Below are 144,179 nucleotides of genomic sequence, written 5' to 3'. Positions count from 1 at the left end.
AGGCCCTCTGTTAGATCAGACTTCCAACTTCTTGCTGTGTCCTCACAAGGTGGAAAAGCAAGGGGTCTTTCTGGGGCCTCTTTTATAAGGGCACTAACCCATTCATGAGGCTCTACCCCCATGACTTAATCACCTCCCAAGACCCCACCTCCTAATAGTATCTCCTTGGGGATTAGGTTTCAACATATGAAATCTGGGGAACGGGAGAGGGGCACAAACCTTCAGACCATAGCATCTTGTTTCTAAGTCAGAACGGAGGCTGTATCATTGGACAGAACGTACATTAAACTTGACTTGAGGTACCAGAGACTCACTGATCAAGAGGAAGATGGAGACAATCTCTGAGATATTGAAAATGGAATTTAGTTGGAAGAGACGCTGAAAAGAACAAGGGGTCCTCAGAACTGGCTTGGGAACTAGAAGGGCCATAAGTTCATGTTACTAAAAAATTAAGTAATCATAGCTATCTCAAAGGCTCCTTTGTGGGAAAGGAGATAGTTTCTCTAGTTGATTGGCTCTCCTCTCTCCATGGCCCCCCAACACCCGAAGAAAAATGGGTGTAAATTAACACTTTATTGGGAAATATCTCTGAATTGAGTTGTACATCACAGCAGCATTCCTTTAGGTTTGCTGATAGCCTGGAAAAAGAGAAGCCATGAATTCTTTCCCTCTTCTTCTCTCCATTTTCTGTCTACTTCTTCCTCAGAGAACCTCCAAGTACCAATTACAATCCATAACTGGTTCTAGACATGTGTGGTCTCGATCCCCACTTGTGTGTGGGGGTATCCAGCCAAATAGGGGAAAGTTGCCTGCCTTGGAAGCTGCTGCAAGGAGTCACATTTGATTCTGAAATTGCTTCTGTTTTCCAAATTCCAAGACTGGAAGGAAATATAGAACCTAGAAAAAGTGTGACTCATGGGCGGCTAGGGTTGATCTTTTCTGCTTCTGAAGGCACTGAGGGGCATGACAGACTAGCTCTGCCTGCTGAGAAGCAGACTCAAGATGCAGGCACCTGATGACACCCTCTGTTGGGCAGAGCAGCAGAAGATGGTTTTGGGGGCTGTTCTGACTAATGTTTCATAACTTAGGGGCATATGAGATTCTTTTTGAAGGGAGATGATTTCTCTATGAGAGTAAGGCATTTAACTGAGAGAATAGTAAGTTCAAAATATAAAACTTTTATATGGCAATGATATATTTTAAATATCTGGAACACTTCGAATTAACTTACCTATTGAGTTTGGGTGGATGAGACAACTGAGTATACTTGGAAATGGAAACTAAATGAATTTTTTGTGACACCAGGATAAATCAAATTCAGCAGTTTCTGAGCATAAAAGAAAAGACACATCTATCAGAGTTCTGAGAGACTGAGTGCCCACCTCCTTTTTCTCATGTAGATTTAGGGAAATAGCAATAAGCACTGAAAGTCAGTTACTGGAATTTATTGGAATAATTATGTAACTGTTCACAAAAAAGTAATGTAGAACTTGACCTTACATCATAAATCAAAATAAATTCCAAGTTGAGGACAAGAGTTAAATATAACTCATAAATACTTAAAAGAATGAAAAGAAAATGCAGTTGTGGCAAAGGCTTTTCTAAACATAACCAAAACTGAGAATCATTGAAAAATATTAACAAGTTTGACTGTGAAAAGCTTTAAAAAGTGAAGCAAAATAAAAGTACATTACATAAAAATATAAACAGAATTTTAAGATAAACAAAATACTTAGAAAATATTTGTAGCATATATAATAAAGAATTTATTAATATGTAAAGAGTTCTTATAATTTAATAAAAGAGGTACACATTGAAGTGGAAAAAGAGACAAAGGATGTAAGAAGAAATGAAAATATACAGATTATTGACATATTTATGAAGTAATGCTTTGCTTCCCAGGAATCAAATACACTTACATAGCAAGATGCCATTTTGGTCTACCAGACTGAAAAAGAGCAAAATAGAGTGATAGTACTAGAATGAGAGGTGTGAGAACATGGGTGCATCTGTGTTTTTGAACACTGTTAGCAGAAAGGTAAATTGACACTTTTCTGCAGAGCAACTTGGTCAGTTGTATCAAAGACTTAAAAATATGCATATGTTTTCAACCAATAATTTCACTTCCATTTATTATCTCAAGGAAGCAATAGTGGAAATGTGCAAAGATTCAGCCATAACATTGTTTTTGCAAGTGTTTTACAATAGGTAAAACTGGAAATAACTTAGATAATCCAACAACGGGCATTAAGGAATTCATGTTATGAATTTATAACAAAAAACTCTGTAGCTATTAAGAATTGGTTCTTTGTCCTTCTTACTGACTTCATAATATATGAGTCTGGTTAGGAGAACAAACTGTGGATTACAGATTCACTGCAATCCCTCTCAAAATTCCAATGGCATTTTTCACAGAAAGAGAAAAACAACCTTAAAGTTTGTATGGAATCTCAGAGGACCACAAATAGTCAAAGCAATCTTGAGAAAGAACAGCAAAGCTGGAGGCATCACACTTTCTGATATCAAGCTATATTATAAAGCTATAGTGCAAATCAAAACAGTATGGTATTGGCAAAAAAATAAAAGGATACATAGACCAATGGAAGAGAACTGAGAGTCCAGGAATAAGCCCTTACATGTACAGTCAAGTAACATTTCCCAGTGGACCCCAGAATAGCAAAGGGGAAAGGAAAGTCTTTTCAGTAAGTGGTGATGGGAAAACTGGATATTCACATGTGAAAGAATGAAACTGGACCCCTATTTTACTAATTAATTATGAATGGATTGAAGGCTTAAAATGTAAGAACTAAAGCCATAAAACTGCTAGAAGAAAACATAGAGAAAAAGCCCTTTGACATAGATCTTGGCAATGATTTTTTGTGGATATGACATCAAAAGCACAAACAATAAAAGCAAAAATAAACAGGACTGCATCAAGTTAAAAAGCTTTGGCACAGCAAAAGAATCAATCACAAGATTAAAAGGAAACCTGTGGAATGGGGAAAAAATATTTGTAGAACATCTATCCAGTAACAGGTTAATATACAAAATATGTAAGAAAACCCTACAACTCAATAGCAAAAAAACACCAAATAATGTAATAAAAATTGGGTGAAGTATCTGAATAGATATTTTTCCAAAGAAGATATACAAATGGCCAACAGGTACATGAAAAGGTGCTCAATATCACTAATCATCAGGGACATGAAAATCAAAACCACAATGAGATATCACCTCACACCTGTCAAAATGGCTATCATCAAAAGGACAAGAAATAACACGTGTTGGTGAGGATGTAGGGAAAAGGGGACCCTTGTGCCCTGTCAGTGGGAATGTAAATTGGTGCAGCCACCATGGAAAATGGTTTGAAGGTCCCTCAAAAAATTAAAAACAGAGCTATTATTTGATCTAGCAATCTCACTTCTAGGTATACATCCAAGAGAAATGAAATCAGGATCTCACGAAAGAGATTATCTGCATCACCCTCTTTATTGCAACATTATTCACAATAGCCAAGATATGAAACAACCTAAGTTTCTGCTGATGCATGAATGGATAAAGAAACTGTGAGATATATGTATATAAAATATACGTAATATGTATCCTAGTAATTTTATCTTGGAACATGGCAAACTAATTCTATGTTACTAAGATTTGTCTGGTAGGTTAAATGGTTAAGTCTAGTCAAAGGTTTTTGAAAAAGAAAAAAAAATAATGTGGGGAATTTGTACTAGCAAGTCATAAAACATACCATGGATTTCCTGCAACTTCCTTGCTTGTAAAACAGGGAACAGAGATGCTTCCCAGCAGGGTTTATGTAAAGGTAATAAAGCAATTGATAAGTGGTGGTTGATTAATTTTATTCCTGGTGTAACTTAGATAAATGTGCAGGGATGGGGGTATGTAGAAGCAGTGACTGCCTTCTAATCTCTGCTGTTGAAATAGGAAGTGAGGACTTCTGTGCAGGAAGAGGAGAAGAGGTTGGTTTGGGGCCCAAGGCATATCAAAGGTTTGGAACAGTGGCTGCGGAGAGAGATGTTGATCGAAGGCAAGTATGGTTGGCGGCCTAAATAAAATTGGAATTCATCAAGCAATATGTCTTGCTTTACAGTGCCGATTCTCTGGCTGCTTGACCCTGGGCAAGTTACTTACCCTCTTTAAACCTTGTTCCCTAATGCCTAAAATGTGGATTAATAATTACCATCTATGACATCGCTGTGAGCAATAAATGGTAGTGCATGTAGAGCACTTAGTGTACTGGCTCTGCAGGGGACAGAGGACTGAGGCAGGGGACTGGGTGCTTCTGTGGTCCAGGGTCCAGGAATGGCGAGAAAAAGAGCAGGACAAAGTGGGGACTAGGAGCATGGAGCCATCAAGGAAGATGGGGATGTTTCTCTTGATATTTTCAAGCACATGAGTAGTCATTCACATGGACTTGGATTTTCCCCAAGTCAAGATCAAGTTTGTCCATGTAGCTGATCACTGGCCAGGAGCTCTGCCCTGGCCCCAGCTGCCCACTCTGCCCTTTCCCTGATGAAAGGCCTGAAGAGCCAACCGTCCATTACGTTGTTCTTTGGAGACACACCATTTTAAAGTTTCTCGAGTGAATTGGTTTCCCTTTGGCCAGGCGTTAGTTGGAATCTACTTCTTATTTACAGGCCCACCTACCCCTAGCATTTCTGGACCAAGGCGAGAGCGTCATGGAGGCCTAAATGCCATCCTTTTAAATCAAATACAATCATCCTTCCTATTTCCAGATTCTGTATTTGCCAATTTGTCTACTTGACAACCTTTATTTATAACTTCCAAATCAGTACCCATGTCCTTGGCATGATGTGCAAATATTCCTCAGTTGAACAAAGTGACCTTCTGCCTTCTTGTTTCACTTCTCATACTGTAAATATCTGTTCTTTCTGTGGTTTGTGTAGTGTTGCATTTTTTGCGTCTTTGTGCTTTTTTGACCCCGAGTGTAGCATTGTGGTGCTGTGCTGTCTGGGGCTCCCCAGTGCAGGAAGGCTGTGATAATCCTTAAGGAGAAAATATGTGGGTTGGATAAGCTTCGTTCAGGCATGAGATACAGTACTGTTGCCCATGAGTTTGATGCTAATGAATCAACAGTGTATCTTAAGTAATATACAATTTATCATTATTTCAAACAGAAACACACATAAAACAAGGCTTGGTGAACAAAACATGTCCAGGGGCGTGCAGAATATAGCCCTGTGTTTCCCCTGGGAGCGATGGCTCAGAGTCTCTTAATTCAGTGTCTGACTTTATAGAACAGAACTACTGTGAATGATGAGAGTCAACTGTATGTTCTTCCTACCACTATGACAAGTATACATCCAGAATGATCTGGAAGGCAGGTTCGACGTACTGAGCGTGTGCTGGAGAGCCGCCCTGGCCTGCCATTCTCTTCTCCCTTTCCACCTCCAGCTCTTTTGTGAGTCTGTGTCTGGACCCTGGGCACAGCGGGTCTGGGCTCTGCCCGTAACCGTGTAATCAGCACCCCTTGGCCGCAGCCTGTAGGTGAGTGGGGAGGAGGCCAGGGTGGGCTTTGGAGGCACTCTCAGGGCCACCTAGGCAGGACATTTTGGGGTTCAGGTACCTGGAATATGGTCTACAAGGTTGGCAGGGGACCACCCTGACCTTGTAGATTTCTTGCCATACCCAAAGCAAGGCCTCTGAAGGCCAAGGTGGAGGGCTATCCTGCCTCCTAGACAGCTTTTAACCCTGAGCAAGTGGGAAAATGATGCTGTCAGAATGATTCTTATTCATTTTTCTTGATTATTTCTCAGGTGACCGCATAGCAGTGCCCGAGGACCTGTGCCTGAAATGCAAGCATCTTGTCCCTTTTTCCCCTTTCTTAAGTATTTATCACAATGTGGCAGGACCCCCTCTTGTCCTTCCTGTGAGGGGCGAGCTGTGATTAAATCAGCAGCTCACCAATTACCAGCTAACTGGGGTCAAGAGTAACTCTGGTGCTGTTTTTGCAAGGAATTCAAAAGAGGGTCATGGAGATGAATTCTAGGGGGAAATTTTTCTAGAAGCAATATTTGCCATCTGGAGAATTTCAAGATCTGAGTCCTGAAGGAGGCTTCTGGCTGCAAGGCCAGAAGAGGCTGCAAAATAAATAATCGTTTTCAGTGCCTCTGTGCTGGTGCCCCATTCTCTTGGTGCTGGGTCTCTGGTTGGCAGGAAATCAGATTGTATCAACTCATACCTGAGATCATGAAACTAGTTTAGGGGCTACTTAACGGAGCTGAGCATAGGAGGGTGTAAAACTGACGATGTTTGGGAGCCGGGGACTAACGCTAAGCCGCTGTGTGTCCAGGGATGCCTGTGTTCTAAACACCCTGTCATGTTTTGAAAGCCGCATGTCCTAGTTTTGGGATGAGAGAATGTTGTCAACTGTGGATACTGAATGTGCTTTTTTTTTTTTAAATTTTGTTATCATTAATCTACAATTACATGAAGAACATTATGTTTACTAGGCTCTCCCCTTCACCAAGTCCCCCCCACAAACCCCATTACAGTCACTGTCCATCAGCGTAGTAAGATGTTGTAGACTCACTACTTGTCTTCTCTGTGTTGTACAGCCCTCCCCTTTCCCCCACCCCCACAGTATACATGCTAATCATAATCCCCCCTTTCTTCTTCCCCGCCCTTATCCCTCCCTACCCTCCCATTCTCCCCAGTCCCTTTCTGAATGTGCTTTTGCAGAGAAGCCACAGTAAACATTCTATTAAAAGCTTTATTTTATGCAGTGGAGCATTTTCAAAGCAATGTTCTAATTGAGGGCAGCATCTGAATATTTTGCATTGCAGCGAGTTTCTTTTCCTTCTTTGCCAAAAAGTGAGGTTTACTGGCAGCGGAGAGCAGCCAGGACTCTGGCCTTCCACAGCTGGGAGACTGAACCTGGTGCCCCAGTGTCCTTATCTGTGGGAAGAGCGTGCTGTGTGCTTTACGGCTGGCTGTGAAGGGCAGGTTGGGCCGTGTGTGTAAAGTGCCTGTCACCTAAAGTGAAGCCACATGATGAATGTCAGAGTGGCTGACCCTGCCTGGGTCCTGACTCCACCTTCTGCAGTTTCTTTAATCCTGGGCTAGCTCCTGCCTTTAGACCACCTGCACGGAGTCAGCCCCTCCACTATGCTTGATCTGGGGGCCTTCATACTGCTCTAATTTTTGTTTACTAGACCTCGGGGCCCATTACTTCCCTGTCCTTTCTGAGCACCCTGTGTGCTCCATGCTGTTACAGGTTGTGGCTCTTGCCCACACCTACCCTTTCCTTCCATGCATTCCATTTATTAGCAATAAAACTGACAGTTCACTTTCCAGAGGCATCATGGCATTTTGATTCAGAGACTGTTCTCTGGAGAAGAGTAACTGGGTTCAAATTCAAGCAATGCTGCTTACTGTTGTGCAAATCTCACAACCCCCTAAGTCCTGCTAGGGCTCAGATTCTCCTTATAAAAGGGGGAAAATAACAGAACCTACATCATAGGTTTGTTGGGAGCATTGAAGGAGTTAGTATAGGTGAGCCACTCAGAACAACACCTGCCTCCCCTTTGCCCGCCGACCCTCAGAGGTAGTCAACAGATGCTAACTGATTGCCATTCCCTGTTTAGTTATCAATTTATCCAGAACTTGCTCAGGGGAGGCGGATGGTGGATACTGTGCCCCAAAGAGCCCCAGTCCTAGATCCCCCTCTTCCATGGACCCCTTCCTCCATCGCCACTGCCCACAAGCCAGGGCCTCTCCTGACCAGCCCACCTATTTTGGCTATCAGTCCCACGGATTTCTGCTTAAGTACATGTGCATTACTTTCCTCAGTTTTAAATAGATTATTCTCTCTGCTGGAGAAGAAGGGAACACAACAGAAATGGATTATTTGTCTTCTCTGCCGTGTATTAGCATTACACCATTTTCATCCAGGCTGGGGGCCTATCCTCCACTCGTTCACATTGTAGATTCAGAGAGAGTGCATCACTTCTGGTTTTTTGTCTTCAGGAACGTCTGCTTGCCGGGGATTTCAACCTTTAGGAAACTATTCTTGTAGGTATCGAGCCCCTGTTTGGTAATTACATTTGGTGATCTGTCCTCCAATGATCTTTAACAAGCTTCTTGAAAAACTGAGCTCTTCAGGGACACCGCTCGCCCCCAACAGCCTTTTACCTCCTGATCCCTTCCCTCTCTTGGGAAACCTTTATTGGCTGACTGTGTGCCAGGTCTGTGGGAGGTGAGATGGCCACTGTCCCAGAAGCATGTGTAGTTCAGTATTGCTCAAATCCTGTTCCAGAGGGTCCTAAAAGCCCCATAGAGACCCCTTAGGGAGACGGTGTGGGTGTGTCAGGGGTGTCTGAGTGGCCGGGGTTTTACCCTACTCCTCACATTGTTCTAGAACATTTTGCTTTTCTTAGTTCTGCCTGTTGGGCTTCTGAGACTCCATCCAAAGAAAGGATTGCACTATTTAAAAAAAATAATAATTTGAAAACCATTGACTTAATTTTTTCCACTGAATTTATTCAGAATGGCTTTTTATAGTGGTGCAAGCCTCCCAACTTGTGTTTGGCCAATAGAATGACAGGGCAATCGGCCACAGTACTGGTACCAGACACCTGCGGAGTCAAACAGAGGGGACCTCAGAAGTTGTCCTCTCAGCTGAAAGGCTCACCTGCCACGTTCGAGAAGGACCTTTCGTGGTCTAGGCTAATGCTATTTGTGATAATCAGTAAATAACAGGAATTTTTAGGGCAGTACCTAGCACACATCAATGACTCCAAAAGTGTTCTAAAAATATTTTAAGTAGCAATACCACCATTGAAATTAATTTTTGGCCACTAAATATGCTCGAAGGTCTAAAATAAGCTCTTGACATCTTTTTATAAGACTTGTAATATTAAACTGTAACTTTCCAAAGGGCAGGAGACTGAACTTTGGTTTATTAACTTTGTGGGATGTTTGTTAAGGTAAAACCTTGGAGATCTAAGATCAAGGATTGACCAGTTGCTCAATTACTGACCTATAAAAATGCATGTAATGTCATCAGTCAGATGATCTGATCCATTCCGCTTTTATACAGATATTTAAGAGATCCATGTGTTTGCATGTGAGCAGAGGGTTTCTGGAAGGTTCTCTGGAATGGAAGCTTCGTGGAGCAATCCCTTCCCTCCCTGCTTCATTCATTACTCTATCTTGAGATGATGCTGAGCGTATAATACATGTTTAGTATATATGTGTTGAATGAATGAATTCACAAGAAAATGGTAATGGTGGTTTCCTCGGGGGAGTAGAGATGGAGGTTGGCGGCACTATTACTTTTCAACTTATACCCACATATGGTATTGATGTGGGCAGGGTGGGCAGAATGTCTGTTTCTCTCCTTGTATGTGTACCTTTGCCCACAGGGAGGAAGAAATTTCCACCCTTGCTTTCGCTGTTGTCCTGTGCTCTCAGGAGCTCCCATCCCCCTGGCCAAATTGAGGAGGAATGTGTATTCTGGCTGCTGGTTCTTGGTGGGCAGGATTCGGTTCTTCCTGTCCATCCCCCATCCCTGTTGCATGTGACTGGGGCCTTACTTCCAGAAGGAAGCATTGCTGTAATTACACTTTCTGGTTCAGCTTTCCTGGCTGTGCCTTGCTCATCAGTCTGCATGGAAGGTGATACTGGAGTTTGTCCCTCAAACGTGGTCATTTAGATTCAAGTGAGTTAGTGTAAGAAGCCTTGAGTGGGAACAGAGCTTGCCTGAGGGTTAACAACAGGTGTCCTGTGTTCCTCATTTGCTTTTGTCTTTCTGTGTGTAGTTACTGCAGAAGAGAATGGCAGGGTGGTATATGCAGTAGTGTTCAGGAACCAAAAAGCTCATCCCTACCCTGTGATGCTTTTATTTGATCTATCTATCTATCTATCTATCTATCTATCTATCTATCTATCTATCTATCTATCATCTATCTATCTATCTATCTATCTATCTATCTATCTATCTATCTATCTATCTATCTATCCATCTATCCATCCATCCATCCATCCATCCATCCATCCATCCATCCATCCATCCATCCATCCATCTATCTATCTCTATCTATCTATCTATCTATCTATCTATCTATCTATCTATCTATCATCTATCTATCTATCTATCTATCTATCTATCTATCTATCTATCATCTATCTATCTATCTATCTATCTATCTATCTATCTATCTATCTATCTATCTATCCATCCATCCATCCATCCATCCATCCATCCATCCATCCATCCATCTATCTATCTCTATCTCTATCTATCTATCTATCTATCTATCTATCTATCTATCTATCTATCTATCTATCTATCTATCTATCTATCTCTATCTAGATATAGGTAGATATCTATCATCTATTTATATTTATTTATTTTATTTATTTCATTTGCCATGTGCATATATTATTATTGAAAGCAGTGTATGGATGAGAACATAATACAAAGTGGGGAAGGGTGGTTCTTCTGTCCACCTACACAACAGAGTAACTATTTTTCATAAATTCTGTTGGAGGCAATTTGTGTTTACAAACAGGAGAGACAATAATAATTGGCTGGCAGAATGATTTGGCATGAAGAGGCTCTTTGTTTGGGAAAACTGGTTCATAGACCGATTAAATAATTTGGTTAAAATAAATATGCAAAGGAGCAGAATTATTGCTGAAAACCTTTGGAGCCTGAAACAGAGACTAACCAATTCTGTGCAAATGGGGGTGAGGAGTCAGAGCTCTGGGATAACTGAAAAAGGATGGTCATACTGCCACACGTATTTCAGAAGAGAGCTCCGCAAGGGACTGAGCAAGGGCGAACGCTTCTGATGTTCTGAGAAGGCTTCTGCTCCGTGTCTGTGTGAAGCAGGATTGTATTTACAATAGCTAACATCCATTGAGTGCCTACTGTGAACTAAGCACAAAAGTCCTTTACATGTGTCCATCCAGTGAAGAAGGGACTATTAGTAACTCATTTTACAGATGAGAAAAATGAATGGATTGGCTCAGGCCACATACTACTTAGGGACACGGTGGGGCCTGTGATGGGCCAGAGTGGGCTTGTACGTGCTCCAGAGAGACGACTGTGTCCCCAACACCAGGCTCAGTGATGTCATGTTTGCAGCTTGATATTGGTCACTGTGGGAGAATTTATACCCCAGGAATTGGCAAATGCTTTGGACTGTATTTTTCTGTTAATTTCTTTCCCTGAGATGTGGTTGCTAAACATATACTGACACATCACTGGATAGGATCCAAATGGGCAGTTTGATTCCAGAGCATTGTGGCAAAGATGAAGGTTTTCATGCCAAATTATTGATAATAGTATTATAAATGTCCTGATTGGGTGAGCCCTTGTCTTTGGGCATTTTTCTACCTGCAGCCAATATACATATATATATAAAATAAGGGAGTTAAAAAGCAGAGCCAACAGGATAATCCAGTGGTGTTACTCTACAAATGAGCTATGCTGCTTCCAAGCTCCATGACAGCAACTCCTGAACAATTGCAGACTTCCGTGTACCTCAGGATGACGTCCCACCCCACATCTGCTCTCCACTCCCCATCTTCTGTGGGGGGGGGTCCTGGGAGTGAAGCCACAGTCATACCAACTGAGACTTGATTGTGACCCGCAGAGCATCTGTAGGGCATAATACCATTTGGCAAAACCCAGTCAGTATAGGGGATGTAGCACATTCACTTGACTCAGATGCTAAGGGCTTTGGGTGAAACATAACAAGCTTCCCCTCTAGGAAGGTGATGCTGGTCATTGTGGGTGGCCAGCATGACAGCCACAAGACCAGCAAGATCTACGGGAAAAAGAACAACCTACAGTTGCTGATTGCTAACTAGATGTCAGGAATTTTCTAAACATTTTATAGGCATCGTCTTATTTTATTACCCCAGCAATGCTTTGAGTAATGTACAGTAATTGTCCCCATTTCTGAGAAGAGGAAACTAAGATTTAGAGATGTTAAATAACTGGCTTGAGATCATGTAGGAGGCAAGTGGTTGTGGGAATTTGAGGCCTGTGATGATCTGATTCTAGAGTTCTTGTCCCAGTGATGACATAATGCTCCCGAGGAGTCCCATAAGGTAATGGGTAATGGGCAGACCTGGGGCTTCCAGGTTCCGGCGGCACAGTCCCCCAAGAATCTCCACCGAAGGACTCTCCTTGCACTGTGTTGCTCATAAACCTTCTCTGACCACTGACCCTCCTAACCTATTGTCTAGGTTTCAGGGCACTAACACACCCAGCCTTGAAGCATTCAATGTTTCCGGTGTCTGACTTCACTACACCTTCCCCTGCCTCTGAACGTAATGATGCTATTGTATTTTGGCTCTTACATGTGTCTTGAATGCCGCCAACCAACATGTCTTATGGACAATCTACCCTATCTGGCAACAAAGTAGCCGACTAAATACCTGATTTAGCCAAAGACACCAACTATACTTTTCTGAGCCACCCACTCCATTTCTCAATGGACATATTAAAAATACATCATGATTAAAGAACTAGGGACTTATGTGTCAAAAAAAAGGCTTAAAACATTTTATTTGAGAACATCCATCAATACTGAACAATAGTTAAATATTATGGCATCCATAGTTAGAAGGACAATATAAATGCTTATAATTTGAACAGTTACTTTATTAACTGAATAAAATAAATTCCTCTTTAACAGGCCGTGTGACTCACAAAGTATATTTTCAATAATTTATTCACCTGCTTGGTAATATATACATTTCTTTTCTTAAAAAACAACATGATTGTTCATCACTTTCACATCATAAACAAATGGCCCTGTAAAAATGGCACGTGGAAAATTCAGAAACACAGCACATTCCAAAGGTAGTGAATCCATTTAAAGGGAATTAAAAGCTTTAGAAGCCATTGTAATCAGCCTGAGGGTCATATATATGCATCAAATCAAAATGCCGCAGGAAATTCAAGCATGACAATTCAAACACAGACACACGCTTAACTGACTTAGGAGAGACTTCTCCCTCTTACAGCGTAAAGCACATACCAAACTCTCAGCGCGATTCAGATGAAATTTTGTTTGTTACGAGGTGGGAAAGGGCAGTAACAGCAACTCCCTGAATCGAATATCAAAACCTGAAGGGGCAGGTGGGGGGTGCATGGCTCACAAACACTGCAGAGTTGGAAATCGTACTTTATAGGGATTTCATTGGCCACAACCATTGTAAAGGTTATAGGAAAATCGTAGCAACTCAAATCAGCTAGTCAGCCCACATTTTCTTCTCTGGCAATGTGGAAATGCCGTGTTTGTGTCTGGCACAGATTTAACGAGGAGACAAGCAGAAGAGCTTCAATAAGCCAGGAAATGTCACGGGGGTCATGTTTAATGGCGTCAGCTTTATTTACTAAAATACAATTTTAATTTTACAGACAAAATGAACCTCCAAATGTGTTTTCCTTAGCTCCAGCAGGTCAAGTCCTTCCTAATTGCTAGTTGATTGTAGAAGTACAGCTCCAAGGCCTCCCCTTTTGTTTGTTTCCCCCACCCTCTGCTGTATGTTGTTTGAATAAACGGCCAGGCCCCCTGTGTGACTAGAACAGGACCCTGATATAGCGCAAGATACCAACCCAATGACAGAGGATGGGAGAGCTGGCCCCCGGGGGGACTGCAGCGATCCACTTATTTTCTGCATTTTTCTTTTGGTTGGAAACACTCTTTCTTTTAAAACTCACTGCACAAGATTTTCGTGCTAAAAACAATTCCTCAGTTTTTAGAAAATACTGATTTAAACCATGTAAGATTGGTTTGTTAAGCCTTCCAAAGCACTTGATTATTCTTATGGATCAACAGCCACTTGTTCAACAAATGTTCATTTGCTCAATGAGAAAATACAGGTTTTTTTTTCCTGTTTGGCCATCCCACTATAATGCGGTGCTAAGTCTCACAAAGAGAGAGGATTCATCACTTACTGGCTCTTCCTTGGTTCCCGCTGGCTTCAAAAAGAGTGAAAAGAAAGGCGTGGTTTTCTTGCAGGGGACGTGAAAGATGAGGTTTGCAGAGCCGTGTGGCCACCATGGGAAGCAAGGCTGATTTCCATGAGCCTTGATAGCTGGGAGGCGGCACCGACCCCAGCACATGCCGGAGGTTCACCAGCCCCTGGGCCTTTGCAATGGTTCATTCTTTTTGCTTGGAACAATTCCTTCTGTTCCCCACCCCGTTTTGTCCTCCAGAGTCCAATTTAAAGACCACTGCATTTGGGAAGCCTAACTCTGAGGGCTGGGTTGGGTGCCCTTCACCAAGCTGCGATGGTACCGCATGAATACACACGGCACAGCTTTGCACACGCTACGGCGACTGTCCCTTTTCTTGTGCTCTCCATGAACCGTAGGGGCTGTGAGGACGGGGACCATGTGTCCACTGTCTTCTCCAACCTCTGGACCTGTGCATGGAGCCCTCACTGAATTTTACTGATCGGATAAACGAATGAAAGGGCTGCTGTGGGCAACCTTCTTCCTTGGGAGAAAGTGACTTTGTTTCACATTATGGCTTCTTCTACTTCTGTGGTTGTGATGATACCTGAGGGACTTGAAGGGAGCAGGGAACTGTAGGGTTTAATTTTTAAGAATTGTACTAAATTGACTCTCAAAATATTGAGCTATTTGCTCCCCAAACCTGTTTTCCTCTTTCTCTTTATACTCACAATCTCTCCTTAAATCACTGTTGCCCCAGCATCAATAATAGGTTAGATTTGTGTCTTAAGTCGGATGAGTGCTTGATACAGAGGCAAATCCCTGTGGCAGGAAAGACGTACAAGCTCCTGAGGTGGATTCAAAAGGCAGTGGGTAGCAGGAAAGGGGGCTGGGCTGATGTCCCCTGTGTTGGGTGATGGGGACAGCACTGGTGGACATGAAGCCGGCTTCATACAACGGGTGTCTGTCCCCTCAGAAGACAAGGCAACTGGCTTTTAATGAATTATGATACTACTTTTACTGTACTAGGCATGTGCATTCATGTGACCAAAATTATATCCTTCTGTATTAGGAATTCTTACTCTAAACCCAATGTAACCATTTTAACAAGTTGAGACTTTGGTAGAACTGGTTCTTTGTACACTGAGGCCCACTCTGATTTCCCTGTTGCCCAGGCCGGTCACATTCTGCTCCCTCTGAGGTGATGCTCTCAGACTTCCTTCTCTCAGCTCGGAAAGAATGGAAAACTCTTCTTCTAAATCTGGGCTAACACCGACCCGTTCACCGCTACCACAGCTCAGCTTCTCAGATCCCAGAAGACGGAAATAGCCGTACACGATGTTTATACAAAGCAGGGTTGGGCCAAGAACCTCATCTACGAAAGTGACTTTCCCCTCTGTCTCGGACAAGTTTGCGATTCTGAGTCACGGAGACCCGTTTGGCAGGGAGACGGCGGTAGGCCCTTGCTAAGCACGGCCTTGGGGTATGGCTGCATCCCGACAGCAGTCACAGTGAGCCAAGCTAGCAGCGTCGGCTTCTCCCGTCAAGCCACCTGCCCAGAAGGGTTCTGGAGATCATTGAAAAGGGTCCCCAGACAAGCTGAAGCTTTCCCTGGCAGAACTTGAAATTCGAGCTGAGTCTATGAACAGGTGCTCTCTTAATGTGGCTTTGAATTCGGCCTAAAATCCAAACTGCCTGTGGGTCGTGGCTGCAAAGCGGGTACTCAGCCCTGTTTCCTCAGATGCTTACAAACCCAAGCTTTGCTTCAAATGTTCTATTGTCCCCCAGGGATCAAAATTACTCCTGTTTCTCCTGACGTATATAAATTATATAAACATACACAACCTCTTTTATATAATGATTGCATTCTGTAGAGTATCTTTCATAGACTATAATAACAAAATGCTTCCTGTTCCCAAGTAAGTAGTTAATTGAAGAAAAATTACCAACACCAGCCCTAGATCTGCCTGTTCCGGGCTTCCCATGATCCGAGAACTTGGTGAAAAGCTTCAAAGTAGTACAAAGTAGTCTGATGTCTAAAAGTTAAAAAATAAAATGTTCTGGTGGGGATATTCCCAACCCCAAGAAAAGAGCATAGGGATGGTGGTGGGGAGAAATAACTGGAACTTGGATTTTGGTGCCTAGCACTCTAAATTTAGGGAATGAGTGCACCTAAGCAGTGGTGCAGCACCTGTTTTGTGACTTCCTGTCTAAGGAAAGAGTGGTTAGTGTCCTGAACTGATGACCAACCTCTGGAAACGGCAACCTGAACTAGGATGAGGAGCAAAGGAAAGGTTTATTCTGTCTTTTCCTGCATGTGGAGTTTTCAGTGCTTTAATATACCTTAAAGGTGATCTACTTTGTAATAATGCTTCTATTTAGATAGCATTTGGGAGGGGCAATGAATACTAGGAAAGATTGCTAGCATTCACTGGGGGCTTGCCAGGATTTTGTGTTTTACCAGCTCATGAGGCATTTTCTTGGACACTATCTCATCTGCTTGCCCCATTTTGAAGGTGAGGAAAACGAGACCAAGAGAGGTCATGTGACTTGTCCAGGGTCACTTAGGTATAGAGATGGGGCCTGAAATTAAGCCCAGACCTTGTAGCTCCAAGGCCACTCTCTTTCCAAGACCATTTACAAGGTACCCCAGTCCCCTCTGATGATTGGTTCTGGGGTGGAGCTGGTCAAGTCAGACCAAGGGTTCAGCAAGCCAGTGGCCTGCACAGGGGGACTCCAGGAAGAGGTACGCAGAAGGCTCTGCTTTCTCCAGTCTTTCTCCTTTTCCTGAATCTCTACTGACTTCACTACTTTTATTCTCACACCCATAGCTCTGTATTGGTTGTCTGTGAGAATATTTCTTTTGTAAATGTGACTATAAAACATATTTTTCCATATCAAAGTGCGCAAAGGGATTGGCACCTGGGAGATGCCCTAAAATGTGATTTTCACTATTTAAACTACAGCTCTGCCTACTTCCTCACAGTGCATTGCATGGAGCAAACTCATTTCGTTGTCTGGATTTTGGGTTAAGTAGGTGTGGTAAGACTGCAAAGTGGACTGCTTGGGACTTATTATACCCCAGAGATACAGTAGCTATTTTCCTCCCTCCACATCTGATGAAGAAAGCATGTGTTTGGTTCAGAATTTAAAAGCTGAAGCAGAATCTGTTGTAGAATGCCAGCTCTCACGAGTTGAAGTTTAAGTATCAGGGTCACGTGTGACATTTGGAATAGGAAGGCAGAGGGTCAGGTGAGCTGCTTGAAGTGGAGACAAAAGCAAGCACAGGACCCCACTTTTTTTTTCAGGACCCCACTTTTTTATTCCATTACTTCCTAAGACATGTTTAACTCCCTTAATAAAGTATGTAGAAAATCAGCAATAAGTTATTTAAGTATTTGTAGTAGTTGTTGTATCGCTCTTAAAAATACATTGTCTGCTTCCTTTTTAATAGTCTTCCTCCTTGTCAGACTGAGTTCAGGCATCCTTGTTTTTGATTAAACCTGCTCATGTGCCTGCACATTCATTAACCTACCCTCTTTCCCTGCTCTTTATGACTTGTCACCTCTGCTATGACATGGGGCTGGGTGGGGGAGGCGCCGTGGAGAGAAAAGCAATATCTTGCCCCTCGGCTTTTGGTCGATGAGCCAAGGGCCTTCCCACCCTGAGACTTCAAATAACCAGCTGCAGAGCTGAAATCTGTTCATGATGAAGGTAAGGCTGAGTTTAGCCAAAGAAAGGGGGGCCAGAGTGGGAAGGAAGACGAGTTTTCTGTTTTGATTTTTTTAGTGGATAAATGTAATAAGCCATTGCTCTACTCATTCAGACCTGTTTTGGGAAGGTTTTGACTTACATACACTTCATACTTTTGGAGAACCTGCCTTTCCATGTGATTTTTCCTCCTGCAATTTCCAGATTGGCCGAAGCTGGCAAACCACATTAGTCTAGAAACAAGGGTGTTGTGCTGTGATGGCTACTGTGGGACCAGAAACACTTCCAGTATGAGTCCCCAGGGAGGGGCAGGGGGGACGGCATTGTTCCTCGCCCAGAAAGCAGGACAGCAGATGCTATGCAGTTAGAGCAGTTCTGAGTCTTCCAAATGCTCTTTGCTTCTCAGCAGGAACCGGGTAGAAGAGAAGACATCACTGTAACACTGTCGGGGAGGCACCGTGCAGGTAAGAAGTTTGTATACAATAAAAGGCTGGGTGGGTTGAGGACACAGAAATGGGATGAAATTCTAAGAGAAGCAAGGTGACTAGGCTGTGACACCCTAAGGCCACGCAGGACGGGCAGCGGGGCCCAGGAGGCAGCAGTGACACGGGTACCATTACAGCCGCTGGGGGCTCAGGCAAGACTACGGGGGGTGCCTCGGAAGGTCTGAATCAAAATGCCTGCCTCATCTTCATGCCCAACAAGGCAGAGTAGCTTCCTTTCCTCTACTTTTTCACAGGCTCTGGGACTGAGTGGAGGAAAAGCCCCCTGAAGACTTGTTGACACCCATTTTCCGATCTAATCCTGATGTAGGGCAGATGTCACTGAAATAGTGTTAACTCACCCTTCATTGGGATTGGGGCCCTTCAGCACGCACAGCCTCAAGGTGCGCTCCTTGGTGACCCACCTCCCGGGACTGGGTTCTGCCGTCGGCTCCTGATCCCACCTTGCTCCACCTCACCTCACTGTCAGGGTCCAGGGTCCGTCCCAGTCACTGATGGCATTCTGCCTTGTGGGTGCCGAGGGCTCCTGGGGGATCCTGTGCCTGCCTGGCTCCAGATGGTGGCTAACCTGGGAACCCCTGCTCTGAGCCCTGATGAGAATCTCACTGTAACTTTTCAGAAGCCCAGTGCTGCTGACTCACTCCCTCAGCCTTCCTGGCGGGCCCTCTGGTCTTTCCGAGTCCCTGTGCTCCTGGTCCCCCAGCCCCTGCCTGGACTAGTGGAGGGATCTTGCCCCTGGTTCCTCCTTGGCCCCCCCTCTGCTGGCCTGCTCAGGGTGTCTCGGCCCTCAGGTACCATCACGCAGGGGCTGAGGACGGCATCTAAGTGGTGTGACAGCTCCTGCCTTCCAGGAGTTCTAATCTAGTTGAGAAGACGGAATGTGTACAGGAACCGTGTAAAGCACAATTTAAAGTGAAAAAAATAGAGATTTTAAAAAGCAACAGAAAATGCACAGGAAAGTGCACAATTAGGTGACAGGTACAGTTTATAGACAATTGCTAGAACTAGACAGCATGATCAGAAAGGGCTGAATTTGAACTTCTGGTTTGGGGAAAGCATTGTGGATAAATTTTTATGGGTAGAAAGGAGAGAGGGGAAGTGAAGAATTATGGGCTGACTTGTGTCCCCAAATTTCCTGTGTTGAAGCCCTAGCTTCTAGGACCTGAGAATGCAACTGTATTTGGAGATAGGACCTTGAAAGAGGTAATTAAGGTGAAATGAGGTCATTAAGATGCGCCGTAATCCAACAGGACTGGTGTTCTTATAAGAAGAAGTGATCAGGACACAGGTACACGCTGAGCGAAGACCGTGTGAGGGCACAGGGAGAAGGCAGCCATCACAAGCCACGGAGAGAGACCCCGGGAGAAGCCAGCCCTGCCGGCATCTTAATCTCAGACCTCCAGCCTCCAGCCTGTAAGTATAAACGTCTGTTGTTGAAGCCACCGGCCAGTGGTTCTTTGTTACGGCAGCCACAGCACACTGATACAGGCGGGCTGCAAATGCCTGGAGCTATGCCAGCAAAGCACACAGGGTGGGAGAGGACTCTCTGCTGGGAGGAGAAAGGGTCCTGGTGCAAGGACATCATGCGGGCAAGGAGCTGTCAGTGAACAAGATCAGGAGCAGAAGGGCTGGTGGGTAGGGGCGGGGAGCGGGAGCACCTGAAAGGCAGGGGCACCCTTCAGCCCAACAGTTTGCTGGGATACACCTTCTGAGGGATTCACCTTCTGAGGGATTCACCACTGTTCACTGCAAACATGAAACCCAGTTTACTTTGGGATTACTCGAGGCCTGGAAGGCTCCAGGGCATAAAAGGGACAGGAAAGGGGACAACAACAGAGGCAAAGACAAAGGATGAAGGAGAGAGGGAGAAGGTGACCTCGCTGGGGTTGGAAAGACTTGAAATGTCACAGAGTGGGCAGCGGCGGCTGGTAAATCTGCAGGTGAGGATAGAAATAACGCAGAAACCACTCCCGATGAACAGCGTTTTTCAAAAATGTGTCTGCCCATGATCGCTGTGCCCTGCGTTCTGAACCAATAGCGTCGGGACAGGAAGGCAGCAGTAGGGGTGGAGGGTAACTGTTCTTGGGGAGGAGCCTGGGGAGTGCCCTGCCCCCGGGGGCCTCCTCCTGCAGGGGTTCCTGCCTGGGTCAGGCCTGATTTGGGGCGGGACCGAGTTGCTGAGGGAAGCCTCACCTTGACACCCAGGGCTATTCACGGAGCACTGCATCCTCACCGGAGCTGCACCCCTGGGGCAAGGGTGCCCACCCCAGGGCCGTTAGTGCTTGTAAATTTGGCAAGATGTAGAGGGTGGAATTATGGAGAGGAAGGCTGGGATAAGGAATGGAGGCTGGAGGGAGAAAGGGAAGGTTCAAGACAGAGGACGGGAGAAGAGAAGGGAAGCACCGCATGGCGGGGTGCAGGTCTTGCCGCCTGGGGCCAGTGCAGGCGGTGGTGGTGTTATTGATCACTCTCCATATTTCCAGGTCTTTCCGTATCAGCTCTGCACCCATGACCATTCCATGCCTGCCTGCCCCCTCCCCTGAGCCCTGCTGTGCAGTCTTATCTCCCAATGCTGGGGACACCCTGTCCTAGGCCACGGGACGTGTACACCTTTCTTCCAACTGTGGTTGCATCCCTCCTTCACCCCCACTGCCCATCAGGCCTGGAGAGAGGGTGAGAAGGAAGCACAGCTCAGAGAGACATGGTTCTTCCTTCCAGGGAGGCCACCTATGCGTCCCCACAGACTGAAACAAAAAGGAAAAATAGGGAAAGAAGGACAAGGATGAGGAGTGAGGGGGGAGAGAAGAAATCCTGCAGGAAGCTTGCATTTGCCTTTTGGAAGATGTCTCCCCCATCCAGCAGCTCTTTCTGTACCCCACACCTTGGTGAGCTCCGGGGCACGCCCTCAAATGCCCTGGCGCAGGGCGTGGTGGTCAGGGGCCCTTCCCGAGGAGCCAGTGTGCCCCGAAAGCCTCGGGGACCTCCACTTCAGCCGGCTCCAGGGGGGCGGGGATGGCAGCCTTGGTCAAATGGCACTTGTTGCTGTGCTCAGAGTCAGCCAGGTTGTGCTGGGGGATTGTGCCAAGGAGGGGAAGGGCTGAGAGAGCCCCCAGACTCCCCTGGGCTGCCGCTGACCTGCCTGCTCTACAGAACGCGACCGAGGGAGGGATGGTCAGCGTTTCTCTGTCCCGAAGCCTGTGCAGAAAATCACAATGATAAATGCAAGGCTGGTTGTATGCGGCAGTGCCCTCCCCTGAGTATGAACTCGTCACCTTGCCTAACGACACACACAGGTTGGGACCATTAATATAGTCACGTGGAGATGTGTCAACAGCATGTTAAAAAAAAAGGTGCTTGTTTGTCAAACACCAAAATTGACTGCTTAGTGTTATTTGCACGACATTGTAAGCTTGTGATGGCACAGGAAAAGGATGGCAAGTATGGCCCATGGCCTGTTTTTTCTCTACAGCCTGTGAACTAAGAATGGTTTCTTTATTTTTAGAGGGCTATCCAAAAAAAAAAAAAAGAAGTTCAGCAAAGAAGAATGTATGACAGAGACCATATGGCCCACAAATAGCCGTTTATAGAAAAATTTTGTCAACCCCAGGTGTACATTAAATAGATTTTTATTTTCTGGTTTGTCTGGGAACATCTTCCCCTCCCCCATTTATAACAATGCCCCTTGGAAACTTGCATCCTTGACCTGGAGTGCACAGATGAGCTTGGAACACACTCAGCCGGCAAGCTGGGGACAGTGTGTGCCCTTCTGTATTTTTCATGCCAAATGCAAGGCCTGGTGCCGGACAGGAAGTGAGCAGCTCGCTGACCATGACGATCAGGACGACAAACACTGCTCAGGCCTGCCGAGAAGGGGCGCTCTGGAACTCCCTATGGGACGTGCGCTTTCCTGGGGTCCTTAAGGTGTCAGACACTGATGGCTTTGCCTTACAAGTCGCCCCTTCGAGACAGCCAAAAGCCCGCTGCTCTGCTTATTTCCTTGGCTCTGCTGCTGCCTATCTAGGGAGAAAGAACAGAATTACATCTGCTTGCCTTTTAGCCAAGGAGCGAAGCATAGACAGATATGCCCTCAGCCTCTGGAACAGACTTGTGCTGCCCAGCCAACGGCAGAGATATGACGGGAAAGGAGGTGCAGACAGAGCTGGGAACGTGGACCAGAGAAGAACGAGTGAAATATGAAAGTCGGGGTCTCAAGCAACACGGCAGACCTTGGGGTTACAGAAGGCGTCACAGAAAAAGGAATCAGAGGCTGGATTTGGGTTATTCAAAGCAATCTTTAAATCTCTCCCTATCCCTTATCATTTCTTGAAATCCTAAGTACAGATTATAATCTGTTCCTCTCTTTCTACCTCACAGCAATGATTTGAATTAGGCAAAATTAGTTTGACAAGTATCAAGTCCTATACATGCGGAAGGAGATACTAACACTGTTGGGATTCGCTGTCCCAGCTTCTCTATTCAAGCCCCTAGGGCACCCAGACTTTTTAATAGGTCAGCACCTTCATTATTTTTTTCTCCAAATACAGTGTAAATTTGCTCTTTGATTGCTTTACCTAATTCCGTCTGTATTTCTCATAGTTCAGAAATAATAACTTCCAGCTATACTGTGGCTATGTCGACTGTGATATGGAGGGAACGTGATATAATAACTCCTGAGACACACAGAAAGGCAAGACAATTATTTTGTCTTCGGAATTGAATAAGCAACCAGCTCTAGAGCAGTTTCTTGCTTATCAGTTGCAGCAAAATATTACCAACCCGTCCATCCTGCTTTGAGCAATGTCCGTGGTGAGTCTTCCCCCTTCTCCTCAGCACTGTTGTCCCCACCGCCTGAACCTTCCTTTCCAGTGGGAGACTCAGTAAACCACATTGCAGTAGCAAAGAAGAAAGTCCATGTTCCTGCGCAGAGCAGATAAGGTCCATCCGCGGCCCCTGGGCATGTGGGTCTGGGGGGCACGGATGAGGTAATGCTGATCAGAGCCCTGGCAAGGGCCCAGGTGTCCTCTGCTGAAATCCTAGCTTGCTTGTGCCATGCTGGCCCCACCGGCATCTCCACTCACTCATCTGGCAGGGACTTGGGATGGCCAGGAGGCCACTGCTGCCATTGCTCCTGGAACGCGGTGGACCTCACAGCTGCCTGAGCTCAGCCCTGCTTCACTGCACTGTTCAAAGGCAAGGAGCACGTGCCAACAGCATTCCAGCTGGGCTCGACTGGAGCTGTGTGCAGGTGGTTTCATGGTTAAAAGTCCTAGTGGTGTAAAAAGAAATCAGAGTAACAAGTCAGCGTACCTCTGATGCCTCTGCCTTCGTGTTAGTCACCCTGGTTTTGCTTGCAGTGCTGACCTTCCGTGCGCTCGGGCTCCCTCTTCCCTTTGCGGATGAGCAGAGCTCTTCCCTTAATTAAGCCAACAGATCATCAGACAACAGAGGCAGCAGCTTTTTAGGCAGGAGGACCTGAGCGGAACCAGCCCCAGAAGCAAGTGGGAATGTTTGTCAAGCTGTGATTAAGCAGCTGTGATGACAGAGTGAGTAATCACCTGCCCCCGCAAATAGTTCTGGAAATGTTCTTGCTCCCAGGCCATACCATGAAGCCTCCTGGCCGGAAGGTCTGCGTGCTGGTTTGCTTTTAGGGGTGCAGGCAGTCAAGATGCTTGGCACATAAGGCTTCCACTGCAAAAGGAAATCCAGGAACACGTGCACGCCCTCTAATAAGAAGCCACAGCTGCCAACCGATTCTTCATTTTCAGATGGTCTAGGTCTCTGGCTACCTGGAGCTCAGCATTCCAAACTGTTTCTCCATGCTGAGACATGAAATTCACATTTCACACATCTCTGGGCTCTGTGTAACTCCCCGTGAAATACCTATCATTCCTTCTGTTTCTACAACTAAAAAAAAACCATGTTGGAATACAAGGTGAGAGTGATGTGGTATCTGTTTTTATTTATTTTGAAAAGGGATATACTTCCTGGAAGTGTGATGATTAACTGTGGGTGGTGATCAATAACTTGAACATACTACACAATGTGTTTCATGTCCACAACTGTGTCTTGCTTGCTGTTCTAGGTCAAAGCAGCCTCTTTCTTCTATATTCTCTTTTTATGTCCATTTTCTCCCAATCTGATAAAATTGATCCTTCTGGCAAGCCCTGAGTGGCACTCTAGGCCATTATCCCCTGAAACCGTGGTGTGGTCTGATAGAATCGGAGGCCTGCTCTTGGGCTTGGCTTAGGAGGGAGATTTGGCGGGCTGTCTGCGGAGGCTAGTTGGAAGGCAAACTCCATAGAAACTAAACATGACAAAGGCTGGTATGGCTTAGTGTCTTCAGCCAGTCTTAACTGGGTGACTCTCCCGTTTATGATGTAGGGGTGCTGCAGACTTCAGCATCAGGGACACCCACGTCTGGATCATCGCTCCTCCTTGGCCTTGAGTGAGTCTTCAATCCTGTCAGATTTTTACCTTAAAATGTATAATTGCTATGAGGTTTAGAGACAATGGGTGTAAAATGCCCTGCTGATGCCTGGTACACAGTAGAACCCAACAAAAAAAGCCTTAAGAATATATTTAGGTACTCAAATATTATTGCCTACCATGGATGGGTCAACCCAAGCTGACGGTGAGAGAGTGAGAAGCCCTAATATTTTGGAGAGTGTCAGCACACACTGATTACAGGCAGGGTGGTCTTGGATAAGACACGACAGAGGCAAAGGAAAGAAAGGTGATAAGTAAAATTCTCTTCTGGAATCCTTGTAATAGTTTGGGGGTAGTTTTGAATAAACAGATTCGAGATCTCTGTTAATGCATGCAATCTGGCTCGCAGAAGAAACTCAGATTTCACCTATCCCATGTCAAGTTGATTTTTCGTGATGTTTAGACAGTCCCAAAGCAGCTGCTTTTCATAACACATTAGAGAAAACATTTTGACCACTGTTACTCTGGGTAAATTCTTCAAACTCCAAATAGAAGCAGTAAACATGTGAGTATAAATATGACAATCATTTGTTTAACTGTGACAATTTTAGATAGTTTTTGGCACGCTCAAAGGTACAGAGATTTTTGTGGATGAGTGAAAAATAACTTGTACATTGTTTATTCCACTTTGCCTAAGTCTTGGGTGACATTATCAATTTCTTGTAAAATTGGCATGTTTATACTTAACAGCATAGCATATTTGGGAAAGGAAGAAAATGTTAAAGTTTGCCTCTCTGGTGGGGGTGGGATTGGAGAAGAGTGTAGCAGAAAATTATCTATGGATAGTTTCACATGAATGCAGTTGTCATGGCTTTTATCTGATGAGCAAAAGATTTTTAGTTGTTTATTTTGATTAGAAGTGGCATTCATGCTAGCTACCTGGTGATCCTAAGCTTTCTAATATCTAAAATTTAAACTTGCCTGTAAAGGTGTTTAGAGGTCATTTCAAACATGGAGCTCGATTTTGCTGAAGGAAAACTACTACCGTTCTTTTCATTGGGATGCTTTTCATGTAAGGGGAGTCTGGTAAATAGGGGTTTTTAAAATTCAGATCTTGAAAAATGCTCTTCTCAACAATGAAATTTATCTTTACTATCTGGACAGAAGAGAAGCGAAGTTTGCATGTTCAAGTCCTTTCCCGATGCCTACATCCATGATAGGATACCCACATCTGGTAGAGCTGTTATGGAACATACAGACAGACCGGTGGAGTGTAAAAATGCAGCCAACATCTCATGCCAGAATCCATATTATGAATGTCAGGCAGAGTGTCTATCTGGCCAACAAGAATACATTCTCCAGAAAGGGCTGAGAAAGCATTAATATTCTATGTCCAGACACAACAAACGAACAAACTCAATTTTACATGCAAACATACCCATCACGGCAGTGTGCAAAGGTATTAGCCTTTTTGAGGGATTTGAGGAAACTTACTTTTCTGCAAGGGAAGAGGGAAGGATAATGGGGCCGCTATCTTTGCTGTGAAGGTTAAATAACAGCTACAATCTGCTTTGAAGTTTTTAAAGGAAACTACCCAAATCATGGGAAGAGATCACAGAAATAGTCAGTAGTTTTAGGCCAGTAATTCTAGACAAGAAATATTCCAGAAACATAGATCTTAATTTAAATTCTTACTGTGCAATGTGAAAAATATTTATATTTTTACATATAGTTACCATCTTCATCTTTAATAATACACTAAAGTTATTACTGAAGATGTTATCAAAGAGTTATTAAGGTTTACCAAAATTTGGTATACATGAAGCAAAAAGCTGCACATTCCCCAAGTTCCTGTGGAAAGTGGGAATAAAGTGAATGGGTTCCTGGATCTTTTACCAGAATAAAAGGGCTTCTGTCTAAAACCGTTTGCAGACGCCTGCTTTAGTGGATACCAGTCAGTATCCTCCCAAGCTAAGCACGTGGATCTTTCAGAGTTCAGGAAGGATGTGTCTGCATCATAAGGTTCATTCCAGCATGCTACACATGCATTTGAGACCTTGAACCTCATTTGTTAGGCAATAGTGAAGCAGCTAAGAAAAAGATGGAATTCAAGATGTCCCTTTCAATATATTACAAGCTCTAGATTTTCATAATGGAAAAAGGTCTGGAAAAGGTAAGTGGATTTGCCAAGAAAGGCCTTTCTAGGCCACGTCAAAAAGGCTGTGGAGTAATTTTGCAGCCTCTGTATTAGCATGAAATTAGCACCCACCCCGCCTCAATCTCTTGATCCTTAAATATGTCACACGAGACGCTGTCCTCCATCTGATCTTGACACCACTAAATGGGATTTTGTCCCTAGTGGCTAAATTGAAGAAATGACAGTACCGTATGCCATTAAGAAAAGCATCCTCTGCCTGACTAGATTTTTTCAAAGTTCCCTAGACACGTGCATAGAGGATGGGCCTCTGAGAGTTCACGATATAACTAACGAATGCCCCTCACCCTCATCCTTAGTGAATCAGGAGCAGTACCTGGTCAAACTGCAGCAAAAGGTAAATCGCCCTGTCAAGTTTCACCCGACTAAGAAACCGGACGCATCAGAAATGGCGGAGTTTAAAACTTGCTCTAAAAATAACGTGCCTGGATATCGGCCACCATCTTAAGGCCCTCCCTGTCCAGGCCCTCTCCTCGTAAATATCCAATGTGGCTGTCAGTGAGCTCAGCCTGCAAATAAAATCCCCTCACTCCATCAAGAAATAGCTCCAAACTTAGAGCATGTGCTCAAAATATTCATGATGAAATCATAATCCTATATTTATAGTCTTCTGGATTGTGTATGAAAATCTGTTTCCCATGGTGGTTTTCGTTGCGAGGGCCAGACGTGGAACGCTCTGAGGGTGACCACGAGAGCGTTAACCTCAAGGACATGCTGTTTATCATCACTGTGAACGGGATGGTTGTGTGACATCTTCCTCCTTCCCCGAGCCTCCCCACCACCAGGGTCGGGTCTCCTCCCCCGCCCCATTCCCAGATGGGCCTCCTTTGGTGGTTCTGTCTTGTCATCCAGGAAAGTGGCCTGGCCTTCCGAGTGGGCAGGGGAGTGGTGCCTAAGGTCATTCCCCCCTCCTTCTGACCTTTCCTGTCCTCTAGACTTCCTCCCCATTCTCACTGAGGGAGATGGTGTGGATCTTAATGGTTGGAACTTGATGATTCTCTCCATGGCTGGGGGTCGAGGGCCCCATGCAGCAGCAGACCTGCAGAAAGCTTTTACTTCTCACCCGGGCTGTGGTGCAGGCTGACTGGTCTTTGGGAACTGTGATTCTGGCAGATTCGCGGGGCATGGAAGAGAAAAATTTCCACTCACAGACCCCCTCCGTCTTGGAGATCTTATAGAAGGTCTCTCCCGATCCCACTGGAATGCGCACCAGGTCCTTGTGCTGCCCCTCCAGGGCCTGGCTGGGCGGGTGCAGGGTATAGCCCAGGGCATGTTTGGAAGACTGCTTTCTGCGCAGACACTGGATTCTCAAGACATTCTGAAAGGCCTTTTTAAACTCTTGACTGGAGCACGGGTATATAATGGGGTTGATGCAGCTGTTCAGGTATCCGAGCCAAAATGCTATTTTAAAAACTGTTTCTGAGGGCTTGAAGTCAGGGAAGAAAGACCCTGGAAGAAAACACACAGATTCAAACATATTATTTGCAGGCCAACAGGCCAATTGGCTAGGAAAGCAATCAAAGCAACAAACGTCCTTGCATATCTTTAAAAAGTTTCCAGTGATCCTCAATGCATTTGCATCTCTCACATTTGACCCACTAACCCTGTGACTGTAACCCCTCTGCAAGGGCCTCACTTGGTCGCCATGTGCAACATCAACTGCGGGAATGAACCCAGTGGGTAAGGTTGTACCGTTCTCAGGGATAAAACATCACCTGATGTCTGCTGTGACGCTGTCAATAATGAAAACATGAAATTGAGGCTGAGTTGACGAATGCAAATTGTCTTGCCTGAATTTAAAAATAAGTCAGAGTCCATTCATATAATCCATATGAAAATGGGGTCACCTGAATGTTCCCTTTGTCTTCTTGTGGCGTTATATAGACACACCTGAATTGATTACGAATCTCTTCTCTCCTGAATATTGGGATTTTATATTTTAATGAGAATCCCAAATTTGCAAAATATTGGCTTTGCCAACCTCTGGCCAGTGGTTTTCGATTATGCTGAAATTATGCCCGTTATTTTTGGTGAGGCCTTTGATGGGACATTACACTCCCCTGCTCAGTGTACTCAAATGGCTGCCACATGCTTGTCAAATACCCGTCAATGGCTTGGTGTTCCGGGCCCTCCACTTTACGCAATCTAGCTTTCTAACATTAATACTTTAACCAGAGTTACTAGAAACTTTTCTCCAAATCATGGCTCTTTTTTTTTTTTTTTTTTTGTCCCTGCAGGTTGGGTCCCGATGTCAAAAATGCTCTTTCCTGTCCTCTACTCAATTCTTATCCATTAATTTATATATCAGGAGTCAAGTCTCAGGCCTCTCCACATTTTATACAGTAACCATCTCATAGCTCTTGGCAGCAACAATCCTGGAGGTTATCTTATTTAATTACTCTGTTTCTAAATTTAAAAAAAAAGGATGACTAAAGAGGTTGTCAAAGATTTGATCGCTATAGTACTAACATAGCAATGGAAAAAGGCAGAGAGAGCTCCCAGTCCAGTTAGTCTTGGCACAATTGTCTTCTTTTCCTTTAGCCTAAGTCTGGATGGCATGTCTTTCTTTTTTCTCTCTGCTCTCCAGACCTGTCAGAATCATGACAAATTGATGAGTGTGCTTAAAATCTACTCTAGCAAACAATGCCCTGGAATTCAGTAGAGGATCTCATAAATATAAACAAAGAATAAACTTTGCTGAACCAAAGAAGACAAAATGGTATGGTGGTTGATGGGATGATTGACTATCTCTAAAGCACTTTCCCTATGAAGTTCAGTGTGTCTCAAAGAAATTGAAGTACACACGCACACATACATGTGATGGTGGTCAAGTGAGAAAGTATTTTCTTTAGCTCCAAATGTTTTAATGTTTTCCTATAATTATAATAGAATTTACTCATATTGGGCTCCTGGTTTGAGCCAGGCTCTGTGCTAAGCCATTTACATACAATCGAATTATCACCGGTAACATTAAGAGTTACACGACTCATTATCAATATCCCCATTTTGCAAAGAAACTGTGGTTTAATGAGGTGGAATAGCTCAGCTGAGGTCACTCAGGCAGATAGTTACTGGCAGAGATGTGAAATTGGGCAGTCTCATTCTCAGGCCTATGTTCCTTAATGGGATCTCAGCATATATTGGAATGATACATCTCTAGGGAAGGAGGATGGTGTGTGGGGAGCGACAAGGTGCATTGCTGGGGGAACCTAAATTGGAAAGATGCTTTTTCAGGCTTTACCTGAGAGGTGGAGAAAGTGGCCAGTGCCAACATGACTGGATGGCTGGTGGTTTTGTATGAATATGGTCGGTTCCAGGAAAAATTCATCTGACATGATGATGACTGTATATTGTCTGATATTTCTTTCTAATAGCAACAGTGCCATGGCTATGGAAACCTGCCTCACACAGGTGCACCTTGGCCTGGTCTTGATGAGGCCATATAAGCAGGGCACAACAAAAACTACCCTTCTGAGGATGTCTTTATTTTATATAATCATTGAGAGAAGGGAGCACATTTCTCTTATTTGAAGAATTTCTATTAAAAAATATATGAGTTAGGAATGTGAGTCTAAGAAAGTGATTTGGGAGCCTTGGAATTTCCTACGATTCCTTCAAGGACACTCAAGCTGCTCACAGAGCCCAGTTAGCCTCTCACAAATCCCAGCCTTTCCTTAGAGCCTTCCCTGCCCTCCCTCCCCAGGCCCCCGGAGTCCAGGCCTGGCCGACCCAGAGCCCGGCTCTTGGGCTCTCTGCACTGGCCTTCCTGCTGTGTCCACAGTTTAAGAGGTTAATACTGGTCTCCCCTCTAGGTGCCCTGCTCACAACACCCACTTTCTTGCTGCAGCTGGGGTAGAGGGTGAGGAAGGGAGACGGCTACAATGAATTTCCACGGAGGTTGGGCTGTCAGATCATCTCAGGCTCAAACCCCTCCAGGACACTGTCTTGCTCAGATGAGCAAATCTCCAGATGCCGGCTTTTCAGACAGAGTGGGGGATCCTTCTGGACCAGAGGCCTTCCCATAAATGACACCGTCTGGTTTATCCCATTAAATGTGTGGCAGCATGGAGCCGTGACTAAGCCTAGCACAGTTCGCTCACTGCCAACCTGACAGTGCCACAGGGCACGCCACAGGCCCCATCCCTCCTGTTTGCAGTGCCCATCCTGCCTTGGCAGTGATTCTCATTCAGCAGCGGCTAGCTAGGGTTAGGAGAGTGACCCCTAACTGTTCCTCCTTCAGGAACTTTCCAAAAGGTGAGGAAAGACAGCATGGGCTGCTTCCCTTCTTATTTGCATCCTTCCCATCCTGAGATCTCTTCCTTCCCTTCATTTTTCCTCTCCTGGGGAGGGAAGGCTGAGCTGGAATCAGGCTTGGAAGAGCTCTTGCTGTCTGGTCCCCATGGGTCCCCTCATCCTGCCACCTCCTCTTCTGTGCAAACCTTCCTGCCCAGGCACCGTCTTCTCTGAGCCCCCCACTTTTTCTATCCCCACCTCAATTTCTTCTCAGATCCCTGCTTTCTTGATGATGATGACGCTTCTTAGAACATGAAAGCGGCTGGGTCATGCTTCTTCCTGCCCTCCGCCCTCCACAGCACAGGACACCAGGGTCCACGCTGCCTGGTTTAGGGACGGACACCGCTGACCATCACTAGGCTGTAGCCTCCAGCTGAGCAGGCACCATGTCAGTTTTGCTCATCCATGGAACTTCAGAACCCCGCGTGATGCTGGCACCTCGAAGGCATCCTCCCAGGTGTCGAGGATGAATGGCGGCCCTCAGATCGCTGGGGGTGCCTCCCAGTCCGCCCCATGGCTGCTCCCCAGGTGGCCTGGCTGTCGTCTCTGCCTGCAGCCCGAGCCTCCTGCTTCCCATCCTGCCGCGGCCCCTTCCCTTGCCCTGCCCAGTGTCTGTGCCATCCTCTCGTTTTCTCTGTGATGGTGTTTCACTATCTTTCTCCCTTGCTGCACCACCTGGCGTCTCACACTCTAGGTTCCCCCTCAGGCTTCAAAGGAAGAGCCTCACAAATTAGCCCCAGGAGCAGCCCGGCTCCTATTTCTCTTGTCTCCGTGGGCAGGCTGTGCTCCCCAGCAACCTCTGCCCAGACTCTGCTTCCAGAGGGGCAAGCAGCTGCTGCCTTAATGCCCGTCGCCCCCCCACCCTGCAGGTCAGGCCATGCCTTGCATGTGAATCTGCCGCTTTAACTCTTGAGTTCTGGGACATTCCCAGGCCCCTAGGGGGTTTCCCTTCTGCTGTTCGGTCTGCTGTAGAATTCCTGAATTCATGGACCCTCCAGACATGCTGGTCAACTAGAACTCGGCCAGGCTGAGGTGTGCAGAGCAGGAGGTCCTCCCTGAACACCAGCACCATCTTCACCCCTAGAGATTCAGGATCCCCACCTCCACTGCCGAGGCCTCCAGATTCCAGGAGACATTGAAGCTGATTTCACACGACACCCTGTGTCTTGTCACTGGAAGCCTTTTCTGTTGGCATCATTTGGCTTCTTGTTTCTGATCATCTGTAGGCCTGTGACGGGGGCCCTGGGAGCTCTCCTACCGAAGGCCCAGCCACCATAGTCCCATTTTGGCTACAAAATTACAGCAAAGTTTGCTCTCAGTGCACCCAATATATAAGATAAACCATTTTTTCCCCAGAGTTGATCTCCTAAGTGACTTTCCTACCGGTGCTCTCATTCACTCTGAAATGCAGAGAGGATGGAAATGGTGTTTTCAGATTCCCTCCCTACACTGGCAATCAGAAGGCTCCTCTTTGGTTAAACTCCTTCAGCAGGTGGGTGACTTGATACGGAGGCAGAGAGTTATGAGGCCGTGTTCTCAGTTCCAGCCTCCAGCTTCCAAGCTTTCACCCACTTGTAAACCTGACGTGTCAGTGACACCTCTGAGAGGCAGTGGGTTACGATAAACCTTGGTGAGCTGGAGTCAAAGCATGCTAGAGCGCGTAGCCTGGCAGAAACGGAGGCTGGCAAGCGCTGTCAGCCCCTCCCTTAGAGGGGAAGACAGCAGGGTTGAGGAGGGGATGGGGTTTCCTCCAAATCACCCGGCTCACTTGTGGCCCAGCCAGGATGCAGCTCCGCTTCACCATTTCTGCCCCTGCTCTTGTGTGATATTTAGCAGCCCCACAATGTCACGGGAAGTGTGACCGGCAATATGTCCACCTGTTGTTACAGGATGATGACAGGTTTCGCAGAGCTAAGGAGAAGGAAGGGGGAGGAGAGTAGCATGACCCATAGCTCATCGTTTAAGAAGTATAATGTACTCTTCAGGCACTGATGCCAAGGGCCGTGGGTGATACCTTGGAGGGGCTCATCTGGAGGGCGCCACATTCTGAAAAATGGAGTTTAAATGACTCCAGTTTAAAAAATGAGGACTCTAAAGTAGAAACTAATGTTATACGGTCAGTTGTTTCCCCTTGTCCATCCAGTGGTCTCTCTGTGCATGTAGTACTGGTCCAGTGTGACTGGGGTGCATCCAGTGAACAGAGAAGAGACACCAGCTGTCGCATAAATAGGCAGCCAGCTCCCCAGGCCTGGAGCTCCGGTGCCGAGCCACATTCAGGCCAGATCACATGTGCCTTTTTGTCTGGAAGAAAACTCTGCCTCATTGAACTAACCCCCGGAAAAAGGCTGCAGGAATCAGAGAGTAAGCACAGACCCAAGTTTCTCATCCTTCTGGAACCTTCCAGAGGCCTCCGTGTGGGACTGCTGGTTTGGCTGGTTCCCAGTGTTGTGTGCGCCCTCCTGGGGTTCATCTGGGGGCCACCCATGGACTGTTCTCAACCGGACAGGAGTCTCTAGGTTGTCTACCTAGAGCGGTGGCCAGGATTCCTCAGAATGCCAGCCCGGGGAACTGTGGACTGGAACCCTGGGCTCTCAGCCCAAGACTCATGGACAGACTTCTGATGCAGTGAAACACATGTACGTTACATCCCCGTGACTTACTTATTTTTTATAACTGGAAGTCAGTCCCTTTTGACCCCTTCCCCCATTTGCCCACCGTCCTCCTCCCTGTAAATTTTCTTTCTTACTTGTTTTCTTCCATTATGTTGTCCTGAAGCATGTGCAGTAAGTTCAACAATGGCAGCAGCCCGGCTGCCTTTCTGTAGTGTGAGCACAGGGCCTAGCGCAGCCCCTGGAAGCAGGACGCATATTTGATTGGCCCTCCTCTTCGGCCCTCACAGTCCAGCCAGGCAGCAAGCCCCCCTGCATTTCTCCTTTGAGACACCCTTCCGACTGACATCCCCCCTTCTGCTGCCAGTCGCAGCACCCTGCCCTGTGGCAGCAGGGCCCGAGGGGTCTCTTCACTTCAGCCTGGCTCGCTGCTAAGCCTGTGGCGCCTAACTCATCACCCTGCCACCTTGGCAGGATGGCGCCACCTTCCTGCTCAGATGCCAAGGGGAAGAGTGTGGGCCAGGAATCAGGGGGGCTCAGATGGGCTGTTTAAAGTTGGGTGAGTCACTTTCCCTTTCCCGAGCCTCCGTTTCCTCATCTGTAAAATGAAAGGTTTGGACCAGATAACCACTACCCGCCTTCGCGCCTGTAAAAGCATCTGCTCTTGGGAAAACGGAAACAGTCAAACGTGAAAAACAGGCCTGTGTCAAGCGGGATGATTACGGAATTGGGTGGGAGATGGCCGTACGGGAGGAGGGCAGGGGAGGGAGGGCACCCAACGCTGTGGGTAGGCTTGGGGGGGACACCATGATGTCCGTCCTGGAGATTGGTGTCGGGGTCCGAGGGAAAGGAGGAGGGCAAGGAGGAGAAATTCAAGAGCGGACGTCGCAAAGCTCATCAGCTCAGGGGTGAGAGCAACACAGGCCCGCTGACAGTGAGACCCACTGAGAAGGAGCGGCGTTTGCTCTTGATCTGCTGGGCACAGCGTGGCCCAGGCTGCGGGCGACTCCAGGGCTCCAGTGTGCCCTGGTAATGGGAGCTGCACACGTGCACACGCAGGGCCATGGTTGCCTGATCGTCTCCAAGAACAGAAATAACTTTTAAAGGGAAGGGAGCATTTTCAAGGGGCTCAGTAATAGAGTTAAGGAAACCTCATAATAATGAGATCTGCAGGGATATATGTTTTGAATTATCTTTTTGTTGCTGATAAGATCAAATTCAAGCTCAGCACCTTATCACTCAAGGCCCTTCATCATTTGGTCTCACAGTCTCATTCAACTTTCCCTCCCATTATTCACTCACTCAACAAATAATTTTGCTTGGCACCTTCTATGAGGTAGGCACTGCTGTAGATACTGGCGATGGAAGGTCAGGACAATGCATCAGGTTCCTGCCCTTGGAGTTCACATTCTTTGAGTATTTCCTGTTCAATTGAATTGTGGATTTCCAAGTCCATGCCTTTCTTCATGCCACGGTAAGCTTTGCCAGTCCACCAGGTGACTGCGGTTCTCTGCTTCATTCTCCTGTTCCCCTCTCGGAGATCTGTCCCCTTGCCCTATATCTAGTCAAACTTGCAAATTCCCTATTATCAAAGCTGTGTTTGAAATCCAGCTCATCCATGAACCCTCCTTCATTAGCATCTAACTTGTTTCCTCAGTTTCCCCTGAGCGTTTAATTACTGAACCTTAATTACTTTTCTCTATAGCCCTTGTATATCTTCTATACTTATTTCTTGTTTTCTTGAATTTAAACTCCTTGAAGGCAGTGGCTTTTTTTCTTTTCATGTTTACTGAATCAATGGATGACATTTGCTGATGGAAGAAAACAACATTTTGAACAAATCTGCTGCAACTACTTAACAGCTGGAAATATGCTTTTTAATGGAAAAAGAGAGCCTGTCTTAATTCACATTCCACCACTTTATCTGCCTGATCTTCAAGGCACTCATACTTACATAAAAAAACAAAACCATCCTATAAATAGTTTTATATAGCTAAGTTGCAGGCACTTCATAAAATTGTTACTTCTAGTACCTATAAAAACATTTTACAGGGTCCCGTAGGGAGGGTCAGAGCCTGTAATGAAGATGCAGTAGTCCTCAAGAGCCTCTCATATTTGTGGGGTGTGAATCCAAGGCTAAACACCACAAATCCGAAGCAGTGACATAAACCACCAAAATCAGTCACTCAGGGAAGAGGTGCAGGAATTTCTCAGGACCATGTCCCTTCACATTCAGCTTAAAAGCGAAGGCAGGTTCCATGCCACAGTCTTGCCAGCAAGGACATGGGTGAGTTGGCTGGCACTTATGTCATAAGAGGTGAATAGGGGAGAAGGCAGATGGACCTTTGATTCTAGACTGCTGGTAAAGAGGCCACATCTGAGTTCTCTGGACAGTTCCCTACTCGGACGTGACATAGCAGGTCCTCTTCCTGGCCAGTGGGTCACCCAGAGACATGTCCCCTGATACCGTAGCCACCCTCCTGGAATATTCTCTAGCTCTGTTTAAGGTAGACTATGAATAACACTTTGCTCTCTACTCCCAGCTCCTGCACATGCCCTGCCTGGGGTAGGCCAGGGGCGGAGGTTGTCTGTGGACCCTACTACTTGTCCCTGCTCAAGCGGGACTAGACCTGCAGAGTGCTGACCTCTACCAAAAGTAGCCGGCATTTAAACTGACATAACTTCTATGCATAGGCATTTTAAAAGCTTATTTTCAAAATGAAAGGTGTCCCTTTGGGAGCTAGACTATAGCTTCTAAATACAGCTGGACAAACCAGCAACTGCAGAAAGGAGTTGGGAAGATGTACTCTTGAATTTTAGAAGGCGATAGAGCATGCCACTATTGCGATTATAGCCATTTTGGATGAAAAGAATGGACCCGACCTCCATCTTTCATAAGAAATGCAATACTGAGAAACCTCAGGTTTGCTGGCAGGGGACGTCTCCTTCTTTCTGAACTGAACCGAGCCTTCTGCAGTCTGAGCTGAGAACTGTCTGATACTATAAGGGAGAAGGGAGAGGTGAGGGAAACTCATCCATTCCCACAGCTTCAATTTCCTCCTTGGTCCTCATGACTCTCAAATCCCTACCCCTAAGCCGTATCTGGCGCTTAAGCTCCAGACTCCTGCCAGAAACCACGCTTAGCAGACATCTCTCCTCATGTCTCCAAACCATCTCGTGCTCAGCATAACCAAGGTGAGCTCCTCATCTCTCACAAAGCCTATTCTTTCTGCTCTGCTTTGTCCTCAGTAGATGGCACCCCTTTCCCTAAGTTGTCCCAGCCTGAACTCACTCTCATGCTCACCCCTGCATTCTCCCCGGCTCCCTACTACATCCCATCACCCGGTCCAGACCACTGACCCTTCTTTCTCCTTGTCACCACCCATCCTAGTTCAGGCCACCATCCTCTCCTGCTAGGACCCCGTGTCAACTAACTAACTGAGCTTCTTGCTTCTAGTCTTGTGTAATGAATTTTCTTGGCCACTCAGATAATTGTTTTTGTTTTGAACTTTGAACACCGGGCACTATTTTCATCATAAAGCCAGCAAAGCAGGGACCAGCTCTTAGGTAGCATATCTGATGGCTAAAATCAGGAGGTTTGGCATCAAACAGGTCTGAGTTTGAACTGAGTTCAGCCATTTTCTTCAGGTACTATGTTTCGGAAAGCAGAGAAATGTATCATTTAAATCATTAAAACAAAAATAAATTCTTAAAAGTTAATAATCTTGTGTGTTCAGGCTAGACATAGCTGGCCACGTGAAAGGCCGTGAATGTCATAGTCTGTCAAAAAACCTTTGATCAAATTCTGTCATATTAATAAAGTACACTTAGAAAATAATCAGGTAAGACAAGGTTGGAAGGTATAATGTTACTTGTAGAAAAAAGTCAAAGTCCAGGCTTAAAAGGAGAACTGGAATCTATAGTTCTTGAACATGGGAAGTAAAGAAAAGGTGTAGAAGAGGGAAATGGAAATAGTTACCATTTCTTGTGCTGCATAAAAATACCAGTTCCCACCCCAGACTTCTTAGAGCTGCTCCTTATTCCTGGGAAGGAAATCCTGACTGTGCACTTACTAACCCACCGGAGAGGGGATGTCCCTCACCTCCTCTGTGACTCAGTTCCTCTTATTTGTGGGCACAGTGCCTGGGTGTGCTCCTCACATCTGAGCTATTTTCTCATCCATATGTATCTGCATCTACTTTCAGGGTATTATGCTGTTCATTAGTGTTCATCTTGCCTATCTTTAACCTTCAGGGTTACTTTCTGAGGTCAGAAACCAGACCTGCTGATTATCCACAAGTATATCTTCCGGTGGACATGCATCTGGGATTCTCATTCCAGCTCTATGGCTCAGCCGTGTGACCCTCCCTGATAACCTGTGCACCCACCTGATTATCGCCTAAACAATGACCAACCAAGCATCCACCTGTCTTTATCCCCAAATGCTTTGAGAGAACTCTGACTCTTACTCAGTGTTATGGGAGAAAGATACATTCACACTGACATGTGTTTCACATTTTAGGAATCGCCTGCTGCCAGATGATACCTCATTTTGGGTGCAAAAAAGAAAGGTATACTTTTGTCCACTTGAGAATTTTCCTGGACTAGATAGAGTCTAATTAGGTAAACACTAGGTGCTTTTCTGAGTTGTGCTATGTCCAGACTAGAGCTAGGGCTCCATCTTATCACATTAACTTTCTTTCCTGAATTCCTTCTTCATGAAGGAACATCTGGCTTTTTAAAAAAACTCACATCTGGCAGTTTGTTTCTTATTTTTGTCCATTTCAGATGACAAGGCTCCTAGGAGTTATATGCAGTTTTTTTTTTTAAGTTTTTAAAGTTTCATGATCCAGTAAAATCTACAAGAGATCTTCAGAGCACGGTGAGGGTGGTAGTGGTGGTTCCATAGCAATAATTACAACAGTAGGTGTAAATTATTGAGCATTTTCAAGTGCCTGGCACTGTGTTAAATGCTTTTCATGCATCACCTCATCACACCCTAGAGTGTGATTTGTCCCCATTTCACAGATGAGGAAAATGGGACTTAGAGGAGTTTAAAAGTTTGTCAAATCACAATCAGTCAGTAAGGGTGAAACTGGGTTCAAACCCGCCTCTGTCTGGCTCCGGATTCTGCACTGCACCCCCCACACTGGACTTGCCCGGAATCCGCACTGACGCTCTGAGGGCTTGCTGCTAAATTTTCCCAGGCAAAATTAGGTCTGGATTCAGACAAGAAAAATGAAGAGCAGTGAATTGATTATATAGAAATTGCTGGAAACTTCCTAATATAAAACTTCATCATGACTTTGTTTTCAGAAGTCGTCTATCGATATTTAGGCACCAAAACAGTTTGAAAAATATCATAGCACATTAGTTAAAAGATATTTTTAAATTATGAAATTAACCAGTATAATATTGTATATCAACTATACTTCAATTTAAAAGTCACCCCAAAATAAAAAAATTAGAAATGTAAAAATTAAAAAAATTATAAACTTAATACAATATGACACCTATTCATACTTTATTCGTCACTTGTATTTATGCTTTTGCAAATTGCCTGTCCAGTTTTCTCATTGAATGGTCATCTTTCCTCATTATGTGTAAAATGTACATAAGGACTATTAAGTATTTCCTTGGAAGGTTAAGGATAATAGATCAAAAAAGAATATATAATTAGCTGGACAGATATAAAAAGGCATTAAGTGGAATTTATCACCAATCCCTGATAAAAACCTCTTGATGCCCACTCCCTGGAAGAACATTCCCTTTGCAGCAAAAAGAACTAGCAAGTTCTATAACAATATTTAACTGAGAAGTACTAAAGCCAGAGCTTTCTCACTCTCTTTGCCTCGGTTTCCTCATAGGTTAAATGATTACTTCATATTGTGAGATTCTAATGAGCTAATTTAGTGGGGCTCTTGGATTACTGTCTGGGGTGTAGAAAGGTCATACACACTGGTGATTATTATTTCTTAATCCTAGGTAACACATAAAATTAAAACAATTAATTTGTAACTATTTATTAACTAATGTATGTTTGTAGTATATCCATGCTCACCCTTTGAGGAATAAAATAAATTACAAAGATGTTCAAATAAAATCAATTGAAACGATAAGTGTAAGTAGGTTAAAATCTTGTATTAAAAGACAAAAGTCTGGTACTCTTTTCAACATATGGTGCCGGAAAAACTGAACATTCATGTGCAAAAAAAAATAAAAAACAAAAAACGAATCAAGACACAGACTTTATACTCTTTACAAAACTTTGTTTAAAATAGATCTTAGGCCTAAATATAAAACACACAACTATAAAACTCCTAGAAGATAATATAGGAGAAACCTTGGATGACCTTGGGTACGGTGATGACTTTTTAGATGCAACACCAAGTCATGATCCATGAAAGAAATAATTGATAAGCTGGGCGTCATTAAAATGAACAGCTTCTGATCTGCAAAAGGCAATGTCTAGAGAATGAGAAGACAAGTCACAGACTGCAGAAAACATTTGCAAAAGACACATCTGATAAAGGACTGTTATCCAAAATATACAAAGAGCTATTAAAAGTCAACAAAAAGGAGACAAATAATCTGGTTAAAAAATGGGGCAAGTGCTTAACAGACAACTTGGCAAATAAGATATGCAAAAGGCCACTAAGCATCAGAAGAGATGCTCTACATCATATGTCATTAGGGAAAGGAAATTCAAATAACAATGAGATACCGTGAAACACCTATTAGAAATGCCAAAATCTAAAACACTGATGACACCAAATGCTGGTGAGGATGTGGAGCCACAGGGACTCTCATTCATTGTTTGTGGAATGCAAAATGGTACAGCCAGTTTGGAAGGACGTTTGGCAGTTTCTTGAAAAACTAAACATACTCATAAAACACAATCCAGTTATTGTGCTTCTTGATATTTACCCAAAGGAGCTGAAAACCTATGTCCACACAAAAACAAGCACATGGATCTTTATAGATTTATTCATAATTGCCAAAACTTGGAAGCAACCAAGATGTCTTTCAGAAGGTGAATGGATAAGTAACCTGTAGTACATTCAGAAAACAGAATACCATTCAGTATTAAAAAGAAATGAGGTATTAAGCCATGAGAAGACATGAAAGAAACTTACATGCATATTACTAAGTGAAAGAAGCTAATCTGAAAAGGCTACATATTGTGTGAGTCCAACTATGTAATTTTCTGGAAAAGGCAGTAAAAAGATCAGTGGTCAGTGGGGCTAGGAGGAAGGGAGGGATGGATAAGTGGAGCACAGAGTATTTTTAGGGCAGTAAAACTATTTGGTATGACACTGTAATGGTAGATACATGTCATTATACATTTGTCCAAAACTATAGAATGTCCAACACTAAGAATGAACCTAATGCAAACTATGGACTCTGGGGGATTATGACGTGGCAGTGTACGCTCATCAGTTATAACAAAGGCACCGCTCCACTGGGGGAAGTTGATAATGAGGAAGGCTATGTGTGTGGGGGGAAAGGGGACATATGGGAAATCTCAGTACTTTTCTCTCAATTTTGCTGTGAATCAAAACTACTTTTAAAAAATTAACACATTTAAAAGAAGAAACAAAGCCTCTCAGAGTTGAAAAAATCAAATATGTCTGTTTATGAAGAAAGCAAAATACAAACAAAATAAAGAACAAAACACCATTGCATAGTGAAAAGAATCATGCGGTTTGGAGCTACATACCAAGCGAAGGGAAAAAACCCTGGGGCAGCAATATTAATATCAAACAAAGCCGGATCCAAGACATAAGGTGTTTCATGGGATAAGGAGGCTTATCTTGAGTGGATAAAAGGCATACTGCCCAATAGAGCTGTATTTGTTACATTTTATGTAAAAATGACATCAAATTCATATGTATATTTGTATATACACGTATATTTAGAAAGCTCTTGGAAAAAACTGATAAAGCTATGCTCAAAGTGGAATGACAAAAATACATATGCAGCAAAAAGTAACTCGATAATTTTTCCATTGAAGAATAATTCAAAACGCAATGTCAATTTAGAAAATGCTGAAATTTGGATTTTGTATAATTTTCATGTCTTGTGAAAAAATATTCTTCTTTTGATTTTCAGTCGTTTAAAAATGTGAAAATCATTCTTAATTCACAGGCCATACAACACAAGGGGACAGGCTGGATTGGGCCCATGGGCCATAGTTTGCTCACAGGTACCTTTGGAATTTGTCTGAGAGCAGAAGTATTTTTTTTGTCCCTTGATTATTAAAAATGTGTAAGATGAACAAGACAAAATTAGAATCAAGTTCTTGAAGACTAAGTCAAAGGAATGACAGAAGAAAAAAACCAAGAGATATAAATAATGGGGAAGATAACTTATTATTATTTGTATACTCTATACTGATGATTTGGTATTTCAAAAATAGATGGTGTATTTTATTTTTCAAAAAGCATATTTCCTAGAATTATATAAATTTAAAATGTTAAATAAGTTAAGACCAAGAAACAATGATCAATGCAATTGTAATAAGCACTCCCCTGGATCACGTGCTCTAAATACTGTTTCCCCCTAAAAAGAACCAAGGATTCTTAGAGAAAAGTCTGGGCAGGAAAACAGACAAAAACAGACACAAGTAGGGTTATCATGACAGATCACAGAATCATGTCAAAAGGACCCAGGAACTAACACCCCAAAGCTGCCACAACTTGAGACTCAATGAGAATTTTTAAAAGTATTAAATCCTCACAATAAGGATTAATAATGTGTTTTAATCTGTAAGTTTTAGTGATGCTGGGGGTGGGGGAATCCTCACTGATTACCTTTGAAGGACACTAAGTAACCACTTTATTGTTTTTAAAATTGGTAAATAAGTAAAGAATCAAGCAATTATCCTGTCTTTAGTGTAAAATCTACTCTTCAGTTAATCAAATAGTTGAAGGGAAGTTTGCTTCTTTGAGATGTTTCCAAGCTAATAATCAATGGAGATAGAATGATAAAGTTAAAATGTTACCATTTTGGAATCCTAATAAAGAAAGCAAATTGATGAACCTAGGCAATGGTCATCTTTACTGATATCTTAAAAAGATTATGTGCCTGCTGATGGACATATACACCACCAAAGCATTGATTTTAAAACAAACATCTGATAAAGCTTTCTGGATCTAGTGACTAACTTCCAGGAAATACAAGGAGAAAAGGAACTTATTAAATGACACCATGGGGACAAAGCAAAATCCAGGCTACAGAAAACTATTTATTTGAATAAGATAAATATTAAAATCCTAAGGAAAAGGAAAAAAAATGAGATGAAGGGGGAACTTGTAGAGTAAAAAAGATTCAAAAGACAGAAAACCAACTGCACTATATGGACCTTATTTGGATCTCAGTTCAAACAAAAAGATGCTAAAGGTATATTGTAAGATAATTGGAGAAATGTGAACACTAACTTCATATTTCATAATAAGAAACTATCGTTGGCCTTTGTCTTAGAGATGATAATGGTTTATGGCTATGCTTTTAAAAAAAGAGTGTTATTCAGAGGTGTACTGTTAAATATTTACAGAGGAAGTGATGTGCTTTCTAGAACTTCAATTTCTTTCATCAATCTTTTATGTTTTTCAGTGTAGAGATTTTTCATCTTAGGTGAAATACTTATTCTTAAGTATTTTGTTGTTATTGATGCTATTGTAAATGGAATTGCTTTCTTAATTTCTTTTTTGGATAATTCATTGGTGTGTATAGAAATGCAACTAATTTTCATGCGTTGATTTTATGTCCTGTGACTCTAGTGAATTAATTTACTAGTTCTAATTTACTAGTTTTTTGGTGAAGTCTTTATGGTTTTCTATATATGAGATAATGCCACTTGCAAACAGAGAAAATTTCACTTCTTCCTTTTCAATTTGGATGGCTTTTATTTCTTTTTCTTGCCTAATTGTTCTGGCTAGGGCTTCTAGTGCTATAGTGAATAAAAGTGGTGAAATTGGGCATTATTTCTTATTTCTGATCTTAGAGGAGAAGCTTTCAGCTTTTTACTTTTGAGTATGATGTTAGTTGTAGGCTTGTCATGTAAACCTTTATTATGCTGAGGTATATTCTTTCCAGACCTAATTTGTTGAGAGATTTTTATCATGAAAGGATGCTAAGTTTTGTCAAATACTCTTGTGCATTTATTGAGGTAACCATATGATTTTTATCCTTTGTTCTATTAATGTGGTGTATCACCTTCATTGATTTGCATATATTGAACCATCCTAGTACCCCAGGAATAATCCACTTGAGCATTGTGTATGATCCCTTTAATGCTTTGTTGAATTCAGTTTTCTAGTATTTTATTGAGGATTTTTGCATCTATGTTCACCAGGAATATTGGCCTGTAATATTATTTTCTTGTAGTCTCCTTATCTGGCTTTGGTATGAGAGTAATGCTGGCCTCTAGAAGAAATGGATAAGTTCCCAGAAACATAAAATCTACTAAGACTGAATCATGAAGAATAGAAAATAAGAACAGACCAATAATAAGTAAGGAGATTGAGTCATGAGTAAGGAGACTGAATCAGTAATAAAATACTCTCAACAATTAAAATGTCAGGACCTAATGGCTTCACTGGTGAATTCTACCAATCACTTAAAGAAGTATTAATTCCAGTCTTTCTCAAAATTTTCTGAAAAACTGAAGAGAAGGAAGCACTTCCAAACTCATTCCAACAGGTCTTTTTTTTTTTGAAATCAACAAGCTGATTCTAAAATTTACATAGAAATAAAAGGCAATTTTTAAAGAACAAAGTTTGAAGACTCATCTTACCTGATTTGAAGACTATAGAAAGCTAGAGACCTAAGGAAGTATGGTATTGGCAAAACAGAAGGTATACATATCAGTAACACATAATAGAAAGTCCAAAAGAGGACCTCTCTATATATTGTCATCTACTTTTTTGATAAGGATGCCAAGGTAATATGTGGTAGGTAGAATAATAGCCCCCTAATGATGCCCAATGTAATCACAGGAGTGCTGTTAAGTGAAAGAGGGAGTTAGAACAGAGGTGTGACAATGGAAGTAGAGGTCAAATCGATACAAGTGCTGACTTTGTGGATGGGAGGGGGCCATGAAGCAAGACATTCAAGTAGTCTCTAGAATTCTCTAAAAGGCAAGGAAAGGTTTCACTTCTAGAACCTTCATAAGAACAAAGCCCTGCTGACGTCTTGATTCTAGCCCTGTGAGGTCCATTTCAAATTCCTGACCTCCAGAAGTGTACAACCATAAATTTTTATTGTTTCAAGGCACTAAGTTTGCAGTAATTTGTTACAGCAGCAATAGGAAACTAATACACATCCAGTGGTAAAGAAAAGTTTTTTTCAACAATGTTTCTGGATTGTCTGGCTATCCATATGGCCACACATATGGATATGTGAACCTTTTATCTTATATAAAGATTAATTCAAAATGGATCAGGCTTAAAATGTAAAACCTAAACCCATGAAATTTCTAGATGTGAACAAGAGAAAATCCTTGTGATGTTGGGGCAAGCCAAAGTTAGTTAGCTAGAACACCAAAAGTATAAAATACAATGAAAAAATCAACAAATTGGGTTTTATCAAAATTAAAAACTTTTGTTTTTGGAAGACACTATTAAAAAAATAAAAGGACAGGCACTGATAGGAAGAAAATGTTTGCAACATATCTGTCAGACAAAGGATATATAGGACATACAAAGAACTCTTACAACTCAAGACAATATATGTCAAAACTAAAAAAAAACGTTCAAAGATTTGAAGATACACTTTACCAAAAAAGAAACACATGGTCAATAAGCACATGAAAAGATAATATACATTGTTAGTCATCAGGAAAATACAAAGGAAAATCACCATGAGATACCACTGTATATCCATTACAATAGGTAAACTTAAAAAAAAAACAACCTAACAATAACAAGCATCAGTGAAGAGCAACAGGAAATCTCATACACTGTTGGTGTGAATGTAAAATGGTCCAATCACTTTGCAAAAGAATATTTTGAAAGTTAAAAAGTTAAAACACACCCCTATCACATGAACCAGTCATTTGTTTCCTAGATATTTACCCAGGAGAAATGAAAACATAAGTCCACATAAAGGCTTATATACAAATGTTCAAAGCAGCTTTATTTGTAATAGTCCTAAACTGAAAATAGTCCAAATGTTCATTAATAGGTAAAAATAATAAACAGATTATAATACACATATTACTTAGCAATCAAAAGGAGCAAACTATTGATATCTATCACATAGATGCAACTAAAATCGTGGTGAATGCAAGAAAAAAGGCAAAAAGAATACATCTGCATGTTGCCATTCATGCAAGATTCTAAAAATTCCAAGCTAATATATAATAACAGAAAACAGGTTAGTGTGTGTCTGGGGACAGAAGTCCGTGACTCCATGGAAGCCAGAGTTGTGCTCTGAATTACTTTAACATATACCACTGTTCAATGAGCAAATGTGCACAAAGTGGGAAAATCTCTAAACTAAAAGTTTGGGATCTAATTCCATAATGACCTCTGACAAGTCAGGTACAGTCATGTGTCCCATCAGAAGAATCTGGTGCCTTAGAGGTTGGTTGTATCAGAGATCAAATGAGACGGAGTAAGAAATAATAGCAATTATAAGATAGGATAGAAATTTAATCTATTCTTATTGTTTGTAATTAATAGCTAGACAGAAGTCATGAAATTGGGATTTCATAGCTCATCAATAAACATCAATCGTGGTGAGCATGAAAATTGGCTTTGGAAACATGCACACACACACACATACCACCTAAGTTCTACAGACATTGATTCTGGGGATCTGGGGTGAAGATCTGACATTTCTTCTAGTGCCACTGATGATTCGGATGATTTTAGGCTAGGAATCAAACCCTAAGAGATCAGTTAGGTGGTACCTCATGGTGACCTCTGAACATGGGGGGAGGGTCAATTATGTTTACCTATCTCTTTACTTACAGTCACCTTCCTAGTATGCCCAGGGAACTTTTGGTTCCTGCTGGTTGTAATTATTCATAGTACTTTATTTCATTCTCTAAAGAGTCTTGGGTTGCATAACAATAACATTGAATTAATATTTACTGTTTAATATCTACAAGGTGGGTGTAATTTTCACTTTAAAGCTGAAGCAATTTGCTTGCTGTAATAAAGGGAGACCAAGACTCTAGGTCAACCAGCACCTAATACTTAATTCTGTGTTCCCTATGTGTCTGGAACTTTCTAAATGCTTCCCACGTATCATCTCATTTAATTTCCCAAAACTTCTCTGGGGTGAAGTATTACTACTGATGAGGAACAAAGTAACTCGCCTGACACTATGCAAGAAGGAAATAGAAGAGGTGGATCTGAATTTCCACAACCCGGCTTTGGAGCACGATCTCTTAGCTTCTCACTCGGTGCCTCACCACAGGCGGCCACACCCGTTTTGTGCAGAGAATGAGCTGGCGTGTCCAGCTAACGGTTTTCCTTCTCTGGGGGAAGAAAGAAGATCTCTACATGCCTCCACTTCTGCCCCATCTCTGCTCCCTGACCCACTGTGGGGAATTATTACTGTCCTATTTTTAACCAGGCCGCAATCCATTCAGCCTCCCAACTGTATTTGTATCAGAACAGTTTCCCCTACAGCCTTCCTTCAGATGCAGTAAAAGTGGCCCCAGAAGCTGAGTGCTTATGCCGAAGAGTTTATTTTTTAAATTGAAAGCAGGCGTCTGTTTTGCTCTTCCTTTGTGGTACAATAGATAAGCGGCTGTAAAAAGCTGTTTGTCAAGTTAGTGTAGTGGCCCTAGGTGGAAAGAAAGGAGCACAATTCAAGTTTTCTGTGACTTTTGACTCAGTTTTAATGGAATGTAAATGCAGAGCCAGAGCCTGGTAAAAATAGCAATGCTCCGGTGTCCAGGCTCCTCTCCAGACGGGGGCATGGGAATGCGGACAGTAACTCATCACTGAGAAGGATCGCTAGTGGTCAGCGGGACGGTGGCCTGCCTCGCACGGGGCGGTAAGGGAACATGGCTGGGCGCTCACAGTGGAGCTGCTGCTATTGCCGGGGAATCCGGGGCAGCTCCCCAAGTCTCTCTGGTCCGACTGAGAGCTCAGTCGTTATATAAAGCTGCCGCATGCCTGCCGGGATGAAACAGGAAGAACAAGTGCGGGTGGTCCTGGTTAGAACTGGTCTGAGGGAAGTCCTGGAATAGGAAAAAGAACGGATCATATATCCACAGAAAGGATAAGAGGAAATATTACATCCACTTAAGAGAAGAAAAGGGAGAAAGAGGTGGGCCGTGGCCAACACGTGTACCAGACTACCTGTTTAATTGTTGAGGGCCTTCACAGAGTGTGGGTAAAATCGCGATATTTCCAGAAGCTCTCTCCTGGTTTTAGTGCATCTCCATATCAATAGGTGTTTCCAAGGGCTGGAGAGAGTTAGTGCATCTCCACATCAATAGATAATTACAAGGGTGAATGAGGGCGTATCTGAACTGGAGAGGTTGGCTGGGGTCCCTTCTTTCGCTGTTGGTCGCAAGAGACCCCGGAGAGCAGAAGTGGACAACTGGTTTCTCCCACTTTATTTCTCCCTTTGACTGATTTTGGTTTCAAAGGTATTTTGCCCCAGGATTTTCCCCCTGGAGTTACACAGAGCTTGACTTTTGCTCTGTTTATAAATGTAAAACTTATGTAGGGGAAAATGCTGCAAAAATGAATGTGTTCAATGAAAGAGCTTAAAATCCCACAAACCCTTGGTTCGTTAAGGTCCTATAACCAGGTGGAGTCAGTAACAAGAGAGACCTTTATAATAATAGTTTTAACAGCAGCAACTATTTTTCTTCACAAAGATCACGACTTAATGTCCTCCCATGAAGCATAGTCCCCTAAAAGGAATTTACTTCTTCTGCCCTTGGGTGAGCCACGTGCCTCTTCAAATCTCTCTTCTTTATCAATATATTGAGGTTAATCATAGCTATTTTCACAAGGCTTCTTTCAGCAATTAATAAGCAGAATCAGGAAGGGTGACTAAGCATGTAGGTGGCTAAAAATACTAATTTAAACAAAGAAAAGACTACAAATGATTGGTAGCATTATGTCAGAGTAGAATCACTCTGATTCTTTCTGATTAGACTACAGGAAATCAGTCCCCTAGTCAATCATTAGTAATTTTTACAACTTAGTGTCAATGTCACCTACCTGAGACACTGTCTGGCATGCTATGCTGTGTTATTGTTCTCTTTTTTAAATCTCAATGTCTGTCTCTTAACAGACAGTGAACCCCTTCAAGAGAGGGACTGTGACTCATTTGAGTCTGGGGTCTGCCACTATGTCTAGTCAATGGAAGTACTTGGATGTTTATTGACTGAAGGAATGAATGAAGATTTGTGTTGGGTGGAAACACTGGGAAAAGTGTTCCCTTTGATGCAACAGTGGCAGGACAGAATTAAGAACATACTTACGAGGAAAAGACAGGGCCGGGCACCCTGGCTAGAGAACAGGGATGGGACTGAGAAAGGTTCTTCAGAGGCCAGGACCCACCTACTCTTTGCACCTCACCTGTCAGTCTTGTCCCTTCCTCCCTCTTCAAGGCCTCCCAAGATGGCTAATTGTCCTGACCATCACCTCCTGCTTCTCTCTGGAAACAGATTCTGTTCCTGAACCCCTTATGCTAGACATAGAGCTATGCACTTCCTTATTTTGTAAGTTCCCACTTTAAATAGCTAATACATTTACTTGATTAAAAGATTAGAATAATGTAACAGGTATGCACTGAGATATTATACCCTGACTTCATCTACTCTGTTCCCTCTCAGTCCTTGCAGGTAACCGTTTCCAATTCGCTTCTCATTTAGTCTTCCACTGCTTTATGCAAACGTAAGGAAGCATGGCCATATAGTGTTTTTTTCTTACATTTCCTACCCAAAAGGTAGCACACTATTTAACACTCCTACACTATGCTTTTTTCACCTGAAACAACCTGAGTCTCACTTTCCTATCAACACGTAAAGATCTTTTCATCCTTTCTTATAGCCAGATAATACTGTGTTGTGTGCATTTAGCAAAGTTTACTAAACCAGTCCCTTATTGGTGAATACTTGGCTCGTCCCTCTTTTTCCTACTCTATCCACTGTGGAAAGGGATCACTCAGTGATTCTGAAAAGCTGTTGAATTTGGTCTTTCACTTGTCATTGCCCTTTGCCTCTGGGTGATCTCGGCCGCTCTCAGGACTCCACAGATGCCTTCCACGCTGAAGACAAAGCCCTTGCGCTGGTGTGTGCCTCCTCCCCAGGTCCAGCTCTCTCACAAACATCTCGACTGCAACTCTGAAACTGACCTCATTCCCTCCTTCCACCCTTCTCCTCCCAGTTAGGTTTTCCTAACAAAAGGTTTACATGGAGACGTTGCGCTTGCTTTCTGACTCGCCAAGATGCTAAGCTCCTGTTGTTTGTGATTTCATCCTTTCCTTGATCTTCCAAGGTGGGAAACAAACTCAGTTTTTTTTTCTTGTGCAACAGTTTGGCATATGTCCTTCCTTTTTACTCTGATTGCTATTATCTAGTTCAGGTCCTTGTTAACTCATCTCTGGACATTTTTAATAAAAATATATAGTTTGTTTTCCCACAATAACCACCTAGAAAGCTTTAGGAGGCAAATCCCCACAATTTTGAGGGGAATTCTTTCCTTTCATCGGGCATATCCCCCTGCCAAGTGAAGAAAGGTTACACCACTGATCATAATCAGAGACTCTGATGTCTCTGTATTGACCTGCAAGCTCTACAAGAGTAGGGCTCTGCCCGCCTCTTCACCATCTGATCCCTAGCATCTGCCCTGGGCGTGGCATATGGTGTGTGCTAGTAAATGACTGTTTTACTTGTCTCTTCAATGTCATTTCAATGGGTGTTTCCGATCTTACCTCCCAATAGTCCCCCACATGAGCTTTACCCCAAAGCTACCTGAACTACTGGGATCCGTGACCTAGTAGCTTTCATGATTTGGATCATGCCATTCTCTGCCTCGGATAGTCTTCCCTCTTTCCTCATATGGCCACAAACTGAAAACCCGTTATTCTCCAAAGCCTAGCATCTCTGAGAAGTGCTGTCTGATCACCACAAAACACTGAGGCCCTGAAAGAAGCAACTTCCTCAGTGAAGGAGATTGAATCAGAATCTGGCGTCTCAGCTTCCATGAGCCGAGAAACAGTAGAGACTCTAAGATCAAGAACTGCTTATTTCTGCTTCCCAGTGAGCCACACCATTCTGCCCCAGAAGGCCGGATTGCTATTTGCTTTGTGATTTACTGAGAATAAGGATGATCCATGGAATAATAGGTAGTAATCATTTGCTAAAAAAAAAAAAATCTTATCTACTTAGTGACATATATAGTACACTTAAGTTAAACAAACACGTATTACGCCTCTACCTGTGCAATACACTGATACACCGGGCCCTGTGCTCCACACGGAGTGCAGGGGAGGTTGCTTCCCTTAAAGGGCTCTGAGAGTCGTGGCCACCAAGGTAGCTCATAAAATGCAAAATTATGTCACCAACTCAACCGAAGACAAAAGATTGAAAATCCTGGGCATGGCTTGCCTTTGTAAACGACATGTTGTATAGTTTTGGCAAAATTTCTGGAGCAACTTGGCCCTCAGATTTCCTAGATAGTTCATGGGATCTCCTTCTTGGTTACACTGTGTTGCAGCTTCTGTCACAGCAGGGGGACTCTGGTTTGAAGAGGGAGATGGCCCCTTGCAAGCTGGCTGCCCTTCCCTTAACTAAGCTCCACTGGTTTGTGCCCATCTTTTTTGTTAACTATTAATGTTTTAAACTCAGAGGTTAAGTCAATAGAACCAAGATCTTGACCAACTTGTGAGCATCTCAAGTACCAAAGCAATTTTGACAAGAAATCGTCATGCACGTTACAGTAATTTCGGAAAGTACCACTTTGGGTAGATTTCATGCTGCATTTCTGAATTCCCACTGCAATTTCTACTGAATGTAGTCATGATTGTGTATGTTTTCCTTGCTCCGTCCTAAGAGTTGGTGACAGGCAACAAGCTTAAAACAGCTGCTCTGTTTCGCTAGGGAGAAAGACTGCATGTGCACTCTCAGTGAAGCCATCTGTTAGAATCTTCCAGCAGTGTGCTAAGGAAGGCCGTGGAGGAGAATGGGATGAGCTGAAGCATCTCAGATAGGAAGGCAAACCCTTTAACATCCTATGCCTGTGTTACATTAGCAAGAGACCTGGTGTGTTCCAGCCTAAAATATGCCCAGTGACTTTCCTTACAGAAAATCAACTAATTTATTAGAGACTTTAGTGGAGACCAGAAGCCATATTTCAGGTCCACCATCCAAGCCAACATTTCCACTCTCATAGAATCATATATGGACAACACATTTTGTTCCTTGGATGGCAGGTTTTTGCAATTATTTTTAACTAGTATGTTCCTATGTGACTGACCCCAAATGGTGTGAAGTATAATAAAGAGTTGCCTTAATGTAAACTATGATTAAATGATAATTTGAAAAAGTATCTGGAAAGAAAAGATTCATCTGGCCTGACATTTTATTCTTTCGCCATTTCCTCCAGTTGTGCTTCTGTGTGCAGTCAGGTTTTGGTTAACTAACGGGAAAACATGAATTCAAAGGACATGATTTGAATCCATGCAGGACACACTATAGCAAATACTAAAACAAGTGCATTTACTTGTTTATCCTCATTTCGGGTGAGGCCCTTGAGGGGGAAACAGAAGGACAGAAGGTTAGATCCTGCCTGTAGGGGGCTCACCATCAAGCTGTCTGAAGACACCTCACACCAATCTCCCCAGTCAGCCTGCAGTCCGGCAGAGCCCATTCACAAAACTCTTCATCAACCCGTGGGAACATGTAAGTGGGGAATGACTCTCAACTTTCATGCATTTAAAAAAAAATGAAGTGTAACTTAAGGTCTGTAAAGTGTCTGAATCTTTTGTATCCAGTTCAATAGTTTTATATATATGCACACACACAGGAAGTTGCTACCCAGACCAGATCTAGAACATCTCCAGCACCTCAGAAGGCTCCGTTATGCCTGTTCCCAGTCAGTACTCCCTACAAAGGAAATGACTATTCCTACCTAAAACTATAGCTTAGTTTTCCCTGCTTTTGACCTTCACAGAAATAGTCATGTCGTATGTACTCTTTTGCATCTGACTTTGCTCATTCAACATACTACCTGTGTGAGTCACTCATATTGTTATATGTATCAGTACTTTGCTTTTTTATTGCTGTATAGTATTCCACCAGAGACCACCAATGTATTTACCTATTTAACAGGTGACGGACATTGGGTTGTTTCTTTTTTGGGGGCTATTATAAATAAAATAGCTATAAACACTCTGATGAAAATATTTTGGCAGACATAAGCCTTTTAAAGAAAATGTCTGATTTGATATATCTTATATATTTTCTTTGTGGAAGAAGAAAATGGGATCTTTTGAAATGGGAAGCTGAGGAAACTGGACTCTGATCAGATGAATCCAGGGGGAACCTCTGCAAGATTGTGTCTTTTCTGTCTGTGATGCTCCCAGTCCTGCTCCTTCCTTCCTTCTGCCTCCACTTGTAACAATGGCAACTCCTATTGTCTGTTTGGTTCTGGGGCTTTCTCCACACTCCAACAAAAGGAAGTGCTTAATGATTTCCGTGGTCTTTATTCTTAACTTTAAAAGAATATCTTTAGTGATTACTATCTGATATGTTGAAGAAACACTTCCCGGAATTAAGTGATTCCTTCTATTTAACTTCAGTGTATTTTTTTCTTCTGCTACATATATATCTTAAAATAAAAAAAGCATATATGATACTATTTTATAATTTTCTTTTTATCCATCCATCCATTCATCTAGAGAGAGATCTAGTCCATGCTGACCAAACAGTAATGGTGGTTATTTCTGGACAGTAGGATTTTGATGGACTTTAACTTTCTTCTTTGCATTTTTCTGAGTTGCTGTCATTTTTAGTATTCAATGTATATCATCTTTACATAAGAGTAGTCCTTGACTTAAAAGTTCCTTTAAAATTCAAATATCTCTTTTCTTTTATTTCTTGATCTGAACGTTTAATGGATGTGATTCAGTGAAATATAAATTAATAATGAATGTCATATTTCAGACTATAAAAAAATTTAAAAACCAGAGTTTCTCAGTTGTGTAGTTCCTCCTTTAATACCAACCCTTATGTAGTTAACTCATTTTAATAATTTAGAAAGGCTTGTGTTTTGTTCCTTTTATTGGTCAATATCATCTAGACATATGGGCCAAAATGTAAAAAATTTTTACTCCCAAATTCTCACCCAGACATATGGGGTCAAGTTCTATGGTTAAGACAGGTTAAGAGTAATAATACTCTTAAATGGCTTAAAGATCACAGGTTGACTTCCATTTCTGGAAATAGGACAGACAAGACATATCCACCTGAAACAAATATCATAGACCTCAAACTAATATATCTTAGTTTTTAAAAAAGAAACAAAAGAATAAAAAGGCAAAAAAAATAGTTTAAAAGAAAAAAACCCACTTAATTAAATGAAGAGATACACCAAGTTCATGGATTAGAAGACTCAATATTGCTGAGATGTCAATTTCCCCTGAATTGATCTATAAATCCAACACAATTCCAATGAGAATACCAGAAAGATATTTTGTAGAAGTTGATTCCAGAATTCACGTGGCATGGCAAAGGAATTAGGGTAGCAAAATAATTTTGAAAGAAAAAGAACAATGTTGGGAAACTTACATTATGTGATTTTCAGATCTGTTGTAAAGCTATAGTGATTAAGACAGTGTGGTATTGGGCAAAGGAAAGATACAGACCTTTGCAACAGAATAGGGAGTATAGAAATACTCCCATTTATATCTGGCCAATAGATTTTTTTACAAAGGTTTCAAGGCAATTCACCACAGTCATTTCAACAAATGGTGTTGGAAGAAATTGAACATTCATTTGTAAATGATCCTCAGTCCCTACTTCTTATACTTCATAAAAATCTAACTCCAATGTAAAACCTAAAAATATAAAATCTAGAAAAAAAATTTAATGGAAAGTCATAGTGACCCAGACTCAGTTAAAGATTATGGGGTTAGTAAAAAATTTTTTAGCTAGGACCCCAAAAACATGATCCATAAAGGAAAAAGGAAAAATTGGTCTTTAACAAGATGAAGAACGCTGGTATTGGAAAAGATTTTGCTAACAGCATGAAAGGCAAGCACATACTGGGAGAAAGTATTTTCAAATTACACATCTGATAAAATGACTTGTATCCAGAATATGTAAAGATGCTAAAAATTCAATAAAAATATGGACAAAAATTTTGAACACACTCTTCACCAGGAAAGACATATGAATGGCAAATAAGTAAATGAAAAGATGCTCAGTATCACTAGTTTTTAGAGAGATGCAAATTAAAACAGTGAGATATCACAGTACACCAGTTCAAATAGTTACAAACAAAACAATCACATAAAAAAACCCCAAAACAAAACACCCTGACATTTGTTGTAACTCATAGAACTGTGCACAAAAAAGGTGAATTTCACTCTATGGAAGTTGAATCTTAATTTAAAGAAAGGAAAAATACTAAGTAAAAAAATACCCTGCTATCTCATTAACCAAAGACAACATTATTAATGTGTTTTTTTTCTCTTGAACATTTCCTGGAATTATAAAGGGGAAAAAATACACCTGCCACCTCCCACACACATAATAGGCCCAGAAAATTTTACAAATGAGTTTCACCAAACACACAAGGAATTGATGACTTAATTATCTTAAAGCATAATGAAAAAGGGGCAAAATTTGCCCAGTTCATTTTATATGACTAGTAAACTTTTTCAAACCACGCAAGAAAATCACAAGAAAGGGAAATTATGGTAAAATTGTAGTTGCAAAGATAAGGGGAAAATCCTAATCAAAGTACTAGCAAGCTGAATGCAGAACTATATTCTTAAAGTATATACCATTATTGCAATTATAATAACACAATATATATTTTAAAAATATGTATATTATACTACTAATACATGTCCTTAGTATTAAACCAGGAATGGTTTATACTAGCGAATTGTTTTGTCTATTAAAAAATATTTTAAAAATTGAATTTACCACATTAGCATATAAAGGGAAAAATCATATGCGTATCTCAAAAGATTCAGGGAAGCACTAATAAAAGTCAGCATCCGTAAAGGACAAAACCTCTTAGCTAATGAGGAAAAAGAAGAGGTGTTCTTACTTTTTAGATAAAGAATATCTACCAAAAGCATGGCTACACCAGGCTCAGCATTAAAATGTTAGAAGTATTTTCTTCGAAGTCAGAGATGAGACCATGGTGTCTGCTCCTAATACTGGTTTATCACCTTGTCCTGGAGGTCCTGGCCAGTGCGGAAGGACAAGAGAAAGCAACAGATTGGGAGGAAGAAAGAAGTAAACAGTATTCACAGATGGTATGAATGGCATGTAGACAGTCCAAGAGAATCAACAGACAAATCACTAGAAAACTCAGAAGTTTTCTGGGATATCAGGTCAATATACAAAAATACATTTTATTTCTCTGCCTAGCAACAAACTGTTAAACCATGTATTTCAATGCAATAGGTTTCAAAATAGCAACACAAATCCAAAGTCTCTAAGACAACCAATAAAAGATGAACTGAATCTTTACGGATAAAATGATAAAACTTTAAAGAAGACATGGAAACACCTAACTAAAGTGAGAGGTATTGTGTTAACCAGGGTTCCCCAGAGAAACAGAGCTAACAGGAGAGAGATACAGAGAGATTTATTACAAGGGATTGACTCATATCATTACGGAGGTTAAGAATCTGCAACCTGCGGAATCAGCAGATCTGCCGTCTGCAAGCTGGAGGCTCAGGAAAGCAGGTGGTGTGATTGCCGCTGAAGGCCTGAGAACTAGGGAAGCCAGTGGTGTAGGTCCTAGTGAGTCCCAAGGCCTGAGAACAGGAGCTACGGATGTCTAAAGCCAGGAGAAGACAGATATTTCAGCTCAGAGAGGGTGATTTTGCTCTTCCTCTACCTTTTGGTTCTGTTTGGCTCTCAACAGATTGGAAGCTGCCCATATGCCTTGGCAAAGTTGGTATTCTTTGCTCAGTTTGCTGATTCAGATGTTAATCTCTCCTGGGAACACGCCCACAGATACACCAGAAATAATGTTTTACCAGCTATCTGGGCATCCCTTGGTCATATTGAGTTGTCACATAAAATTAATCATCACAGATATATCATCTTTATACATGGAATGTCTCATTACTGCAAAGATATCAATTCTCTCCAAATTAATCTATAATGAAAATCAGTAGACTGTTCCTCGGTTAAATGAAGGCCCAAGAATAGCCAGAAAAATATGAAACAGAAGTTGGAGGAACTCAGTGTCCTAAATATGAAGCTATCATAAAGCTTTTGTAAAATAAGCTAGTACGATACTGGTTTAGGAATAGACAAACAGACCAAAGAAAAGAACAGAGAACCTAGAGACGGCCCCATATAGATGAATCTTAATGTATGACAGAGGGTGTGTCACAGATTAGTGGAGAAAGACAGATGTTGGAATAAATGGCCCTGGTGCAGTTGGTTATCTAAATGGGAAAAAAAGTTAACTTGGATTCCAATCTCATAACACACACAGAAATCAATTCCAGGTGGACCAAACATCTTGCTTTATATTCATATACTATTAATTCATGCAGTAAATGATCTCAAATGTATTATGCTAAGTAAAAGAAGCCAGATTCAAAAGACCGCATACTGGATGAGTCCATTTACACAGTGATATGGTGAAACTATTGAGACAGAAAATAGACCAGTGGTTGCCAGGGGTTGAGGATGGAGAGAGCGGTTGACAACAAAGAAGGATGAGAAAAGCTTAGGGATGATGAAATTTCTTAATACCTTGATTGTGATGTTTGTTAAAATTAACAGAACTGTGCAACAAAAAGAATGCATTTTACTCTACATAATTATACCTCACAGGGAACTTTCTGTTAAAAAATAATAACTATTATTAATCTCTTAATAGGTGCCAGATTCTGTGGTTAGCATTTCTGTGTGCAATGTTTCATTTAACTTTTCACAGTGATCTTATGAAATAGATACTGTAATTATGTAAGTGGAAAAGATTAGGGGAGACAGACTCATTTATCAATTTCTTCAGTTCTATAAGGTTGCCTAATTCTTTAAAAAAATTCTTTAAATTTCCTCTCTAGGAGTAATTTCTTGATTAAGTGTCCTTGATTTCCTTCACTCTACAGTTTCACATCCATTCAGGTGGACAACACAAACATTCCTTTCTCAGACTTTTCACCATCTTCCCTAAGGCATATACCAAGCGTTCTCTGCTTCTCTGTTATCACCTACCACCTTACCAAGCCATGCAGTGTAGGCACTGCCTATGCCCACATGTACACATGGGTATGTGAGCACTGTTACAAAAAGAATCGGCTTTGTTACCCTGAGATTCTGGAAAGATACAGCTTCTATAAGCAATGTTTTACACTAACTCCATCTTTTAAAAATTAAAATTTACTTTGAGATAATCGTAAACTCATAGACAGTTGTAAGAAATAACAGAGAGAGATCTCTTATGACCAGGTCTCCTCTGATGGTAATATCTTGCAAACCTGTATGCAATATTACAACTAGTATATTGACATGGATACAGCCAAGATACATCTCCATCTCAGTAAGGACAGCACCCCCACTTCCCTTCCAACTCCACCCACTCCTGAACCACTGGCTACCACTAATCTGATTTCCATTTCTATAATTTTGTCATTTCCAGAGTGTTACATAAATAGAGTGGCATCGTATGTAGTCATTTTGGGATTGGCCTTTCTCACTCAGCATAATTCTCTGGAGACTTATCTAGAGGATGTTGCATGTATCAATAGCTCCTTCCTTTCTACAGCTGAGTAGGACTGTATCAGAATTTGTTTAACCATTCATTTGAAGAACATCTGGGTTGTTTCTGGTTTGGGCTATTACAAATAAAGCTGCTATAAATATTCCTGTACAGGTTTTTGTGTCAACATAAGTTTAATTTTGCTACAGTAAATGGCCAGGAAAACAATTACTGGGTTGTCTGGTGGTTGCATATTTAGATTTTTAAGAAATTGACAAGCTTTTCCAAAGTGTGTCTGTATCATTTTACATTGCTACCAAAAATGTATGAGTGATCTGGTTTCTCTGTATCATTGCCAGCATTCAGTGTTGTCACTCTTTCTTATTCTAGCCGTCATGATGGTTGTGTAATGATATCTAATTGCCATTTTAATTTGCATTTCCTTAATGGATAATGATGCTGAACACCTTTTCATGTACTTATTTGCCGTCTGTATGTCCTCTTCAGTGAACTGTCCATGTCTCTTGCTCTTGTTCTACTTGGATTGTTTTTTTTTGCTGTTGAACTTTGAGAGGTCTTTATATAGTCTAGATGCTAGTCTTCTATTGGATACATAGTTTGCGATAACTTTAACTTTTCATCTTTGTAACTCAGGACCTTTTTCAGAACAGAAGTTTTTAAATTTTGATGAAGTCCAATGTATTAAATTTTCCTCTCATCAACAGTGCTTTTGGTATTGTCTTCTTTAGACCTAGATGCCAAAGATTTTCTCCTTTGCTTTTTTCTAGAAGTTTTATAGTTTTATGTCTTACATTTAAGCCCATGATCTATTTTGAGTTAATTTTTGTAAAGTGTGAGGTTTAGGTCAGGGTTTATTTTACCAAAGGTTGTCCAGTTGCTCTTACATTATCAGTTGTATCGACAGGTTATCTTTCCTCCATTGCATTGCTTTTTGTATCTTTGTCAAAAATCCATTGGGGGTATTTGCGTGGGTCTATTCTTAGGTTCTCCACTTTATTCCATTGATCTGTGTGTCTGTCCTTTAGCCAGTCTCCACAGTCTTGATTACTGTTGCTATATAATGAGTTTTGAAAGCAGCTAGAATGATTCCTCTTACTTTAAACTTCCTTCCAACTGGTTTTTATAGCTCTTTTGCCTTTCATCATAAATTTGAGAAGGGTCTTGTGGATAACTATAAAAATATCTTGCTAGGATTTCGATAGCCATTCTGTTGAACCCAGATATCAATTTGGGGAGAATCAATAACTTTACTATGCTGAGTCCCTAGAGACGCTACATCTGTCCATTTATTTAGATCTTCTTTGATTTCTTTCATCAGCATTTTGTTGTTTTCAGCACACAAATAATGTTCATACATTGTTACATTTAAAGCTAGGTATTTCATTCTTATGAGCAATTATAAATGGTGTTGTATTTTTAATCTTGGGGTCTACATGCTCATTACTAGCATATAAATACACAATTTTTTTTGATATGTCTTGTATCCTGAGACCTTACTGAACTTGCTTTTTAGTTCTAGAATTTGATTTTAAAATGGATTTCTTGGAATTTTCAATATATACATCATCCACAAACAAGGACAGTTTTATTTCTTCCTATCTAATCTATATCTTTTTTTCTTGCCTTATTGCATGAGCTAGAAATTCCAGCAACATGTTGAAGAAAAATAGTAAAAGTGGGCACCCTTGCTTTGTTCCTGATCTTAGGGGGAAAGCATTTACTCTTTCACCATTAACGTTTAATGTTACCTCTAGTTTTGTTGTAGATAATATGTATGTAGTTGAGGAACTTCCCCCATTTATTCCTAGTTCTCTGAGAATTTTTTAAAATCATAATTGCCTGTTGGCTTTTATCAAATGTTTTTTCTACATCAGTTGATCTGATCATGTGATTTTTCTTCTTTAGCGTGCTCACATGATGAAATACATTGGTTGATTTTTTCACATATTAACCTAGCCTTGCATCCTTGGGATAAATTCTACTTGGTAACGATACAGGATTTTTAATTTACTGATGAATTCTATCATCTTTAATCAACAAAATTCAATCAACAAATGTAAAGTTAAAATCACACATATACATGTGGTCTCTGATCACAACAGAATCAAACAAGAAGTCAATAACAGAACAATAATAGGGACTACACCAGACATTTGAAAACCAAACAACATACTTCTAAGTAATCACGGAACTTTGTATTATAGTAATGAAGGATATTAGACTCTAAATTTTTTTCTCCCTCTTCCTCCTTTGCTCTCCCCTCTCTCTCTTAAGCTGTTCTTCCCTCTTCTATTTTCTACAAGAGGTTGTGTGGGGTTGGTGTCAATGATTTTTTTAAATAGAATTCTTCCCTGAAACCATCTGGGTATGGAGATTTATATTTCTGGCAGTTTTTAAGATATGGATTCAATGTCCTTAATAGTTATTGGGCTATTAGATTATCTACTTTATATTGAATGAGTTGTAGTAGTTTGAATTTTTTTCAGGAAACTAGTCCATTGCATCTAAGTTGTCAAACTGATGTGTGTAGAGTTGAAACGAACTTGCTTCATTTGTGACATTGTGAATTTATGTCCCCTCTTCTTTTCCTGCTCAGTCTTGCTAGATGTTTGTCAATTTTATTGATCTTTTCAAAGAACCAGCTCTTTGTATCATTGATGTGCTCTAGTGTTTTTCTGTTTTCAATTTGATTGATTTCTTAATTCCTTCCTTCTTCGTGTTTGGGTCTATTTTACTTTTCTTCTTCTAATTTATTGAAGTAAGAGTCTGGATTGTTTATTTCAGGTTTTTTCCTTTTTTATAATGTAAGCACTTATAATGTTCATATTTTCATCTCAGCACTGCATTTGCTGTGTCCCATACATTTGATGTTTTATTGTCATTTTCATTCAGTACAATGTAGTTTTTGATTTCTGTTGAGACTTCCTCTTTGGCCCACGATTACTTAGAAGTGCGTTGTTTTGTTTCCAAATGACTGGCATTCTCCTTGTTATCTTTCTGTTATTGACTTCTTGTTTGATTCCACTGTGATCAGAGACCACATGTATATGTATGATTTTAATTTTACATTTGGTGATGTGTGTTTTATGGTCTAGAATATGGTTCATCATGATATATATCCTATCTGTGCTTGAAAAGAGAGAAGCAGAACAGAAGAGATAGGGAGCAACAGAAAAGTAGAAAGATATTTAACAGTTTCCACCTACTCACAAAGAAAGGCCCTTAAAGAGCCAGTGTCTTCATAGAATCATGAACAATTAAAAAGAAAGCCCAGTCAGAGAGGTGAAGTGACTTGTTCCAAGTAGCGCAGGTCTACGAGTAAGCAGACACCAGTAATGGACAGCAGAGCCTAGGAATGAACGTGAATTAGACTCCGGTCCCAGCTCTGCCGGTCTCCAGCTGGGGAACCTTGGTCAGACGGCCTCTCTGAACTTCGTTTTTCTAATTTCTGTTGGGGGTGTTGTGATACCAACATCATAGGGTTATTGTGAGGACTGAACAAGATAGTGTAGGTAACACAGCTGCCCAAGATAAGGATATAATAAAAGAGAACATTTATTAGTTTGGACCAGAATCAAGATACTCTGTTTGAATCAAGTGCTCTTCCCGTTAGAACACGCTGCCCCCTTCTCCCCTGCCTCTTACCCAATGCCAGCTCATATACCTAAGCCCTCTAATTGGCTAAATAAAGAGTACAGACAGGGCCTATGTAGAAAAATGCCCTCTGAGCCAAGCGAAATCTCCAGGGAAGTGAAGAAACCCACATGGCCAATTATCATGACATCATTTCATTTCCTCGGAGTGACTAAGGCCTACACATAGTCACTTAAACATTAATTGCAGAAAAACAGGTAGAAATCATGTTAAATGAGCCCATCTTTATTTCTGGAGAAAAAAGACAGCAAGGCTCTCTGATCCACGCACGTGCTTGCTTCTTCATCGTCCACAGAAAGAGAGGGTGGCTTCCATTTCCAATTGTACATTGGATTTCAGTTGCATCAGTAGTGGCTCTTCAGTGAGCCCGCAGACTGACAGTGTGGCACTGAATTACCAGCTCCATCCTGTCTCTGATTTTTTTGAATTCAAGCTCTGCATAAAACAGTGTTGCACAAATGCTGCAGAGAAACCACTGGCACCCATGTGTTGAACCTTGAGCTTGCTGGACCTTCTGGGGTTTCAGTCCCCACTTCTGTGCTGAAAGAGGAAGAGGAGAGAGGCCCCTCTTTCGGAGGGTTTTATGAGACCTCTTCCCTGAGGAATGCTGTGAACTGTCACTTCCCACCCTCCAGCTGGTTTTCCTCTTTCTCACTACAGCTTCTTTTCCTTCCTTCCCTCTTCTCCTTGCTGCCTTTAACCACGTTTCCGTCCAACACCAAAGGGAGAGAGTTTACTTGTTCTACAAAAGGTGGAAGGCAAGCAGGGAGGAATATAGATTTCATTCGTGCCCTGTATTTCTGCCTGACCTCCTTTCCCACAAAGTGCCCATGAGCATGTCTCACAGATCATCCTAGGGTCTCTTCTCCTACAAAGGACATGTCTATCCCACCATTCTTGTCAAAATTTCCTAACCCTCCCACTTGAGACCTCCCTATTCCGTAAGTCCCAGGTCAAGTGCTGCCTCCTCAGAAAGTCCTTAACATGTCAGCCCTCACTCAACTCCTGTCCATTCATTAGAAAGAAGCCAAGGTTTAGTTCACAATTATATGCAAATTGTATTGTGCAGGTAATTTACACTCCTCATCTTGATTTAATGATCCTTAAGGGAGGGGACCAAATCTCCCACCTCTCTTGTATCTTGCACAGTGTCCTGGGTCAGTGCTAGGCATAGAGTTGGCTGCCTATCTAACACCTGCTGAAAACCAAACACCCACTTCCGAGTTCCGCATGCTGGTGTTTGCATGAGGACATCAGCTTGGTAAGACACAGAAATGGCTTTCCATGTGCCGTGGTTCAGCTTAACACAGAGCACATTTCTTGAATTCCTCCAGTGTTTCAGGTACTGATCTGGCCACCGGCCATACTGGAAATATGTTCTTTACCTCTTCTTTGTGAGGAGATGGCCAACCCCCTACAAGCTGGCTTATTCTCATCATGAAGATAATGAAAACAGGGCATTCCAGCTGAGCCAGGGCTTCGTGTCTACTGAGCTCAGCTCAAGTTCAGTTTTCTTTTTTGACCTTCCTCAGATGGTGTAAATGGTGTAACCATAAAATCCTGTATTTCCAAGCAAATGGGGTGAGAGATGCACCATTAACGCAGTGAGACAATCATCTCATGACGTGGTCTCCTGAATCTACTTCCAATTGGAAGCTGGGTGCTTCTGGTTGGCAGGCAGCTCTTCCACCTGCCATATTCAGGGACCCCAGGCTCCTTCCCTGTGTGGCTCCTCGGTGCCCTCAGGCCTCAGGTGGCCTGCAGCCAGGTGGACGAGGCAGGGCCAGGGTACAGCTTTGACAGCTCTAGCTGTTGTGCCATCGTGGGTCCCTTTTCTCATACAAAATATCAACAATTATATTTTGTGACTCTGTTGGTGTAGAAACGAATATATTGTGTAATAATACATTTTCTTTGACCTAAAGGCTGGTTTCTTTCAACTTTTTAATTTAATTCTGATTTTAAAGACATTAAAACGTTTCCAGGAGCTGTTAAAAGTGTCGTGGGCCCTAGGTACTGTGCTCATTCATCCTGCGCTCCTCTCTTCCTGGTCTGAGCTGCTGCAGTGCTGAGGCACCCCCGGGGCCTGGCACCCGGCTCCTGCCCCCTGGCTTTGCCCACTTGGTGTGTACCTGTCAGCCTCTCCAGAGGGCAGGGTCTGGGGCCTTTTGCTAGCCCTTTAGCATGCGGCGCAGGGCCTTTGCCTGGAGCTGGGGCTGTGTATCAGTGACGCAGCTGTGCACGATCGGGCAGTTTCCCTGACACACTAAACCTCAGTTTCCTCATCTGTAAAATGGAGTGTAAGATTGCAGTCCCCCTCATGGTAACTGCTGTGAGGATGACATGAGATGATTCATGCTTAACACAGCATCTGCACAGGGTAAGCCCTAAATAAATGCTCACTCTTTAATTTTATCATTATGACTTAACATGACAGTAACTCATATATAGAGAGACTACTTGGGTTTTCAAAGAACTGCCACAGGACGATACCATGACCATAGTTTTATATGTCTCACTGTAGCCAAAGCTTGTTCGTGGAACATGTTGAGGTTTCACAAAGGGTTTTGGAGTAAGACAGATGTGGACTTCAGTCTTACTCTGCCATTCACCAGCTGGGTGATATATGATGCATATTTAATCTCTCTGGGACTGTAAAACCAAATACCTCCTTCCTACTCCTCTGGGGCTGAGACAGCCTCCAAGTCCTCATGGGAGGCCATGAGACTGGGTGCTAAGCTCAAGCACGCTAGCTCCCTTCCCCTGCCCGTACCTCTGTAAAGTGCAAACCCTGTATGCCTAGAAGGTGCAACACGTAAGTCCTTCACCAGTTCTCCACACCTTAATGTAAACGTGCTCGTCTCTAGAATCTGCCCCATTGGCTGGAGGGAGGAGTTAAGCAGGGCTCCGAAAAGGCCTGGGATGCTGTGGGCTGACTTTGTCTCTTTCTTTACACATATATTTTTTTCTGTGAAACCGGCATTGGCACAATATGATGACATTCTCTTGGTTTTAGAGTGACGCCCTCCTTGCAGAACTCTTTTCTGAGTGAAGTTGTAGGGTGTGGATTTCAATTCTTTTGTTCCAGTCTTTGTGGCCAGTGGTCACAAGGTTCAACTGACCTAAGCACTGAAAGCAGCCGTCATGCCTGTCACCTAATGAGCATCACTGTTTGCTAGGGACTCATCATGACTACTTGTGGGACAGTCTGGTGGGAGCCTGGGCCCTGACTCCAGTGCTGCCACATGCCAGTTCTAGGAGCCACATTACTTAATCCTAGGACTCCTCTGCATCTTCCCTTATAACCTGAATAGCAGCATCTACCTTACAGGGATGTATGCATTAGGTAGTACATGCCATGTTTACTATGTCTGGCACAAAATAATTTTGCAAAAGCAGTACATCTCAGGACAGCAGGGCCACACTACAAAGCGATTGCTCAGAGCTTGGAAACACCAGGAAGCCGGTGTCTTCCAGCTGTGACCTGAGCCAGGGATTAAACCATCACCCACTCTGACCTACAGAGCCTCTGGCAGCATGCTGTCCTTACCCACAGGCCGGAGTCTGCACAAACTCTGCTGGCTTCAAGACCATAGGAAGAGAGGCAGAAATACAGGGCTGGCCAGAAATGACCACAGAACAAAGCAAATTCAAATGGCTACTGTTGGTCTCCCTAAAACAGGAAAAGGAGCAACAGGAAGACAAGACAGGTCTTGAAGAACATTCTAAAAGAGGAGAGAATGAGAAGGTATGCAGGCCCCTTAAAGCAAAGAACAATATTGCAAAGATTCCAATTCATCCCATATTTTTAATAAGTATAATTCCAATGGCATTTTCCTTGGCACTTAAAATTGTGTTATAAACTCCACCTGTAAAAAAATTTGGCAAGGAAAAGGAGAATGGTTCAATAAATGGAAAGAAAACAAGGACAACACATGAACAACAGGCAATATGATAAAATGCTTAGTCGTGTATCAAAGAGCTAGGGCTAGAAGTCACATAATCCTTGACCCCACTTGTGACCCCACAGAACCTGCATTTGGAGTCGATTATAAACCGGGAGGAAGAGGCAGCAAGGGACACAGAAGAATAGCCTAACAGAAAATTAAAACCTAGAAAACGATCAGCAATCCCATAGCCCATCATTCCACTTACAGACACCCCCACGTGCTCCTGGTGAGTTTCTGGAGATCTGAAAACGCTGATCTAAGAGGCAGGCAAGCTGAGCAGAGGCAGATTCCTCAGGGAGATAGCGGCTCCACATTCCTCCACGCTGGGGTTGGGGGTACGGCAGGGGGAAACCCACATGCTTGCAGAGACCATCAGGTGTGTGTGCGGCAGCAGCCCCAGCAGGGCTCCATTCAGCTCTGTGTGTCAGAGTCCCAAGGACCCGCGGCAGCCTGCCTGAGACAGAATTTCTGGGGGTAGGGCTAGGAATTTAGGTCTAGCATAGGCAAAATCGAGCACATAGGGTCCGCTTGACTTCACACACCAAAAAGAAGAGAGGACATGCGCATGGTGCTGAAGCAGGGAGAGCAGAATCTGCACTGCTCAGTGCCCGGTAGCCACCCAGGTAGGCAGGGACACACCGCCTGCCACTGAGCCCTCCCACCTCCCATCACTGATCACTGCCTGTTAGGAGAGGGTGCAGAGGTCACAGAGGTATCGGTTCACATTGAATAAGCTTCGTAGATCATTCATACGCTCATCAGTCTGAGACCCATCATGTTAGCACCTTGCAGCCAGGGCTGTCCCAGCCAGACACCAAGGGGCTGCTCTGGGGCAGGCAGGGCCCATTGGTCCCCTGTGGGGAGGCAGGAGGCTGACCACTATTTATTAGCAAAAGATGCTCCACAGCTATTCTGGCCACATCTGCCTTTGAACCTTGGCGGCAGCCCTGAATACCCGTAGTTCAGAGCAAGGGAGGACACAGAGGAACGTGTCCGTGAAACGACGATGCCCCCTATGATATCACTCTCACCAACGTGATTCCGAGCCTTGCTTTCTCTGCTTGCTCCACACCCTCAGGCCTGGCCATCAGGACCCTTTTATTCTGAGTGTGAGGGCGACACACGCACGGACCAGAGGGAGGAGACCGGGAAGGGATGATGTTCAGGAGCCAGGGAACATTCTCGTAACACAAAAAGGTGAAGATTTGACAGGAGATAAAGTCAAAGGTAGTTTGGCTGGGGGAACAGCAGAGCCAAAACTCCCGGCCTGAGTTTGGGGAGATGATATTTTACTTAAGCAGCTAATTGAGAAACAAGCTGTTCCACCCACTGTCATCTCAGCTGCCAAAACTTCAATTATTTCCCTGCCCTGAGATGATCCTAGGAAAAGAAGGGTCCGTGCTCTGCTGCAGTGTCAGCCCCTCTCTGGACTTAGTGGGACCCCCTCGGAATGCTTCAGAATACGACTCTGTGGCCTCTTAAAACCCACCTGAGTTTGTGCTGAAGCCTCCCAGAGGGGACTCACTGGGGTCTCTCTCTCTCTCTCTCTCACTTTCTCACACACACAAACACATTTTTTTTCTCTTTACATATTTACATATTCTTTACATATTCTCTTTACAAGGTTAAATGATTTGATGAAAGCCCAAGATACTGGTCTTCATAAGCACCCTTGTTCTCAGAGATGCCCTGTGACTTCCTGGACCTCAGAATACTGAGGCCTCTCACACAGAAAGAAGCTGGGGTGGGGGTGCGGCGGTGGGGCTCTGGCGCTGTGAACTAATCATGCACCCTTGGCAGCTACGGCAAGATCCCCTGCTGACTTGCCAAACTCTCACATGGACGTTAAGAAGATTAAGATAATAGCATGCCTAACATAGCTAGTAAGAAAGATTTCAAACAATTGGCAAACATAGATTGTTATGAAATGCTTATTAGGGTTAATGATTCTGTGTCATCGTGACAGCAGATGGGGTCCGCTTGATTTCACACACCAAGCAGAAGAGAGGAGAGGTCCGTGGTGCTGAGGCAGGGAGAGCAGAATCTGCAGCGCTCCGTGCCCTGCGACCCCCAGGCAGGCAGGGAGCCTCCCGTCCCCCATCACTGATCACGGCCACGTTGGAGAGGGTGCAGAGGTCACAGGTGCACATTCGATGTCTCGGACATTGGAGGAGGTGCATCCGGATGCCTGGTATCCTAAATTGACTTTTCTCAGTTTAAAAATAGTCACCTCCATCTTCCCCTATCCCAGCCTGAGCGCATCATCGACATGCCAGTTCTCTTCCGGTTTTCATGGATGAGAAGAGCATAGTCCTATTCAAAGAGAACTAGCTAAGGACTCTTGGGGCCCGGGGGTGGTGGGGAGAAGCACGAGGATGCGGCTTCCCCCATCCCTCCACCCTCCACACACCGCCGTCTCCTGCAAGGCTCCTGTGCTGGGGACCTTCCCGCCCTGAGCAGCCACACGCTCCAGGCTGGGAGGCTGGGGCAGGAGAAGAGGCCCTTATGTCTCCACGCCATAGTCCCTGTCCCATTTAGAGGGAGAAGCCACCCGGAGGCCTAGGGACTTCCGTAGGCCCACTGGCCTTGTCTTCTCCTCACCAACCTCTCCTTCCTTTCAACTGGGAAGGGACGGGGTTGGTTCTGAGTGAGAAATGCCAACAGGCTAAAAAAAGGCCCCCATCAAAGATGGGCCTTTGGTCTTTCGGTGGGCTGCCCAAGGTGGGCACGTGAGCACGGGGAAGTCTGCCACACAGCTGGTGATACGTGTAATAGGGTCTGAGGGTTATCAGGCAACACCTCTTAAAGGTGAAAGCACTCGTCCTTAAAGCAGCAATCCTCGCCTTTGGAGTCTCAGAGGCATAAGCGCCTGGAACATAAGCACCTCGGAAACGTCATGCACCCATTTGGGGGGGAGGCCTGGAAACCCGACGAGCACCCAGCGACAGGACGGGCGAAAGGGAGAGACTACGTTAAGACTTTTGTAGAGAAAGAACTAATGAACAGAGGCAAATGCAGCAGGTACAAAACAGGCTGTGAGCACGGGTTTCTTTGGGAGGGGTTGGGAGGCTGATGTTGGTGCACAAGACAAGAGACAAGGAGGAGCTGGGCACAACAGAGGGCAGAAGGAGGGACTAAAAAATCCCAGCAGATCCTATAGGTCGGGGAAGTGGATGGAGACACAGACCCTGGGAAGTGGACTCGGAGACAGAGGTTGCCTGCAGTCGGTTTATGGGACTTTGTCGCAGGGGATCACACCTGCGGGAGGAGAAGCAAGCTGGGCCGGTCCCCACAGAGCTGGGAGTGCTCTGGATGCATGTCCATTTCCCATGGAGCCAGACAGCTGTCCTGAACTGCAATGGACTTGGGCTGCCTTCAGAAAGGAGGCAGCTGCCATCAGCAGAGGACAACCAGGAGGTGAGGCGGAGCTGTGAGCCGTCGCACTCCCAGCACTGGGTGATGACCACTTCATTCCTGGAGGGAAGGGGCCTGACAGCACCACCCAGCATCCCCTGCAGGGGAGCATGACCACACTGATGTGTCTTGGCGAAATTACAGATAGAGTGTGTGTGCAGATTAAAATGAAATGTACTCTGAATTTAAATTTCTTCCTAACACTGATAATTCTGAAGCCTAACCAGACAGCATACCTGGGGTAAGAAATGACACTCCCAGCCTGGGCAGTTCCAGTGGTAACACTGCCTGATGATGTCCCCAGACCTTGTCACAGCGGAAGGCAGCCGGCCACCTCCCCGCTGAACTAATGTCTGCTCCTGAGAACTCTGACTGCCTTCTATTTTTGAATGGGTTGGAAATAGAACCAAGGGATAAATTTTGTCTGCCTTCTGCTTGTCAGGGCTGGATACCATGACTATGGGTTTGAATTGAAGTCAAGCATAAAATACAAAGCAAAGATCTCAGGACAGAGGGGCAGAGCTATGCAGGGTGCTATAAAACGAGGCAGCCGCTCTGACCCAGCCCTATCCAGGAAGCCCAGGGGTAACTCAGTTAGGCACCCTTTTGAGACCAATTAAAATGTCTTTTAAAATGTAGGAACCTCACAATTAGACATATAATCAGTCCCTCAAGCCCACCTTCCCCTTCTTGTACCATATTACTAAGGTGAAATGGAGACAGTGCATTCGACATGTGCCTATTTCTCCCAGGTTTACCTTCGACAGTCATCTGAGTGAGATTTTACTTCTATCAGCAAGTGTGTGAGAAGCAATGGAGAGGAAGGAGGCTGACCCAGAGCTTCAAAGTTCTGTGTTTCTGTGGACAGGGCAAGAAAGATCCAGCAGCCTATGTCCTAGCAGGGCATCTGCATTTATTTAACATTGTTCTAGAAAGAATAGCTATTGCAATTAGCCAAGGAAAAGGTGAGTTATGTAGCCTGGAATGGAGGATGAGAGTAAACAGAGATGATTTTTGTATAGCTGGATACAGGCATGTACAAGAATTACAAAATATTAGAATTATAAAAGAATTAGCTGGGAAAAAAATTTACTAATTCTATAATAAGAAAGCAGGTTGGTGGCTGGTTAAGCATTAAATACATTAAAATCTATAGCTTTCTTATATACCAGCAAAAATTAGAATTAGTCTGTAATGGGGGGATAAGATTCTATTCACTGTAACTATAAAAATACAAAATGCCCAGACATACATTTGCCAGGAAATATATAGAATAGACAAAGAGAAAGCTACAAAATTAACTGACTTGAATGAAGTGATATATTCTTGAATGGGAAGTTTTTATATTGTGAAGGTATCAATCTTATTCATGTTAATATATAAGTTAACAGAATTCTAATTCAGTGTTTGTTTAGAACTAGACCATTCTAAATTTCATCTGGAGGAGTCAATATGGATGAAAAGCCAAAATGAGATGAGGGTTGTCCTATTTGATACTGAAATGTTTTAAGTTATATTAATGTATAAATATTGACACCAAAACAGAAACCAGGCTGTCTGCTGATCATTCAACCACTTCCGATGTGTCGGGACATGGAAATAAGCATTCTCTCGTTCCTCATTTGGCCGTGGACTCCTGCGAAACGTTATTCAGTCCCGTGGCTGTCTCCACCCAAGTCCCATCTACCCAGGAAAGGACCCATCAGCCCCCGCGGTCCGCAGCGCCATCTGGGGTAAAGCAGTTGTAACCCTTCACTTTGGACCCTATTCCTTTGGGTGACACAAGTCGGTTTCCAAGGGCAGGACATCCAAGCATGTCGCCGGCTTGTGTCTACAGGACACCAAACACCTGGGAGCGCAGTGGCCTGTCCAGTGGGACAGACTCATGTTCTCTACCTCTGGTGGGCCTTTCTCTGGGTAGGTAACACATGCAGACTCTTATTTTACATTTTCACTTGTCTCCTGGGCTTTTGATGCCCCACATACCAGAGCTTCTCAGATCATGAGTGAAGTGCCAAGCAAATACAAACCCCAATTTTTAAAATTACTGTGTCATAAATGTCTCTAAACACTCACTCCCTTCACAGGCCAGTGACAGACCATTGGAGGCTGGGCATCTGCCCACTGACCGGTCCCTGTAACATCACTGATGGACTGGCTACCCTGTAGCTAAGGATTCTTCACACCCTGTGGTCTATGGAACAAGACAATCATATCTTTTTAACACTGAAATTTTTATAGCACTCAAATTTTTCCTTCACAAGACTCTCCGGCAGTATTATTCTGAGGTAGTTGGGGCACCTTTTAAACAAACCCCTTTCGCCAGGCAAGTGAGGTAGGTCCTTGCAGTGACATTCAGTGATACGTCCAAAATGGTTAGTGATAAAGCAGAGCTCACCAGAAGGGCTCTGCTTCATCGTCCTGGACTCTTTCCACTCCTAGGTGGAGCCACGCAGGTGGTAAAGAACTGGACATGATCTATTTGACGAGTCTAATCTTATAGCCCTGGCCAACAGAGCATTTAAATGCAAAGGTCCCTTTCTGCCCTTTTTATGCCAGGCCCTTGAGGAGAAAGCCCACCAAATTGTCCAGAGCCCTTGAGCTAATGATATTGTTCTTATATTGCATTACTGTGTTAGGAGAGAAATTTCAAATCTCAGAACAATAGCTAATATCAAACTGCAGCAATGTCGCTAAAAACCCTCATTAGATTCTTCAAGAAGAGCAGCAAATTATGTAGCTGCATGACCATAACCATGGTGGTATTCTTCACCTCCTAGCTGTTTTCCCAAACCGCAGGTACATTATGTAAGAGCAAAGAATTAGCCCCTTGCAGGCCACCTTTACAAATTAAACTACAAAGAGGTCTCAGAAATTTCAAACAAAATCTCTGCTCATTGTTCCAAAGGGGAGGCTGTTCTCTGTGTTCCGCAGGCAGGGCCAGCAGCGATGTCTGGGGTGGGTGACGGCATAGACCAGGGCTCAGGTCACTGGGGCTTCATGCTGTTAAGTGCAGTTCCAAAGAGCTGCAGGGAAGCAAATGAGGAGCCCAGGAAGGCAGTGTGGTGCAGGGCCAGGGCCTTCGATCTAGAGTCCGAGGGTCTGGCTGGAATCCCTGGATGATGGGTCTGAACTATGCTATGTCTGACAGAACTCTCAGTCTTGAGCAGAGGTGTGTGTGTGAAAACGCTTAGCACCTAAGTGCTAGAGAATATTTGGCTTTGTAAATAAAAAGCATATAGAGCTCATCTTCTTCTATCAGGCATCTGCCAGCATCCTTTTAAAAAACTACCTTCTGATACTTGCCTTTCTTTGCCTGGCTTTCACCGAGCATAATACCCTCTAGCTCCATCCAAGTTGTTGTAAATGGTAGATTTGTTTTCTTCTTATGGCTGAGTAATATTCCATTGCTTTATATGTACCACATCTTCTTTATCCATTCATCTACTGATAGACACTTAGGTTGCTTCCATTTCTTGGCTATTGTAAGTATTGCTGCTATAAACATAGGGGTGTATATGTCTTTTTCAAACAGGGCTCCAGCATTCTTAGGGTAAATACCTAGGAGTGGAATTTCTGGGTCAAATGGTATTTCTATTTTGAGCTTTTTGAGGAACCTCCATACTGCTTTCCACAATGGTTGAACTAATTTACATTCCCACCAGCAGTGTAGGAGGGTTCCCCTTTCTCCACAACCTCGCCAACATTTGTTGTTATTTGTCTTTCGGATGGTAGCCATCCTAACTAGCATGCAATGATATCTCAATGTGGTTTTAACTCATCTGTGGAGTATTAGAACAAAGAAAAAACTGAAGGAACAAAACAGCAGCAGACTCACAGAACCCCAGAATGGACTAACTAAAGGGAAAGGGACTGGGGAGGATGGATAGGAAGGGAGGGGTAAGGGGAAAAAGGGGCATTACAATCAGCACACATAATGTGTGGGGAGGGCACGGGGCAGGCAGGATAGCACAGAGAAGACAAGTAGTGATTCTACAGCATCTTAATACGCTGATGGACAGTGACTAATGGGGTATGTGGGGGGGACTTGATAATGGGGGGAATCTAGTAACCACATGTTGCTCATGTAATTGCATATTAATGATATAAAAAAACCCACCTTCTGGAAAGATTTATTTATTTATTTTTGCTCTACACTGATTCCCAGTATTAAAAAGCTTTAGGTGGAATGTGGCATCTGTTTGAAAAAGCACAGTTAAAAGGAGAGAGGTTGTAAGAGTCACACTGAAGTCCACAGTGGCCCTCGGTATCAACTAGACAGCCTGAAGGCTGCCTAATGTCCACGAAAGAGATGTTTATAGAACAGGAAAAAAAAAAATGGTTTGGCTTATCAAACAATTTTGCAATGGCTATTTGGATGCCTACCCCAATGATCTAACAAGTATGCAGAAAATGTGACGAGGGCTCAGTGTGCCTTCACCTGTACTGGCTTGGATTCCTATCCTAGCACATGACTTCTGTCTCTATCAAGACGCCTCAGAGGACAGGGAAACAGAATCATCTCTAAGTTACTGGAAGTCCTGCAACATATAATGAAGACAATTCAAAGTTTTTTCTTTTTCTTGGCCTTTCCAGCTGGCTGTCTATACTGATCACAAGACTCCTGTAGCTCAGACTGTGTCAAGTGAAGCCCAATACCGAGTACAAACCAGGACGGGCATTCAATCAGACAGATGTTTCACACCATGTTTTCTTTTCTGGTACCAAAGAAAATTTGGAGACATTTTTCAGTTTGTAAGACCACATTTAAGTACTTCCAATAATTGAACTTTTTTTCCTTTTACATTTAAATATTTAACAACAGGAGGCCTGGGCCAGTCTTTGCCTGCATCTGTGTCATCTGAAGAAGCAGTGGACCAACTTAAAGATCCACGTCACCCACACCAGCTCCAGTCTCTGTGACAGGCAAAAACCCCAAATTCTTGGTTCTGCTATTCACGATGAGCAGAGCCAGTCAGGCTCTCTTCACTCTACAGTTTTACTGCCTCACATGTTGAACTGGACTTTGAGTCCCTTTAATTTAATTCAGCAAATATTTATTTAGTACTACTGTGCTTAGGCCCTGAGGATTCAAAGCTGATTAAGAATGATTCAGGTTTTAGGTCTGTAGAATACAATTTAGAGCTTAAGAGACGTTCCCTTTAGCCGCTCCCGTCATTCTGCTGTTGGAGGATTGACCCTGGAGAGAAAGAACCTTCCCAGGGTCACGTGGTAAGCGAGTGTGAACCTTCTGAACCGGCGTAATGCAAAAGTTTGACATCATGGTTAAAATGGAGGTGCTGTTACTATGAAGGAAGTGGTACAGAGTTAAAGTCCTGCACGCACATTCCCTGTGGAGCAGCTCTTGGACGTAGCCGTCCATCCATTTCTCCAGGCAGACGCAGCATGGCCCGCTGTCTGCACGTGTCTGGGGAGCCTACCTCCTCACATCAAGCTCTGTGGCTCCTCCGAATTGCCCCGCGCTGTTCTGATGGAAGTCAAGGCCACAATGACACTCCCTGTGTTCTCAGCTCTATTCTAGCTGAGTCAGATACACAATTCAGCATAAGAAAGCCCAGAAAGTCACAATCAAGATTTTTGTAATCTAGGGAGCTATCAAGGCAGTCTTAACATGCAGGTGTGTGTATTTAAAGCCTATGTTATCATTATGAAATGTGCATATTAATCATATTAGAAGGTTATGGATTGTGCTAATCAAGTTGCTTCTTATATGAAGCCTCTTTTGACACCCTGATCCCAGACTGGAAAACCAGCCCCTTCCAGCTGAGCCTGGGGAACTATCACAGCCCTTTATTGGGCTTGTTTACGTGTCGTTCTCCACCATGAAGTCAGGGTCTGCTTGTGTCTGTCACCCAGTAGGTTCTCAGTATGTTTCTTGTATAAAGTAAATAAAAGGTATTTTGAGATCCTAGTCCACTCTGGGGTGGCTTCCCAGAAGAGGAAAGCTGGGATTTATTTTAAGAAATGGAAATGATTTGGTGGAAGGGTGGAAGGAGGCACATCTCTTCTTTAGTTCCTTCATTGTACCTAGAAACTAGGAGCGGGGCTTGGGGTGAGGGTGGTGGGAAGGGCATGGAGGTAAGGAAAGGCACTCACTGTCCCTGTGATTCTCCCATGCCTGGAGAGAAGTTCTCAGGTTCAGGCTCACTCTGTCAAGGTCAAGGATGAGAAGAGGAAAGGAAGTCTCCACCCATGGCACCACTTCACTAGCACCATAAAGCCATATGTTCTCCATAGGAGAAACCTTTGTACCCAGCTTTCAGTGACCTTGGGAAATCACTTCCATTTGGAAGCCTGCATGAGTCACAGGAAGGAAATATGTAATTTCTCCAGTTAGTAATTGGCCTGGACTACATATCTATACTCTGACCCTTATGAAACACTATTACCCAATACACTCCAATGGACGCAACATTAGTACATCAAAAGCTGTGGCTCTAACTCCCTTCCAACGTGCAGTTAGACACAGAGGGAGTCACAGCTGGATGCAGCTGATGGTTTGACTTTGAGAGGATGGCTGACTCTGGGTGGCTCTGGGCACTTGGTCAGCACGGTAGCAAAGAGCAAGGGTTTGGGAAGGTAGTGGCTGAGTGGGAGAGGGTGTTGCATACAGTGTTTTTCTTTCTGGTATTTGTCCCAGGAGATCCATTTGATGTTGACACCTGAACTTTGTGACATAGCTGGGTCCTGCTCCACTGGCTTCTCTACAAAAAATATGATGCAGACCAGCTGGGGTCAAAGCAGTTACCATGGAAACCCCAGACTTTGGTTTGGAAAGTAAAAGTGATATTTACAATGACCACAGCAATGGTTTGTACCAAGGCACTTCCTGGGAAGTTTCTTTTAATGCTGAACTTTAGCATTCCTTTTTTTTTTTTTCTTGCCCTGAGGAATTTGGCAAAAGAAAAAATTTAACATCAGATTGGAAATATTACCTTCCCAGTTAAAAAGTTAAAACTGGAGGTCTTGATTTATTCAAACCATATTTGCTGAAGACAAATTTAACTCTAAATGGAGAAACTGCTTAAAGGCCAAGTTCTGTCTTGGATACTCGGAGAGAGTTGCTAAGCATTTTGTCCCCCACAGAGGCTGGGTTGACACTAGGAGGTGTTATTTGTGTTATTTCCCCATAGCCATTTTTTCCACCTCTCAGTAATGAAAGAATTATGGCTAGAGAGAGCAAACACGTCCTTATGTGGGCATTATCACCGTTGTGGCCAAACCAGTCGTGACAGCAGGAATAGACTGGTCGCTTTAGCGCACTGGCTTGAGAACAGAGAGGACATTAGGGGCACGAGATTGGGCACCAGAGAGAAGCCAGTTCCCATCCCTACTCTGCCACTTGTACTTGCTGTATGACCCTGGGTAAGTCTCTTAAACAGCCTCTGCCACAACTTCCTCATTTCTGAAATAAGAATCAGAATGTTTGCAAGGATTAAATGAAATAACGCACACATAGCATTTAGCATAGGCTCATGATGGACTAAAACCCACAACTGAATCAATCCCTAACAACTCTATGGCGGGAGGATGAATTGTCTTTGTCTGGTTGGTGAAGTTGCCATACACACCCACACATGCACACATATTCAGTGGTATACATCTATTTTTAGAGGCTGCTCTTCAAATACAAGTGTGATTACCTTTGTAACTAAACAGTATTGAATTAATTGCCCACATGTTCATAGCAGTATGGTGAGCCTTGTACAGCTAGAGTTACACAGACTCTGTCCATGTCCTAGTACCCAAAACAGAGGACACTGACATGGACAGATATGTGCACATGCACAGCTGCAACAGTTTTAGAGAAATCTAGAAAGCTAGGTAGTGACGCTATACATTAATGTCAGAAGTCTAATGCATTAGAAAAGACAATCAAAATTACATCAATCAAAAGGAAGAGTCCCGTGGAAGGGAAGGAGGCCGGACAGGAGAGCAAAGACGAGCAGACGGAACCGACAAGTTCTCTGGCCTCGAACAGCTCTCCGTTCTCAGACAGCAATGAGTGCAAAACCTCCCATGGCTCCCCTCCCCCATCCCCAAGCCCCCCAAAGCCTGACCCCTCCTCTCATGCCCCCTTTCTCATTCCATCCCAACTGTCATGGCTTCTGGTTTTCTCAGGTACGCTATTCTAATCCTCTCAATCAATCCCCAATGGCTCCCTCTCCTTTTGTACCCAACTTCCTTTTCTTGGGGAAAAAATAATAATTGACGTAAAGCCCTCGGTAACAATAGTTCAGTCTCCTTTGTTTCTCTCCCTTCTTTTGCCGAATCTGGCTGTGCTCCCCACCTCCATTTTCTTCCTCTCAGCATCCTCATTAACAAGCCCCCATCCCTACTGAAACTGTTCCTGGCCCCAGACTCCTTCCCCAGTCTCAGAGGAAGCAGGGGACCTTCCTCCGTAATGACAACTCCCCTCCCTCCTCCACCGAGGTTCATGGGCCACAAACGACCTCAGATTCCTAAGCACAGGGTTTTTTTTCTGGTTCTCCTTCTCCTTGACTTTTCTGCAGCATTTGACATTGGCACCACTTCTTCCTTACTGACAATTTTCTCCTTTTGTGGCCAGGATTTTATGTTATGCTGTTCCCCACTTTTCCAAAACCTCAGGTAATTTTGGGTTCTTCTCCCACCTGTTTCTCCCAACTTCAGACATGTCCTAAAATCCATCCCCTTGAGAGGTGACCTCTTGACTGAGTGCATCTAGTTCCCAGTTCCCACATCCAGAGCTCTCCTCTCACCAAAATGCTGATATTTGCTACTGATCTCTAGGTCAGCCCTGCCCACCTGAGCGTTCTGAGGGGATGACATTGGTCTATCCCTGTGCTGTCCCATATGGCACCAAAGAGCCACATGTGGCTAGAGAGCATTTGAAATGTGGCTAGCCTGACTGAGGAAGTGAATTTTAAATTTTACCTAACTTTAATGAGCTTCAATTTAAGATCAATTCACCAATGGCTAGAGTCTACCATTTGAACAGCACATGTCTTGATAGTTTCACTTAAACACCATGAATTTCAGGCCTAACACAGTCAGAGCTGAAGGCCTTCCAGAACATATTCCTCCTGGCAGCGTCTCTGTCCACCACACCACAACTCCACTCCGCACTCAAAGCTCAGGTGCTATGTTGTGTTTATGCCACTTGGATTCCTCATAAGCAGCGTCTGATTCCTGCTGGCGCTGACCTGAAATATCCCTGCTCTTTGAGCCACCCCGTGTCAATGGCCACACCCCCACTCAGGTCCTCCTTCAGACCTAACCGTCAGCCCCATTCCCTCACTCATGTGCATTGTGCCCTCACTGCTGAGCTCATCTTACCCTAACACTGATCCTCCGTGGCCCTTACCTGCCCCAAACCCATGGTGGCTCCCCGCATTCCCTTACTTCAAGGACAAAATCCTGATCAATAAAAAAAAAAAAAAAAAAAAACACCCAGGAGAACATTGTCCCACCAAGCCGGCTCAGGGTTGTCTTCCTCGGCTCTGCCCGCATGCACACACACACACACACACACACTCTTTCTCTCACACTCACACACATGCGCACACACATACATCCACACTAAGCCTCCCGTTCCAGGGGGTTACCTCACTAAGCTGTGACCGCACCATGCTCACTCCGCCATGGCGCTTGGCCTTTCAAGTCCTACCTTTCAAGATCCAGTTGAAGACTCCCTTCCTCCATGGAGATTTCCATGATCTTGAAGCCCTGCCTGACACATGTCACCTTTGAATTCTAGAGTGTTTATTGGTAATGATATCTTGCTCTGTCAACCACTGTCTCATGGTTTTAGCCTTTCCTCCCCAGTTAGACTTGGAGGTGGTGGGCCGGATCCCTCAGTAGCCTCCATAAGACAGCTCAGAACTGAGCACACCCTAGATGCTTAGTGCTTGTAACACTTCTTCACCAATCAACAAGTTCAGGATAAGAACTGGACATGAAAATATCCGAGGACTCAGTGAACATTAGAGGCACATTGTTAATAATTTACTCCTTGCTCCCCGCCATTCTCTTCTCTTCCCTCTGCTTGTCCTGATTTTTTTCCCAGCTTCTATTCCTCTCATCCTTCTACTTCTTCTCTTCATCCAGGAAATTACATGAGCTAATCATGATAGGTATAAGATTTTCTCCTGGAGATGGTGACCACACTAATGTTTTGTTGGCCATACAATCAACACGGTGCTGTTGAGGAAGTTAACGTACTCTATAGTACAGAGGAAACATCCTAACAGACCTTCTGTCGCCGACTAGTTTGGTGGCACTGGGTCAGTGATTTAACCTCTGAGGGCCTCATGTCCTGGGCAGGCAAAACAAGGATAAAAATATCTCCTCATAACTTTATAGGTAGTTAGCTTTATGGAGTTAAACAACACTTGAATAATGGGCTAAGGATATAGGATTGATGTACCAAAGGCAGAAGCTTGCACTTCATGGATGGTCTAGGCATTTTCATTTTAAAGAATGAGTCAGAAGTGCAATGTCTAAACCAAAAGAACTCATGAATGCAAAATTTCAGACTCTAATAAACTAGTAAACTCTAGTGGACTACTCTGAAGGAAGAGAATCATCTGGAAATCACAAACAGCCATCCTGGCTGCAGAGGGCCACAGAGAGGTGAGAGGGATCCTAGGCAGGTATGCTTCCTCCCAGGTGATGAGGCAGAAAAGAACTAACTGTGACAGGGAAAAGAGCAGCCCCCACACAGAGGCCACAGGACAGCCACTACCCAAAAGCAGGAGAACTTTTACCTGCAGGAGCTAAGCAGGACCTCAAATTTGGGACACAGTTTCCTCAACAGTTTCTCCTGATTAATAAAAAGAGGCTCAGAAAAGCCACCCTCAACTTTTCACTGCCAAGGATCACTTTATTATTTTCCCCCACCTCATTTGAAAGATTTAAAATGAGATAGAATTGGTAAAGTGCCTATCACATTGACTAACACAGATCAGTTGTGCTACAAATGTTAGTTACACAGAACACACTGTGTTTACTTCTTTCTTTTGCAGTTTTTCCAGTCACAGATAGAAACTCATTAGAGTGTTGAGGGTTATGAGATAACCAGTCTTGCACTAATAGAATTACACAGGTCCACCATTCCTTGTCCAAGAACTTTGGAAAACAGGTGTGTTTGGGGATTCAGGGTTTATCAGATTTTATAAAGGTAATATAGGTCATATACTGAGCACATTGTAGGACACTAGGTGGGTGTCACAACACTAGGTGAGTAACAACACTGGGTGGGTGTCACAACACTAAGTAGGTGTAGGGCAACACTTCACAATCAAACTCAAATCTTTCTGCAACTCGAGGTTGCAGAAATACATGTTCTCTGTTCTGAAATCTATACTGATCAAATGCCCATCAACTGATGAATAGATAAATAAAATATGGTATCCGTAAGATGAAACATTATGCAGTCATAAAAAAGAGTGAAGTCCTGATATGTGCCACAACATGAATGGAGCTTGAAAACGTTATACTAAGTGAAAAAAGTCAGACACAAAAGCCATGTATGGTGTGATTCTGTTTATATGCACTATGGAGAACACAGAGGGAAGCAGACTGATGATGGCCAGGGGGCTGGGACAGGGGAAATGGGGAGTGACTGCAGAGGGCACAGGGTTTCAGTTTGAGATGATGAAATGTTTTGGAAGTAGATGATGGTGATGGTTGTGCAACTCTGTCAATGTACTAAATGCTACTGAAAAATACACTTTAAAATGGTTAAAATGGTGAATTTTATGTAATGAGACCTTACCAAAAAATAAAAGCCAATAGCAGATAGAAGCTGCTACCTTTTTAGGGAGGGACCCTAGGGTATCTGGAAACCTCAGTGTTTTTAAAATCACTATGCAAGGTGTTGGAAACAAAGTAAAAAAAAATAATTTAAATAATGATCAGAATTGGTGTTCGGCTTTAAACGTAGTGTCTCTAAAGACTTTGATGGATTTTTAAAAACTCGTGTAATGGAAACCAGAGTTTATCAATCTTGGCTCAGTTGTCCCTGGACCTGGTAATTCTCTATTGTGGACAGTGTCCTGTGCACCGTACCATGCTTAGCAACGTCCCTGCCCTCTACCTGTTGGAGGCCGTTCCCACCCCACGGTGACACTGTGACAACCAAAAACATCTCCACACATTGCCAAAGGTCTCCTGAGGGGCAAAATCACCCCTGGTTGAGAACTATTGCTATGACTTCTTTAGGAATAACTTGCTATTTGGGAATTTCATCCTCTCCTAGATGTTTTATTTAAGTCCTTTCTGAGGTTGTCTGTTAGTGATTTCCTAATGACACTGGAAGCATTTTAAAAAACAACACAGCTGCAGATTATAGGTAAACTTCAAAAACATTTCTCATTATAAGGGATCAAACTACATGATCAGCTTATAAACAGCAGGTTTCTCGCTGGCAACTAAATGCCCTGGCATGAAGCTGAATGTGGATAGCACATAAAAAAAGAAAGAAAGAAAGTTAGTGTGCAATGTTCCCTTTTCAAACCCTTTTTGGGCAAAGACTCTGCTCTGCCAGCATTCCAGAATAATGACAGCTGATGTGCCCTTTGTCAACTTTCCCTCCTTCTCTTTTGAAAATGCAAATCAAACTCCTTCCAGAACTTGTTCTGATACTGTTTGCTGAGTGTGGAATCAGATACAGTTAGTACAGAGAGCAACCTGTGCTCTCCATGCCCCTCTGCGTGACTGCCGCAAGGGTGAGGGCTGAGCATCCGGGGCCCTGGGTTCTTGGGCTGCTCCGGGGGCTCTTTTATATCTATTTTGTATCTTGGGCTTCTGAGTAGGATGTCACTGGAACAGGCAGCTCTGAAGCTGAGAAGTTTGAAAACCAGTGGCCCTATGCAAGCCTTCTTCTCACAGATGAAGAGAAGGAACCCAGGGCTTCTGACTGATGGCCGGACCCTGTCCTCTGTTCCAGGGAGGGCAGCCAAGCCGCTCCAGCAAGACGTCACTTCCTCTCTGTGGTGCCTCAGTTTACACTTCTCTACGTGAGACAGTGACTTCTACCTTACAGGCTTGTTTTGGAAATTAAATTAGGCACAGTAGGTGGCATACAAGCATATTGCTATGGATAGAATGCGTGTGTCACCCCCAAACTCATACACTGAAGGCCTGGGCCCTTATGTGACAGTTTTTGGAGGCGGGGCCTCTGGGAGGCAATTAGGTTCGGATGAGGCCCTGAGGGGGGTGCACAGGATGGGATTAGTGTCCCTGTAAGGAGGTGAAGGGGCCAGAGCTGGCTCTCTCTGAGCTGTGAGTGCACGACTGGAAACCAGCTGTCTGTGGCCAGGAGGGCCACCACCAAGAATCCACCGAGCTGCAACCTGAACTCTAACGTCCCAGCCTCCAAAAGTGTCAGAAATCAATGTTTGCTGCTGGAGCCGCCCAGTCCGTGGTCTGTTACAACAGCTTCACTTGTAAGGCAACCAGCTGTCACACGAGACGTGTGAACTACTTCATTTCTCTTCTCTGGAAAGAGGGTGATAAACTCTTCACACGATTTCATCTGACCTTCTTGTGATCAGGGCCCAGAGAAAGTGCTGAACTCCACAGGGTCTATCTGAGGTCTGCCACTGACCGTCCCCATTCCTGTCAGCCTCTACCTGCTCTTGTCTTGAACCGCAAAAGTCTGTGGTACCAGAGGAAATGATCGCATGTCCACTGGGCTGTTCTCAGTTATGCTTCACACTGTGATATCGATGTGGAAAGGCCCCTGAGCTGGGGCAGTGACTTCTAGATCGAGTTGAATGTCTTCCTCTCCTTTCTAAAATCTTAATACATTTCAAAGAATACACATATGGGTGGAATTTTACATGGCTGCTAATAACACCAGGGAGGGGCAATATCCCTAAACCAGAACCTCTGAGAAATTTCTGGAAGCTACAGTTGGGTTACGACGAGTCTGAATGAAGGACTGATGTGTCCTCTCTCAGCTGCTGCTCGGTGACACCCCCAGGGGCTCAGACTCACAGATGCTGGAGACACAGACTAGCTCAGAGGTGGCTTTTCAAAGACAAACCTCAACTGTACTCGAGTTTCTCAGAAAAGTACTGACGCTGAGGCCCCTGCAGGGCTGGAAGCCCCTTGGCTTTTCCAGACAAGGTCAGGGGACAAGTGCAGGGAGGTGCCGAGGGACGTGGATCCCGGAGGGCCAGTCCTGCCGCCATGCGGAGAGGTCACTGTGCCAGCTGAGCCGGGCAAACGGGACACAGAAACCCCGCTGCCCCAAAGTGAAACACCGTTTTCTTCTGTCTCCTTCCCTGCCCCCTGCGGATAAGTAGGTCTGCACTCTGGCAACTTTAAACTACAGCAAAGACAATTCTTTCCCTTCTCCCTTTAATCTGAGTCTGAAAGATTTGGAACGGGGACCCACCCCGTTCCAAACAGAGCCCAGTTCAGATTTTATAACTAGGTCACCCTCAATGAGGTTGAACAAAAAGAGAAGAAAGCCCGTTCATGTGAAAATATTCAGCGTTCACTACACAAGACTGACGGAGGAAGGAGGGGAAAGTCCGCCTCGGAAACGGTGGGATGGGAGAGAATCTCTAAGCTGTACTAAAATGAGATGAAAGGAGCTAGAGGGCTCATAAAATGAATGCAGGCAATAGATGGAGAAATATGCCAGTAAACGGAGGGGAATGGAGGGAATGTGGAGAAGACCGTATATCCTGAAGCTAACGAGGTGAAATAGAACACGAACTTGAGAAACCTGAATGGAAGTCAGAAGAAAATAGTGAAAAGATGACTAATCTGAGAACAACTAAAAAGGCAAAAGGGAGACAGATACAGGAGATCCAAATAATAGCTTGTGTGAATTCAAAGAGAAAGGATGAAGCCGAGGATCACCAAAAGGACACTATCTTTTGCTTCAGGACAAAAATGTGCACTACATCCCAGCTAATAGCAATGAAGGGATCTCCAAACCAGAAATTTCCAGGAGACGTTTTTTAATTTGCTTGGAAAAACATTCTAGAAGCATCTTGGCTAGAAAATACAAACATAAGTAAAGAGGACACTTGACAAAAAAATATTAATCCAGTTGGCTTGAAGTCATTTATAAAATAATAAATACCGAGACAGAAAAATAACAACAGTATTTTGAAATTAAAAAAAAAAAACATAACTCAATTTCTATATTCGGAGAAGCTGTCTTTCATATGTTTAGACTCAGGCATTAAGGGCTTAGCAAATGGATTTGGCTTATGTCTTTATTGCTAAAATTTTATCACTCTACTCTCCTTAAATGTAATAGTAAATAGATTAAACTTTGTGGGCATGAAGTTTCTGTGGCAACTATGTAGCCATGGATGATGTGTAAGCAAATGGGCATGACTGTGTTCCAATAAAAATTTGTTTACAAAACAGGTGATAATTTGCTGGCCCCTATTCCACCTGGTAGGTAAAGCAGAATCCAGAGCTCATAAGAAAGCAAATCACAGTATATAATAAGTATTACTAAATTATAGAAAGGTACAAAAGACAGGGTAGGTAATACAAACATTTATAGCAATAATTTAGATTTAAAATGCAGAATTTTAATAACCCAAAGTTGTGGGTTCCAGAAAGAAGAGAAAATAGAAGCGTGCTGAAAGTTCTTTCCACATGTAGGCAAAGGTGAGTGACAGGAGTGCTGGTGAGAGAGAAATGAAGGTTAAAAAAAAATGCTTTCAAGAGCTCAGTGATGACCTCTAGCAGAATATAAAATAGGAGACATCCTTTCCAAAACATTGCAGCATTCAAAAGCAAAGAAAGAAATGGTCCCATTTACAAAAGACAGAAAACAAAGAAAAGGAAGAAAGCCTGAAGCCAGAAAGCATAAAACAAGAAGACAAGAATCAAACCAAAAATTCCTGCTACAACCACTGGAAGTTCGTGAAACCTTTTGCTAAGAAACCAATTTCCAGATTAGACACACAGACTTTGAAAAATCCATTTGATGTAAAATACACACACTTATATATAAAAAGATGGGCAAAGGAATGTTGGGAAATGCAAACAATTTATTGGAGATTATAATATTACTTTTTAAAAATGTACATATCAAAAAAAAATAAATAGGACAAGCCTATCTTTAAATGAAGATATTTTTGCCCAGTCTTTGAAGCCTCAAGAAACTGCATCAACAATATACAAAGCAAAACCTGTTACAAATATAAGAAATAATTGGAAAAGTCATTCCCAGCAGCAGTGGGAAGGTTTCCCTCGCTTCTCTCAATATTTGACAAAGTAGATGATGGATTAAGGTGAAGATAAAGCAAAATGGATAAAGATGATCTTAAAAACATCAACTGAAGTTTAGTTTTATCTATTAGACATGAAATCTACTAAGTACGCTAATCATTGATCATAAAGAAAAACTCAAGAAATTCTAAAAATACTTAGTTCACATTCTCTTACCACAATGCAGTGAAATTAATTTTTTAATGTGGGGGATTAAAAATATCAATTATTTTCAAATTAACAACAATGACACACAGAATCCTCTTCCATCTACTTTGGACAAAGGAGATATTACAAGTGTTAATACAGATAAGCTGGATCAGAGCGCTGCCTAGCAAAACATAAGACAAGGAACTCAAGTTGCTTAGAGGAAAATGTACAGATTTGACCATTTTTAATGTTAGATGAGAAAGAATTAAAATACATGAACCAAATAGTTTCTTCAAACTTAAAAAAAAAAAAGCCAGAAAAATAAAAGGAAGAAATTTCTAAAGATTAAATTAATGCACTGGAAAGCAGATTAAAATGATTAACAAATCCAGGACATAGGATTCTTTGAAAATACTAATAAAATAGACAATCTTCCAGGACATCTCAGTGAAGGCAAAAAGAACACACAAGTACTTAATGCGGGAAATGAGAAAGAGAAAAGAAATGAAAACCTGTCTCAGAATGTCATATAGAATTCTACAGTAAAATGTTAAACCTCGATGAGGAGGAAAATGGAAAATAAGAAAACAAAGATTATCAACTCCGACAATCAGAACAGACCACTATCCATGCAAGAAATAGAAACCAGGCTTCAAGAGTCGTATCCATAAAAGGAGCTGCACCCAAATGTTTTATGAGCAAGTTCTTTCAAACCTTCAAGGAACGCATAATTCTTATGCTGTTTAAACTGTTGCAGATCGTAGGAAAAGAAGAAAAGTGTCACAATTAGTTTTACGAAGTTAACATAAACTTGATACCAAAATGTGACAGAAACAGCCCAATAAAATAATACTCATTTCATATAGAAATAGAGATGCAAACCAGAAATAAAATGGTTAGTATAATGCAGGAACACAGAAAAGAATAACGCCACTGATTAGATAGAATTTAATCCAAGGATACATGGACAAGTTAATATTCTGAAATAAAATTTATCAAATCAATGTCAATGAAAAAAGATATTAAAAAAGCAGCATTTGATAAAAATTAAAAATCCATTTTTAACAAAACTGTCAACTACAGGAAGCTGTTTCCTTTATCTGATTAAATGCATTGATCTAAAACCAACAATCAGTGTGGTGTCTAGTGTTGAAATACCAACGCAGCATTTCGTGACTTCATTGTAATAGTCATTTTCCAGGATGTGTTAGTGTGATTAAAAGTAAAGTGCAAAGAACAGTTTAAAAGTAGTTTGGGAAGTAAGTGGAAAGACACGTCATATTCTTAACAGAAGTCCTCACCAGGACAAAAATGTCACTTTTCAAATTAATCTGTATATCCTAAAAAGTTATGGTTGAGATGTGACAGGTCATGCCTGTGTGTGTGTGTGCATGTGCACAGGTGTGTATGTGGTGTTGGTGGCGAAGGAGCCATAACTTGACAAAATGAGTCCAGAGTTTTTCTGGAACAATGACCGTGCAAGGACTGACAAGATAATTTTGAAAAAGGATGTTTATCCAGGGGCCTTAAACCAGAATATATTGAAGCATATTAGGAAACCACAGTAATTTAAAAAACATGGCACCGATGCTACAGGAGAGAGACAGATAAATGGAGAAGAAGTGTGAGTCCCAAAGTAGATTCAAGATTTCTTTCTAATACAACAAAGGTGGTTTTCTAAACAAGAGAGGAAAGGATAGATGATTCAGTAAATAATCAGTAAATGACTCAGTAATCAATCAGATTAATCCGTAAAGAACATCTGGCAAACCGTTTCAAAGTAAATACAGCTAGACACCACCTACCAAAACACAAAAGTAAACTCCAGGTGGATTACAAATGATTCTCTGAAAGAACTAGGAGAAAACAGGTTCTCTGCACTTAACATCGGCGAGGATCTCGCCAAGCACCTTGAGAGGCACAATCCATGAAGCAACAGATTAATATATGTGACAATATACAAAATGTAAATGCCCATGTATTCGTAAAAACCACGAAAACACTAAGATGGAAAAACCCAATGAAAAAATAGTTACTAAATATGTAAAAGGTTTATAATATTGTTAAATACTCCTGGTCTTTATCCTTTTACTTAACCGTTGTTTCTCTCGGCCTGCAATCCAGTTGCCATTGTTCTTCCATAGAAGGTGGTTGCCACCCTGGGAAACAGGAGGCCATGATTTGCAGGAGTGTCTCATTAGCCAGAAAAGGTACCTGGGGGACGGCCCACGAGGGCTATTGTGCCAATGAAAGTGGCAGCCCGGGTGGCTGGCAGAGAACCAGCCTGGGATGGTGCTCTGTGGGGGGGGCGTGGAAGGTGCCCACAGAGTTCTCCTGCCTTGAGTCAGTGGTGACACGCTGCGGAGGATTTATGCTGAAGATGATCATGGGGGCTGTCGGGACAAAGTGACTCGCTGGCCAACCCCAACAGAGCAGATGTCACCCCAGCCAGGAAACTAATGGAATCAAACTTGAGGGTCTGTGGCTGCAGGAAGGACTGAGTGGGGCAACGGTGCCCAGCCAGCAGCTTCAGGCTGATCAGGGACAGGAGCAGGACATCTGGGGACTAGCGTCTAGGGGCTGGTGGTGGTGGCAGGACACTAAAAATCACAATGAAGTTCCATCCCCTCAACCCCCACCATGAAGTTCTGTGAGCCCCAGGGCCTGGGCATCAACTCAGCAGGCAAATGTGAAAGGCTGATTATCCAAAGAGGCTGCCGAAATGATGGGATCTGACAGAGCTTATTGGATTAAGTGTGTGTGTGTGTGTGTGTGTGTGTGTGTTTCTGTGGAAGTTCATGAAAAAGCTCACATCTGTTTTTGGAAAATAAAAAAGTGACATTTTCCCAGCACATGTCTGATTCTAGCATGAGAAAACTGGCCACCCAGCATATGCAATCAAATGAGTGATTAATATCTTTAGTGTATAAAATGAGCTTACAAAGAGAAAAGAAAGAAAAATAAATGACTTCCCCAAAAGCATCCAAAAAGCACAGACAAGCAATTTCACATGACAGCAGTCAAAATATAAATGACTAACAGAAATATGAAAAAATTCAAATAGTAAAGAAATACACAATTTAAAAACGAGAAGGCTGTGGGCAAGTGCCCAGCTGGCAAAACACTGCAGGACTGAAATACAGTGAACCTGACAGACAAGGAAAGTGCCAAGAGAAATGTCCTCACATCAGAACCAGAACCTATGAATCAACAAAACACAGCCTTGTCTTAGTCACTAAGGGCTGTTGCCTTTAAAGCAACGACCTGCCTGTTGGTAGGCTGTTCTGAGAGTCCTCTTGGGTTCAAAGCATTGTTAGAACTCATTGTAGATATCTCCTGAGCCTGCAGCACATTCTTTTGAATATGATGGTAAATCTTTATTGACAGATTTGTCTTGTACAAAGAACCAAAATTAATTTAAAGCCAAGCCTGGTTATACTGTTCATGATCAGAGAGAGGTTTTCTCATAAATCTGCTCTGGAGGCAATGACAGGAGGCATTCCAGAACCACGCGGCAGCTCACGGAAATATTTTCAACTGCCTGTGAGAAGGCTCGAACCTGGACATCTCTCATCTGTCCTGTGCTGAAGGCCCCCACCTGCCTTGTCCACAGTCTTCTTTCCCCTAAGCCTTTGATATTTTGAAATATAGACTTGATCATGTCATCCCTGTTCCCGGCCACCTTTGGATAAGAATAAAAATGCTCTTTCAACCACCAGTGTTTTGCTTATTTGGTCTGGTTCCTCTCTCTCCAGGGTCTTCTGATACCACGTGGTCTCAGCCTTTCAGCTCTGGCCACACAGCCTTCTGGAAAATCCTCAGGACGTCAGGCCAGCCCTGTCACTGTCTGTCCATTCCATTCTCTCCCCTCCCCTTTTAGCCACCTAACCCCTCCTCATGCTACAGATTTCAGCCCTATAGTCAAGCGCTCCTTCCCAGCAAGGCTTGTCTTCCCTTCCTGCCCAGAATTACCCTTCTCCACAGTGTATGTTTTCAAGGCATCACCCACATCCTCTTCAATCATCCAATTCGGGATTTTTTATGCAGTTTTCTGATTAACAGCTCACTCCCCATGGAGAACAGAAGCCTGAAGGAACCAAGAACCCAGACTGTTTTATTTAGTATGTTGCATAAAGTCCAGCATATGGGAAATTCTCAGCAAAACACTGGCGGATGAAAGAAACATGCTGTTTGACATGCTTGTGCAGTACGTGTGCTGCAAGAGGGTCATGATAACCCCTGACCCCTCCATGCACTTGCCACTTTCCCGGCAGGAGATGAGCCTATTTCCCTCCCCCTTGATATGTCGCTGGCCTCCTGACCTGCTTGCACTGCAGGATGACACAGCAGTGACACTGGGCCAGGCCTGGGCCTCCCTCTGGCAGCCTCTGCCCTGACTATCTTAGAGGGAACCGCCATGCTGTGAGAAAGCTGGTCTAGACACCGGGAGAAGACAGGCTGCCAGCCCTGAGAGCCAGCCCCAACGGTGGGACAGACGGTGCCCCATGCATCCCCGACCCACAGAATCACAAGCCATAGGATGGTCATTGCTGAAGATGGTTTGTGTACAGCAAAAGGATCTGAAAAACTGGGCTCCTGTGTTAAAATTATAATGGCTTTGGGATTCTCTCCACACAATCATCTCCTAAGAGGTCAACCTTTTCCATAAGAATCAGGGGCCTGACCCCTTTGGACCTGCAGCAAAGTGACACTGGCTCTGGGTACCTTGGGCGTCCACGAGAGGGTCCTCAGATGGCATTTATATGTCATCATGTGTCCCTGCCCTTTTTCCTTGCTGTATTTCACTTATCACTGTCTGAAACTTTGCTATGTATTTAATTGTGCGGGTTTTCAGCTCCATCAAGGCAGGGAATTTTTTGCCTTTATCTCCATGATTCTCTGTCTGTGTGGCACATATGCTCAATGACATTTTGCCAAGTGAGTGAACGAATGAATGACTCTGCCTCACTGCTTCTACCCAATAAGCCCCTTGGACAGCTGTGCCTTTCACCTCCCATGTTAAGGCACATTCTCCCTCCTTACCACTGTGCTGCCTGTTGCCTTGTTTATTTTACCATAATTCTCAAATATTCTGTATCTACATGAGCCACAGATCAGCTCAATGCTGCCTCCCTTGACTCAGAGATAATAGCAATGGCAAGGTCCAATAATAATGCCTATTTTGTATTTAAATCAGAGAAAGGGGCCAGAGTTCAGCCATATAACTATGCGTTCAGTACGTGGTGCCCCCTTCATCCCTGTCTTTCTGATGCTCTCTTTCAGGTCTTGAATGCATCTGCCCCTCATTGTAACACCCTTACGGTGACATATGCCAGTAATGGTCAGCAAGATACATGAATTCTGAACACCTATTGCCATTTACTCTGTGTTAGGTACTATGCTAGGCAACTGACTTGTATATAACATCCCCTATTTTATGAAAAAAAGTGCCTAGGTTTCAATTTCCAGCCAACACTTCCTCCAGCCAGCATACTGACTCTGGGACTCTAGGCAAAGACGATGGACAATTTAGGGGCTGGACTTCCACCCTTCCTTCTCTCATGTGTTGCAGGTCAACACTGTCGTATTTTTTCCATTCATCTCCATGATCAAACCTTGGTTTTTAAAAACATTCACTTCAGTATATCAACATCTGATAACAGCCTCCAAAGGGAGTTCCCTTCCCCAAAGGGACTCTGAATTTCAACTAAACAGGTAGGATGCAAAAAGAAAAGAAGACTATAAAGACCTCTATTTGAGAGCAGGCAAGCCAGATTCCTATTTGCAATCACACTGTTCTGGCCAGAAGCGAGCCCAGGCCAGCTTTGGTGGGGAGGAGCTGGGGGGTTGGGCTGCATGGAGGCAGTGAGGAGACAACGTCCTCTCACAATGTAGGGGAGAATACTCCCTAGTCTGGTCATCCTGGGCCCGTTCCTACACACTGGGGTGCTTCCTGGGCCCGTTCCTACACACTGGGGTGCTTCACTTCTTAGCTTGGTGTACAACTGTCTGCCCTGGTTTGGTTTCCAGTCCCACTGTTCTCTGACAGCCTCGTGCAGACTGATAACCTCTTCTTCCCAAGAGAGCATTTGTCATACTTAAGAGCTCATGTCCCTTGTGCATGACAATATAATGACATATTTATTTTTCTGTTCACATTTTGCACGAAAATGTACTTAAGATAGTTTCTACAATCAAATAATTTCTCACTGACAGCCCAGCAGTAGTACAGTCTTCAAATTTCTGCTCAGTCAACAGTGATACTTCTAGAAGCTTCCACAGTGACCTCCAGGCAGAGTTACCTGTTAGATTCCTCAGCACTTGTAATACTGCCTTGAGGACCAATCTCGGAGACTTGTGATAATTTTTCCTAATTTGTCTCCTTAACTAGATTGTGAGGCCCTTGAGGGCACAGAATGTGTTTATTTATCTTTTTTTTTTTCTTTCTAACTCAGTGCCTAGTACTTAATACACAGTTAATAAATCCTGGAAGAAACAGTCTGACTCGTCCAGCATCAAGAAGAAACTGTGGACCACAGACGTGGTTGGTTTACTTCACCCACCTGAGCTGCCTGGTCAGATGCTGTGAACGATGAATTTTCCTTTTTCTTCCTGTTGCACCTCATTTGTGGGATTTAAAGGGAGCCCAGTAACTGTGGGGGCTCCATCCTACCACACTCCCCGTCTCCACAGTGTCTTCATTCAACATGACATGACTGGCTCCCCAAGGGAGCTCGTCCAAGACAGAGGCTGTGATTAGACCCGAGTCCCCTTCCCCTAGCGGAGCCCAGCAGCCAGCCCTGGTGCTCCTTTCCCTGCAATGGCTCAGTCACCACCTGAAGTCCCAGCCATTCACCCAAGATTTTCCCACCTCTGACCCTATATGACTAGTTTACGTCCCTCACAAACACCCCTCTTTCCTGTGGTCCCTAGATGGTCAGTCATCAGAAACACTCCCTGTTGCCCTCCACCTCTGAGCTGCGGAGAGCATGCGTGCAACCTTCTCCCTGGTCCTACGTTAAATTTATGGCCCTGAGTCTCAAACATGTCCTCAGGACTTAGTGGTGACTCAACGCTATTTCCATAATCTATTTACTCTCCCACCCAGAAGATTAATGTGTCACATCTTCTTCTGCTCTCCAACCACCAGCGTTTCCTATTCCTTCCTCACTCTTCGCTTGTGATCTTGCTTCTTATTTCACTGAGGCCATAAATATAGCTTAGAGATCACTGTCCTGCCGCTTCCCAATCCTCTACTTGGGGATCAAATCCCACGTCGTCCCTTGCCTATACTGTCCTCATCCCTCCAATCCATCATTCCCATCAGAATACAAACAGGGTATCCTATCTTCTACTTCTCTAGATCCTTCCAGCCCCACTCCGTTCCCTATTCCACTGTGTAGCAACACCTTTGCAAAGAGCTGTCTATTTCACCGTTGCTACTTCTTGGGGTTCGTTGTCTCTATAATACACATGACCAGGCTTTTTTCTCCATCCTGAAACTATTATCTTCAAAGGACTTCCTCACATCACCAAGGACGTCCATGCGTCCAGGTCCACTGCTGATTCCCAGTCCCCCTCTGACTTGGCGGAGCAGCTGCATGTTCTACAGCCGACGGCTGTTGCCCTGCCTTTTCCAAACATTTCCATTTGGCTTCGAGGATACCACGCTCTCCTGGTTTTCCTCCTGCCTCTCTGGCCACTCCTTCTGGTTGGTTCTCCTCCTTCTCCTGCCCCTAAAACATCAGAATGTCCCAAGGCTCGGTCCTGATCTGTCTTTTCTCTCCATCCTTTCTCTTTTGTAGATCCTTCCATTTCTGTGGCTTTAGGTATGCTGATGTGTCCCAAGTTTATATGATACCCCGGCTTCCCATTTTAGCTCCAAATCAATACGTCTAACTGCCTACTTGGCATCTCTATGTAGGTGTCTACTACACATCTCTCAACACGGTCTATACAAAATAAACACACTTACTTCACACTCCCAGCCCTATAATCCTCTAGTTTTCCCAATCTTAGTAAAATGCACTGCAATTTATCCAGTTGTTTAGGCCCCAAACCCAGAACTTATCTTTAGTTCTACTCTTTTCCTTACACCCTATGTCCAAACTTTCAGCTCTACCTTTGAAATAAGTGCTGAATGTGGTCACTTCTTACCACCTCCACCTGGCTTGCTCAAGTGCAAGGCATCAGACCGTTCTGTCCTTGACTTCTCTAACAGCCTCCCAACTGGTCCCCCTGCTTCTATTCTGGCCTCCAAATAGCCCAGCCTCCACCCAATAACAAAAATGATCCTTTGAAAATATAGGACCAGCCACTTACCAGCTAAAACCCCTCCAGCTGGAAGGCTTCCTGTAACGGTTGGAATAATATGCAAACTCTGCTTCAGTCTAAAAGACCCACATTACTTTGACCTTGTCTACCTCCCCAACTCTTTTTGAACTTGTTTTTCCCCCTCATTCTCTGCAGTTCAGCCACACTGGGCTCTGCTCTGCCTTGAACAGGTCAGGTTCTTTTCCAACTCTATACCACTGTTCCCTGTGCCCAGAAAGCTCTTCCTCCCAGACTTTGCAAGACTTACTCCTTACTTCATCCAGGTCTCTGCTCAAATATCACCTCTTTGGAGAGGACTTTCTGACCGCCCATCCCATAATCTTACCACTATCTCCTATCTTGTTTATTTTTTATAGTGCTTATTAATCCTTGACTTCTTAAGAAGTATTTATTTGTTTCTGTCTATTTCCCCCCAAAGAATGAAAACGTATTACTGGCAAGGACTTTTCTGCCTTGTTTACCCTAAGTGTCTAGGAAAAGTGCTCAGTGATACTTGACAAATGAATGCATGCCTGAATAAATGTGCAAACTTCAGCAGGAAGTACGAGATGGGATGTAGAAAGACTGGGAGGTAAGCAGGCAGTGGCTCAGGTAAAGCGTGTTATTTAAACAAATTCAAAGCTGTGATATACTTCCAGGAGCAGAATAAGCAATAATAATGGGCAGGTACAGTGGAAGATGGCGTAATGGACTTAGAAGGGCCTCTCTAGTCAGAAAGAAATCTCTGCCATGATCTATATGTCTGTTGTCCAAAACAGTAGCCCTGCCACAAGTGATAATCGAGCCCTTAAAATGTGGCTAGTGGAAGTAAGGAGCTGGATATTAATTTTCTTTAATTTGAATTCACAGTAAATAGCCACATGTAGCTGGAGGCTATAGTATTGGCAAAGCTCTAGAAGCTGAAGGATCCCTTCCCCCACTTGTGATTTCAGGATAATAATGCTTACCTCCCTGTGCTGCTAAGAGGGCTAATGAAATAAAAAGTCTTGCCAAATGTCTGAAACATAGTTGGCCCTCAAAAAATAATAGCTGCTATCATCACACAGAGCTGCAAATTAAAATACTTTAAGTCCAATGCATTTAAATAAGGCCTTAAAGTGCTGGAAACAGACTTCTATTCGTTTTTATCATAATTTTTTGTTTGCTAGAGTTAGTGGATAACCAATGTGTGGGTCTATATTTGAGCTCACAAACTAAAAATAGCAAACAACCATTTTGGGATCTCATGAAGGCCTTTCAGAGATAGATGCCTATTCCAAGTGGACCAGCTTGCCGATACTTACAATGCTTATAATGAGCTACTTAGTGTTGACAGCAGTTCATTTAGCATTTGCAAAATTTGCATTTGTAACATTACTGTATTGTTTTCAAACAGTGTCACCTGCAACTTCCCAAATGATTTTGCATATGAGTAGTGTTTGCTTTAATCCTTACACTTCAAATAAACGGAAACACATTTACTTACTGGAAACATTATGTTGAAGACTTTAAAGTGGTTTGGACATAAAATTACTTATTTTTTCCCCATCAGTGCCTCACCATATGTTTTTCCATACTGAATCCAGAAAATAAAATTAACACAGCTGTAGAACATAAGCAGACCCTTATAACTAACCCTTGGGAATAATCTAGTCTAATAATAAAATTACATATTTGTTTAGAATAAGCACGGTGCTTATTTTTAGGCCGAGAGAATTTGCAGCCCAAAGCAGTAGAGGTGAGAGCCGCATTCCACAGTCCCTGCCTAAGTGCCTGGTGGGGACTGAGTCCGGAAAAAGGACAGATGTATTTACATTAAACGCATGTTTAAAGGAATTAAGAAAAGTTGAAGTTCTTATTAAAGACACCAATCAATCTGTATCAGCTGGAAGCCACCTCACAGGCATTGAAAAAGTGCCCTAGGACACAATTTAAATGAGACTGCAGTAGAAAGGGAAAGCAAATTCGCTTTTTTACAAGGAAGCCGCTCCTAGCTGCCCTCCTAGCTTTGCTGTTTCAAATGCAGACGGTTCTTCCTGCACCCCCACTGTGGGTCCGGGCGAGTAGAAGCGGCAGAGGTCGAAGACCCCGAAATACTAAGATGAGGTGTGGTGAAGACTTACCTATGGGCATCACTAAGAAAAAAGGCAGCCAGCAGAGGACGAAGCAGCCGACCACGATGCCCAGCGTTTTGGCCGCTTTCTTCTCCCGGGAAAACTTGAGAAGCCTCACCGAGAAGTGCGTCTTGTTCTTGGTGCTGGGCATGCCGCTGCCTCTCACCGGGGCGTTTTTCCGATGGATGCGGAGCGTCACCTGTTCCGAGTCCGACTTGTCTGTCTTGAGGCCGGACTTGAGGCCGCGGCTCTCCCTCTTGGCCACCACGTAGACCCGGCAGTACATGACCAGGATGATGGCCAGCGGCACGTAGAAGGAGCCCAGCGCGGAGAAGAGCACGTAGCCCGGCTCCTCCGTGATCTGGCAGACCGTCTCGTCCTCGGGGGCCGGCTGCCTCCAGCCGAACAGAGGCCCGATGGAGATGACCAGGGAGAGCGCCCAGGCGCAGAGCAGAGCCATGACGCCCCTCCTCTGGGTGACGATGGTGGGGTAGCGCAGCGGGTAGCTCACGCCGATGTAGCGGTCGATGGAGATGATGCAGAGGCCCAGGATGGACGCGGTGGAGCACAGGACGTCCACCGCCGCCCAGATGTTGCAGAAGACCCTGCCGAAGGCCCAGTAGCCCAGGATCTCGAAGATGGCGGAGAAGGGCAGCACCGTGGAGGTGAGCAGGAGGTCGGCCACCGCCAGGTTGACGATGTAGTAGTGAGTGACCGAGTGCAGATGCCGGTGGCAGGCCACGGAGAGGATCACTAGGATGTTCCCTAGCACCCCGAAAATGATGAGGCCCCCCAAGATCACCCCGAGCAGAATGGCCTTGGAAATGTTCACCGGGGCCGGCGGGTGGGTGCAGTTGGAACTGTCGGAGGCATTTCCAGAGAGAAACACCATGGTCCCAGCAGGGGCCGGGCGACGTCCGGCTCCCGAGGGCCACCCCCGGCGCGGGGGTGGGGGCGAGAGCGAGGGAGCAGGAAGTCAAAAGGTCTCGGCTCTGCGGGGCCTTGCCCACTGGGGCTGGCTGGGGGTGAGAGAGAGCGCGAGGGTGGGAAGCAACCCCGGCCAGCCCTGGACACTGTCAGAAGGCCACGCAAAGGGGCAGGGCAGTAAAGGCGACATGGCTAGGGGCGTGCGGGGCTGACCGCTCTGGCCTTCTCCCCCCGCTGCACTGTCCCCAGACCCCAACTCCTTCCCTACTGAGGCTGAAATTGCAAATTCAAGAATTATGGGAGTCCGCTCCTCTGCACTGTCGGATTCGTCCTGGTTAGGAGATTCGGCATTCTGCATGTGATTTGGAATTCAAAAATGCAGCGCCAGGCTCCCCACCAAACCACAGCCAAGTGGCGGTCTGCCGTCGACCCTCAAAGCCGGGTACCGTTGGCATCTGGGCCCTTCTCCCCGCGCGCAGTGCGGCTGGCCGCGCTGGACTCGTGCTGGATCCAGCCTCCAGGCTCGCAGGCCGGGGCCCACGGACGTGAAATGGTTGCCAAGCCGGGCGGCTGCGGAGCCCTGGGTGCCCGCGCGGTCCTGAAAGAGCGCAAAGAGAAGGGCGGTGTCAGTCAGGCGTCCTGCGGAGGAGGCCGTGCCCTGCTCGACGGGCGGTCGGGCCGGCCGGGAGCCCCGCCGGCGCTGGGTCCCGGAGCGGCTGGTCCGAGCGCAGCCACGGCGGCGCGGGAGGGGACCGTGCGCCGTGGCCCCGCCGCTGGGAACCTGCCCCGGCACCCGCCGCGCGGCCTCTGGCCGGGGTCAAAATCCGAAGCAAACAAACCCCAAGCTGCAGCGCCCGGCGGCCGGACGACGAAATTAAAATCCCGAAGCCTGCCCGCCAGGCGCAACCGAAGCGGGTGTGTGTGGCGCACAGAGCCGAGCGGGTAGAAACCAGCGTGTCTACCCGGTTTCCGTTTGAACAGGTTGCCTCGCAGTCACCTGGAGGGGGCGGCCTGGGAAAGGGAAGCGCTGCGACCCAGGGACCGCAGAGCCAGTGCCACGCGCACGCTCACGCGGGAGAAATTCACACCGGGGTGCGGTGCTCGCCAGTCTGTTGACCAGCCACGCCGCCTGGGAGCCTGGCCCCGAGCGAGGCCCAAGGGCTGAGCGCGACCTGGGTCGGTCCGGGACTCCTTTCCAAGACGCAGGGTCAGCGGTCCCGGGGGACTCCAGCTTCCAGCCACACCCGGGCGGGCTGCTGGGGTGCAAGGGGTGGGGGGGCTCGCTCTGCAGAAGGGGCTTTGCCAGTGGCAGTCACTGCGGATTTTGTAGGCGTAGAGATCATGCCCGCGCGCCAGCGGACAGAGGACTGCCTCGAATTTTCCGGGCTGGGGGCCACGGTCTGCGTAAGAAACCTTGGTTTCCACAGCTGCAGACCACAGGGACTCGGGCAGGAGTGCTAGGAGTGGGGTGCCATCTGGAGCTGGGGCCCGAGGCTCAGCCGCCGGCGCAGGCTATTGTGAAAATGACAAGTTGACGAGCTCACAGGTGGTACTAAAAGCAACTGCAGAACTCCGTAGTTTCCAGAGGAGAACCGCCTCTGGCATTAGGTACAGGGTTAAAAACACACTTTTTAAGTGGACAGTAACTTCCCAGAATATATAAGGGAAATGGGGTGGGGTTCGGATGCAGGTGTCAGAGCGAGTGAAAAAGCTGGAGGCGCTTGAGAGAAAATGGGGGTTCCGTCTGACCCGGAGGCCAAGGGAGATTCTCTCGCGCCCAGGGCGCCACGCACTCACCTGGAGCCCCGCGTCACCGCCACCCGTCCGCGCGCCGGGGAGCCGGCCTGGGTTGCGTCCCAGGAGCAGCCCTGCAGCCTCGACTCCGGTTAAGAGGGGACCGTCTCTCCGAGGAACCGACTGCAAAGTCCTTTCGCACCCGCTGACTCACCCCTTCACCACAGTTGTCTTTACACTCCTGACTCCTATCGCTTTACCTGGAGATTTTAAAATAAAGAGTGAAAAAATAGGAAAAGAAAAAAAATTTCAGCCAACCGTAACTCCACGTTTACCCTCTTAGTATTTAGCTCCCCGACATCTGCAAAGAACCGCAAGCAACTTTGCAGCTCTCGCTGACGTCACACAGGCAGTAGCACAAGCTAGTACCGTAATCTCCGGCTGTTACCGTATTACTCTGTGGCAACGGACCCACGCGCACAGCCTCTTGCTTCGGCGATTTGGGTGCTTGATTTACTTGAAAAGGTGTGTGTGTGTGTTTGGGGGAGCCGTGGGAGGGTTTTTACTTGCAGTGAATACTTCTTTAAATGACATAACTTTTAAAATAAAGAAAAATCGACACTGGCCAGGCAGCTATCACTGAATAGTGTGTTCAGAGGTGCCCACCAGTTAGTTTTGAACAGCTTGATTTGATCAACATTTGGACTAGGTTCTGTTAAAATCAAGAAGCACATTTTTATGCTAAGTACGCAGGTAAATTATATTATTTGTGGATGTTTTAAGATGCAAGTAAAATCAGATAAAAGTTAATAAATCTGATCGTAATAAAATTATAATTCCAGGAAGATAAAGTGAGCATATCTAAACCTTATTAAATGTGATCCATGTCTCATTTCTTTAGCCAAAAATAGGTTTAAAGAGAATTATGGTCCCTCTGTACTTGGGAGTACAGATCCTTCTTCAAGACCCTGATTTTAATTATTTTGGGTATACACCTAAAAGTGGACTTGCTGAATCATATGATAATTCTATTTTTAATTTTGGGGAAATTGCCATTCTGATGTCCACAGCAGCTGTACCATTTTACATCCCCACTGACAGTGCACAAGGGTTCCAATTTCTCCACATCCTTGTAGGAATGTTGTTTTGCAGTTCTCTAATGATGAGTAATGTTCAGCATCTTTTCATGTGCTTGTTGGCCGTTTGTATATCTTCTTTGAACAAATGCCTGTTCAAGTCCTTTGCCCATTTTTTAATTGGATTGTTTTTTGGAAGTGAGTTTTGGGAATTTTAAAATGTATTCTGGGTATTCATCTGCTATGAATTAAATGATTTGCATGCATTTTCTTCCATTCAGTAGGCTGTATTTTCACCTTTCTAGATGGTCTCTTTTGATGTGCAAAAGTTCTTTATTTTGATAAAATCTAATTGATCTATTTTTTCTTTTTTCACCTGTGCTTTTAGTGTCAGATCTATTAAATGGTTGCCAAATCCACTGTCATGAAGATTTTCCCTATTTTCTGCTAAGAATTTTATAGTCTTAGTTCTTTAAGTATAGATCTTTGATTTTTTTGAGTTACCTTTTATGTTTGGTATAAGGTAAGGGTCAGACTGGCATAAAGATTTCCAGTTTTCCAAGCACTGTTTGTTGAAAAGACTGCTCTTTGATCACTGAATGGTCTTGGCACCCTTCTCAAAACATCAGCTGGCCGTATATGTAAGGGTTTATTTCTGGGCTTTTTATTCGATTCCGTTTGTCTGTGTGTTTGTCCATTTGTCAGTATCACATGCTTTAATTACTGTAGTATTGTAGTAAGTTCCAAAGTTGAGAAGTGTGAGTCCTCCAACTTTATTATTCTTTTTCAAGATTTGTTTGGCTATTTTTGCAATTCCACATGAATTAGAGGACTGGCTTTCTCATTTCTGTGAAAAAGGCTATTGAAATTTTGAAAGAAATTGCTTTGAATTTGTAGGTCACTCTGGTTTTATTGACATTTTTAACAATGCTAAGTCTTCTTGTTCATGAGCATACTTCATTTATTTAGGTCTTCTTTAATTTTACCATTTATTTTTGAAGTAATGAAAATGTTCTAGAAATAGATGGTGATGATGGTTATACAACTTTGTGAATACGCTGGAAACCACCAACATGTACACTTTAAAAGGTGAATTTTTGGGCGTGTGAATTATACCCTGTTCCATGAGGTCTGTTCTTTTCTCCAGGCACATGCAGTCTGGTGCAGCCTTCTTTCCTCTTGCTCTTTCAGAACTAGTTGTAATAACTGTATTTTCATATTATATGTAGTTTTGGGAGGCGGTTACTGTCTCATCTCTCACGCTGCCATCTTTAATCCCTTCCAATTAGACTATACTATTATTTGATTTGACTTTAATATTATTTTAAAAATATGTACACAAATGGCTTGCTCATCCATAAATGGAATTTTATGTTGTAGAAGAACTATACTGGGTGAGGTGTAGTTCACTGGGTTCACTCTGATTACTAAGTCACTTGCTCTCTCTGGGATTCAGTCCCCTCAGGTGGAGAAACCTGGAATACAACTCTCTGTGACTCTTACATCTTATCATAAAATATGTATATAATATCTGTTCCTCGTCTACCCGAAGAATATGTTTTTCTTCAAGTTCATAAGCATTAACCTGATGCCCATAGTACAAGTTTTCTATTAAGATCTGTTCCATGGTAGATAAGGGAAATCATGGTATCAGCAAGAAAAGCAACTGAAAATTGCTCAGCTCTTCAAGGTCAAAGTGTGCAAGGGTCTTTGGAACCTCCAGACCCTACCCGCAACAAACAAACATACTCACAATCCCTCCCTCCTCCCACAGCTAGCTAGCTAGTGCCAAGACCGAGAAGAGCAACTCTTTCTAGCTTCGTGTTATATGCTACCAGATAGTTCTTTTTAAATCTGTGAACATCCATTTTCTTGAAACTAACTCTCAGAACAAATATCCTGTTGCTAACCGTAGACCCACAAATGGAAACTCCGTCTGCTGGTTACTCTCTAAAGTAATGGTTGATATGGATGTCATAGAAGGGTTGATGCATGGGTAGGTGGGGTAAAGAGAGAGTGGTCTGTGGGCCACAGAGATACTGGCCCCACCCGTCTAGGAAATCAGGGCAAAACTCAGCTTTTCTAATTTTTAAAAGCATGCAGTAAAACCCCCACGGTTGTTATTTGGACTGAGTGAGAGTTTATCTGTTGAACGTATCAACCCTCTGGTATTAAGTTATTAACCCTTCCCTTTCTGCTCATTTTGTATGCAACTTAAAAGTGAAACACATTTCTAACCCAGAGTGGGCCAAACCCCATATTTAACATGAGTGCAATGTATTCGTAATCATTAACCTGATGCCAATAATACAAATAGAGAAATATGTAAAATGACTGGAAAAATACGCCTGTGCCCACTGATGTGATCAGGGACCCCACATGGAGAAGCTGGAGAGGAGGCCCTGGCCACTGGCTACTCCTTCTTTTCTTCCCATGCCCCCCTGTCCAACATCTGGAAGGGCCATGCAAATATGTGTGAACATTTCAGCCAGTACATCCGGACAGCTGCCCCTTGTTCTTGGGCTGCACATACCCGTGATGTGGGTGGGCCCAGCATAAAGGGCTAAAGGCCCTGAAAGTGGTTTGTGGCCACTTGGGATGGGGATTCTGGGTCCCAGAGCATGATGTAGAAAAGAGGGTGTAGGCTCCAGGTAGGGGTATTACCTTAATCCTGGGGTCCTACGGACTATTTGTCCCATGCAAACAGCCACAGCCAGAGGAGTCAGAGTTGGGTTTTCTAAAGTCCAAAATCCATGACAGGGGTCCTCTTGCCTGGATCTAAGGGGTGCCACTCTGTGGACTTCAGGTATGGTGGAAGTTGAGAAATCCACTTCAAGGGAAATTCTGTGAATGGTCATGGGATGATACCTCTGATTTAGGGCTTGCAGGAAAAGCAGGGTTCAGATTAATAGACGAAAAAGAAGACAAATCAATAAAGCTGTACAGTAGAGTGGTGTGTGTGTGTGTGTGTGTGTGTGTGTGTGCGTTCACTAGAGGAACCAGGCAAATTAGAGAAGGGCTTGCAATCAACACACACCAGATGCCTTCAATTGGTAGGACTCTGTTAGTGACTAGTGAGAAAGTCAGCTAGTGTGGGAGGCTTTGAGGGAGAGAAAAAAAAAAGAATCTGTCAATCATCATCTTAGAAGACAACACACACACAGTGGAATTAGGAGCTATTTTCTGGGGCTTATGATGCCAAGTCATAAAGTAGGGGGCTTAATGTTAATATCCACAAAAAAGACCTGGCTTTTCAACTAATTCTCCTAAGGCTTAAAAAGTTCAAGTGGGAGGAAAATGAGAAACCTTGCTCAGAATGGTATCGATGCAGTACCGAGTCACAATTCTCCAAACAAGCATTGTGTTCTAATCCTTTATTGGACTGAGAAAACTGTTCAGGGCAGATGCCGCTGAAGGAACCCCTGGATGAGACAGTAATTCTGTCTTTGTCATCATTCATCCTCATTCTCATTGCCCTGAGAAAATAACTTGTCCCAAGTCTCATGAGCTGTGGCATCCCATCCCTACATTGCATCTTACGGTGGGGATATGGGGTCAAGTCATCCTACAGCTAGAGCAGGTACATTATTCCTTTAAAACAATAAAACTTAGCTCATGAATAGCAAATGTGACTTGAGGCATACCAATCAAATTCTTTCAATTTGTCAATTATTTGTCAAATAATATCTGAAAGGGAAGCAAACACCTACAACAATATCTGTACCAAATGCACAAATGCTTGATCTCATTTCTCCACCTGCTGATGTACTGTGATAGGCTCATTACAATGCTTATTGATCTGTATTTCATTATAAAATACAAGCTTATAATAGCACATTTCAATAAGTTAGAAATGAGTAAAAATAAAACATCTCTAATTCTACCATTGGAGAAATAGTCACTGTTAAAAATTTGGTACATTTTCCCATTGCTTTTACCCATATGTATAAATGATATACACAGAAATACATATATGTAAACATTTTTCAAACACTAATTATTGAAAAATTTATTATTTAATTATAAGTGTATTTTCATACAATTTTTGAGATTTCCGTTTATTCTTTTGTGATTTGCTTGCTCACATTTCTATCAGTCAGGATTTAGTCAGAAGCTGCTGTAGGTATTTCAAGCAGGAATTGATTTAATACAAGGAGCTAAAGACTTATAAGACAGGAAAGATTGGGAAAAAACCAGGGAAAGCTGTTACTTGCTTTCAGGAAATCTGCAAGGACAGGAATATCAGGAAACACAATGAGTGCAGCTGCCTGAAGCATCAATAAAATACAGGACACCCAGAAGCTCCTGGCCAAACCTCAAATGTGCATTTGACTGAACACTTCATCCTGCCCAATACAGTTTCAGGATGAGCAATGACTTCTGCTTCTCTTTTACTTTCAGAAGTCACACAGGAATTCTTCTCATTGGTGTATGGTTGCCCAGAATCCTGCTGATAGAGATTCTTCCAGCCATTGCAATGCAGACAAAAGAATAGAAGGGTAACTCTGAGTGGCTAATAGGCAATTTGGTATAATGTCTATTGCTCATTTTTATATTGGTATTTCCATCTTTCATGTTATTGGTTGGTAAGGACTCTTTATATATTATGGCAGCCATGAAAGTGTGGCCCTCAGATCTTTTTCTTTATACTTGAGCATAACTCACTAACAGTTCCAGATTCCAGATTTTGTTCTCTGGGTCCATCCTATGCTCATGTCACATGTCCTACAGGCTGCTCCCAACTAATGGCTAAACATGGTAGAAGTCCTAATGCAGGCTTATTATTACGAAGCACAGATCTCTTGAATGGGAGACTTTGTCTCAAGGACTCACCACCAGTCTGCCAAAACTTTCTTATAGATGCAACAGTCTGGCCTTTCTCTTTCCCAGTCTTCCTTCCTTCCTCTCTACTTCATAGGATTCTGACTTGGACCATAGTCTGAAAGCTAGCCTCCAACTCCTCCTTTTTCCTTCACAGGAATTTCCCCTAATAAATCTTCTGTTTGATTAATCATGTTTTGGTGTCTGTTTCTTGGAGGTCCAAAATTAATGCATACATTAAGGATGACAGCTCTTTGTGATATTTGTTATCTCCTTCTGTCACAGATATTTAAAGGGAAACTCATTATGAGTTTACATAAAGTGAGAGGCTCTCCACATAAGTTCTCCCATAATCAACAGAAAATGACATATATATATATCTTGGCAACCTATGAACAGAATCTGCCCATATTTTGAGCACTTTTTACAGGAGTTTCCTGGTCAGCGGTTTTTCTTCCTGGTCAGAAATGGTTGACCTTATGAAAGAACCTGGAGGAGCTTCTTTATATGTCTCTCTACTCAGGGGATTTTCCTTCCATATTTAGGATTTCTGATAGGACTGAATTTAACCCATAAGAAGCGATTAGAGTCTGCACTAATTTTAAGATTATTCTAAAATAAAACCTTTATAGAGCTAAGTATTGAGAGGGAGAGTTCCCTTAATTCTCTCCAGCTGCAATTCAACAGAAAATAAATGATTATTTTAGAGGCTTAAAAGGAGACTGTCTATTCTCTTTTATTGAAGGATAAGCTTAAGTTGTGGATCAATATTCAGAGGTTTTTCTCTAGTCTTGTTAATTTAACTGCAATTAATGCAGTTTCTTTGCTTTCCACAAGACATGGGACATAAATTGACAAAATGGTCTCATTCCTCGGTCCAGCAACAGAAAAAGCCAAACAAAACAATCATTATCCTTTATATTTTTCACTTTATGAAACCACCTTTATCATTTTTGTTTACTCCATTATGTCAATCAAATGAGTCTAATTCAGAAAGTTATAACAAGCCCATGAGAAAACAAAACAAAACAAAACAAAACATCATTAAGTCAGATCAATCTGATTTTGTGAGAAGCATCAATTTTATTGGGAAATTCTTGGAAAGAAGAATTAAATTATCAACAGAGAAAATTTTGAAAAACCCCCAAAACCATCAATCTAAGTATTCAGTGCATCTGTTTGATATTTTCAGTGACAAGTGAGTTTCCAAATATGAGAGAATAAAATTTAGATTAGTGTAGAGTGTTTGACCTCCATTAGCCTCTTTCAATGCCTCCCATGCAAAACATAAAATATGACTTTAAAAATATACTTGCTACGAAAGCCCAACTTCAAGGCAAGAACCCCAGCCTTCCTCTCCAACCAGATCTGCATTTTTTAGTTCCCATACATAGAAATTATGTAACTACCACTGGTTCATGTCAGAAAAAGCAAAATGCAAGATCAAGGCCATGATTATAATGGGAACACTGAGGAAACTAAAATGTCCACAATGGCTGTTGATCTTGATTAACTTTCTTGGTGAGATGCTCAGCTTGTTACTTCCTGTATTGATCAGGGTCTAAGCAAGAAAAAGATTGCACAATGAAAATCGTTTATTGGAGGAAACATTAAACTAATTAATTAATTGGTGCTTGGAAGTTTGGTTCTCCATATGGAAAAAGTAAAATGGAATTGGAGCTCACACCATACACAAAAATAAATAAAGCTAAATTAAAGATCTAATATAAAAAATAAAAATTTAAATAATAAAAAGAAATACATGAGACTATTTTCATACTGAGATTTGGGAAATTCTTTCTAAATAAGACAAAAAATAGAATTTTTGAGAAAAATGGATAAATTTACATTAATATTCAATACTTCTCAGAATGCTAAAGGGGACAAATGGACAAAGATAAGTTACAGCTTTAGTTGGGAACAAATATTGTAAAATGTGTAACAGACCAAGATTACTTTCCAGAGTATACATGTTCCATTGCTGTCTAAACTCCGTCGTTTCTGAGAAGTCTGACAAAAAAATTGTATAGTTCTTTCACTGTAGATTATATATAACTTTTTTCTGGCTGATTTTAAGATTTTCTCTTTCTTTTTGGATTTCAGCAGCTTCACGATGATGAGTTCAGGGATGGCTTTGTTTGTGCTTATCCTGCTGAGCTCCTTTGTAATTTAAGTTTTCACTACCACTGGGAAAATTTCTTTAAAGATATGTTTCTGCTCCATTCTCTTTCTTCTTCTCTAGGATTCCAATTGTATGTATTTTAGACCACTTCACTTGGTGTTGTCTCACTAGTCTTCAATAGTATGTTTATTTTCTTCACTCTTTTTCTCTTCATTTTCCAGATTAGAAATTTTATGTTGATTCATCTTCAAGTTGACCAACTCTTCTTTTCTGCCATCTCCAATATGCTGTTAGACCATCCAATAATTTTGTTTTGTTGGTGTACCTTTTTATTTCTAGAATTCCCATTTGTGTATTTATATAGTTTTAATTTCTTTAAGATTCCTTACATGTTCATTCACTATGACTGTATTTTCCTTTAAGTACTTCACTATATTTACATTAGTGATTTTAAATATTTTCTGCTAATTTCAACTTTGAATCATGATGAAATTAATTTTATTCACTATTTTTCCCCCTCTTGAATATAGATCATTTTCATACTCTTTCATGTCTAGTAATTTTTTTATATACTGTGCATTGTATTGATACATTTTAGGTACTCTGAATTTAGCTATGTTCTTCTGAAGAGTATTAAATTTTTGCTCTAGCCGGCAATTAACTGGCTAGGACTCCAGTTCTAAGCTCTGTCGCCTTTGTGGCAGGTGGCAGCTAAAATTTCCTCTCATAATTTATGTTTCATCTTAGTTTTCACAAAGTTCCTTGAAATCTCCCTTGTGCACCATTACGCAGTAGTCAGCCAAGGGTTTGAGTAGATTTTTGTGTGTGCACATTTTGGTGCTCATGCCCTTTGAGACTTCCTTCTTTGGGGTATTTGTCCTCTTAATTTTTCAACCTCTCTTTCAGCTTTGAATTCTGTCCTCTAGCACTTCAAGCAAGTAAAACTGGAAATTTCTGTCTCCTTGTACAACAAGTATCAGGAAGTGCCCTAAGGTAAACAGTACAGATAAGCAATCTTACCGGGTGCCATTTCCATCTTTCAAAGATGGACTTTTCTCCAGTTTCTGCCCTTTTTGGTAGCTTCATGGAGTGTGTGATGAGGCCAATGTGGAGGGGCTTCTTCCGTATGCTTTCTTCTAGGAGTTTTATGGTTTTAGGTCTTATGCTTAAGTCTTTAATACCTTTGACTTAATCCCAGTTTTTAGCTTTTCTTTTTGTACCCTTAACTAGAGTAAAAGTTCTTCTTATTGATGAGGTCCAGTTTATCAATTTTTCCTGTTTATGGATCGTGCTTTTGGCATCAAGGCTAAGAACTCTGCCAAACGCAGAGATGTTTTCCTGATTTTTTCCCAGAACTTCCATAGCTTTACTGTATTAGATTTTTAACATTGTGCTTTTAGCTTCCATTAGTATTGGTTTTGTCTCTTTAAAGAAACCTATCTTTTTATTGTTGATTTCAAATTTAATTGCTTTGGGATCATAATACCTGTTACTATGCTTTCTCTTCTGTTAATTTCTACTCTTTACTTTTTTCTTTTTTTCTACTTTATTTAGTTTTACTCTGATGTCATTATTCTGGCACAGTGTAGATGCTACATAGGACATTTGATTCCCTTATTTTCAAACCAAATGTAATCATAGTAATACATTTATCACTAAATTGCACTTATAACTTTCATAGTCGTACAGTTTGAAGTATTTCACACATTCCAATATGCTTATCTTTCTTATCCATGAATTAATTGGGAGTGTGATTTATATAAATGAGTCACAGAGCTGAAAGTACAGTACAGAGAAATAGTAATTAGTTCTGTAACATCTTCTCTGTTGACAGTAACTACACTAGTTGGAGTGAGGATTTAATAATGTATATGACTGTTGAATCACTGTTATATTCTTGAAACTAATATGATATTGTATATCAACTATACTTCAATAAAAATATCAAAAATAAAAATTAGGAGTGCATTTATTTTAGTATCAAAATTTTGAGTGTTGTTTTAATGTTGATACGTAACTTGATTACACGGATGTCTGGGAAATTCATCTATATGATACTGAACTTTGAAATTCTTCAGACTTACTCTGTAATTAAATATATGATCAGTTTTGAAATGTTTCATATATGTGTGGAAGGAATGCATATTCTCTATTGGACACAGAGATCCCTATATATCTGTTACATCAAACAATTTTGTCATGAAAATTTTACCTATCCTTACTAATTTTAGGTCTGCTCAATCTACTAGTTTGTGCTATAAGTGATTTAATGTCTTCCACTATGATTATGGATATAACATTTTCTTCTTATAATTCTGTCAGCTATTACACTATATATAGTTGATACTGTAGTCAAAATCATTCCAATTCATGGTTATTCAGTACATAATATTTTTAGTGTCGGGGGGCATACCAAGAAAAAATCCTGCCACATCATAATGTAATGTCCCTTCACTTTTCCTATTAAGGATCTTTACTTAAGATTTTATTTTATATTAATATTGCAATATCAGCTTTTTTTAGATAGTCTATTTTTGGTTTATGTCTTTCCGGATCTTTATTTTCAGCTTTTCTGGGTCTTTTTGTTTTAGGATTGCCTTGTATGGGTACTCTAAAATTTATTTTCATTTTCTAAATTTAATTTGACAATTCCTTAATAGGTAAGCTTCATCTAGTAACATCCATTATGATTAGAGATAGTTTGGATATATTTATCTGTTTTTGAAATCAGTTGTATTTCAATCATAAAATTTTGTTTTCTGATAGTCACTACTTTGCCCTGCTTTTCCTCCCATTTCCCTCTTTCTGTTTTATTGGTAAAATTATTCTGTATTCTTACCTTCCTCTAGTTTTTGCTTGAAAAGTTATATGTGTTATTTCCTACTCTGCTACTAGTTACTACCAAATTTTTGTACTCATACTTAAATATTAGTTTTTCAAGCAAAACCTAGAGTTATGCTGTTTCTCTTTCTACTCCTAAAACTAACCATGTTAGTATGCTTTAACTACCTATTGAACTACACTTTGCAATTCCTCCTTATTGGGAATTAGAATTTAATTCCATCTTTTTAAAAATGAAAATGAGCAATTGTTTGTGTAATTAAGTTTACTAGCATATCATTACCTCACTTTTCTCATAGCCACCAATTCTTTTCCTCTGAGTTCACTTTTCTTCTTTATTCAATAAATATTACTCAGGACTTCCTCTGTACCAGGCACTGACTAAGGGAGTTTAAACATATCAATAAGCAAAAGGGACAAAATGTCTTCTTTTACTGATTTTTTATTCTTGTTAAAATATTATCTTTAATAGTTCTTTCATTGAAATTTTGTAACTAATATAAAACTTTCTTAATCTGTTTATATCTGAAAACATCTTTATTTCATATTTATTCTTGAAAGTTTCACTGATGATAAAATTCTAAGTTAACATTTATTTTCTGTCTTCGGTGTTTAGAAGATCAATCCTTTTTCTGCTCTTATATTTGCTGCTGATAATTTTGTTATCAATCGAATTGGCATTTATTTGTAAACAATCTTTTACTTTTTGTAGCCTTTATTTTTACTTTTTATGTTCTGCAGTTTCACAAAATGCAAATTTGTTTCTATTCTGTTGAGTACTATTTTGTCCTTTCAAAGTAAAGATTCATGTATTATTTCTTGACAATTCTCATCTACTATTCTTTGTTTAAACTTTCAAAATTGAAATAAAACAATATGCAAAAAAGCATTTATTTAAAATTAAATGTACTAAAAATTTCAAAATTTCTGGCTTCTAAGTTTAAGATTATATTTGTGAGATTCAATCATGCTCTTTCAAAGAAATCATGCAGATTGTTTATTGACATTGCTATATAGGATTTCAGTGTATGAATAAGCCAATATTTATTTATCCTTTCTTTGCCCAGTGTTTAGTTATTATGGATAATGTTGCTATGAACACTGTGTAACAGATTCTTGTAAACATATGCCAGAATTTTCACCACTGGGTATATTTCCTAGAAATTGAATTCCTGGATCATAGGGCAAAGTATAAATTCTAAATGTTCTATATAAGTGAATATTGACACATATGTTTCCAAAGTAGTCCCAATTACACCCCTAAGAGAGGTACAAGAGTCTCTTTTGAAAGTCTTCTTAATTTTAGACATTTTCATATGTGTATAAAAACAGCATCTTATGGCTTTAGTCTGCATTTTCCTGATTACTAATGAAGTTGATGAACTTAAATGTTTATTGGTTATTTGACTATCTTTTTTGTGAAGTGTTCAGTCTCTTTCTGAAATTTCTGTTGAGTTACCTGATTATTTTCCTTCTTTAGTTTTTTTTTTTGAATAAAATTTTCATTGAAGGATACCCTATGTAAAAAAAACACAACAAACAGTAGAATTGTAAATGTAGACTTAGCTAGATTTTCAAAAAGTAGGCTCCTTGATTAAGAATCTTGCAGGATCCCAGTAGGACCTTTTATGCCTAATTCCAATTATTAATATCTCCTTCCTCCTCAAAGGTAGCAACTATATTGACTTCAAAGACCATAGGTTAATTTTGTCTATTTTTTAATATTCATATTATTGGAATCCTAAGTACATATTCTTTTGTGTCTAGAATCTGTCACTCAATCTTATATGTGAGATTCACTCTGAAATGGCATATAGCATTAGTTTATTACTTTTCAAGGTTCTAAAGCAGTGCTTCTCAAGGTTCTCAATAAACCTCTGTTATGATAGAAAATTTTGTATTCTGTGTTGTCTAACATGGTAGCCACTAGCCATCTACAGCTACTGAGCACTTGAAATGTGGTTAGTGTGGCTAACTGAAATTTTTATTTTACTATTTTAAATAATTTAAATTTAAATAGCCATATGTGGCCAGGGGCTACTATGTTAGCTCATCTCTAGAATAATCCATATATGAATATGTCACAAATGATTTATCAGTCTACTGTTTATGGATGTAAGAATTGCTTTAATGAATAAAGTGCTATCTACATCCTTGTACAAGTCTCTTTACACACATATGTACCCATTTTGTTGAGTATATCCCTAGGTGTGACTCCAGGGGGAAAATCTGTACCCAGGCTGGGGCAAATTACCTTTGAAACCGAAATCAGTCAAAGGGAGAAGTAAAGTGGGAGAAACCTGCTTACTACTTACACACAGTCGTCCACTTCTGCTCACCGTGTCTCTCTTGACCCGGCTGCAGAAAAAGGGACCCCACCCGACCTCTCCAGTCCAGATATGCCCTCCCTCCCCTTTGTAATTACCTATTGATATGGAGATGGACTACTTCTCTCCACCCCTTGGAAACACCTATTGATATGGAGAAGTACTAAGGCCAGGAGAGAGATTCTGGAAATACTGCGATTTTATGCACACTAGGAATGAAATTACTGAATCCCATCACACCTGTATATTAAGTTTTAGTGGATAAATTGTCAGTTTTCAAAAGTAGCTTAATATCAATTTATTTTCAACTATGTCAGTATGAGAATTTCAACTCCTCCACCTCTGCAAAAATCTTTTTTGTTTTAGCCATTGCAGTGGACGTGTATTGTATCTCACAGTAGTTTTAATTTGCCTTTAACCAGTGGATAATGAGGATGCACACCTTTAAAATGTTAGTTATTTGGAACATCCTGATTTTTGAAATCTTCTATCAATTTTTCTAATAGATTGTATTTTTCTTATTGATTTGTACAAATTCTTTATATGTTATGAGTACTTGTGTTTTGGCAGTTATATGTGTTGCAGATCTCTTCTCCTAATCCATGGCTTGTCTTTTTACTTTCACAACGGTATCATTTGATGGACAGAAGTTTCTGTTTTGACTTAACAGATACATCCATCTTTTCCTTTATGCTTAATGTTTCATATCCTAAGATCATGAAAATATTATCTTATGTTATCTTTTGAAGCTTTATTGTTTTACATTTCAAATTTAGATCTTCAATCCACCTAGGATAAGGTTTGTGTGGCCACGATAACATAAGGATTAAGGTGAATCATTTTTCATGTGACCCCAATTTTTTTTTATTTTTCAATGACCCAGAGTCATTTATTGAAAAGATCATCCTTTTCCCCACACTATGTAGTGTCATTTCTGTTTTAAATAAATTGTTTGAGTACATGGAGTTGTTTTTCTGGTCTTATTCTGTTCTATTTGTCTATTTGTCGATCACTGCAGCAATATCAAACTGTGTAATTCCTGTATCTTTCCAATAACTTTGGTGTCTGAGAGTGAAGCTCTACAATCTTACTCTTTAGTATATTGTTAGCTATATTTGGCCACTTAACACTTCCATGCAAATTTTAGAATCCCTTGCTAATTTCTGAAAAAAATTCCGAGTGGTAAACTTGGCTCTGGGGCATTTTATTCCCCATTCTTTATGATAGTAAAACTTTTCCCTTCTCTTCTCCATCACGTGGGTCCAAAAAACCTGTTTTAAGTTCACTCACTCTTTGACTGTATCTGTTGTTTAGATTCCTAGAGATATTCATCTTATTTTAGAGTATGGCTTTATATTTTTAGGCTTTTTAAATGGTTTCATGTTTTGTGTATTGTTGCCGCTTCTAGGAGTGGGGAAAAGGGAGGTAAAATGAAAGTGAAACTCACAGTGCCAATTTGACAAGAAATCCCCAGTATATTTTTCCAGGCTTATTTCTTGCTTGAATAACCTTCTTTCCACAAGCTCTGTTGGATTATTTACCATTCACAAAGTTTTGTTCTTAATGCTCATTCAGCTGGTTTGCTCCCTTATCTTTATGTGCAAATCATAACTGTATTTCAAAACTCATTCAAATGGTGTATCTTCTCTGGTACCTTCCATAATGCCAAAATGAATCTCTTTCTTAAGCTTCTAAAATTTTGTTTATATCATTTGTTGGTAATTATCACCTGGTACTTAATTTCATAGTTATTTGTGCTTTTTAAATCTTCTGTAAAAAAGGCTTGCATTCTATGGGGCAGGAACTGTTTGCATTGTGTGTGCCTTTGTATTATGTATGATTTCTACCACAATTCCTGGCCCACGGCTAAACTGGCCATATGTTCCATTTTCTCAGGACAGCCCAGGTTTACAGTACTTCCCTGATGGCCCATCTAGTTAGCACTCCTTTCTACATTGCCCTGGTTTATATGTGGTATTATTTGATCACCCTACCCGTATTAGAAGCTAAAAAAAAAAAAAAGGAGAGAGAACTGACAATAACTTAGCAATTAAATTGACGTTTGATGAAAGGAGATACCTGTAAATGACTGAGAAAAGAGTTGGTGATATTAATAGAAGGAAGTCAGGAGAAGATTTGTGAAGTGGCTGATGAAGGTAAAAAGTGTGGCTTGAATATGCTGAGTCAGGTTGCTGGTGAGACACATGGCAGGATGCAGAGCTGTCTGTAGGGTGCTGAGTCACAGTGGTGACTCAGCACTCAGAGTAAGTACTGTGACTCAGGTCCCATGTTCCTTACATAGGAGTTAGCTGGGAACAAATCAAACGTCCTGTTCTCATGCAGCTTAAAATCTGATGGCCATAGGTGCATTAGACAATTTCATAAGTATGAATAATTTTGGTGTTGGAATATGGAGCTGAGAAGAGAGTTGGGGTCATCAAAAAATGTTGCGAAATGTTTATGTTTTCAGAATGGATTAAGGGAGAGGAGCCAGAGAATAAAGAACTGGGTGAGTGAAATGTCAAAAATTCTAAGCTTAAGAAAAAGAGCATGGCCTGATGTCTAATGCTAAGGATTAAAAAAAGAAAGACAAAGGAACTGGAGATAATTTGTTATAAACATTTTGGAAATGGACACGCTATTTGCAATCACCATTTAGCAAAATTTGTTCATGTCTTTAAATAACTGTTCTTTTTTTCTTTTTTGGAAAAATACTGTTAGAGTCTCATGGAAAAATATAAATTCATTTTTTGTCTTGTTTGTTGCCAAAGTTTGGTGACATTTAAGAGCTGCTCAATTACTAAATGTATTAGATTTTTGCGTCATTGTGTCTTTGCACCACCACCAGCCAACAGTGTTTAATTGAATATGCCTTTTCTTTTTACCAAAGTATCTTATATTAATTTTTAGCAAAACCTCAATTTCTCTTTTTCTCAAGAAATGAATCTTTACTTACTTTAGTTTCAGGAAGACAGGATCATTGGCATTTGAAAACAAATCTACAAATATTTTTTACAAAAATATTTTTTTCTTCTGTGGTTTTTCTTCTTTGAATGTGGAAGGTTAAGAAACCACAGTTTCTTTTCCACACAAGTGATTTCCCACATAAACAAAATTATAGCTTCTAAGAAAAGGTCGAAGCTTTCTAACAATTTATGGTTCAAACCAAATATTTCTTTGGGATTTTCCCACACTCTGTCATTGCAACTGTGTATATATATATATATATATATGTGCACATACGCACACACTCACACACACATGCCCTAAATCACAATGTCTTCATTGTCAGTCTATTTCCTAGGTCAATATCATTAGAAGTAATACTAGCTAACACTTAGAGATTATAGCTTATAAGGAACTTTCACATATGTTATCTTGTTGGAGTCTTTGAACAACTCTATAAGGTACTCATTATTACCCACATATTTAAGATGAGCGGCTGAAGCTTACAGAAGTCAAATGAGCTGACCCAAATCACACAGTACCTTAAAGGTAGAAACCTATGTTTTCTGAACCTAAATCCTAAAGTCTTTAAAAAAAAAAAGGTTTAAAATAAAGCAGCTTTATTCTTGGCGTTGCAGGTATCATCAGAGTGAAATAATCGTGCTAATGTCTAGCACATCGACTTGATCTTTTGCTGGGGTTGGTAATCTATACCCCATGGGCCAGATCTAGCTTTCAGTCTAATTTTTTGTACATGTCCTCCAGCTAAGAATGCTTTTTTTTTTAATTTGTAAGATTTGTAAAAACAAACAAAAAAGAGGTAAATAAAGAGTTATATGCAACTGATATGTAGGTGGCTTGCCCAGCCCCAAGTACTGACAATTCAGGCTTTCACAGACAAGCTTTGCTGATCGGTTTTGCGATGCAGTTGGTATGAAGCACTCCTGGAGGAGCCCACTTAGCCGGCACGCACTCCCACAGGCTGAAGGGTTTGGGAGGAGGATCATCTTACCTGTTTTCAGGTACTTCTGGCGCATACCTCCCAGAAGGTCCCTAGGAACTGACCCATGTCATTTCTAAAGCTAGGGAGCCAGACCCCAGTGGGAAAAGGTCATTCATTCAGGCTGGTTTGTCCCAGGCTTCTGCCTTCAGGGCCAGGCTGGCCCTGTGCCTTTGGTATTGTGTGTATGGGAGCAATTTTGGAGTCATTCTGTATTTCAAACTTCCCCAGTAATGTTCTGGAATGTCCGGCTTAGAACCCTGCATCAAAATGGTAGCTTTAAGGGTACTTTTCAACACTAAGCACTAAAACAGGGTGGTTTAACTTTCTCAGATTCTCATCCAGAGCAACTGTGTTAGAGAGGTCAGAGGGGAGCGGGGAGCTCAATAGGCTTCCTTCTGTGTGAAATACTCAGCCTGTGATATCTGTCATTTCAAAGATTTGATATGGGATGCATACTTGAAAGGTAGAGTTGCTAAAGATGGCTCTTTGATAGACCTTTATTGAATACTCACTATGTGAGAGGCACTATGCCAAAAGCTAGGAATACAAAGATGAGTAACACACTAAACCTGCCCTCAGGACTTGATGGATGGCGAAGAAGGTAGACATGTAAATAACTGCAATTGCATTCTATCATAGGTTTTAAAAAGAAATTAATGGGAACATACAAATGCATTTTTGGCATTGAATGTGACTGGCTCTTGACAAGGCTGTAGATGTTATGCTGTAAAATGAATTTTAGAGGTAGCCCTTAATCAATGACTTGTCAGTGCACATCCAGAAAATTCTACAGTCACTAGGAACACATTATGTAAGGCCTTTTCCTTTCTACCTAAAAAGTTCTACAAATTTGATGGCACATGGAACCAACAACAAAACCCACTTAAACCTCCAATTAAATGTTGAACCAGGAATCCCACCACTGCCCAATGGCAACGCAGACAGGCACGGGCAGCAATCAGATCTTTGCGCTGGGTCAGCCCAAGAGAGTTACAAGTTACCTGGTGAATCCGCATCTAGCAACTAAAGTGAGTTTGGAAATGAGGGAGGGTTTGGCCGAGGGAAGAAGCCGGGCCTTGACACACAGGTGTACTTGTTGCGTGACAGCTGCGTGGGTTGGCTCTCTCCGTGATGTTCCGAGTCATATGCAGAGGTGATCTTGATCTGGCCCCAGCCCAGCCTGGCTTTGTTTTTTCACTTGCACTTTGCCCACTCACTTTCAGATGTCGCAGCTCTAAAGCAAAACACCAGAAACAAGTCTATCCATTGTAATTCACGTCCCCCCATCCTCAGAGGTACCAAAAGAAGCATTTGCCTCCATCCGTCCTGGCCTCAAGCCCATGGATATTGCCGACTGGTGCTCACAGAATTACTCTCTCACGCTCTGCAGTTACTTTGGCTATCAGGGCATTTTGAGTTGTTCCAGGCTTCTAGATGAATTCTGAGAAATTGGCAGAGGGAGCAATGGTATCGGAACCAGAGAAACAAGAAGTGTTGATGCCAGGCCAAGTTCAAATGGAAATAGTCATTCTTTTCCGCCAATGAAAACTTAGGTTTATGCAAAGCGTTCAGAGGAGGACTTCCTTCACTGTGTCCTGTATCACCAAAAATAAGCATTTATTGGTACATATCCTGGGTGCAGGATGTACCCACTAGGAATCTCCTCCCCTGTAAGAAAGACCACATGGAACTAAGTGAAGTGAAAAAGTAAGTGGACTGTATTTCAAAGGTGAAAGCAAAACTAGTCTCACATTTTGGAATTGATATCTTTGTAGGAAGAAATGCAACTAGTTTCCAGTCCCAGAGGGTGGGAGCACTTATTCCATGCAGTTTTGCACACAGCTTATACTGTGAGCAGACCCAGTGCTAGCGGCCAAGCGATGGGCCATGAGTTCGGAGGGGGGGGCGCATCTGAACCAGAATGGTCTTTGAAGAGGGAGCAATTCAAAGGGCCTAAGTGAAAAATCTCCTTTGCTTTTAGACTGTGACTTGAGTTAATTTGCCCTAACTCATTTTTATGGCTGGTTGTTAAGGTATGGGAAAGGGAAGAACTGGCCACCAAAAGCCATTGAGGAAGTGGGCTGTCTTCTGAGGACTTTCTTGGGGCTAATCTTCGCAGAGTTTGGTCAGAACCATAGATGCCTTTCCTAGGATTTTTAACCTTTCTGGTCCTCGTGACATACCCGAGAGCACAGGGAGATGGAGGTCAAGCCAAAGAACACGGCTTGTGAACTTGATGACTTCATATTTGTTTGACTTAGGGCCACAGATGCAGGGGGATCTCTTTACTTTCCAAGTTAACACTTGCTCAAGCCCCCACCCACCATATTAGAAGGAAATCAAATAATTTCATCTTCTTTCCCCACTCCAAATTTTCTAAAACTCCAAGGAATTACACAGTCTTAAGGGAGGACATTGGTGTCCATTTACTGTGCTCACATGACGTCCACTCAGAGCGTCAGTGGCCAGCCTTCCTGGCTTGAATGCCAACCCCAGCACTAACTAGCTGTATGGCCTGGGACAAATTATTTAACCTCTCCCTGCCTCATTTTCCTCAATGGTGAAATATGGGTAATAATAACACAACTTCACTGACTCATTGTGAGGATTAAATAAATGGGTTAATATTGTGTTTCTTAGTCTGCTTGGGCTACTGTAGCAAAACACCACAGACTGGGTGGCTTAAGCAACAGACATTTACTTTTCATAGTTCTGGAGGTTAGACGCCCAAGATCAAGGTGCTGGGAGATCTGGTGCCTGGTAAGGACCCTCTTCTTGGCTTGTAACCAGCCTCCTACTTGCTATGTTCTCATATGGTGGAGACAGAGACCTCTGGTCTTTTCCCCTCTTATAAGGATGCTAATCTGCCCTCAGGACCTCATCTAAGCCCACTTAGCTCCCAAAGGCCCCTCCTCTTTATACCATCACATTGGAGGCTAAGGCCTAAACATGTGAATTTGGGGGGTCATACAAACATTCAGTCCATAACAAGTTGTGAATTGATTAGTATTTGCACAGAGAAAGTGTTCATAGTGGTTCTTACTATTACCATCTCCCCTACTTCTTCCTGCTGCTCATGTGTCACTGTTGAGAGTCTGCTGTCTATAGTCAGAGGCTGCTCTCCTCTTTGTAATGAGATCTTCTTGGTCCAGCCCTGTGATGGGACACCTCTAAAGAGACCACAGTGATGCTTGCCTCATGGTGTCCACCCCTTGGGTAATCCCCTCCCCTTGAGTGTGGGATGGAATTGGTGATTGACTTCTAATGACTGGAATATGGTACATCACGGCACTTTTGAGATTAAATCACAAAATGACTTGGCATCTTTTTTGGGCTGCCAAATTGTGGAGAAGCCCATGAAGCAAGAAACAGCCAGGCCTGCAACCAGCAGCCAGCAAGGAACTGAGGCCCGTGAATCCACGGGAATAGGCTTGGAACATTTCCTGACCGCGGCCCTGCTGACTGCATTGTACTGAACCTCAGGAGAGACCTTCAGCCAGAGGTACCCAGCTGAGCTCCACCCATATCCTGACCAAGAGAGAATAAATTTTTGTTGTTTTCAGCCAGCCACGAATTTGGGGGATAATTTGTTAAGCAGCAATAAACAACTCCGTCATGGGTTGTCAGAGTCCTGTGAGGGCAGATCAGTGCCAGGCTCATCCTGGGATGCTCCTGTGTGGGCTTCTGTCTGGTTAATGCTCTTGAGCCCAGCTATTTTCCCAAGGTCACAAGCACTGTGACCTTAGAGAAGCTCCCAGCATCAGCCTCACTGAAGAAGCCAATCCTTTGACAAGGACTCAGGTTCTTATCCAGACCTTTCCTTTCACTGGGACCTGATTGAGGCCATCTTGGTCTAACACAACAGGACTCCCTGACTGAAATCTTGAGGAATCTGGGCTGTTTGGTTCTTTCCCTCCAAGAAGGCCCCATAATCTCAGGGAAGGCAACCCAAAATGAGTCACTCACAGTTTTCTTACACTGAACTTCCGGAGCTTTAAAGAGCCACTTGGGTTGATAATCCTTCCAAAGATCTGTGTGTGCTCCCCGGTTTCCCTACTGGGTCGATGCTTCTTCTTCTTTTGGGTTTATAATATTCCATTTAGTTTGAAATGACTATTTTTCTTAGTTTGAAATATATGCACTTGTTTCACTGTTATTTTAGTGGTTGCCCTAGAAATTCAGCATGTATACACTTCCTTTCAAAATCTAATATTAGTAGGTCATTTTACCCTCCTTTAAAACAATGAAATGACCCTGAAACACTTTGCTGTCTTTTAATCTTCTTTTTACCTCTATGTTATGGTTCCTATTTATTTCAATTATGTATATAATATCCAAACAAGGCCTTATTGGTGGTGTGGCACCATCAGAGCCCATGTAGATTTCCCTGCTCCTTATCCTTTTTGTTACACTTCATTTCTCTCTGCATCTCTAAACTTCTGTTTGAGATTACTTTCTGCTTGAAGAACGTCCTTTAGAATTTCTTGCAGTCTGATCTCGTGGGGGCACATAGTCTCACTTTTGTTTATCTGAAAATGTCTGTTGTCTAATAATCTTGTCCTTGAAGGGATTTCTGGTTGGTACAGAATTTTAGGTTGGCAGTTATTTTCGCTCAGCGTCTTGGAGGTGCACTGTTCTGCTGCTCTGGTTCTGACATTGCAACTGAGGGATTCCTCTATTCTGTCATTCACTGGAAGGGAGTCCGTCTTTTTACCTCTGGCTACTTTCTAGATGTTCTCTTTCTCTTTAGCATTCTGCTATTTTACTATGATGCGTCTAGGTTTGGGTTTCCTTTTTATTTATCCCACTTGGGCCTTACTGGGCTTCTTAAATCTTCCTCCATCTCTTTGATTGGTTTTGAAAAGTTCTGCATCATTATCTTTTCAATTATTATGCCTCGATCATTTTCTCTCTCTCCTTTTGGGATTTTAATCAACTGTGAGGACTTGTTCCTGAATTTCCCATATTTCTTATTCCACTCTTCTTTGATATCATCCTCTTGTCACTCTATGCATTTTTCTTGATAGAATTTTCTGACCTATATGCTATTTACGAATTTTCTCTCTTCAATGCGTGTGATCTGCTCTTAAGCACATTCATTTATTTTATTTTATTTTTTTTTTAGATAATTATTTTTTATTGAAGGGTAGTTGACACACAGTATTACATTACATTAGTTTCAGGTGTACAACACAGTGATTCAACATTTATATACATGATAATTCTAAGTACCAGCTATCACCATACCAAGTTGTTACAATATTTTGACTATATTCCTTATGCTATACATTACATCCCGGTTACTTATTTATTTTACAATTGGAAGTGTGTACTTTTTCTTGGTTGTTGTTGTTAGGGCATCTCTCATATTTATTGATCAAATAGTTGTTAACAACAATAAAATTCTGTATAGGGGAGTCAATGCTCAATGCACAATCATTAATCCACCCCAAGCCTAATTTTCGTCAGTCTCCAATCTTCTGAAGCATAACGAACAAGTTCTTACATGGAGAACAAATTCTTACATAGTGAATAAGTTACATGGTGAACAGTACAAGGGCAGTCATCACAGAAACTTTTGGTTTTGCTCATGCATTGTGAACTATAAACAGTCAGTTCAAATATGAATACACATTTGATTTTTATACTTGATTTATATGTGGATACCACATTTCTCCCTTTATTATTTTTAATAAGATGCTGAAGTGGTAGGTAGATACAACATAAAGGTAGAAAACATAGTTTAATGCTGTAAGAGAGCAAATGTAGATGATCAGGTGTGTGCCTGTAGACTATGTGTTAATCCAAGCTAGACCAGGGCAATAAAACATCCACGTATGCAGAAGATTTCTCTCAGAACAGGGAGGGTGAGGTTCTAAGCCTCACCTCTGTTGATCCCCAATTTCTCACCTGATGACCCCCCTGCGACTGTGCCTGTCTTAGGTTGTTCCTCCCTTGAGGAATCTTACCCGTCTCTGGCTAACCAGTCATCTTCCGGGGCCATACAGGGAAATGTTAAGTTGGTAAGTGAGAGAGAAGCCTTATTGTTTGAAATGGTTAGCTTTTTATTTCTTTGCATATTTATGCCCTGTGGCTTCTATGCCCAGCATTTATCTTGAGGTATCTTTACCACTTGGAGGAGTTATGATACTCGGTAAATTTGATATGAGGCACGAATTCTATTTAAGAATTCGTTGTAATTAGGAAGGAAGAAGAAAAGCTATAGAAGTAGCAGGCGGGAGAAAACATGGGAAGATTGATTATTTCTTTGACATATCTTCTTGTAGAGTAACTTCAGCATGTATAGATTTTAAGCTACTACTTAAATTGCGCACACACATTAACATAATAGGAGTATAGTTACATAACCAAAGCATACCTGTAATTACCAGCCATCTCCAGTGAAACCAAGAAAACCAGTTAGGCACCCTAGGCATTTGTGAAAACTTATCAATGATATGATGGTTATTATCTAACTGAATTTGAATAGTTTGAGAAAAATCAGACAAATTAAAACAACCCATTCCTGGGCACTGTTCACATCCCATATGTTCTTTTAACAGTAAATAGTCTGTAGTTGTAAGATTTTGGAGCGCTACAATTTGCACTTCTCCTAATTCTTGGTTGAGTTCCAACAGTATAGATCCAGTCAAATTTGTTGTTTTACTGTATGCACAGGCCAGCTTAGATATCTCCTTCATTCCCATGGCAAGTCCAGGAGCTGGTGGGATGAGTGCATCTACAGCTGTAGCAGTGCGTGGATCTTTGTTGGGGTTTTTTGATGATCATCTTCTGGCATGAGTCTTCCCGAGAGTGCTGATGTTGGAAGTTCTCTTTCATATCGTTTCTTAGTTCATTTTCGGGGTAGCCAAATTAGGCTTTGATCCTCTGTATAAACACAAACAGACCCTTTGCCTACACTTTTATATGTCCTTTATATCATTGTGTAGAACTCATTAGAGGTCACCACATAGGAACTGCATTTTTTTTTTTTAATCATTAATCTACACTTACATGACGAATACTTTGTTTACTAGGCTCTCCCCTATACCAGGTCCCCCCTATATACTCCTTTACAGTCACTGTCCATCAGCGTAGCAACCTGTTGTAGAATCACTACTTGTCTTCTCTGTGTTGTACAGCCCTCCCCTTTCTCCCACCCCGCTATGGATGCTAATCTTAATACCCCCCTACTTCTCCCCCCCTTATCCCTCCCTACCCACCCATCCTCCCCAGTCCCTTTCCCTTTGGTACCTGTTAGTCCATTCTTGAGTTCTGTGATTCTGCTGCTGTTTTGTTCCTTCAGTTTTTCCTTTGTTCTTATACTCCACAGATGAGTGAAATCATTTGGTATTTCTCTTTCTCTGCTTGGCTTGTTTCACTGAGCAAAATACCCTCCAGCTCCATCCATGTTGCTGCAAATGATTGGATTTGCCCTTTTCTTATGGCTGAGTAGTATTCCATTGTGTATATGTACCACATCTTCTTTATCCATTCATCTATCGATGGACATTTAGGTTGCTTCCAATTCTTGGCTATTGTAAATAGTGCTGCGATAAACATAGGGGTGCACTGATCTTTCTCATACTTGATTGCTGCATTCTTAGGGTAAATTCCTAGGAGTGCAATTCCTGGGTCAAATGGTAAGTCTGTTTTGAGCATTTTGATGTACCTCCATACTGCTTTCCACAATGGTTGAACTAACTTACATTCCCACCAGCAGTGTAGGAGGGTTCCCCTTTCTCCACAGCCTCGCCAACATTTGTTGTTGTTTGTCTTTTGGATGGCAGCCATCCTTACTGGTGTGAGGTGATACCTCATTGTAGTTTTAATTTGCATTTCTCTGATAATTAGCGATGTGGAGCATCTTTTCATGTGTCTGTTGGCCATCTGTATTTCTTTTTTGGAGAACCGTCTGTTCAGTTCCTTTGCCTATTTTTTAATTGGGTTATTTGTTTTTTGTTTGTTGAGGCGTGTGAGCTCTTTATATATTCTGGACGTCAAGCCTTTATCGGATGTGTCATTTTCAAAGATATTCTCCCATACTGTAGGGTTTCTTTTTGTTCTATTGATGGTGTCTTTTGCTGTACAGAAGCTTTTCAGCTTAATATAGTCCCACTTGTTCATTTTTGCTGAAGCACATTTATTTAGATTAGTGAATTTTTAAGATAGCCACTAAGACAATAGTAAAACAGTATATAAATTCCAAAGAAATTAAGTTCTTAATTTTTGTTATTATATATTTCAGTTGTAGAATTTGGGGGTGGGGGTTTGTTTTTAACCATGAAGTGTTATTGTTAGAATACAAAGAGCAATGGAACTGAGTTGTTCAAGAGGGTATCAGTCCAGGAAAAATAAATTTAGGAGATGGGAGGGAGTTTGAAAGCAGTACAAATTCTGACAGATAAGGAAGGAAGTCCCGAGAAACCAGTTAAAGCAAGAAAGAGCAGAAAGACATTGCTCAAATCCATCATCTCAGAGCAGGACTCCTGAGCATTGTTGGACTCTGAGCCCAGGGGCCACTTACTCTTTCATGTATTATGCTGCCTCTTGTCATAGGTCTGGGGACAGGTGCTAAATAACTAGAAAGTAGGAAAAATCCTACAGCAGAACTAATCCTTAATTAAGGAAAGGAAGCTAAAATTTTTTGCTTAAAGATAATATAGACTGATGAAGATTTTGTGGTAAAGAAAGTCATAATAAAAATAAGGTTTTCATACTACTCTTTCTCTGCAAGTGCAGTATTTTACACAATGTTTCAACTATTCTACCCTCAGTAACTCTCACTATAAAAATGAATGCATTAAGGTGGGAAGGCACAAGGGAAGGAAGGAGTGGAAAGAAGGAAGAAAACGTGGTAGATCTCAAATGAGAAATGAGAATCAAATCTATAACTTTAAACTCTTGTTATCCATATGAACCGTGCAACCAATTAAAAAAAATTAATTTTTGGTATTTTGTAATTTTATAACCTGCCTAAATGCTTGCAGGGTTTTCCTGCTAATCCATGTTATTTATTTTATTCATTGCTACACTTTTCAAAGATTCATATCCTTAAAAAGAAAAAAAGCAGAGTCATTGTATTAGAGAAGTGCAGATACAGTTCAGTTAATGTATCTCCTGAGAACCAAGCATTTTTGGAGGAAATCTGCTTTGCTAAAAGTTGCAATGAACCTTCCCTTCACTCTGGTAGAACTTAAGCAGTTAGAGATGGAGGAAATTTGAGTGTTGGAAGGAAAAGAGGGCTGCAGTAGTTTCTCGTTGCTGAATTCTGGTAGGGCAGCATATGACGTGGGAGTGGGTATAGGGGAGCTCGGTGGATTCTACAGAAGCAGCAAGGACAGCCTAAGGCCACAGCAGAAGGCAGGGCAGAGGTGGAATTGGTGGCTCTGGAGTGGCCGCCATGTGAGTTTAGTTACAAGTCATGTGCGGGCAAGACAGAATCCAGGAGTCAGGATGGACTTGTAGAATGGCACTTGGGAGTGAAGAGACCTGCTTTCTTCTCTGGGTTCTGTCGCCACCCAATAACGTAGCTTTAGGTAACTTGTTAGTCACTCAAGGCAGCAATCAGGACTTCTCTAAAGTGGGGATGTTGTAACAAACATTCTCTAATACTTCTCCCAGTTCTAAAGTTCTCTGATATTATCCATGTATTCTCATATTACATATTGTTCCTACCACTGGAATATTTAAAAATTATATAATGAAAGATATGATAGGCATCATAAAAAGTAGAAAAAAATGTATATAATCTTCAAAATACACCTCACTTACATTCAGTAACTATTAACATTTTATTACATTTGCTTTATTGATATTTGCTTAACTTTTTAAAATTATAGATATCTTGACATTCACCCCTAAATAAAAAAATATTTCCCAACATATCCACAATACCATTGGCACAACTAATAAAATTAATAACAATTTTTTGACATTGCCTAATACCCAGTATTTAGTCAAATTTCCCCATTGTTCCCAAGACATTTCCTACCTTTGGTTTATTTGAACCAATTAAGGTACACACATTTCATTGGGTTGCTATGCTTTACAATTATCTTTTAATACAAGCAGTCTCATCCACCCATTTTTTCATGACATTAACTTGTTGAGGAAAAGAAGAATTTTGATGACAAGTAAGCTATTAGCCTTACATCCTCTTTATTAGTAGAGGTGCAACATTATGCTGCCTTAGACTGGTTTATAAGCACCATTTAACTCAGTCCTCTTTCCAATAACCCTGTTCTCAGTAATAAACAAAACAGAACAGAACTGACATCTTTGCCTCAGACAGCAGTGACTCAAGCAACTAGCTCCTGTCCCCAGACTTTGGGGTCACAGTTCTTTAAGGAGTCAGACCAGGGCTCAAGGTCAGTGGCTGATTACTACAAAAGGAGACAGAAAGAAAATGTTTTCCTTGCTAAATGGGGAAAAATTTAATGGAGGACATTAAATCTGTAATATAAATGAGAGTTGCTGTTTTATTAGATAGAAGCTTAGAGATCCATCAGTCCTAAGGGAATTCTTAAAAACATTCATCTATCTTTTTCCATTACAAAAGCTATAATTTTTAATATGCTTAGAGATATTTTAACCAAAGACTATAATGTTTTTTTATTTTATTGAACACAGGTAAGATGCCATTTTGGGGGGAACTTAAACTTTGATCAAGTAGTTTGGAATGAGGCTGCTCATTATACAAAATCTCATCAGTGGTATCTTATTACGATGCTACTTGGAGTACTACTTTTAACTCCCGTATTTTGGCATTTGCTATCAGTTTGAAAATTTGAATCTTAATGCAAGCTATACATAGTCTGCTTACTTCCTTATATATTCTGCCTACAATTTATGTATCCTTTTCCTTCCATCTAGTAATACCCTGGTTATGACTTTGTCATCCAAATAGCTGACCTGGTGTGGTGGTTAACAGAAAGGGAAGAATGATTTTAAAATTCAATTATGCCTTAAAACAGCTAAACTTAGGATGAAAACAGCTAAGCATAAACAGTAATAAACATGTCTTGTTCATTTCCCCTCATTAAAAAAGTAACATAGAAACATTATATAAAATTAATAATTACAGAACAAGTACAGAGGCAGAAAAAGACCATCAATGATCATCTAAAGCCATTGCTGTTAAAACAGTAACACATTTTGTTATTTTTTATGCAATTAAAATATATAGTGTTGTGTATATACATTTATTATTGAAAACCTCTAGGTGCCAGCACTGGAATAGGTATTTGTGATAGTCGTTTGTGCCATTTCCCAGCATTTCTGGTTTTCCTCCTCTCACATATGTGGTAGGATTGCAATTCTCTGCCCCTTGAGGTCAGGCATAGCCATGGGGGGTTTCAGACACAAACTTAAGGTCAGCTATGTGACTCACTAAGTTCCTGCCCTCTGTCAGGTGATGTGCTAAACCACAAAGCCTCTGTCAGCACAGCCCCAAGGCAACATCTGATGGACTTTAAGTGTGAGCAAGAAATGAACTTCTGCTCTTTTAAGGCATTGGGAATTTGAAAATTGTTTCTTACTGGAATATCCTGATTGCTACAGTTTTTACATATGCTAACAAATTTAATCATCAGAGCAACCCTATGACGTGGCTGTTCCATCCCCATTTAACAAGGGAGAAACTGAAGCTCAAAGAGGTTGAACAGCCTGCTGTATGTGGAATAGTGAAGGAATGGTGGACACAGAGAATCACACCCTGTCCTTACACACGCTCCTTCCCCCGGATGTACTTCTAATGTACACTGACTGCAGCAAACACTTTTTTCATTGTGTTCAAAAGTCTTTAAACATATTTTTATAGGCTGTATAATATTCTACCATGCACATGCTCCACAATTGGTTTATGTATGACCCAACTGTTGGGCATTTACATTTTGCTAATGTTTTGTTATTCAATAAATGTTGTAACAAATAGTTTGCACAAAATCTTTTGCATGAACTGTCTCCTAGGACCTCCTCAGGTTTCAGGATCCAGGGGATGATGAAAGTGAAATCAGTGCAGAGATAGTCTTGCAGCCACTGGCCATGCAGTGAGCAGGCTGCTGCCAGAGGCAAACACAGGGCAAGAGCCAAATGGGCTGTCAAATCAAGTATCAGTCCAGAAAGGACTGAGAAGAGGTGCATGCAGACCCATGGCGATGGAGCTGCACTGGAGACAGTCAGACAAACCAAGCAGGTGCAGGATGAGAGAAATCGGGGGGTCCTGGAGGCATTCTCTAAGGTTCTGGAATAGAGACAGAAAGTTGCCTGAGAGTAGCTGTCAGCGTTTAGTTAGCATTTACTGCGTGTCAGGCTTTCTCACAGCCCGCTCAGGCTGCTGTGACAACACAGCACAGACTGGGGGCTTAGGCTGACACTTACTTCTCATAGTTTTGGCAGCTGGGAAGTCGGGGACCAAGGTGCTGGCAGACCCGGTGTCTGGTGAGGGCCTCTTGCTGCTTTGCAGAGGGCTACCTGCTTGCTGTGTCCTCACAGAACGGAGGAGACATCTTGGGTCTCCCTCTTTGTTTATAAGGGCATTAACCCCATTGTGAGGGCCCTAACCCCATGACCTAAGCTAACCCTTATTATGTCTGAAAGGCCTCATTTCCAAATGCCATCCTACTGAGGATTAGGGCATTAACACCTGGATTTTGGGGGGATGCAAACATTCAGCTCATAGCAGACATTGTGCTAAGAACCATACACGAATGTCTCATATATCCCCACACAGTCCTCATCCATTTTGCAGATGAGGAATGTGATCGTTTTATGTGTCAACTTAAGAGTTGCCATGGGGTGCCAAGATTAAGCATTATTTCTAGATTTGTCTGTGACTGTATTTCTGGATAGGATTAGCATTTGAGTCTGTGAAGTGAGTGAGGTAGGTGGCCCCTCCAGTGTGGGTGGGCACCACAAAATCCACTGAGGGACCAAACAGAACAAAACTCGACTGGTCCCCTTCTTGTAGGCCTGCCTGCCTACCGAGCTGGCACATTGGACCTCTCCTGCCCTTGGACTAGGATTTATACCATCAGCAACCCCGTTCTCAGGCCTTTAGATTCCAACTGGAATGACACCACCAGCTTTCTTTGGTCTTCAGCCAGCAGACAGCAGATCCGGGGACTTTTCAGCCTCTGTAGTTGCACAGGCCAAACTTCTTTATATATGTTATTGGTTCTGTATTGCTGGAAAACTTTGATTAATACAAGAACTGAGGCTCAAAAAAGTTGAGAAACTTGCTCAAAGTCACACATATTAAATAAAAGAATTTGGGATTTGAATCCCAAACTTACCGATTCTAAAACATATGTGCCAGACCACCATGTTATACTTTGCATGGCTTTACCCAAGGGTGGGGGAAAAGCTTTTAAGGGCCCGGAGCCCATCATGAACTCTTGGATAACTTTGCACATACCTTTTCAAAGCTAGAGTAAAAGTCCTTGAAATGGAACAACGGGCCAATAAAAACTCTTTTAGGATGGAATCCAAACAAGATGTCAAGAGTTAAATAACCGAATGCATGGGTACAAGGAATACTAATTCTTACCATTTTCAATATGGTTTCACTGAATTCTGTTTTATTCCAGGTTTGAATGGAATCGTTTTTTTCCCCTCCAAATTAGCCACAGTCTAAGACTTTAGAACTTTATAAACTTCACCTGTATTTTTGTCTTTAGCTCCTTGGCCAATGAAATAAAACCTTGGACGGCTATTACTCAGCCAGTTGACGTTTGTAGCTCTGTCAGAAGAGCAATAAAAATAATCTTCCATGTTTCTTAAGAAACTAGGGTCGCACAGGTTTTACATTCACGCTACAATTAAAGCTAACTTTTCAAACATGTAAGTGAGTTATAGAAGCAGCTAACAACAGAGCTCATGGCTGGTTGGCTATTTCAGCTGCTGTGTAATGAAGAACTTTAAGTAGAAGGGAACCGCTTTGGAGAGCCTTCCTGTGCTGTGGGGGAGGCTCTGTCGGCCTTTTCTGAAGATCCGGGTTTTCAGCTCCCACCTCTTCCATTCTTTATTAACTGCTTGGCATTCCTTGCTGTGTCTGAGCTCACCTTGGCCACTAAGCATTTAGACGCTTATTTTAGTTTCTCCCATTATCACTACGGTGTCTTCTTGCACTCATCCATTAAAAATATATGTATATATTTGAAGTATTTTTTTTATGGCAATTTTAGACTTACAGAAAAATTGGGCCGAGAGTTCCCATATACCCTCTCAGCATTCACTCCCCAATTCCCCCCTGTTGCATTAGTCTGTTTGTTACAACTGGTGAACCACCGTGCTGGTGGTATTACTAACTGAAGTCCATAGCTTACGTTAGGGCTCACTCTTGCTGCTGTGCATTCCAAGGTGTGGTTTTGACACAGGTGTAATTGCATGTACCCACTGTAACTGTAATCCGGAATAGTTTCACTGCCTTACCAATCCCCTGTGCTCTGTCTATTCATCCCTCCCTCCTCTACCCCCTGGCAACCACTGATCTTCTTTACTGTCTCCATAGTTTTGCCTTTGCCAGGATGCCATGTAGATGGAGTCATACAGCACGTCCTTATATATCCGTGGCTTATTACTAGTCTCACCCTCACTCCCTACTCCCCTTCAATTGGCTCCACCTTATTCTCTCTTCTTTCAGGGCCAGTTCCTTGACAATTCTCATCTTTTATGTTCTGCATATACATTGTAGGCTCAACAGATGTGTGCCCCACCTGGCATAGCATGCAGCTGGCTCTGCCCAGGGAATGGATGCACAATTATTAATATTTATCAGTCATTGCTTGCAGACTATCTTGGGAGTACTGACTTAACTATAAGTGGTTTTGAAGGGGGTCCAGATGGTCTGGTGATTCCTGTGAATTTAAGTCTCCAACGTGGTTTGTTATTTCAGTGACCTCTTCCATCACCTGGTTTTAGACATTATACTTGCTAAAAGGGACAGTGTGGATTCTCAGCAGATTAGTTCTGAGTCTTATTTATATTCTCATACATTTCACTGTGCTAAGTTCATCTCTAACAGTAATATTTAACTGCTTTTCATAATGAAAACAATAAATTAAGGTGGGAATGAATTCTATTCATAACCATTGTTGAAATGGAGTCCTGTGGCATCTCCTCCTTTGAAGCAGAATGAGAGAACACCAGGAGACGCTGGTTTGGAGTGCCTCACTCTAGAGACATTGGTTAAAGGTTTCTATTGCTTTGAGGTGCGTAGAAGGGGTTACTACTACTTACCCCGAGCTGCGCCACTGTGGAAAAGTTCCTGGGAAATCCCTGCAAGATGAGCACCTAGATTACTGAGAGGCAGCAAAAATGTAGGAGGAATTGCCTATGAATGGAATGGAGGGCATTAAGTGTGCTAAAGTTGGACACTCAGGACAAAATGAAATGAAGCAAATTAGATCTTGAGAATTCCTTAAATTGCCCATAAAATGTTTGCTTAGTTTGGGGTTTTAATCCAGTGAAGTAATACAGGAATGTACCACATATGTATTAATATACAATGTATAAAAATACATAAAGTGTAATTTTATTGGGTTATCAGTTCCACTATTGCTACTTTCTTTCTTCTTACAAAAATACCAAGATTATCTCAGTACGTTTATATAAGTATGATAGATTGTTAGAGATAAATATTTTTATTATGTCAATGAAGAATATTTATATGTTCCTTTATTTAAAGTTTGCATCAGGTATACATACTGAATATTATCTAATCTTTTTTTATTTTTTGCCCCTAATGGGACCACCATATGGATTTTTTCTTTTGCTTTATTGATAGGGTTTAAGTCAATAGATTTCTTAATATTAAGGAAGCTTTGCTGTCATTAGTTGAGCCTTCCTTGACTATGGTCTATTATTATTTTGAATAATTGCTGAATTTTATTCACTTGTATTTTTACTGTCATTTTCTTTCTAGTGTCATCATTGAGAATTGTATATCAGAGTATGTTAGCTCCATAAAACGAATTGGGAAGCTTTCCATCCTTTGCTATGTTCTGGAATAGTTTGTTCTTTGAAATTTTGGAAGGACACATTTGAGTATAACTTTAGCAGCATCCCATAAATGCTGATACATGTAGTACTTTCATTGTCATCATAATATAATCTGCGATGGTTGTACTGATTGCTTTGACTGATCCCATAATTATTTAGACCAATGCCTTTTAATGCCCAGGAGTTTGAGAATATTTTTGTTTGTTTGCTTTTTTTGTTCTTAACTTTAATTTTATTGCATTATAGTGAGAGATTGTAATCTGTATGATTTCTATTCCTCTATTCTTATTTTGGTTTTTGTTGTAACCTAATTAAGATTATTTTTGCATACTTGGAAAAGAAGGTATTTTTATGTTTAAGTGGTAAAGTATCTATTTAATCAATCTTAAGGATATTGTTCAAGTGTTCTATATTTTGTAGAGTGATCTGTCAGACTGAGGATATATGTTAAAGCTTACCCCACCACTGTTTTATTTTTGCTGGTTTCTATTTGTATTTCTAGCAGATTGTACCAAATATATATATTTGGTATAATATTATGTGGTAGAGAAAAGTTTGTGACAGCCATATTTTAATTATAGGTTGTATAGTATGTCAATATAAAATAACTTTTTTCTATGTACTGCTCTGATTTTGGGCTTTTCCCATTTTATATTGAAATTTTTGTTGTTTGTATTTGGTTTGTGTTGCTCGATATATCTTTGCCATTTAATTTTCTTGATGTTTTTGTATCTCTTTTGTATTTGTCTCTTATAAACAGAATATAATTGGTTTTTATTTTATGACATAATTTTTTATTCTTTGTATTTGGTAGAAGAGTTTGTCTATTTATATTTGTTGCCATTACACATGTGTTTGGGTTCCGGTTGCCATCTTAGTTCGTGATTACCAATATTAGTGCTTTTGAGTGCTTTCATTTTTTCTGACTTTTTATATCTGAATTTGAGCTATTTTTGCTTTGTTTTGTAATGATTTAGAAATCATGTATATATAGACATATAACATTTTATACTACTATTGGTTATCTTTAAGTTTCTAAAAATAATCATATTTAAATTAATTTTTTTTTAATTAAAGGGAACTTGAAACAGTATTGACTTCCAGACTCATCCACTATGAGATGAGAAATTTTTATATTTTGTTTTTTTTCACCACTGCTTCTACTATTCTCCATTCTACTTCCCTAAATTTTATTTATGCATTATGGGATTTTCAGATCCACATTATGATGTTTATATTATGAATCATCTCTTTAAAACATTTTTACATTTATATTAGTTTTTATGATTTAACTCAATGTGAGAATGATATGGTTTCACCGTAATGCCTTAGTGCACATTTTTATAGTATTTTATTCACACTTATGAATTTAATGTAGAGCAATTGCTGCAGTATAATTCTGAGTAAACTTCCTGCTTTAGTATGTGGATGATATACTTTCTGATCCCATATAGATCTGGAAATTTCTGTTTTTCTTACTAATGTGCACGTTTAAATGCATGCAGTGTTCTGAAGTCACATTTTACCTTAAATTTATGTAGATGTGGCTCCTGTCTTACAGCGACAAATGTTGCAAAGAAGTTTGATGTCATCCTAAGACTGAAGGCAACTGCTTTTTCCATCTAGATGCCTTTTGAATATTTTGACCTTACATTTTAAAAAATTGCTGGAATTCCTTTGATTTTGATCATGTAAGATGCAGGTCCTTTTTACCTGCAAACTCAGGTCTACTTTTGTTTAGAATGGTTTTCTTCTGTAGTTTCTTTTTTTAAATTATTATTCTTTATTTTGTTCTTTATTCCTGGACTACTATTAAATATAGTTTGTGTAACTTTGCTTTTTATGTCTCATATCATATTCATTTTTTTCATTTCTTCTGTGTTATTAGATAATTTATGAAGCTTGTCTCCTATTTCGCTGGCTAGATCTTTAGTATCTATTCAGCTAGTCAATATTACATCGACTTTGAATTCAGAAATTATAATGTTCATGGCCATGCTCTCTTTCCTGATCTCAAAACATTTCCTTTTTATGAACATCCACTCTAATCTCATACTTACAGTGCCCTTTTGAAGCTGAGAACAAAGATTACACAATTTCTTTAAAATACCCCTCTTTTGGATATTATCTGTGGATTTCAGAAGATGACATTTGTTCCTCTTCTTATGAAATATGACGGTTTTAATGACTTTCTGTTTACTCTGCCTTCAGGAGGAAGGTCCGGGTTTGCCCAGGGCTGGCTTGTAGAGTTAGGATTTCATGGTCTTTATGTTGTGTGCTTTCTTCAGGAATCTACCTCTATCTCTTTCTCCATCTTTCAGTCTAGTGTAAGGGAGACAGGACGGCTGAACTTTTCCCTGGTTTTCTTCACTACACTTCCCTGCTGCCATGCCGTCAGCCCTGCTTCACTGCCAATGTACAGCGTCTGCAAGCACGAGCCAGCCACGGCTGGAAGGCATCGCAGCATGAAGCCTCTCTGTGCTGAACCCTGAAACAGTGCTTCTCTGACACCTGTGCCTGGTGTGCACCGTCTGTGTAGCTCCCGCCCAGGAGACCAACCCACGGGTGCTGGTAGAGTGGAAGTATTTCTCCCAGTTATTCAGTATCACACTGAATATTGAATATCGGAGGTAATGGCCCCACAGCCCATCGGTACCAATCCTCATTCTTTGCCTCCTGGGGTTTTAATGAGTTTTACTGGATTTTCTTCCTCTTACTTCCTAGGAAAATAGCATGGTAGTATTTAGTTCTTTCTTTTTATCCGTTCCCATCTTGCTGTGTATCTAAATGACTTCTTCAGTGCTTCTTGCATATATATGATCTTTCCTTAAACTACAACACTGGATATCTGTCATAATCTTTATGATCATTCTGGTAGCAACTGGGGAGAGGTGATTTGATGTTGGCACACATATCGTTAGAGTAGGCAGTTACGTTAAACGAAAGCAGGAGACAAGGGCCAGCCCATCACCAAGGAAGACTGACCCCTGGCCAATCCCTAAGCCCTCCTCAGTTCCCAGTTCCACGGTCAAGGACGCCTAGCTTACCAGGAAGCACCAGACCGCAGGACCTTCCCTGATTGCAGGGTGTGTGCAAGGTCCGAAGAGCTTGTGGGAAGGTAACTCCACCTCATTAAAATAACGCCTAAATCTAATTAGAATTGTCATTTTGGACCTGCTGTGAGCTTCCGTTAAGTATTTTTTGGGTAACGTGTCTGCGCATCGAGGAAAAGGTTATGTAACCTGGAGCTGTCAATCAACTCGTCAATCAAAGGACTTCCTAAAAAAAAAAGGTCAGTCAACCTAACCCAACAGCAGGGTTGCTTCTGGTTTCTGGGCAGCCCACTCTCTGCACTCCTGTCACCAGACGAGTGTACTTTCTGCTTTAACCCAGTAAATTCCTTGCTACTTTTTTCTTGCTATCTGGACTCTTGACTGAATTCTTTCCTTCAAGAAGGTAAGAATCGGGGGAAACACAACACGTCCCACGGGTAACAATATTATCATCTTGCCTGGTTTCCACAGTGCTTCTGGATGCTTGCTGCTGCTAATGAATGTCTTACATACATCTCTAACTAGACGGCAGCCAGCCAGCCTTAGATTTTCTTACATTTCCACAGTATAACCAGGGCTTTGCATATTATTTACATTTTATCAACACTGGAGGAATTGAATTGAATTCTAATGCAGTCTCCCCAACTTCCCAACCCCCAAACCCAGGCTTTAAATATCAACATTTTTGCTGGCAGGGATTCTTCTAAAATAAGAATTGAGTTTCCAGTTTTCTTTATCAGCTTTGGGAATAGAAAGGTAATGTTAGGAGCACCAGATAAGAGAAATTTTCTATAAGTCATTTAATAAAATAATTGGGTTAATATGCCTGGGTTTATGTCATTTCAAGTGAAATCCACGCTTGATTGCTTTTGCACTGGACGACGTACCCAGGGAAGCAGATAGACTGAAAATGAAAGCAAGAGCTTGTTTTCCCTGACTGCTCCCGCCCCCTCCTTCAGATCCAGCTTGTGCTCAAAGAACAAGACAACAGGGAACACTGTTTGAATCTCTTCTGAAATGTTCACAGAGATTTGGTTCTGATAGGTGTTACAAATGTCAAGACTAAGTCACTGAAGTAGTTGAGTAACTCACTTGTGGAGGCTCTGTCTGAGGACGTGAGTCAACCAAAGATGGCTAGGCACGGGGAAGATAGCATTTATAACCCATTTCCCAGCTTTATTCCTGACGGACACAACCATCCAGTCTTGCATTTGAGTGGTCTGACTCCTGTTTTATCTGGAAGCAGAGGCAGAGGTGACAGGGTGTTGTCTCAACCAGCTGAGGCTGCCAAAACAAAATACTCTAGACTGGGTGGCTCAGACAACAAAAATTTATTGCCTCACAATTCTGGAGGCTGGGAATTTCAAGGTGAAGGGGCTGACGGGGTTTAGTTCCTGGTGAAGGTCTCTTCCTGGCTTATGGACAGCCACCTTCCCACGGTGTCCTCACAGGGCCTTTCCTTGGCGTGTGTGTAGAGCCAGAAAGCAAGCCCTCTGATGGCTCCTCTTGGAAGGCCACTAATCCTATCAGAACAGGAACCTGCATTTGTGACCTTGTTGAACCTTAGTTACCTCCTCATAGGCTTTGTCTCCAGATACAGTTACACTGGGGACGAGGACTTCAACAAGAATTTTGTGGGGACACAATTTAGTCCATAGCAGCTAGGCTGAGGAATATGGGTATACGAGGAGAGACTGACTGGAAATCAGAAAGCCCCTTATTTCCCCTTCTTGCTTTGTGAATTCAGCAAGTCATTTCACATTTTCAGTCTTAATGATCTCATTTGAGTGATATGCATGAGAAAATCACAAGCTCCTGCCAGCTTGACCCTCCAGGGTTCACGAGTCACACTATCAGACACCTTCTATCCTGTCTAGTGGGGTCAATGGACTGTCCTCACATATCCTTGCTGCTCTTGACCAGCCGTTGTTCCTTTGTCCATGGACAGCATCATGTCCAGAAAGATTTTCTGTTACCAGACTATCCAGTGAGGTCTCTCCATCTTTCAAAATGCCTCACATCCATCCATCAATTCAACTACTCTACACATTATTTTTTACCACTTTGTTCCATGCTGGGGATGGCCCTGCTCTGATGAAGCTCATATTTAGTGGGTGTGCATTGGATAAGAAGGACAAGAAGCAAATGACCCAACACAAATGGTATGGTGGTTGGTGCTCTGGAGAAGAATAAAGCAGGGTGAGGGGCAGGTGTCCTGGTAGGGCAGAGGATTGGAGGGTGGTTAGTTTCTGTCAGAGTGTTGTTTGGGAGAGAGCTCTGTGCAGCCACGCAGAGAAGGTGGGCTGGCTCAGCACGTATGGGGGCAGAGGCTTCCAGTGGGCAGGGCAGTAAGTGCCTGGAGAAGAACAAGCACGGGGAGAGTGAGAAGAAATAAGAGCCCAAATCTCGTGAGCACCAGGTCCTGTGGGACCCCGAATCTGCCTCCTTTGCTAAGTTTCCAAATTTCAAGTAGTTACTTTTTCTCTTTTGGCCAGAGTTTATACTATTATTTGTGGGAGATTGGTTTGTTAGGCATGTACTTGTCTATACCCAAAGGAAAAGTCTCCGGATTTAAAAAATTGAGACTTCTCCCCAGGGCCCTCCACAGGTCCTTTCTGACCATCCTAAGCTCATTTTGCCCCCTGCCCCCACCACGCCCACCTAGGGCCTGGCCTCCTTTCCATGAATTCTCCAAGCTTATCTTCCCTCAAGACTCCTGATGCAAAGGGTGCCCTGTCCAGTCATTGCTTCTGACCCTGCAGGTTTCAGCTCAAATGTACTCTTCTCAGGTGGGCCAAAGTGACACCTTCCTGGTACTTATATAACACTTTGGAATTACTGAATTCTTTGCTTTTTCACTTAGATTTTTAGAAATTCTACACTTCATGAGGGCAGGACCTCTTGCTAGCAATTTATCTAATGTCTGGGACATGATAGGGGTTAAAAATATTTTCTGAATAAATAACCAAAGACTGGATGAGTTCAGTATTTGATAGCATTGCCTAAAGTAAACTGGAATTTTCTGTGGGAAAATGCGAGGAACAGGTGAATTCTTGGCCTTTGTCTTTCTTCACCTATCAGAAGCATGCAACTGAAGTGATCTGCACCTCTTCTAGGTGTGTAAAGCTCTTTTAAAATATAATTTTAGCAACAGTCTTATTACAAACAAAACTTGTCTTTTTCCCATTCTCAATAATTTGCACAATTTGATCTATATTATATTGTGTAATAAGGAAAGTATGATTTATTGACAAATCAATCAGAAATGGCGAAGTTGCTTTTGGTTTGGAAATAGAATGTCCGACCTATTTTCTGAAATAACATAGTGTATTATTCTTATCCAGTAAATGAATAGTCATTGAAATATATTCATTACCATGTTTCTTCTTTTTCCTTAAATAAAACATTTCATGTATACTGATCTGCTGCATAAGGTCAGTATGTGTTGAGATCTGCTGCAAAGATAAATTATAATTTATCCAGGTTACAGATTTGGTGAAGATCAATCTGAGATTACAGGATTATCATTTTTATTCCTTTCATAACTTGGATTTTGACATTATATATTTTTTTTGCTTTCTTTAACTCATAGTCTGCTTTGAACACAAAGGAAGAATTCTTAAGACTACAGCTAAAAGAATTCAAAACCATTCTGGTTAGTGGGATTAAGTCGAGTAGCAAACCAAGTGAGACAGGAGCTGGTTCATTCTGAAATGCACAGGCCACAGCACACCTTCTCACTAGGTGTGAAGTGAGACGTTAGAAAGGTGTTTCTTGTTGAAAGGAAAAGTATTTAAAGTCGTCATCGGTCTATGTGTTGAATAAGTTTGAAATTTTTTTTCCTGTTATCTTAAAATAAATAACTTTTTAATGAAGAAATATTTTTAATGAAAAATATTTATTCAATTAACTGATTGATGAACATGAATGAAAAAGGTGCCATTGTTGTGAAGGACATGAACCTTCTGGGACCCCCTTGATCCCAGGTGCCTGCCAGGCACCGCCCAGCACCCTGTACTTCCCCTGAGCAATGTGCTCACTCAGTGTTTCTGCCTTGCCACCCGTGAGCTCAGCCCCCAGCCCGGGCTGAGTCCAGGAGTGTGCCTAATAAAAGTTTGAATATCCTAAGCCTCTGTCCCACATCCCAAGGAAGAATCTCCAATGTCCAGTGTGGCCAAAAAAGGCCAGGGGCTCTTGGCCCCAGTCTGTGCTGGAGCACCCCCCGGAGAAGGAGCTTGAGCTGGCCTCCCCTCATCACCGGCCTCATGTCCCTGCAGCACAGCTGGGGTGGTCGGGAGGCAGCCCAGTGGACAGGCCTGCAGACCCCCCGCCCTGCTCCAACTTCACCAACAGCTTCGCTCCAGCCCAGATTTTATACAATGAGGTTCTGAGTAAATTGCTTAATAACAACAAACAAACAAAGAAACATTTAAAATCTCATGGGACTCCTTCCATCTTGAGATGCTAACTGTAGCACTGTCTGACTGGAGCTGGATTGCCCTTTGGTTCCATGCACCTGTCATTACAGAGGAGGTACATACTATGGGCTTTAGCCTGTCGACATGGGGCAGCCGTATGCATTTTTCTCGGTACCTCAGAGCAGGAGCCCTGCATGGACTAGAAATTTCTAACGCAGAAGGACCAGAAGAACCTGACGGCATTGTTGTACTCTGCACATGTGACAGAGGCATAGAGGATGGCAAGGTCACTGTGGACCAGAGCAGCTGGAAGAGGTTTCATAGAAGACATGTGAACCAAGCAGTGACTTGACGACTGGCTTTTCTGGGTGAAGAGGAGAGAGAAATAATCTAGTACAAGGACAGAGGGGACTAGCATGAGGAAGTGGGTAGGGTGGCAGAGAGAAAACAGTCTGACTGACACAAAGTACATGCCGGAAAATAGGAATGAACAAGACAGATACTGTACCTTAGAAATTAGAGCGAAGAATCTAGACTTCATGTAAACAGCCACATTCTTGAGCTGGGCATTCATCTGATGAAGATGGCATTCTAGAAAGAGTTGTCTTTTCATTCAGGGTCCCTCAAAGATAAAAAGACAGTCAAAACTTGAACAGCTCCTTTGTAATCAGTCACTAATTGATCTTAATTAAATGTATTTCACTTAAAATACAGTAACAGAAACTAATTCAGTGAGAGCAAAGATTTGATTTCATTCTACTCTTCAGGTGCTGAGAAAACTAAGAAGCAAACTCTTTGGGTTTTATGTGAAGTTCAGAAGTATGTCCTCATTTTATGTATGACAACCTGAGGCAATGGTTTTGGAACGTAATGCAACTAATATAAGCATGATCGTTTTCAATTCAATTTTTATATTTTTCATCTTTCAGCGATATTGCTATCAATCTTGGAATATACGTGTACTCTGAGACTATTTCTTTTTTGTTTACTTTCTATGTGTAGCCTAACTTTGCAAGAAAAATGATCTCTTAATAATTGAAAAACTGCAGTGTGTTGCCCGTTCACATTTTACCAACACTGCCTCTCCCTGGTGTATGCTTAGGAGCAGAGCCATTTAATTGTCACTGCAGAATAATTGCTATTTTCCAATTCAGCCTCAGAGCTATATTGAGAAATGTAAAAAGAATTTTACAACCCAAAGTTCTTAGACCTTACACATGTAGGGGATGTTTCTAGGATGAGTGTTAAGACAAAACATTCTAACAGTATCCTCAGCTATTACAAAGAAAAGGATAAGCCATATCATCATAGCTACATTTGTAATTACTTTAGAAAGAGTAGGAAGATGATGATAACCATGAGATACTTGAATGTAAATCTGAGTAGGTATATCCACATGATGTGAAAACCTATGGTGTTTCCCAGAAATCATACTGTACACCTTTTTGACATCCTTTATTTTCCAGTCAATACAGGTGTAGGTATATCCCTAAGCTCAGGAGAAATCATTTATCTCAAGTGACTGATATTGTTCCCTCATTCCTTTTTTTATTCCTTATAAAAGGCTGACATTTGTGTTGCAAGAAACTTGGTCCAAAGAAGATCACCTTCCCCTTTAAGTTGCAGTAAAAATCCTTTTTAAAGGTGAGAATAGAACCAAATTGGAGTTGAATTACAGAGACAGTAGTGCTCCAGAAAGGATGGGCTAATGCACTGGTTCTCAAACTTGGCTGCATACTAAAATTACCCAGGCAAGTTTCAAAAATACTAATGACTTGGTCTCACCCCCGAGATTCTGATTTAATAGGTGTGCTGATATTTTTCAATGTGCTTCTAATGTGCACACAAGGTTGAGCCACTGGGTCGATGGATTTAAGTTGAATCCTAGCTGGAAGATGTTGGGTGAGACATACAGACTCAAGGGACCTCATTCCTCCAGTATATGAAAGTGAGATAAATACCAGTACCTTATAGGATTACTGTAAAGATCAAATTCAATGATGGATATGAGATTTCCTTGAAAACTGTAAAGGGCTATCGAAATGTGCACTATTAGAGTTATATTTTGACCCTGTTTGCTCTAAAGAAATAATTTAACAATCTTATTTGCCCAGAAAGTCATGCTTCAATAGCCTCTACAGGAAACCAAGGTCTTGCCAATTTTTGAGATAGTTATTCATCATTCTGGTGGATTTTAGAATCCACCAGTGACCATTTTGTATCATATGTAGATTTCACACTGCAGAGAAATATTTACATGATATTGCTAAAACACTATATGCATAATTTAGCAGTTCTCCAAGCTTTCTTTTTATATCAGTTGTTTACTCAAGTGGAAAACTGAGGCAGGTAGATTGGCTATAGGATTTTACCTCTGAATAAACTGGGTGTAGCAAAAAAAAAAAAAAAATAAGGAAATCACTGAAAAAGAAAATGAATCCCTTAATGAATGTGCAGAAATCTTCTTCAAGGCTCAGAGAAATTATTCAAATAGAAGTTAAGATAACTAAAGATACAAGATGATCGATGAAATTGACAACATGGAGGAGGGTTGAGACTTAACCATGGGTAGTGCCCACAAAGTAATGGGAGATGAAATGCAAGGAAGATGAATTGAAAATGAACAAGAATTGCTGGTAAGGGGAGAAGAATAACAGACACTGAACAGAAGGGGGCTTTGAGACCAAGAGTCCCTGGTGGGCGACCATTCAACATACTATGCCAGGTGTATGTAAGGAGATGATGTAGAAATCTGAGTTGACTAGTCCTGTATTTCTGATGTATTTTAATGATTTTGAGCCCTTTAGAAACCACACTGTCTTTCTGAAGTTACCCAGCGGACCCCAGTAAACTCAAGAGACTTTATTTCTAAGGTGCTGGAGCTCCTAGAGCATACTTCGGCTCTAGCAGGCTTGATTGATGCATGGAGGCAGGAAGGGCCCACAGAGGGAGAGCTGACGGCCAGAAGGGCTAATTGTGGGCGTGAGGTCCTTCAGATGGGGTGTGAGAAGCCGTCTGAGAGCAGTAGGGCCTGATAGGAAAAGGTAGTATATCTGTAACCAGAAGGAAGACAGAGATTATGGCTAGAGATGGTAACTGATTATAAATTTGAGGATGGGAAGTGTTTCAGTTTTATCAATGAAGTGCGAAGGAGGATCTTCAGCTCGGTGCTGAGGACTGGACTCCTGAGGAATGAGGAGAAGGTCTGCAATATGAACAGCACACTTCATAAGAAAATGTAGTAGGATCAGCATTGAAGATCAATTTGTTTTGGGCAGTCATGAATCTAACATGAGGTAAGTCGGTACTTTGGTCAATCCTTGCAGATATTGGGTTTAAATGGGACAGTGATTTTGCCAAGGGAGAACAATGGTGGGAGTTGTTATGTTAACAGGTTAAGTTTAGTGAAACATTTAGGAACCACTCCCCAGTGTGGTCTTGGCGGAGGAACGCACAGAACGATGACACAGGGCCTGTCCTTCTAAATCTGTTTCTTAAATCAGAGCACGGCTTCTGCCCTCTTCTCCTGAGGCAGGAGCCACGCTTGGGATGGGGCCAGCTGGCCACTTCAAACAGGCAGTGTGGTCTGTTAGAGGCTCAGAATCATTAAAATACTTCAAAAATACAAGCCCAATTAACTCAGTTTTCCACATCCTCTCCTTCTATCCTGGCATGGTATTTTGAGCGGTGGTCTACCGAAAGATATGCCCACCTGGGACCTGTACACCTGAGCTTATTTGGAAAGAGGTTTTTTGCAGATGTAATCCTCATCCTGAGATTGTCCTGGATGAAAATAGGCCCTAAATCTAATGACAAGTGACTTTATAAAACAGGAGAAAGGGGAGAAGGCGAGAGAAGGCTGTGTGAACGAAGAGGCAGTGCTTGGAGTTACGGGCTAGAAGCAGAAGAATTCCTTGGAAGGGGCAAGGGAGGGTTCTGTCCTGGAGCCTCCAGGCAGGGCTGGGCCCCGTGGACACTCTGATTCTGGACGGCTGGCCTCCTGAGCTGGGAAGAATAATTTTTTACTTGTTTTAAACCACTAAGTTTGTGGTCATTTGTTATGGCAGCCCTAAGACACTAACAGAACTGGCAAAATGTAAATAGTGCCTGCTGCCAGTGAAATGAACAGTGCCCTCAAGCAAATAGTAAGAATATTAAAAGTAATAAATCCTGCCAGTGCTGACCTCGGTCTGTTGAGCATATTTCTGACATGCATGTGGCCACTTGCAGGGCACACCCTTGGGCCAGGCACCAATCCTTCACCAGTGGGTCGACAGTTGCCCGAAGACCTCAGCAGAGCCGTCCAAATCCGAAATGGGGTGCGAGGCCTGCAGCTGCTTGTCAAAAAAGAGGCGACTCATTTTTATCTAAAATTAAAAAGCACTGCTGTCCCATCTGAGAACTTTGTTTTGGAAAACTGAAAAAGGAAACTCAA

The 144,179-nt window shown here is 42.2% G+C and overlaps 2 protein-coding genes across 4 annotated transcripts; both read right to left on the bottom strand.

Moving 5' to 3' along the window:
* Positions 1-25,698: 25,698 nt before the first annotated feature.
* Positions 25,699-97,825, bottom strand: ADRA1A (adrenoceptor alpha 1A). Of its 3 annotated transcripts, none has more exons than XM_036889161.2 (2): positions 96,484-97,825; positions 25,699-28,267 (listed from the first exon to the last, which is right to left on the bottom strand). In XM_036889161.2, exons 1-2 carry the CDS (start codon positions 97,364-97,366, stop codon positions 27,750-27,752), a joined length of 1,401 nt encoding a protein of 466 aa, XP_036745056.1. In that variant the 5' UTR covers positions 97,367-97,825; the 3' UTR covers positions 25,699-27,749. The 3 variants fall into 3 exon arrangements, with proteins under 3 accessions (XP_036745056.1, XP_036745059.1, XP_036745058.1); XM_036889164.2 differs by lacking the exon at positions 25,699-28,267 and adding an exon at positions 47,343-47,920 and having other exon boundaries at positions 96,484-97,824; XM_036889163.2 differs by lacking the exon at positions 25,699-28,267 and adding an exon at positions 47,345-47,855.
* A 1-nt stretch (position 97,826) lies between these two features.
* Positions 97,827-101,838, bottom strand: LOC130683386 (uncharacterized). The gene is made up of 3 exons (XM_057500493.1): positions 101,758-101,838; positions 98,399-98,913; positions 97,827-97,999 (listed from the first exon to the last, which is right to left on the bottom strand). Exons 1-3 carry the CDS (start codon positions 101,836-101,838, stop codon positions 97,834-97,836), a joined length of 762 nt encoding a protein of 253 aa, XP_057356476.1. The 3' UTR covers positions 97,827-97,833.
* Between the last annotated feature and the right edge of the window lie 42,341 nt (positions 101,839-144,179).

This window comes from Manis pentadactyla, chromosome 1, assembly GCF_030020395.1.
Source record: "Manis pentadactyla isolate mManPen7 chromosome 1, mManPen7.hap1, whole genome shotgun sequence".
NCBI classification, from domain to species: Eukaryota; Metazoa; Chordata; class Mammalia; order Pholidota; family Manidae; genus Manis; species Manis pentadactyla.
This window is presented reverse-complemented; position numbering and strand designations above follow the sequence as displayed.

Bases quoted from the DNA above. Each gene is read 5' to 3' on its own strand.
- ADRA1A (XM_036889161.2), bottom strand. From the start codon at position 97,366: ATGGTGTTTCTCTCTGGAAATGCCTCCGACAGTTCCAACTGCACCCAC. The intron at 28,268-96,483 runs GTAAGTCTTCAC...GTTTTCTTCCAG, and splicing joins TTTCTTAGTGATGCCCATAG to GGTCTTTCTTCCCTGACTTC.
- LOC130683386 (XM_057500493.1), bottom strand. From the start codon at position 101,838: ATGGAACAGATCTTAATAGAAAACTTGTACTATGGGCATCAGGTTAAT. The intron at 98,914-101,757 runs GTAGACGAGGAA...TTTTCACAATAG, and splicing joins AAGAAAAACATATTCTTCGG to CCTGCGCCGGCGGCTGAGCC. The intron at 98,000-98,398 runs GTGACTGCGAGG...GCGCTCTTTCAG, and splicing joins TCCCAGGCCGCCCCCTCCAG to GACCGCGCGGGCACCCAGGG.